At 32.4% G+C, this 126,406-nt stretch overlaps 12 protein-coding genes, 1 long non-coding RNA gene and 3 pseudogenes across 15 annotated transcripts in view; 10 read left to right on the top strand and 6 right to left on the bottom strand.

Annotated features, from left to right (window-relative positions):
• Positions 1-4,097: 4,097 nt before the first annotated feature.
• Positions 4,098-6,084, bottom strand: LOC120134329 (heat stress transcription factor A-9-like). Its single transcript, XM_039150763.1, has 3 exons — positions 5,625-6,084; positions 4,573-5,529; positions 4,098-4,388 (listed from the first exon to the last, which is right to left on the bottom strand). Exons 1-2 carry the CDS (start codon positions 6,057-6,059, stop codon positions 4,585-4,587), a joined length of 1,380 nt encoding a protein of 459 aa, XP_039006694.1. The 5' UTR covers positions 6,060-6,084; the 3' UTR covers positions 4,098-4,388; positions 4,573-4,584.
• Positions 6,085-7,796: 1,712 nt separating this feature from the next.
• Positions 7,797-8,333, top strand: LOC120134729 (PRA1 family protein F3-like). Its single transcript, XM_039151166.1, has one exon. The coding sequence runs from the start codon at positions 7,797-7,799 to the stop codon at positions 8,331-8,333; it is 537 nt and encodes a 178-aa protein (XP_039007097.1).
• A 17,846-nt stretch (positions 8,334-26,179) lies between these two features.
• LOC120134117 (cytidine deaminase 1-like) lies at positions 26,180-40,580 on the bottom strand. Its single transcript, XM_039150591.1, has 2 exons — positions 40,577-40,580; positions 26,180-27,212 (listed from the first exon to the last, which is right to left on the bottom strand). The coding sequence occupies exon 2, from the start codon at positions 27,189-27,191 to the stop codon at positions 26,283-26,285; it is 909 nt and encodes a 302-aa protein (XP_039006522.1). The 5' UTR covers positions 27,192-27,212; positions 40,577-40,580; the 3' UTR covers positions 26,180-26,282.
• LOC120134116 (protein EFFECTOR OF TRANSCRIPTION 2-like) lies at positions 30,810-34,046 on the top strand. The gene is made up of 3 exons (XM_039150590.1): positions 30,810-30,982; positions 31,131-31,466; positions 32,841-34,046. The coding sequence occupies exons 1-3, from the start codon at positions 30,899-30,901 to the stop codon at positions 33,834-33,836; spliced, it is 1,416 nt and encodes a 471-aa protein (XP_039006521.1). The 5' UTR covers positions 30,810-30,898; the 3' UTR covers positions 33,837-34,046.
• Positions 34,658-36,605, top strand: LOC120134727 (annotated as a pseudogene).
• Positions 40,581-41,007: 427 nt separating the features above from the next.
• LOC120134114 (zinc protease PQQL-like) lies at positions 41,008-48,309 on the top strand. The gene is made up of 20 exons (XM_039150588.1): positions 41,008-41,207; positions 41,302-41,548; positions 41,642-41,767; positions 43,081-43,218; positions 43,303-43,437; positions 43,528-43,785; positions 43,879-44,016; positions 44,144-44,213; positions 44,329-44,542; positions 44,913-45,018; positions 45,394-45,627; positions 45,817-45,981; positions 46,148-46,297; positions 46,390-46,481; positions 46,754-46,835; positions 46,938-47,021; positions 47,209-47,325; positions 47,534-47,725; positions 47,895-48,077; positions 48,233-48,309. Exons 1-20 carry the CDS (start codon positions 41,008-41,010, stop codon positions 48,299-48,301), a joined length of 3,000 nt encoding a protein of 999 aa, XP_039006519.1. The 3' UTR covers positions 48,302-48,309.
• A 20-nt stretch (positions 48,310-48,329) lies between these two features.
• On the top strand, positions 48,330-50,943 carry LOC120134120 (60S ribosomal protein L31-like). Of its 2 annotated transcripts, none has more exons than XM_039150596.1 (3): positions 48,330-48,470; positions 49,377-49,487; positions 50,587-50,943. In XM_039150596.1, the coding sequence occupies exons 2-3, from the start codon at positions 49,405-49,407 to the stop codon at positions 50,864-50,866; spliced, it is 363 nt and encodes a 120-aa protein (XP_039006527.1). In that variant the 5' UTR covers positions 48,330-48,470; positions 49,377-49,404; the 3' UTR covers positions 50,867-50,943. The 2 variants fall into 2 exon arrangements, with proteins under 2 accessions (XP_039006527.1, XP_039006526.1); XM_039150595.1 differs by lacking the exon at positions 48,330-48,470 and adding an exon at positions 49,189-49,266.
• A 1,508-nt stretch (positions 50,944-52,451) lies between these two features.
• Positions 52,452-53,462, top strand: LOC120134121 (annotated as a pseudogene).
• Positions 53,463-56,788: 3,326 nt separating this feature from the next.
• On the top strand, positions 56,789-59,576 carry LOC120134119 (vacuolar protein sorting-associated protein 32 homolog 2-like). The gene is made up of 6 exons (XM_039150593.1): positions 56,789-56,928; positions 57,662-57,761; positions 58,518-58,603; positions 58,717-58,808; positions 59,012-59,126; positions 59,230-59,576. Exons 1-6 carry the CDS (start codon positions 56,857-56,859, stop codon positions 59,416-59,418), a joined length of 654 nt encoding a protein of 217 aa, XP_039006524.1. The 5' UTR covers positions 56,789-56,856; the 3' UTR covers positions 59,419-59,576.
• A 1,811-nt stretch (positions 59,577-61,387) lies between these two features.
• LOC120134115 (mitochondrial-processing peptidase subunit alpha-like) lies at positions 61,388-66,676 on the top strand. Its single transcript, XM_039150589.1, has 13 exons — positions 61,388-61,541; positions 62,811-63,053; positions 63,160-63,456; positions 63,557-63,724; positions 63,847-64,014; positions 64,099-64,182; positions 64,378-64,444; positions 64,646-64,743; positions 65,482-65,554; positions 65,650-65,720; positions 65,844-65,893; positions 66,068-66,180; positions 66,283-66,676. The coding sequence occupies exons 1-13, from the start codon at positions 61,503-61,505 to the stop codon at positions 66,333-66,335; spliced, it is 1,524 nt and encodes a 507-aa protein (XP_039006520.1). The 5' UTR covers positions 61,388-61,502; the 3' UTR covers positions 66,336-66,676.
• A 2,061-nt stretch (positions 66,677-68,737) lies between these two features.
• LOC120134118 (derlin-1-like) lies at positions 68,738-72,574 on the top strand. The gene is made up of 7 exons (XM_039150592.1): positions 68,738-68,862; positions 70,250-70,385; positions 70,797-70,870; positions 71,007-71,100; positions 71,596-71,724; positions 71,838-71,998; positions 72,431-72,574. The coding sequence occupies exons 1-7, from the start codon at positions 68,846-68,848 to the stop codon at positions 72,552-72,554; spliced, it is 735 nt and encodes a 244-aa protein (XP_039006523.1). The 5' UTR covers positions 68,738-68,845; the 3' UTR covers positions 72,555-72,574.
• Positions 72,575-88,857: 16,283 nt separating this feature from the next.
• LOC120134726 lies at positions 88,858-97,228 on the bottom strand (annotated as a pseudogene).
• A 782-nt stretch (positions 97,229-98,010) lies between these two features.
• On the bottom strand, positions 98,011-98,870 carry LOC120133846. Of its 2 annotated transcripts, none has more exons than XR_005517129.1 (3): positions 98,786-98,870; positions 98,220-98,294; positions 98,011-98,123 (listed from the first exon to the last, which is right to left on the bottom strand). It is a non-coding gene; the product is annotated as an uncharacterized LOC120133846 (long non-coding RNA). The 2 variants fall into 2 exon arrangements; XR_005517128.1 differs by having other exon boundaries at positions 98,220-98,290; positions 98,786-98,865.
• A 1,022-nt stretch (positions 98,871-99,892) lies between these two features.
• On the bottom strand, positions 99,893-101,114 carry LOC120134725. The gene is made up of 3 exons (XM_039151165.1): positions 100,728-101,114; positions 100,492-100,653; positions 99,893-100,405 (listed from the first exon to the last, which is right to left on the bottom strand). Exons 1-3 carry the CDS (start codon positions 101,109-101,111, stop codon positions 99,893-99,895), a joined length of 1,059 nt encoding a protein of 352 aa, XP_039007096.1. The 5' UTR covers positions 101,112-101,114.
• A 10,345-nt stretch (positions 101,115-111,459) lies between these two features.
• On the top strand, positions 111,460-118,028 carry LOC120134724 (E3 ubiquitin-protein ligase Praja-1-like). The gene is made up of 2 exons (XM_039151164.1): positions 111,460-111,579; positions 117,570-118,028. The coding sequence occupies exons 1-2, from the start codon at positions 111,460-111,462 to the stop codon at positions 118,026-118,028; spliced, it is 579 nt and encodes a 192-aa protein (XP_039007095.1).
• A 5,068-nt stretch (positions 118,029-123,096) lies between these two features.
• LOC120134721 (golgin candidate 1-like) overlaps positions 123,097-126,406 on the bottom strand; it is a 9,124-nt gene continuing 5,814 nt past the window's right edge. The window contains 4 exon segments of the mRNA XM_039151161.1: positions 123,097-123,114; positions 123,158-123,256; positions 123,339-123,384; positions 124,195-124,271. Coding sequence (XP_039007092.1) covers positions 123,097-123,114; positions 123,158-123,256; positions 123,339-123,384; positions 124,195-124,271 — 240 coding nt within the window.

Below are 126,406 nucleotides of genomic sequence, written 5' to 3'. Positions count from 1 at the left end.
ATAGGATATATATTAATCTATATGGTAACGAGTCTTAATTCCATTAATATTTTTAAAAGTCATAGAATTTTAATATATTTTATGGATAGCTTATACATTTTATAAATTTTATAATTTTAATCTCAAAAACTAATTTTGATTGCATAACTTTAATATACAATTCAAATAATGTTTTTTTTTTGTACAAAAAAGTTTATGTCAGAGGTGTCTTTTCCAGTCCAGGGTCAGAGCATACCTAAAACCCAAATAGGATTTACATATGAATTTACAGATTGTCCATCGAGAGTGACGGTAGTATGATTCAAAGTTTCAAACTTAACCTTACAAGTTCAAATTCATGAATCCTAACCACTTGTGCCAACACTCGTTCTCACAATTCGAATAATGTAATTTATAAACTTAGAAATTATTGTATTTGTCTTCTGTTTGTGATTTTTTACTTGTCACAACTGTTTTTAGTATATTGTTAATTTTAAATCAAATTGTATCTCCAATCTTAAAATTTTGAGATATGGGTGTTTTTATCAATCAAAAAAATCAAGTGTTATATAACTAAATATTGAATTTAAATGATAAAATAATTTGTTATTTTACTTGAAATTAAATATAAAATATAATTATAGTGTTTAGTAAATATAAATTTTAAAAAATAATATAATTGAAAGAAATAAAAGTAAAATAAAAAATGTTAAAATAATTCTCCATCAAAAAATAAGTAGGTTCTTATTAACATTTTCACACATTTTCATTGAAAATTCTAAAAGTATATATTGAATTTTAATTTATCAAACGTACTTAAAAATCAAACTATTGAGAACATTAGTCTTCAATGAATAGAAGATTTTTAACTATTTTTTTAATTAATCACTGGTATTCGATCTATTGATCGATCAACCGGACGTTGGTGAAGATTTTCAACTATTAATCAAACATATAGGGCCAGGTTCCGATCGGGTCAGATTTTTTTAAAAATAATTTAAGTTCGGGTCAATCTTTTAAGTTATATATCGGGTCGGGTGAAAACTTTTTTGGTCGGGTCGGGTTGTGCCTCGGGTGGAGGAATTCTTGTTCTCGGGTCGGATCGGGTGAACTAAAAACCCGACCCATTCTCATCCCTACATGTGGTAGCCTCTTTGGTTAAAATAAAAATGTCCTAATAATCATAAAATTTTAGGTATCTTCTGTCAAAATTTACTACCAATCATATTAGTTTTGTAAGTAAATCATTGTAAAATGACCAAAGTTGGATAGAAAATACTATCATTGTGAAGTTTAGGATATAGTAGTGGTTTGTAAAGAAATATGAGGCGGCAATAATGAATTGGGATTTTTTTTTTACTATATGACGACCATTTTAATTTATTTTCTTAAGTAAAGTAATTTTTACAGTGTTCAATAGAAGACATCGAATATTTGACGTCTTCATAAATATATTGTATCTTTCGAAATACGTAAGATATTTAATGATTGGGACGCAAAAAAATGGTATTTTCAGCTATATATTTAATTCTGATAAAGTCTTGAATTATGCCACACATTATTGATAACAACCTTTCCGTACTTTTATTATATATATTTTATAATTACTATAATGCTAAATTAAATTACTATTCACAACATTTTTTTATTAATTTTAGATAAATATAAAATAATATATATTCAACATATTTATACATGACTTAATGAACTAAAATAAAATTTAAACTTTCCCACATTGTTTACTGGAATGAAAAAATCAAGTGTATATTTTATAATTATCGATATTTAATTTATTGATCAATTAATCTAAATCAGGTATAGTAGATGTAAGACTGACCCTCCCAATCCAATTTATTTTATTCTTAAATGTCAAGATTTGAATTCCTCACATTTCTTAAGAGATATAGTGGTCTCATCCCATTATAGACAAACTTGTTGTTAGTAATAGTGTATTTTTAAAATATATATATATAATAAAATAATTTGAAAGTGTGTAGCTAAGTATAATTTGAAGTAGGGTCACATGGACTTAGACGAGGCCCATGCACCTCACTATCCTATGGCATACTGCGATGCTAATACCACAACCGAGATGCTCGACTTCGGACTCGTCAATGTTAACCATGGGAACTCGAGGGGGTATACGGTATTACACATTGTAGCAATGAGAAAAGAGCCTAAGATTATAGTTTATGTTTTAACGAAAGGTGCTCGACCATCTGATCTCACCACTAATGGCAGGAAATCTCTTCAGATCTTGAAGGGCCTTACACGGCTGCTGATTACTGTATATCAATCGAAGAAGGGACAATTTCTCCCAAGTAAACCTGATAAACTTGACCTGTATCCAATATTCTGAATAGATTTTTCTGATTCGAGACTTGATATAAACCCGAATAAGATGACTCAAAATTGATCTGAAATTTGAAATAACCCAAATCAAACGGGAACAATCCAAATTTTAGTTGGACCAAAAGCATCCATAACTAAAATTAACCTGAATCGAAAGTAGCCCAAATCGAAAAAAAAGTCGAACCAAAAACAACTCAAATTTTGTTTATCCGTATCCGATTCGAACAGAACTTTAACTAGAAATTTGAGTCTAAGTGAATGAAAAATGTACTTATTTATTATTATTATTATTATATATTTTTACCATTTATAAATAGTAAAATGATGAATTATTCCCATTTTATATTATACTACTAGTTAACCAACACTTCTAGTAATAATTTAATGGTTCAATATAATCTTTCATCGGTTGAAAGATCATCTCTATATATGATGTAAAAACTTCTAGCTCTAAATTTGGACTATGACAATAAATATTCATATAAAATTATTGATTTTAAAGATTTATTAATTCGACTAATTTAAAATAAACTTATAGCTCTGAATTTGAGATGTGACAATATATATTCACATAAAATTATTGAATTATTAGTAATAAAGAGCAACCTTGAAAGTCAAGACGACAAAGAGAAATAACAATTGACATGAAAATCTAAAAGTTGACCAGTACCGAAACCAACCGATTCAATATTAACTTGATCTGAAGAAAATCCATCAGTTATTAACCTAACCTGAAAACCAACTTATATGATTTTGACTCAATTCGAACTGAATTTCCATAGATATGAATTAAACTTAAACCAGATCTGATTTGATCCGAATCAAACTTAAACCAAATGCAATCTAGATTTAAAATGACTTGATTCGAATTTGATCCGAATGAGCCGATTGCCACATTACTCCGAAGGACCAGCTGTATATAGAGATACTGGTGCAGGCCGCAAGACTTGAGGCCTAATGCAATCCTTTTGTAGTTGATCATCGCAAGGCATATTCTAGGGCAATATACAAGACGGAAATTTATATACTCAAAATTTGATGCTTGATTCGGTTGAAATTGTATTTTTGTTGTAATTGATTTTGGGAATAGCTTTCTGATCAATTTGGTTTTTGTTGGTAGAAATAAGTGAGGATTTGTGGAACTGAGTTGATAATTCCAATTGGTTCCATCTAGACGATACTAGTTCAATCGTCTGCTCTTACTAGACCCGAACCTGGATAAGATTTTTCTGATTTTGGACTATATTGACCCCACCTCAAATTAAAGAATTCAAAATCTTTTTATCTAAATTTAATTATATTTTCTATAATACATGAACAGATAAATCACCCCATATTATATCAAACAAATTATTCTTGGATCAGAAAGTTTGACCTATAATTCATTTTCTCATTGGAACCGACCATGGACAGATCCAATCCAAACTTGCTTATAGACCAATCCCAATTTGGACAATTTTAAAGCTCATTATTATTTGCAATAATATTATTTTTTATAATTACTTTTAAGTAAAATTCTTTATTAATAAATAATAAGTTTTAATTTTGGATATGAACTTTCAATTGTTTAAAGGTAAGTTCCTATTTTATAAAAAAATCATTTTTTTTCACGCACGCATGCAAAAATACGCATGAAACAGTAGCCGATTGGTTTTAAAATGAAAAGAACTGTCATCAAACTCATCACTAGAACAAAAATAAAGGCATGAACAAGGGAACAGGGACATGTAATACAAAAATACCCAAATTGCTTGAATCGCATGTAAGCCAAGCATCAAATATGTAACACACCATGATTTTAATTTTCAGCCTTTAAGTAGCAGATTTTGATATATACATGTTGAGAGGACCAGATATTGTTATATATGATTCAAAGTTTTCACAATCTAAGAGAAAGCAGTAATTTTGGAAGAGAACATATAGGAAAAGGAACTGAGAAATATAGAAAGCTACGAAGTATGAACCTTTGTTGTTGCTATCATCAAGAAATTCATGCAAGTGTCAATTGTTCTTTTAGTTCTCAGTGCTCCTACAGTCGATATCCGATATCCGATATCCTGCAACCAATGGTATCTACATTAAGAAACCATGAATCATTATCACTGCCACTAATATCTGATATCCTTGTCCGGTCCATATATGGATATGGATATGAGATATGATGCTCCAAAGATCATTCAAATACATTGAAATAGAACAAACCATGTCGAAGAAAGAAAATTAGATATCTGACTCTTATACCTGAGATATGGGTCAGACAGAGCCGGTTTGCTCCACCAGCTGATCACCGGCGAATCCACTCAAGCTAGAGGATTTGACCAAATGCTCGAACTCAAGATAGATATCGGAAGCATTCAATGATAACCCTTCTTCAATTGTTGTATTTTCTACACATGAACTTCCCCCTAGTAGATTTTCAGCCATAACATGATAAACAGAAGACATTTCTGCTGCACTGATATTCTTTTGATCCCCCATACAAGTTCCAAACTCTTTCTCCACACAATCATGCAAAAACTTTGTGAAATTGTTAAATTGAGTTGATTCCAATCCCTCCTGATAAATTTGGCTTATACAGTAGATATCACTTTGGTCAGTCTCCTTAGGCTCAGGCAAGTTCTTTGTGACACTTTGGTCAGTCCCCATCGGCTTAGTCAAGTTCCTTGTGACCTTTTGGTCAGTTCCCAACAGCTTAGCATCGTTCTTTCCGACACTTTGGTCAGTCCCCATCAGCTTAGCCACACTCTTTGCGACACTTTGGTCAGTCTCCATAGTATCAGGCAAGCTCTTTGTGACTTGTGTCTCAAGCAACTTCCTCTTCTTGCTACTAAATTGCCCCTCATAAAGCTCCTTTTGCTGCTGCTTGTTCTGAATCAATTGCTGAAACAGACTGGGGAATTTAACTAACTTAGCTAAGAAATTGAATATTTGCTGTTGCCTACATTCGGCAAATTGAATCCGATCTTCATAAACACTCAATTTATCATTTGATTCTTCATTCTTTTTTCTCAGTTTCATAACTTCCATCTGCAGTTCACTCTGATTTTTCTTCAAAATCCCAATCTCAGCTTCCAATCCAATATTATTTGTTGAATTATGTTTAGTTTTTCTCTTTATACTATTCAGCAAATGCTTCTTTCCTCCTTGGAACCCTTCATTCGCAAATTCCCATCTACCATAATTAATCTTCCTAAAGCCCTGGGAAAAAAACTCAGAAATCTGTAAACGTTAAAAGGAAAAGAAATTATCAATCGCAGCAAAAAATGAGGAAGAAAAGGGAGGGGGAACGTTACATAAATGTTGAGTTGGCGGATAAAGCTGGAAAAATTATTGTGCTTGAAGTATTTGGGAAGGAGATTCGCAGTGAATTCATGAGAATCCCAAACGATGAAGCTATTGCGGTGGATATTCCACGAAACAATTGGATCGGTTTCCGGATCCTCCACCATTTGAAACGTTTTTGTCAAAAATGGCGCTGCAACCAACTCGTTTAACCCTTCCATTAACTCTTCTTTTGACAGAGCTTTCTGATCGTCACATCCGCCGCGAGTATCGGCTCCGCTACTCTCAATCCCCGCCGCAGCTGCCTCCGGTTCTTCCTTGGCGACAGCATTTACATTCGACTCCGGTTCATCATCTCCGAGTTTCTTCGATTGTTTCGAAAACGAAGTCGTGTCGCTCAGACCAAAACCTTCTTCACCTCCTTCGTCAGGCACCGCCATTTTCATCGCTCCTTTTGAAAGAATTCGTATATTCACAGAGAAATTCAGTGTTGTAAGCTGAAATGTGTGTGTATGTATATATAACGGCACGTTTCTTTTGCTTCTTTGCCTACATCCCCTGTATTGTCTGTTTTGGGAAATGCCAATCACTGTTTGACACTAATTAAAATTAATTACTATTAATAATAATGAAATAACATATCTGATGGATTTAAAAAAAGAAAAGAAAAGAGTGTATGCTTATATATTGAAGTTACCGGACACCAATTTAATAATTAAACTTAAGATTAATTGTTCAAAAAAAAACCCAAAGATTAATATTATAAGGATTAGTTATGTACTTTTATCTATATTTATAACATACAAAAATGTATGAGCTGAGAGAATATTTGTACTAAGTAGTAATGGGCATACTTCTCGTTCTTCGACAATTTTATTAGACTAATATTTTTGAATTTTTTTTATTAAAATAGAACCTAAATAATATTATTTATTAAATTATAAAGACGTGTCTACATAAAAGTGCATTTTGAAAGGCGCATTTTAAAGGTAGCACCTTTAGTTATGTGATGGGTCATTCAAACGCTTTTTCCATCACTAACATTATCTATGACCAAAATGAAAAAATAATACCAAAAACTATAAGAATTTTATTCAAAAAGATACAATGAGTGGTGCTAATTGCATGAGCACGATTTCGTCGGACGACGACAGAGGCACATATGCATAGATTTTATCTTCAATCATTAAATGAGTGCATGTTTAAAAGAATAAATTTAAACACTTAAACTTATATATACATAATATGATATTTAAAAATATCCTGACATAAACTTATTAGTTTTGAGGTGTTAAAGACAATTTTTTAAACTTGATCAAACTCGTATTAATATAATAATTAAAGATAACTTTAGATATTAGATCCTGAAAATTTTATAAGGAAACAACCGTCTTTAAATATCATATTAATATGAGCCTGATGAAGTATAAGAATTAATTATATTTGATAATGCTTTTCAAAAACCACATTTTGTTGAGTTTGTCTTTTTTGACACGTATAATTCAAGATTAAAATAAAAGAAATAAAAATATTGAAGTCGAAAACTAATTTTTTTATAAATTTTATTTAAAAGAAGTATCATACATGATACATATAAAAAACTCATATATGTAAATCATGGATGTGTTAAACGTATCCTTTACATGGCACAAAATCCTCACATATGTGCATATTGGGCCGATAGTGACCATGTTGAGGTCTGATCATCATCCATAGATATTGTAGTGTTAGCTAATTCCACCAAAAAAAAGTTATTAACCAAAACCCATCAAATGTTAGAAAATGGAGAATTCAGCATGATGGGGAGAGAGACTACAGTGCTCATCTTTCTGTTTGTTAGCAGAGTCAGAAATAGAAGGTACGCAGGGAAATTCTGCCGTTTTTAATCAGGCTCCCTTTGTCTTATCCCACAATTAGACAATATCATGAACAACAATTTGATGTGTTAAACGCCATCGTTTTTAAAATAACTGCATGAATCAGGTATCAAATTATATATAACAATTAACTAACAAGGGGTTAACTTTCAGCCACTAAATTAAACAACAGAATTTAGATGCTTTAAACTTACCTCAAATTTAGCAATTCATCAACAACCGATTCTTTCCCTTTAATCTCCGTCTTCTTTATTTGACATTGGCCCTCAAGACCAAACCTCTCCGCGTATCGAAATCACAACGAAAATGACGACGTACGGTACCATTCCGGCAGAGTTGCCACGACCCTCGTTGAGCATGATTGCCCGAGCACGAGAACAGCTCGGATCGATTCTCGGGTCACGAAGGAAATGGGAAGACATGATCAAGATTCACGCCTTAAACTTACCCCCGAATGTAAACGAAGCCGCACTAAGGATCCGAACCAACGCCGTGTTTTTTAAGACCAACTATGCGATCGTCGTCGCACTTCTTCTCTTCCTCACCTTGCTCTTGCACCCTGTGTCGTTGATCATCATCGCTATCATGATGGGTGCATGGCTTCTACAGTACATGTTACGTGACAATCCTCTGTCAATCTATGGCTTCGTGATCAATCGTACCACAATCATCACGGTCTTGACGTTGTTCACCATCACCGTGTTTTTCCTAACCGATGTGATGAATAACGTCATGACCGGTATTTTTTTCGGATTAACGGTTGTTGTGCTCCATGGACTATTCAGAACTATCGATGATCTGTCCGCCGGAGATGAGAAAGAAGTCGGTGGATCGCAGTGTTAATGCACCATTTGTGAAGAAGCCACCAACACCTACGCCATTAAGAACGCTGTCTCGTCTTGGATGCCACCATTTTTGTTGTTTCAATTTAGAATCATCATACATGTAACATGGAAAGAAGTAATTCACTGTTCAAGTTTAATTGTATTTTCATATTGTCGTAACCGGTTTTCGTCCGGGTACGAAATATTTATTTGACGGGAAAAGTATGTGAATAAATGGTTTTTAAAATATTTTGGGAGTCGCCATCGGCCTTTTGGGTCAGGTAGGTCGAATACCTAAAAATTATCTTTTAAAAGAGTTTTTAAGAAAACATTAGTTAAAAGATAAACTGATCTGCTTTTTAACCAAAGATTTATTCTTTTTAATAATAAAAAGGGGTTCGTGGTCGATTACGTTTGGGGAAGGATTAGCACCCCCACAACGCCCAAAATTGGTACTTATTAATTATAAATTGTCTCTTATTATTGGAAATTTAAAAATTCAAAAATATATTTAATTTATAATCTTATTATTTCAAAGTTATAATTATATAAAAATATATTTATATATAAAATATAAATAAAATATTTATTTATTTAGAAATATTAGAAAAGGACTTCTAGGTGCCTTAAGACAGCTCTTTTCTTTGATATTAATAAATAAACAATTAATATATAATTTTAAAACAATAGGATATTTATTTATTTAAAAGTATCAGAAAATGGACATCCAGTTATTTTAATACTGTCATTTCTTAATATTGAAAAATAAATAAATATATATTAAAACATAATTATTAAAAGTAATTTATGAAATATAGGATTTTAATAAAAAAATATATATATTATTTATTATATATATATATATATTTATTTTTATAATAATAATAATAATAAAATAATAATTAAAACAATAAAAAATAATAATAATAATAAAATAAATAAAAATAAAAGGAAATAAAAATATAGTATTAAAATGTTAAATATTAAAAATCATAGTAAAAAATAAAAACTAATGAAATTAATGATTAAAATGTAAGATTATAAAACTAAAGTTCTAATTCGAAATATTATAAAACTTGAGTGCTAACAGTGTGATTTAACCATAATTCATAATACGAGATTAAAATAAAAATTACTAAACTATGAGGGACTAAATTTGATATTTACCTTAAATATATATAAGTATACAGGCTAGGACTAAATTATAAACTAAATAAAATCGAAAGACTGAATTAAAAGAATTTAAAATTTGATTTAGTGACTAAAATATAAAGTTACAAAAATGATGGACTGCGGATGGGGTTTACCCATGTGTGAAATTACACAGATACCCTCACCAAAACGGCGTCGTTTTGATGAGGGTATTTATACCCATTTAAGCCGGCCCTTAAGGGCCATGATTTCATTTTTCTTATTTCATCTCTCTAAAACGGAGATGGAGAGACCACCGGCCGGCAGCCGTGCTCCGGCGCCGACCACGACCGCCGACCACCGTGAGTGGTGGCCGAAACTTACAAAACCATACCAAATCAAAGCTCTTTTAACTCTAAAGCCAAATTTGGTATCCTTTTCTCCTACAACCCCATAGTATTTCCTAGATCTAGGATTTTACCTTCGAAGTTCGAAGGTTTCCGGCGACGTTTCGAAAGCCTCCAATGACAGAGTAAGCTCTCTCTTCTTTTCTTCTCTTTCTGTTATATTGGCTTCTGTGGGTTCGTGTTCTTGTTGCTGTCTGTTATTGGTGGTTCCCCTTTTTTTTCTGTTGGTTGCCCTCTCTTCGTTTCTGTCTCCGTTGCTTGCTGTTCGTGCTTTCTCTTTTTTTTTTCTTTCTCTGTCTTTTCTCTTTTTGTTTTGCAGGATCCGGTGGCTTTTATAGCCACCACCGAGCCATGCTCGGACCGGTCTAGAGGGGGAAGTTCGGTGAGTCATCGATCTATGTGGTGACTCACCCCATAGCCGCGACATGTGGGGGGCAGTTGGCCTTCTGGAAGCTTCTGGTGAGGCAGCGGCTTCGTGGCTGTAGCGCTGGCAGCTGGAACGTCTGGAAGCAACGGCGGCGGCCGTGTGGTCCCTAGGGTTATGATACCCTAGGGTTTCAAGCTGGATAGTTTTGGACCGTTGGATCTTGCCAGATCCAACGGTGGAGATCACTGGCGGCTGGGGCATGAGATGAGAAACCCTAGTTGGGTTTTAGGGTTTATGTTGGGCTTCTGTATCTGGGCCTGAGTTATTGTAATTGGGCTTTGTAATATTTAATAAATAATATATAATAATAATTATAATAATAATACTAATAATAATAATTTTAATAATAATAAAAAAAATTGATGTTTACAGCTGCCCCTCTTTGCTCATCCTTGTGTTAACAAGAATAAAGCAAAGACGAAAAAGACAATAATTTTTTCATTTGGCTTCTTTTGAACAGGATGGAAATGTTGAAAACATCAGGCACTGAAGGGCTTACAGATGACCCGAAGGTTTTTGAAAACATCAAAAAGCTCCTGAAGGCTTTTTGGAAACATCATGCACTGAAGGACTTACAGATGACCCGAAGGCTTTGAAAACATCAAAAAGCTCCCGAAGGCTTTTTGGAAACATCATGCACTGAAGGACTTACAGATGACCGAAGGCTTTGAAAACATCAAAAAGCTCCCGAAGGCTTTTTGGAAACATCATGCACTGAAGGACTTACAGATGACCCGAAGGCTTTGAAAACATCAAAAAACTCCCGAAGGCTTTTTGGAAACATCATGCACTGAAGGACTTACAGATGACCCGAAGGCTTTGAAAACATCAAAAAGCTCCCGAAGGCTTTTTGGAAACATCATGCACTGAAGGACTTACAGATGACCCTAAGGCTTTGAAAACATCAAAAAATTCCCGAAGGCTTTTTGGAAACATCATGCACTGAAGGACTTACAGATGACCCGAAGGCTTTGAAAACATCAAAAAGCTCCCGAAGGCTTTTTGGAAACATCATGCACTGAAGGACTTACAGATGACCCTAAGGTTTTTGAAAACATCAAAAAGCTCCCGAAGGCTTTTTGGAAACATCATGCACTGAAAGACTTACAGATGACCCTAAGGTTTTTTAAAACATCAAAAACTCCCGAAGGCTTTTTGGAAACATCATGCACTGAAGGACTTACAGATGACCCGAAGGCTTGAAAACATCAAAAAGCTCCCGAAGGCTTTTTGGAAACATCATGCACTGAAGGACTTACAGATGACCCGAAGGCTTTGAAAACATCAAAAAGCTCCCGATGTCTTTTTGGAAACATCATGCACTGAAGGACTTACAGATGTGGGAAATAGTTTACTAAGTAAGAAACTATGAAAATTATTTTCTTACTTTTCAACAATTTCATTTTTAGAAAAGATTGAATGAGAAACTATGGAAATCGTTTTCTCATTATTTTTTTTTGAAATAACATGTTGATTGGGTAACATGACCCAATCTAAAGATAATGCTCATTTTTGTGGATTGCGTCCATCTCTTCTTCAGATGTTTGCATGATTCCTGTATTTGTGGTTTTGAATACCTTCTTTATGTAAGGTATTTTTTACCCTGAATCTTCTTGTTCTTCTGAAGATCTGTGAAACTTTATGTTTGAATGTACTCAGATGTATTAATGTAATGCATCGTCTATTGTGTAGATGATATTCTTATGGATGCATGAATGTTGATGCAATCTTCATTTGACTTCAAAGTGGTGAACTTGGTCTTCCTTCAATTCATCATTTATTGCCAGGGTTACCTCTGGATATCAGTGTAGAAACTTATGCTATAAAGCTTGCATTTCTGTAGAATCATCTGATCAACTTGTATCTTTGCGTCTTCTTAACTTCATTTAAGTCTCAGAAGAAATGTTTCATTTATGGAACTCTTGTCGTAGTCAGAGCTATGACCTTGATGTCCCATTTTGTCTTTGGTAACACCGACTTTCTTTGTCTGAACTTGTGTAGAAATCCCATAAATCTTTCATCTTTGAAAAGAGAATCTATCATATTTAAAAAGAGAATCTTTCATCTTTGAAAAGAGAATCTATCATCTTTGAAGAATGTAGATGTGGATATGCCTGACTCAACAGGGATTAATTAGGGGAGTAGAGTCTGTTCTGATTTGACTCTTGAAACACATCATAAGGAGAATTTATCTCAATTCCTTTCATGTCCCCACATTTAAATCAAATCTCGAATAAGGCAACTTGACCATATCATGTCGAGATGCTTAACAACAACCTGTAGTTCAACCTTAGTTGGTACCACTAGTTTCTTGTTGTTAAAATTTCAGCTCTCTTTCTGAGGAAAGAAATTTTCATCATATCTCCCTTCTAATCTTGGGGTTGAAGAAGACAAACTTCATCTTGAATGGAAACCATATGATTGCAACATTGGTTCAGCACCATAATCATTGGTTTGTAAAACATTTGACAATACATTCATCTTTTCCTGTGGTTTCTGCTCGGATTATTGGTCAAAGAAGAATTTGACAACACATTCATCCTTTTCTGTGGCTTCTGCCAAGATTTCTCAATCATTGAAGCTCTTTGCCTAGCGTTCAAAGCTTTTGTATGATGTCACAAGACCATTTGAGAACAAAACTCAATAGGGATACAAGTGATATATTGGTATGACCAAAAAGTTGGTCAAATTCAGAATATATTCTGGTGTCGAATTGAATAGAAGACACTAATTACTCTTGATATCATCTCGGGCAAAGGCAAATGTAATACCGATCACATTTTCTTCTGTAATGAGCATTGTAGAAAGTAGAAACACTTCAGCTATAGGATCTATATACAAAAAGATATTCATGGATTTCTTGCTGCTGGGGATGAAACGCACATGATAAACCCCAAAAAATTCAATTCAGCCTGGCTGGCAATGATAACTTCAGTAACATCGGGAAAGAGCAATATACATGAGCTTCTCTCTTCAATGTCATCAAATAAACAAAACTGATATGAAAAACAGCTTCGTAACCTCAACAGTATGGTTGAAACTAACTGGTAGAAATCTCAAAGAAATATTTTCAATTATCACCGACACACAAAAGGCCAAATTCAGAGTTTGAGGTCTCGATGAACTGATCCTTGGATGGAATGGTCTACAAAGGGACCATTTTTATTCATGATGTAGTTTAACACACTGTCATGTGATACATGGTTTAAGAAGATTGGGTATTTGAAACCATACTTGCTGAGTAGATATTTGTTCAACAACATGATCATATGCAATTGCCTGATGAAGTAATTATGTGTAGTCAGCTCGACTGTCACTGTTTCATCATTTTTATTCTTCATATCTTTCTGTCTCATTGGAAATATCTGCTCAAGTCAATGATTTTTAACACATGATGATGTGGGCCTTCAGCTTGCCCCAACATTTGCTAATACAGATGTTAAAAGTATGCTCAACATTACTTCTTGCTGAGGAGAGCATCCAAGAATGCCCAAATATTAATATTGTTGTGAGCCTTCAAAATGCCCCAATATTCTATTTCTGGTTGAAATGGGTCCTCAAGATGTCCCACATGAAACATTTCTGTCTGAAATGGGCTTTCGATATGCCCCAATATTCTGCTTCTGGTTGACTCTCAATGTCTGTTTAACTTGAATATCATGATCCCCACGAGGTCTAATTTTGACAATACACTGTTGTACTTGTGGCTTTATTCATGCCCCAAATCTGTTTATCTTGAATACTCTCATTCTGGTGTTACTGAACAGTAATGTTGTCAAGTAACTGGAGAAATTCTCTTTATGTTGTCATAAACTTAAGAAGTATTCAATTATTCATTCCAGGTTGACACAGTGGCTTATCATCTTTCAGTGAAGGTCATCTCTGAAATATACTTTTCTGTGGGAGAGAAATCAATTTATGCGAATAGTAATCTGATGCAATGGCAAGATTACATATACAGTGGTACAGGCTCATCAAAAATCCGCACCCATGCAACATGTTGATTCTGATAACAACTCATCTGATTATGAAGCGATCTTTCAGGATGATTTCACAGATATTGATAGTTCTTCTGATATCGAGAAAATCATGAATTCTGATTCTGATGAGGAGAGTAAACTGTTATACTTGAAAAAAATGGGATTCTAAGAGGCTGAGGCTTCAATAGCCATGGAGAGATGTGGTCCAGATTCATCAATTGCAGAATTGACAGATTTTATATGTGCTGCCCAAATGGCTAAGGCTGCTGATGCACTTCTTTCAGGAGAATATAGGAAGCCATTATGCAATGATCCCAATTACAAGCAAAGGCGAAACTTGGGCTATGATTTGTGTAAAAGGAAGAAGCAGAGGAAGCTTGAAAAGAAGCTTCTTAATGAAGATGATCATGCAGTTCATATTTCAATTCCAATGATTGGTTCTGGGGTTCCTACCGAACCAGATCAGATAACTCAAAGAACACTTCCAGAAGATGCTATTGGGTCTCTTTATTTCTACTATGAGCAAATTCATCTTTCAACCAATGATTGGTTTTTGGGGTTTATACCAAACCAGATCAGATAACTCAAAGAACACTTCCAGAAGATGCTATTGAGCCTCCTTATTTCTACCATGAGCAAATTCATCTTTCAAATCCAATGATTGATTTTGGAGTTCATGCCAAATCAGATCAGATAATTCAAAGAACACTTCCAGAAGATGCTAGGAGCACATTCATCTTCCAAATTCAATAATTGGTTCTGTGGTTTCATACCAAACCAGATCAAATAACTCAAAGAACACTTCCAGAAGATACTATTGGGTCTTCTTATTCCTACTAGGAGCACATGGCACTTGTTCCAATTAATGTTTGGACTGGAATATCATAGTACTTATTCGATGTAGAGCCAGAATTTGTAGATTCGAAGCATTTTCATGCTATTACACTGAAAAGGGCTATATTCATAATTATGCCAATTGAGAACAGATTTTCTCTTATTATGCTTCCTCCATGTGCTGATGCTTTTCCATTGACAAAGAAATGATGGCCTTCCTGGGATCCAAGAACAAAGTTGAACTGTTTATAAACATGTACAGGAAGTGCCAAATTGACAGAAAGGATCTGTAATGCTCTTGAAGCTTATGACAATGAAACACCTTCGAGTGTCCAAAAGTATGTTCTTGATGAGTGCTTGAAAATGGAATCTGATATGGATTAGAAGGAATAAAATGGTTCCACTTGAACCTGATGAGGTGGAAATGCTTCTAGGTTTCCCTAAAAACCATACACGAGGAGGAGGATCTGCTAGAGACATGTTCCCCGGTGGTATCTATGTCCTGTCTTTTTTCTTCTGGGATCAGTGATGCAGAGGCTGTCTTCTACTGTCTTGGCATATTTTTGAAAACAGATGTGCAAGAACTGAATGATGATCGGTTGGAGCAATTGATGAGTAGTTTTGTCGAATTCGACCTTGTTGTAAGTGGCATCCAGCGTAACAACCTTACTGGAAGAAATAAACATTATTGTGAGGGGCTTGAAGATTTTTGTTGGTGCATTTACTTGCAATGATTGCTACAACAAACTCTCTTCTGATGCTTCAATATATCCCACTCTTTTCGAATTATGGAATGGTTTAATGGACAGTCAAATTTGTCATCTTCAACTTTTGGAATCCTGTAACCAATGTTACCCTATATAAAAGGCCTATAAGGGTAGATTCTGTTCCAATGTCTTATTCTGTGCCATAAGTCCTCAAATTCAAATTCAGCAATCTTCTGAAGGACATAATGAATATCATCTTGACAAAGAAAATGATCAGCATAGAAGAAGTAGCAATAATGTATCAAGATTTGAGCTAGCATCACGGTATAATCAGAGTGCATGTAGTGACTTGCTCATGGCTTTATGATGTAATCTTCTAGAGAACATGAATTGATGGTTGGGGAAAATAATTTGTCTGGTGATGCTTATCGCCCTCAGCATGAGATAAACGATAATCTTTCTTGATGAATTGCTAATGTCATAGGAGAGTGTCACAAGTTCGATTCTCCAGACTTTCTGGCTTCTTGGACCACTTGCCTTCAAAAATGTGAAGCGCTTCATTCTTCTGGCTTCGTTCATTCTTCTTCTACAACAGAGGTAGAATAAGCAACAATTGCTTCAAAGACCTTTCTCATTTGAGACTATCCTGTTTGAAAATGTTTTTTCTCCTTTCTTTATTGAAGAATGAAAGAATTTTGCAAAGTGTTGCCTATTATAGGTTCACAATAAAATCAAATCATAAACATGAATTCAAAGAATATCAAAATAATCAACAATTCTTTAATGTTTGAGAATTATAGCTCTTTGACAAGTATCAAAATTTGGGTTGGTTTCAGGATGGCTTTCCTATTTTCTATGGTTACATCTATTTAAGATGTCACTCCTCTCTCTTTTTGTGAACTTTGTCACATGCCTCACTTTAAGGACTTGGTATTTTAACCGGATGCGTACAAAATGACGCAACTAGGATTGTCAATTACTAGACTTTCTAGAGTTCTTCCATTTCAATTCTCTGGAATTTTTCATTTAGACTCATCTAATCAAAGTAGTGCGAAAATATCGGTCTAAAAATGAAATTTCTGAGTGCTTGTGTGAAGTTGACTATAACAGGTGTTTCGTAACTCCCTTAGTCCATTTGTTAACACATTTGCCATTTTGGCTAGCTGAATTCAGCTTTATTGTATATAATAATATAATCACCTTTATCAGGCTAATTGAAACTTATCCATAAAGCCGGGGCGATTAACCAATTGCTCTAGAGGGACAACTCAAGCTTTATTGTATAATAATATAATGGGTTAGCTGACTATTATCCATAAAGCCAGGGTGATTAACCAATTGCTCTAGAGGGACAACTCAAGCTTTATTGTATAATAATATAACATGAGTATTTAAATCCAATTTCTTAAGCTTGTTAAGAAGAACCTGTTATAGTCTAGGTGTTTTGGTGGAATTCAGAAAATCTCTTCGTTAGAATTTAATTCCCAAGCAACTGACTTAAACTAGATTTACCTATTTGTAAAAATTATGTTCATCATCGAACGTCATCAATAGAAAAATACTCTAGTCAGTTTTGTAATGTAATACACCAATGATGCCCCATGTTGTACGCTACTATATATAAATACCAAGTTTTTTTTGTAATTCCTTTCAATAGGAGGAGGCTATCTCATATTTGTAATAGGATAGTATTTGGGTGTATTTCTTCTGGGGTAAGGTCAAGGGTCCTTGTTTTTCTGGTTTTCAATCTTGATATTTTGTCAAAGATTACAACTCTAATCATGAAGAATTTTTAATCCAGTTAATATTCAAAGAACTGGAAGCTTACAAAATTGATTCAATGCAACACAAATTTATTTATTGCACAAAAAGCGGAGAAAGGAAAAAAACAAGTTCAAACAAGATGCTGAAAATAGAAAAGTACTATAGTGGTAGGTAACACTTCTTTATCTATTATGCTTCATTACTTCTCTAATGTTGGGTATGTAATAGGATCAGGATTCTCATCCTTATTTGCCCCCCATTTCTTGATCATTTCTTGTGTCAAAACCCCTTTGTCAACAAGCATCTCAATTTCTTTTAACAGTGGCCTACAATTGCCTGTAGAATGCCCGGATACCCCCAAGTGAAAATTACAAACTCTATCTTGATCATAGCTATAAGCAGAAGGGTTTGGTGTCACTTTAGTTGGTCTTGGTGTGATGTATTGACCTTTAACCAAATGAGGATACAAGTCTAAAATGGAAGTTTGGAACACTTCCAAAGTTTTTCTTGATCGCATGACTTTCTTTGGTCGATCCGAACAGTTACTTGCTCTTTTTCTTTTGCAGTTGCGGAGATTCTGGATGCGACATACATTTACATCATCAGCTTTTGTTTTCTGATCAGTTGGGCTCCTGGATGTGACTTTTGAATTTTCTTCACTGATTACATTCTCAATTAAATCTCCAGTTGTCACAAGATTCTCGAATTCCTTTATCGGATTTGTCTGTATCAACTCGCAGAAAGGAGCGGGAAGGGAATCACGAAACATACGTGATATCTCTTCTTCTAACATGGGAGGTTGAACTTGTGCTGCCACTCTTCTCCATCTTAAGGCATATTCTTGAAATCTTTCATTGGTTTTCTTCTTTACTCTTCGAAGATCTATACGTGTTGGAGCTAAGCCTTTAACATACCGATATTGTCCCAAAAATGCATCAGCTAAATCTACCCATTTCTTGATCTATTCTTGGGTCAACTGATTGTACCAGACTACTGCTGGGTTAACAAGGCTATCATGGAAAGAGTGAATTAACAGGTCATCAGAATTTAAATATCCTCCCATTTTTCTGCAAAACATTCTCAGGTGGATTAGGGGACAACTTGTGCCATCATATTTCTCAAAATCAGGCATTTTGAATTCATGGGGAATAATCAAATCTGGAACCAAGCTAAGCTCTCTTGCTTCTAATTCTTTGTGGGAAGTATCAACACATTTCATATTTTTGATTGCTTCATCCATCTTCTTGAATCTTTCCTCATATTGCGAATAATGAACAAGGCTATTCTTTGGGTTCAAGTGGGATGCCCCAGAGTATATTCTTCTTGACTCTTCATTCTGATAGCATGGTTGCTCTTTAGCAGTTATCTTTTCTTTATCAGATGCCACACACTGAATAATTTGATTTGATCCATCTGGTACTGAATCTGATGTTTCTTTCCTTATATCCTGAGGTAACCTTGTCAATTGTTCTAGCCACTGATCTTGTAGTCCCTCATAAGATTGCTCCATTGTTTTCATGATGATGGTACAGTAAGATGAATGAATGATCTTGGTTTTTACTGTTACAAAACCTTTCATGAATTATTTACATGTTTTTGTAATTAAAGTACATAACAGTACTTAAATAAAAATGTGACAATTGCATAAATGGAAAAATAAGAATGCAAAATGTGCAATTCAAAGGCAAACATAAAAGTATGAATGCAAAATGAAAAATGCAAAGATGCAAAATAAAAATGCATGTATGAAAAGGTGTTTACTCAAGAGTGATCATCTTAGAACAGATTTCATTGAACACAAAAGTTTCGGTACATTAAACAAAACTCTTACATGTATGGAATAGCTTTCACTCCTAATTTCTCTATTTCACTTAAAAGCCAAACTAACTTCCACTCATACTCAGGTGTGGAATTATCCATCTGCTTCAATTCTCTCGTGAAGCCAGCTAAGTCCACCAGCTTATGAGCCATATTGTTTGCTTGAACAACAGCTTCCTTCATGATATTGTCCTTTTCCTTCATCTTCCGTGTCAATTCTGGGAGTTGTGAACAATGTTGCTCATTTTTTCTTGTGAGAGAATCTTTATGTTCAAGAAGTTGTCGTACAAGATTCCCATAATCATCTAAGCATTTCTTTAATGTCTTGTTCTTGTCAATAGTGGCTTTTAATTCAGTATCAATCTCATGCTGATAGATCTGATATAATGCTTCCATGTTGGTCATAGCACTATTCAACATTTGATTTTTGGCTTGACATTTTCCCAATTCAATGGCAGTTGTATTGCGTCTTTCTTCTGCAACTCTTGAATCATGACAAAACTTCTTGGCTTGACCTTTATGTATGTTACAATTCTTTTTCAGTTTGGTGACCCTTGTGATCCACTCTTCTGGGGTGTTTCCTATGCCAGCATTTCGAAAGGCTTGACTGACCTTCTGGAAATCTTCCTGCATGTTTTCCATTTTGGTGCTCAATTCCTTGTTTTGATCCTTCAAATGACGTATTTGAGCTTCGAACCTCAGCAAATCTTTTTCCTTCTGGACGTCCTTACTAATGCTATTACCTTTGAATACATTTGGTGTTGATCTGGCAGGATCTTTAGTTACCAAACTAGGTTGATCATTTATCATAAACTGCAAGATTCCCTGATCCAAAAGAATTTGAACTCGACGTTCGAAAGCAAGGCAATTCTCAATGGTATGTCCTTGAGCTCCGGCATGATATTCACAATAAGCGTTGATGTCATACCACTTCGGATACGGAGGTTGGAACGGTTTTATGTAGTACGGGGCCACTTCTCGTGCTTCAAGTAGCTTATCATATAATTCTTTATATAATATAGGGATAGCATCAAAATGAGAACCGCCTTTTGTCTTGGATTGATCCTGAGTTTTAGATGTCGGGAGCAGACTAAACTTCAACGATTTCAAATTGCATGATTTCTTCTCATCTCTGGGAGCTTTTACAGTTGTCATCATTTCCTGAATATCTCCATACGATTTGTGAATACGAATGATGATTGACTGTAATTTCTCAAGTTGGTTAAGATCCGAAGTCCCTTGCGTATCTGACATTGCAGGGTTAAGTTCATTGAGCTCTTTCTCTTTCCGTGCAGGAATCTCTTTTCCTTTGGCCAAAACATATATTCTATCCATCATCTTGGTCATCTGCTCTCTTATTTCTCGTATCTCCTTTTGCTCTTCAATGGGCATACGATCTTTGGGTGCATAGCTTGCTTCTATCCTCAGAGTTTCCTCAGGATGTCTTTCTTTGGCCGCATCATATTTTGTTTGATCATAAAACTTTTTGTCCATTTACAATTTCTTTCCAATATGATGAACAGTCTTTCAAGTAAACACCTTTTGGTTATGCTATGATCATGCAATGCAAACAAAAGAAATGAGAAAAAATAAAATAGTTAGTACCAACTAATGAAAAAAATCTATCTATCAAGGTATAAATCTTAACCTCATGCTTTCTAGTTCCATGCTTTGTTTGGAAAATTTAACCTAACCGCATGATTTTTAGTTCGCAGGCATTTATTCAGAAAAAATAATAAATTAAAAAATTAAAAGCTAAAGCTTATTTCTCCTTTGTGTACACCTAAGGACAGAGGTTCAGTACTGTCTTAGATCAGGAGAAGTTCTAAGGTTTATTATATGCAGGGTTTTAGTTCTAGGAGTAAAGGTACTCGAATTATCCTTGTTAGTGCCCCCTTAGGCTGCCAAACCCTCAATCCTAGTCCATTACAGACTTAAGCGGATCGAGTTCAATTCGAGGGGATACATTTCTCTATGACTAACACGGAGAATATATTCTCACGAAGACATAGAGCATATGAACCCCGAAAATTACTTGTTAGGTCTGACACGGAGAATAAATTCTCACGAAGACGTCGCTTTCACTCCCACTTAAAAGGGACTAACTCAATTATAGAGCTTTATGTTATGCAATGCAAGTGTTGTGTGTGAGGAGAAATGTTCAAACCTCTAACAGAAAAAATAAATAATGAAATAAAATATTTGCAAATAAAATGAAATATTAATAAGAAAATATATAAATACTATGAAAATAATAAGTATATATAAAAATTTTGAAAAGAAAGAATTAAAAATTAAATATATGAATTTTTAATTTATAATTAATAGAGACAATTTATAATTGATTTTAAAAGATTAACGGTCCCCATCGGAGTCGCCAAGCTGTCGTAACCGGTTTTCGTCCGGGTACGAAATATTTATTTGACGGGAAAAGTGATGTGAATAAATGGTTTTTAAAATATTTTGGGAGTCGCCATCGGCCTTTTGGGTCAGGTAGGTCGAATACCTAAAAATTATCTTTTAAAAGAGTTTTTAAGAAAACATCAGTTAAAAGATAAATTGATCTGCTTTTTAACCAAAGATTCATTCTTTTTAATAATAAAAAGGGGTTCGTGGTCGATTACGTTTGGGGAAGGATTAGCACCCCCACAACGCCCAAAATTGGTACTTATTAATTATAAATTGTCTCTTATTATTGGAAATTTAAAAATTCAAAAATATATTTAATTTATAATCTTATTATTTCAAAGTTATAATTATATAAAAATATATTTATATATAAAATATAAATAAAATATTTATTTATTTAGAAATATTAGAAAAGGACTTCTAGGTGCCTTAAGACAGCTCTTTTCTTTGATATTAATAAATAAACAATTAATATATAATTTTAAAACAATAGGATATTTATTTATTTAAAAGTATCAGAAAATGGACATCCAGTTATTTTAATACTGTCATTTCTTAATATTGAAAAATAAATAAATATATATTAAAACATAATTATTAAAAGTAATTTATGAAATATAGGATTTTAATAAAATATATATATATATATTATTTATATATATATATATATTTATAAATAATAATAATAATAATATAATAATTAAAACAATAAAAAATAATAATAATTAAATAAATAAAAATAAAAGGAAATAAAAATATAGTATTAAAATGTAAAATATTAAAAATCATAGTAAAAAATAAAAACTAATGAAATTAATGATTAAAATGTAAGATTATAAAACTAAAGTTCTAATTCGAAATATTATAAAACTTGAGTGCTAACAGTGTGATTTAACCATAATTCATAATACGGGATTAAAATAAAAATTACTAAACTATGAGGGACTAAATTTGATATTTACCTTAAATATATATAAGTATACAGGCTAGGACTAAATTATAAACTAAATAAAATCGAAAGACTGAATTAAAAGAATTTAAAAATTGATTTAGTGACTAAAATATAAAGTTACAAAAATGATGGACTGCGGATGGGGTTTACCCATGTGTGAAATTACACAGATACCCTCACCAAAACGGCGTCGTTTTGATGAGGGTATTTATACCCATTTAAGCCGGCCCTTAAGGGCCATGATTTCATTTTTCTTATTTCATCTCTCTAAAACAGAGATGGAGAGACCACCGGCCGGCAGCCGTGCTCCGGCGCCGACCACGACCGCCGACCACCGTGAGTGGTGGTCGGAACTTACAAAACCATACCAAATCAAAGCTCTTTTAACTCTAAAGCCAAATTTGGTATCCTTTTCTCCTACAACCCCATAGTATTTCCTAGATCTAGGATTTTACCTTCGAAGTTCGAAGGTTTCCGGCGACGTTTCGAAAGCCTCCAATGACATAGTAAGCTCTCTTTTCTTTTCTTCTCTTTCTGTTATATTGGCTGCTGTGGGTTCGTGTTCTTGTTGCTGTCTGTTATTGGTGGTTCCTCTTTTTTTTCTGTTGGTTGCCCTCTCTTCGTTTCTGTCTCCGTTGCTTGCTGTTCGTGCTTTCTCTTTTTTTTTTCTTTCTCTGTCTTTTCTCTTTTTGTTTTGCAGGATCCGGTGGCTTTTATAGCCACCACCGAGCCATGCTCGGACCGGTCTAGAGGGGGAAGTTCGGTGAGTCACCGAGCTATGTGGTGACTCACCCCATAGCCGCGACATGTGGGGGGCAGCTGGCCTTCTGGAAGCTTCTGGTGAGGCGGCGGCTTCGTGGCTGTAGCGCTGGCAGCTGGAACGTCTGGAAGCAACGGCGGCGGCCGTGTGGTCCCTAGGGTTATGATACCCTAGGGTTTCAAGCTGGATAGTTTTGGACCGTTGGATCTTGCCAGATCCAACGGTGGAGATCACTGGCGGCTGGGGCATGAGATGAGAAACCCTAGTTGGGTTTTAGAGTTTATGTTGGGCTTCTGTATCTGGGCATGAGTTATTGTAATTGGGCTTTGTAATATTTAATAAATAAATATAATAATAATTATAATAATAATACTAATAATAATAATTTTAATAATAATAAAAAAAATTGATGTCTACACATATTATATCTTCCTTTCTAATAGAATTTTGTTGCATGAAATTCAATTTTCTCTCATAAGTTTATATATATATATATATATATATATATATATATATATATATATATATATATATATAAAGGAGATTACAGTTGATTGAATTTGAATTTTTATTCTGATTTCAATTAAAAAAAGAATTTTTATTGTGATTGAGTACTGAACCTATTTAATTAAATATTGCACTTATATTTTGGTATAAAAGAAATGAATTATGAAATTAAAATTTATGAACTATTGAATTTCACCTCATAGAGGATAATTGAATCAATCCAAGTTTGTTAATAATCAGAATCAATTAGTTCAATGATAAAGGTTAAGGTTTTGAATCCTTCGAGACTAACATTTTAAGTCCCATTCACTGTATGTTAATATAGTGTGTAAGTTTATAGTTTAAATTTTATTTATTTTAATTTAACGTCTATGTGGAGGTCTTATCCTATATTCAGGTTCAAGTTGATTTGTTAATTTAATCTTTGTAATAATTGATTTTATTCATAACAATAAATATATAGGTTATATTTTTAATTTTGTTTGTACATTTTATTGATTAACTTTAATTGTAATCATATTATTATTGTAATTTACATGTTAGATAAATCCATGATAAGCATGGCTCAAGACAAGTCAAGTTTTTTCTCGACCTAAACCCTTATCCAAGTATTATTATATTCTTCTACTTGTCACCGGACTATATCGATATTTAGGGAGGTTCCACCCAACTCAAAATCGAACATGATTTTTAGGCTAAAAACTCACACGATCTGACATATATATATATATAAAAGTATCATTTTTATTGGGTATAATAGAGATGTAATTGAAAAAATATAGAGGGAGATATTATTATAATTATCGCTAAATATATAAGAGATAATTATATTATTATCTTAGATTGAATTGGATTATAGTTTTTTTTTTAATCCTAAACCTAAATCTATCGCAATCTTATAATAAAAATAACTCAAACCAAATTTTTTTTGAAACAGAATTAAACATATAAGATCAGATCGAATGAAAAATTTGTTAAATCTAAATCTCACGTCCAACCTCATATAAATCCTTAAGAAAACTAATCATTCATGATTATAAGATTATATTATATTAAGGGCAAAAATGGTGTCAAGATTAGGATTCAAATAAAGATGCCTTTCAACTTTATCGTTGGACTGATAGCTCTTCTCGGCTTTTCTCAAATTATATAAAGAAGGATAAGCACGGATAAAGTTACTTTCATACAATTATTTATACAAACGGACTCGATATTAACATTTATTTATGATACATTATTTTTATTTATAATTTTATATTCACATTCAATGTCATTTTAAAATATAAAATCAATTACGAATACTTTAAAAATATATAAATACGGAATGAATTATATGCGAAACTGTTATAATTTATCTTTAAATTTTAAAACATTTTATTTTAGTCTCTAACCATCAAATACCATTTCAATCAAATTTTATCCTTGAACGACAAACATACGGATAAAATAAAAATAATGCTTTGCTATGGGCACAAACCCTAAACCACAAAACTCTCTCAAATAAATTACATGTCAGACTGATTAGTCTTTATTTGATTATTTTTGTTTTTCATTGGACATAGACGAAGGCCAAGCTGAATCTTTTCCTAAGGTTCAAAATTCGTAATTTACGTGACTATTAAAAACACGTAATTTAAACCTCACCAATTATTATTGACTTTACCAATGTTGTATGTGTGTGTGGGTCTACAATTTGTATGTTTCCCCTTTATTAAAACCCAAAATATTCTGAAATTATTTAAAATATATTAAAATTATTTTTTTATAAATATATAATATTTTAAAAGTTTAATGAAAAGATTATTGAATTATATATTTTTAAAATTTTAATAATTGATATACTCAACAAAATAATACTAAGTGATTATTTGTATACTTCAAAAGAAATTTACTTTGACTGTCAAAGTCACTGATGAGTTGTATTATTTAAATAATGTGGATATGGCAGCAGCAATCCTCAACCACTTTGATCCTTATTTTACAGTTTTGATTCTTCCGAACTTGGATAAACACGATTAGAATTGCAAATCCAAGGCAGCAAGGATCCACCATCCATCAATCAAAGCAAAGCAGAAGCTGGAAAAGGGAAATTGGCAGGGGGAATCTCATCCGACATTTTCCCAGCATCACATCTCAAAACGCAAAAGATATTACAAATCACGATAAAGATTTATACAACTTTTTTTCATTTCCTGATTAACAATTTTATGCTGGGTTTTAATCCATTACAAATGCATATGTATAGCATAAATTGAAGCTACTACATACATTTTTAAATGGCCTTTTCACATTGAAACACCTGGATTTCACACTTTGGTGAAATGCACTGCAGAAGTAGCCTTGCAGTGTGTTCTTGTTTAATAACAGCGTCCGCTTTCTCCACCACAACTGCTCCCACAATCCTCTCATATCCTCCTCCTCCTCCGCTAGCCACGTAGGCCACCAGCGCCGCCTGAACCGGTGGTAAGCTCGGGTTGTATGCCGCGGATTCCATGTAAGACCCTTTGTATATCTTCCCTTCAACATCCACCAACGCCACTCCTGATGGACACCCGCTGTAAGGTGCGTGCGACATATTCGCCGCATCCAGAGCGGCGTATTTTAAATCTTCCTCACCGCAGTCGGATTTGACGCTGCACAAGTCGGGGCAAAATGACAAGCCGTTCCTATGAGGCTCGAGGAGGAGAGGGACGTCTTTGGGTAGCAAATCATCTGGGCCGAACCTGTGAGGTAAAAAATCAGACAAGGGAGTGAATTCATCGTTACAATTGTTGTTTATTTTGTTTTCTTTTTCGTCATCGGAGGAGGTTATAAGGATCTTGACATCGGGGGCGCAGCGGAGCTCTTGGAGGAATTGACGGCAATGGCCGCAAGGGGCGGCGGAGACGGCTATGTATTTAAGACGCGGCTCCGCGTTTAGGGAAAGGTTGGTGATGAGGAACTGCTCGGCATGGACGGATTGGTTAAGGGGGAGACCCGGGAATTCCAGATTTACTCCGAAAAAGATCCGACCAGATGACCCGATTCCAACGGCTCCGACGTGGTACTTCGAGATCGGAGGGCGGGCCACGGCCTGGGCAGATTTGACCAGAGAAGGAAGGAATTGGAGCAGCGTCCGGCCGGATTGTTTGGCCATTTGTTCGGCTTCGGCAGAGTCGAAAACAAATCTGGGTCGATCCATTTTGAGAGATAGGATTACAGGCTGACCAGGTCGGAAACGATGGGCTTAGTTTTGGGTGAGGTGACTTTGGATGAAGAAGATAGGGAAGGGGAAGGGGAAGGGGAAGGGGAAGGGGGAGGAGTACGGGATATGAGTGGCGATTATTTATAGCCGGAATTGGTTCTCAGGACCGTAATTATAAATTATGTGTTTTCCTTTAGCTTCAATAATTGACTACTTTTATTACAATAAAAAATGGTAAACTCTTCGTTTAATACCTAAAATATTACTTTTATTCATTTTTGGTATCTAAGCTTTATTGTTTAAAAGTCATATTTAATGTTTAGTTTATGTTTTATTTTGATACTCCGCCGTTTAAAATTTAATGATGATATTGACGTTTCATCATAATATAATGCCGCATCATCATTGAAAAAATAAAAATAGAAATTCTATTAATTTTTTTAACGTTGAGTACTAAATTAAAACATAAATTAAATGTTAAATATAATGTTGAAAAAATAAAATTTACCCTAAAAAAATCAAATATTCTTATAAGAATATATTTTTAATAGTATGAGATAATTACATAATAATATTTATTTAAAATCTTCTTTATTTATTAACAACGCACGTATATTTTATAAACACAATTTTACAATCCCAAAATATGTAAGAAAAATAATACTTTTTACCATTAAAATCATTTAATAAATATTAAACGAATAATACTTTGAGTGCTGTCAACGTGGAAAGTTTCATTCTAAATTTCTATTACATCAATAAAGAATCATCTTATAAAACAAGCCTTTAAAAAAATATAATTTACATAATTAGTCTTTATAAAACAATAATTTTAAAATAAATATTATTCTCGTAAAAATATGATCTTTATTTCAATAGATATTAAGTTTTTTAAGTAATTTAATATAATAGTTATATAATATAATTTTTTATATAATAAATTGAAAGATATTGAACATTTAAATATTTTTTTATTAATTTGAGATAAGTATAAAACAATATTTCTCAATAATTTTACATTGATCGCTCACACCCTTAACATTCATGATGCTCGAATTTAGGACCTTATAGAATAACAACAATTTTTCTACCACTAAGATCACTTGGTTGGTGCTATACTAATGACAATATTAATTAAACTAAACTCAAATGACAATATTTTAAATGAATATACAAGGGTAAGTAAAACTGCATTTGATTCAAAATATCGACTCCATTCAATTCTCATTCATTCGAATTGACTTGAACAAAATTTAGTGTCTACAAACTTAAACACAATTAGATGAACATTGAATAATTTTAGTAACTTAATTTTATAATATAAAATAAAATTGTTAAATTTTAATTTTAACTTCTATATTACATTCAAATGAAATAGTCAGAAGGCTCAAATATCAAATTGGCCCCTGTAATTTTGATGAGTTTTTGTTTAAAAAAATAAAAGAAAATGTTAAAGTACATTGGTAATATTTTATTTTTTAAATATAATTTTGATGAGTGCTTTAGATATGGATGAAAATGAAGTCATTAACTGTTATTTTCTTTCGAGATCTTGAATTTAGGTAACCGCGTATGTATGTAGGAGTGTTGTTATAAAAAAATATAATATTTTTGAAAAAAATATAAAAATTTAAATTAACTGTGAAAAAATGAATAGATAAAAGCAGAGAAGAAACAACATCGTTGTTACAATCATCATTTGATTTCAAATATACAATTGTAGAAGATTAAGAGCACTTTCATTTTTTTTAATGATTTGTGTGTTTATAAGGTATTATTTGTTCGGACTTTTCTTAATCAAATGATAATGCATATATTTGCAGATGCAGTTACTCGAAATCAAAATCTCTAAAAAGAATATTATTCCCCTTTTTTCACCGAGACCACTTGATGAGTTATGAGTATTTTAATTTTAATTTTAAAAATACTATCATGAAAAATAAATTAAAAGCTAATGCATTTTTTTTAAAATTTTAATAATTAAAATTTTTAAAACAAATATTAATGCCAATTAATATAGTTTACATTCTTTTTCTCATTTTCCCTGTACATCCAAATTATTGAAAAGATCCGATGGTGAAGTCAATCTCAAAAATTTTCAAGTACAAACCAACAAAACAATCATATTCCATAATAATAATACTAATAATATGATACAAACTAATCTAATCTGTTATCATTGCTATTTAAAATAATTCATCCACTGTTCATGAATCATGGGGCAGCTATGGTTTTTTTTTAATTTTTAATAGGTTTTTTATATATGTAAATGAGATACTTGTACTCGTATGGTGCTGGATTTCAGTAGAAAATTCCTTACTTTGGCTTCTTTATTATTGACCCTTCGAGTATCTTAATAATCAGGTATCTAATGACCTTGATCAAAATTCTTCTAAATATACATTTCTTTTATTTTAATTTAAACTCAAATAAAGATAGTTAGAATTAAAATCATATACAAAATAATTTCCCTCCATGTGCGTATCTTTATTGGCACATGTATTAAGGTTGAAACAGTGGCTCAATTCGGTGTAATCTTTCTTCTTTTTGCATTAGGCTTGGAGCTTTCACCAACAAAGGTTTGATTTGTGTCTTGTACTAAATCCCCATTAGACTTATTCCTATGATAAAATGGTAATTATCTTCTAATTCATTTTCGTATTGTTGCGAACTAAGCGACTTTAGTAATTTAAAAAATTGTTGTTATTTCTTCAAGTCTTGAGTTCGAGTATGATGTTTGTAGGAATGTATGAACGTTCATTATCAAATGATTGAGAGTCTTTCAAACAAATATTACCTTGTGTTTACTCCAAAATGATTGGTATATAAAATTTCCTTTGTATCTTCTAATTATTTTATAAATTACCTTTACATATACATGTCTTCCGGAAATTTTGAAAATTTATTTATTTTTGATTGAGAAATATTTTTTTATTAAAAACATAATTTTAACCTTTATTTTATAATTTATAAATTTATAATTTTTATTATAATTATATGATTAATAAATTATTTGTGTGTTAGAAAATTTCATATCTTATCATGTTAAATATTCTAGATAAAATTATTCTAAATTTTTATATTTTCATGAATTGTTATATTTTTATTTCTAATAAAGATAAATTTATACATGTTCCTTGAGGTCCCGGATTAGAGCACCGGCAATGCTAGGGGTACGAGCAATCAATGTAGAATAGTTGAGAGTTATCTTTGAACATATACTACTTTGTATTTACCCCATATTAATAAAAAAATAATATATTATATATGTTATAATAATAATAAAAATTAAATATCATTTAAATATATATTTTTAATTTATAATATAATATCTAATGATTATTTATAAAAAACATATTTTGATAATAATACTAAACATTTAAATATCAAATTAAATAATTCAAAAACATTTTTTAAAAATAATACTAAATTAACATTTATTTTATCTAACTAGATCAACCAATGATTTATAATTTCAAGCGCTACAGTTAAAAATCTAGAGAACTGAAGCCAATGAAGTTATATAAATCATTTACTCTGTGCTTGTAACTAAAATATTCTTAAGACTTCAAATATTTTAGTAATTAAGTTCCTTAAAAGGAAGGCAATTTGGCGATATTATACGAGGATTTGAGGAAGACGCCCGTTATAAAGTGGCGCAAGCAAAGACAACAGCCCTCTTTCTCGAAACTGATCCGAAGTCAATGGGATCGGCCGATGTGGTCACCAGATTCAACCGAGAGGATCACAAGCGGACCAAGCACGACTCCTACTTCTCCAAATGGAAGGTTCACAATTCAAACTCCATCGTCTCCTCTCAGTTCTATCTAATTATCATGTGATTTAATCATGTAATTTTCTTCAAATTTTATCTATAACCACTTCAAATCTGATTTATAAACCTTAATCCCTTCTGGGTCTTTTGTGTTTGTTTAGATTCTTATCGGTCCTCATGACTGGGAAGACCATTCAATGGGGAAAGAAGGAGTGAGCAGATACAGGATTGAAAATCTTCCCAAAAGTACAAGCTCAGGACTTTATGAACTTGCCATATACCGTACAAATTCCTCCACCAGGGACTATCATGGCAAGCTTGACCCAGACAAGGTCTTGGTGGTCTATCTCGGGGAAGCTGACAATGTTAGGACAAGACTCCAACAATATGGCCGTACAGGTGCTCATCTTGGTAGAAATGGCTCTGGTGATAAAGTATGCGGATGCTTTGAGGACATTTTTGCAAGAGGCTACTCGATTGCTTACAGATGGGCTCCTGTGAGTAATATTTCTTTCTTTTCAGTTTTATTTTTTTTCCTTTTTAGATAACCTTAAACTTGATTGGTATCATACGAGTGTTGAATGAAAATTGAAAGAGAGATTTTGAATTTGAAGTAAAACTGTCATAGTTTTTACTTTTTAGTAGTAAAAAACAATGATAGGGTCATAGTTCATACATAGCGAATGAATTCTGACGATGTTTTATTCATCTTCTAGTTTGTATTCCTTTGAATTGTTAATAATCCTTTTCTTATTTTTTTAAGTTTTTCTAATGTTTGCTGATTATGCTGCAGTACTCTTTTATTGGCTATAATTTAGAGTTGCAGTATTCAAGCAATTAATACTGTGAACATTAATGCTTAGGAGTAGGGGTGAATATTTGATCAAGTTAAAACATTTTGAGTTAGTCGAGTTGAAGAGTCTTATTTTATAACTCAAAATTTATTTGAATTTTTGTTCGAGTCAGTTAATGAAATTCAAATCGAGTTTAGTTGTTCGAGTTTTTTTATATTTAATTGTAAATATTTATGATGTTATGGTACTAATTGGTTCCAATTTAAAAGACTTTCTATAACCATATAATATATACATATATATTTCTTCATATTTTTCATATGAGATTTACATATATCATGCGTAATTGAGGGGCTTGACTCGAATTTGAAAACCAATCCACTAATTACTACAAATTTTGAGTTTTTCGAGTCCTATTTATAACTCAAACTTTATTTGAAGTTTTTCTCGAGTCAATTGATGTTTATGAAATTACGAGTCGTGTCGAAAATTTTGATTTTTTCAAGTCAAGTTTTGTTTGCCCCAACCTTGAGGAGAAAATTTTAGGAACTAAAGGAAAAATGTCAGCTTCCTTCTCTGTCACAACTTTCCTGAGCACCAACTATTTTATCTATATTGATCCAATGTGAATTTTCAAGAGCAGTCTGGTTTGGATCAGAAGGCAGTGTCGAAACTACAAGCCTAATCTCTATGTACTTGTTAAGGCCAATTTTGCAAGTGATAAACAGATATATGTTTATATATATATATATTCTTGATACTGTTAATTAGCTCCTAGTCTTGAATGAATTGCAGATGGTCATGGAAAAGAGTCTTGATTAGAACCCATTGAAAGGTTTAGTTCTGAACTTCAACTGCATGATATGTTTTTTGAACGCCAAAAAGCTTTGAAAATGCACTCATCCATTAATGTTCTTATTACATGTTGATCCTCTTACACATAAACATGTAAATTATGCTCAATTGATTGTCTGTACTCAATAGTCTCTTCTCAATACTCATAGAAGAATGTCTGCATTCAAATTTTGCTTTCGAATCTGACGTTTGATGTTCTTTTCCCTTTCTCCTGTTAAATAGATGGAAAACAAGGCTGATGCTAGGAGAACCGAAGCTCAGCTTCTCAATACCTTCGATTATGTATGGAATAAAGGTTCTAATGGTGTACGTCGTCACGATTATATCCTTCAGAAACTCGATAAACATGCATCCAATCTTGCCAAGCTAGCCAATTTCTCCAGAAAGCATCTGCCCTTCCTCCAGAAGCAAGTAGGCATCAAAATCAAATCAAGCAAGCTGCTTTCGGATGACAATGAATTCAGCAAGCATACTGATGGAGAGAGCCGCAACTTTCTGCGGCAAGTTTTTAAGTTCAGCAGATCCCAGCCTCGGTTAGTGTCGGATCATGGTGGATCAGATAAGAATGACACCATCACTTGTGGGGTAGTTTTAGAAGATGGTTCCATTTGTAGAAGGCCACCGGCTAAAGGAAGAAAACGGTGTGCTGAACACAAGGGCAAGAAAACTAAAGGGTCCCTCATGAGGTCAAGTACATGTGAGAAAACAGAACCGCATAAAGAGGACTATCCCGAAATTGAGAATTGTGGTCCTATTTGTGGGGTTGCCATGATTGATGGCTCTCTTTGTACAAGGCATACAGTTTCTGGGAGAAAGAGTTGTGATTTACACAAAGGGAGGAGAGTCTATAGCTCCGATTCCGAGACAGGAAGATATCAGGCAGTGCCATATGCGGTTTTCGATTCATATTCTGATGAAGATTCAGTTTTTGACGTGGATTCAAGATTTGATTCTAGTAAACAGAATAACTGTAGCAACAGTAGTAGCACATCCATTTGTGGAGCACCCACCTGCAAAGGTGCTCCCTGCAAGAGAACAGTTGATGGAAATGGAAGGTGTTGGCAACACTTAAATTATAGTGGCAGCAGCAGCTGTAGCAGTTTTACCCAGCACTCGAACTATGGTGATTCAGATACATCCATTTGTGGAGCACCCACCCACAATGGCTCATTCTGCCAGATAACAGTCAAGGGAAATGGAAGGTGTTGGCAGCACTGATCACCGACCGGTCAAGGCTGGTTGGTCCAAGCATTGATCGGCCAAGAGTATCCATTTCATCTGTTCTGCGAGTGCCAGAACCAAAGGATTAACAACATGATTATCTATTCACTTTCTGTTGGATTATGTATTGTTTTATGAGGATGCTGTCTGAATGTTGTGAATCTCATGTATTTTCTGTAAAAGCACAAGTATAAATTATTTTATCTATCTTTAGTCGGGGGAGTTTTTCTTTAAATCTTGACCATTGATCTTGAAATTTACATACACAATTCCGTGACTGAGAAAATAATGAAAATTGCATACATTTTTTACATCCCCTGCTCTCCAACTGGTTCTCTACCCTTAACACTTGATAGATTTAAAACAACCCAAAATAGACCTACAAAAGGGGCCATTTAGTGTAACATCCTGAGCAACTCCATCCATTAAAGGTCTATATAAGCAGTTAACAGGTCAATTAAACTTTCCGTCATCCACCAATTTGTTATAAATCGAAACCGTTAGTAACTAATTCGTTAGTTTTAAAACTTTAATGAGAAAAACAAAAACTTACTCAAACATTAATGAACATTTGTGTAGTTTACCTTTATTTTTAAGCAGCATCAATGAATAAGAATACGAAACGTTCATTAGACATAAAAACAGTATAAAAATACATCATCATATATCACATACGTATTTAAAACATAAAAACAATGTCTACACACGGATCACTACAAGGTATGCATGAATTTGGTGTGAACTTGATATTATATATTCTCGTTTACCAAGCATGTCATTGCAAGTTAGGGAATCTACAACAAAAATCAGTTTTCATGATGGTGTTGATGCATAGCTTTGAGTTATACAAGGTATTTTCTTCTTTTTCTTTTCTCATTTACAAAATAGGTTACAAATATCTTAATTTTGCCGAACAAATTATTAATTTTTTATTTAATCGATTCAACCGATTGATTTAATCAGACTATTTTAATTTTGAATTAGTATATCTTGGAGAGCAACGTTTACCCCAGGGAAGCACGGCCCCTAAAGGAGATTTGGGATGCAACTGCAAATCATCCAACGTAAATCTGTCTATTCTTTTATTTGAATTCGACTTTATCCTTAAACAGGTCTATGAGCTGAAGATGGTGATTGTGTGTGGTTGAGGAGCAGGTATTTCATGAGTACTGCACCAGATACAGCTCAATTAATGGGGATGCTCCTCAAGCTACTTACTGCAAAGAAGACCATTGAAATTGGTGTTTATACTGGCTACTCTCTTCTCCTCACTGCTCTTTCAATCCCTCATGATGTCTCGGTAATTTGCATCTCTTCTAACTCCTCGATTTAACGATCTAATAATCATTTCCGTTAAAATCACGTCAATTTGACCAGATACATAGTTGACGATCAACTAAAATAAAAATAATAAGGATTAAATTGACGGAAAAATTAAACATTTGGGGCTAAGTTTATTATGCCAATTTTTTTTAAAAAAAATAATTTGAGTGATTGCAAGATAGTATCTATTCGAACACATAACCTGCAGACAGGGGCGAAGCTCTGTTGGGGCCTAAAGGGGCCACAACCCCTGTTAAAATTTTAGTATATTCGATATATTTTTGGCCTAATGGCATTTTGGTTAATGTAAAAATAAATATTTAAATTAAAAAATATAAGAATTTATTAAATATTTAATCGAGTAGGGACCGAACTAAAGAATGATAAGCTCGTGTTCTCAAATTTTTGGTCTAGTAATAATTTAAGTCATTGTAAGTTTAAATATTAGACAAATTAAGTGTTGTCTTCTGGATTTTGAGTTTTTTTTTTATATATAAATCTGGGGTGAATACAATGTACTATCTGTACAAAGACTAAACCGTTTGACAACGAATACTCATACCCTTACATATGCAATGCTCAAACTCGGGACCTCAAGAATAACATTAATCCCTTAATCACTAAATTTTGAATATGAATACTTAATAGGTCATTTTATTTTTCTTAAATAGCATAATATTCTTACCCTTGTTAATATTTAATTCAGACTCCATCCCTACCTGCAAACCAACTGTTTAAACCCGAAGCCTCTAAATAAAACAACACATTCTTTCATACAATGGTTAAACCTAGTTATCAATGATCTACTTATTAATAGAAACTATTTGCAGATTATAGCCATAGATTCAGATAGGGAAGCATGTGGGATAGGTCTGCCTATTTTCCAAAAAGATGGTGTGGAACACAATATCAACTTCATTGAATCCAAAACTTTACCGGTTCTGGACAAGCTTCTACAAAATTTAAGCATTAAATGCCCATCTTCTCAATCCCAGCTTTGTTTAGCAATTTCTTCAACTTCAGTCAAATCAAATCAAACTCATATTCCTTCTTCTGGGGTTTTGATTTCAGCAGAAAGATAATGAAGGGAGTTTTGATTTTGCATTTGTCGATGCGGATAAGGATAATTACCTGAATTACCATGACAGGCTTTTGAAGCTTGTCAAAGTTGGCGGACTGATCGTCTTCGACAACACGCTTTGGGGAGGCACCGTGGTTCAACCGGAAGAGGATGTTCCGGGAAAGAGAAAGGAATCATGGAGGTCGATCATCGAGTTTAACAAATCGATTTCGACGGATCAACGCGTCAAAATCGCTCTTGCTCCATTGGGTGATGGGATCACCATCTGCAGGCGCATTTGTTGATGTTGTTTGAAACTATCTGCACTTTCATTGTTACGATCTTGCAATAAATCAGAGCATTGGCAATAAGAAAAGTACATTTGCACATTCATTATTACGTTTACCCTGCCTTGCAGCTTACGATATCCAAGCGATGAAATAACTTTCATAGGGTTTCCATAAGAAATGTTCATTGCCCTTCAAACTCATACACGGTTGGCTCAGTCAAGTGAATAGAGGGAATTAATATGCAATGGATGTTAATTTGACAAATAATTTTTGTTTGGATGTTAATATCCAATCCGCTCGTCTCTATTATGATCTCTAAGTGTAGGGTAGAATTAGCATTTAAGAAAATGGTTAAATTCGGGAAATTTTTTTAATTTTTTTTATTATCTTTAGTTTTGACCTCCGAAAATATAGAAAGTTATAGACAGAATCCTTTGTTTATTAAAGTTTCTAAAGGATCTCTGATCTTTAGTAACAAAAGCATCATTAATCTCCGAATAGACTATAATACATTGATAAAATCTTTGATAGACTTATGTAAGTAAAATTATCTGATTATTCAATATATCTGACATGTTGACCTACAAATAACTATAATATTCTGATATCTACATTGTCAACTAAGTACTATTATAAATACCTCTCACCCATGATCAAACAAGAGTTAAATACTTTCTCCTTACATCCTTCTTCACGCCTTTAATTTTTTATAAATAAATATTGTTCAACGATCGTTTCTTTACCCATCATGATTCTTCACGCAAATTAAAAAGAGTAAACTATTATATATATATATATATATATATATTAAAACAAAAGTTTATTTACTTCGTCAATTGAAGCAAGTTGATGATTACTACTTAAAAAGCAAAAAGAAGTATCATAAAAGTTCAAGAAAAAGAAAGTAAAGAGAAGGAACTGAACCATTTCCATAGCTTTTGAAAAAGTTAATCAAAAGTCAAAATTCTTAACCTAGACTTTAATTTCAACTTAATTTACAGTAAATACCAAATAATTTTAACTATTCTAATATTGAATTCAACGTTAAAATTTTGACTTTAATTTTTAATATCAAATTTCTCAGCTTATCAAAAAAACACATTAATCTGATTATATTTTTTTACAGTAAACAGAAGTAATTTTTCCTCGACATTATTACAGTCATTTGCTTAGAAAATACAAAAAAAAACATTTTTATTGAAATTTTTTAAAATTATTTTTATGAAATGAAGTTAAAAATGTGTAAAAAAAAACAAAAAAAAAACTATTTTCAGATTTCAGTAAAAATTAAATTTTAAAAATTTAAAAATAAAATTTTTTATTTAATAAATTGATCTTGGTTTAAATTCATATGAACACAATAACTAACATCATTTTTTAATAATTTTATAATATCAAAAATTTAATTTTAATTAGAACCAGTATAAATGTAAGATGTTTTTATTTCTCATATTTTTATTATAAAAAGTAGGTAATACAGTAGTCAATTACACAAAGAACCCTTGGAGAGACTCTTGACTAGAGATGCACATAGCCGGATTTAAATTCGATCTGGATCGGATAAAAATTGATCCGGTTTTTTCACTAACCCAAAAAATCGGTTTATAAAAAAACCGGTTCGGATCATAACCGGTTTGGAGGGTCGGATGATGTAACCGGTTTCGGTTTGAAAAAAACCGGTTTTTAATCTAGTAAAAAATCCGGTCGTCCAATTATTTTCCAAACCGGTTATACTATCCGGTTTTAAAATACCCGATCCGGTTTAAAAAAAAACCGATTTTTCCCAAATCCGATTTCAAATATTTTTTACGTAAAATCGAATATTCGAATTTTTTGTGCACCTCTACTCTTGACTAAAATCCCTTATGGATTGTCCAAGTGGATAAATTGCTTGATAAATAGGCATACTTATTAATTATCATATTATATCTTAATAATTACGTTCCATCTGAAATGATTTTTAGAATCCGTTATAATTTATTTTATTTAGAATTATAATACAATATAACATTATTTTATTTTTATTCCATAAATTATTTATTTTGATCTATTAATAACTCTCATGTGAAATCTCAAGATACAAAATAATTATTGTATTTAAGCTTAGGAGCAAACATAGAATCTTTCTTTTTTCGTAATAATCATCTCCTTTCTTATCCTTATAAGTTTGATTGTATATTTTTGTAATTTACTAACTTGTACTACACGAGGTGAATCAGTCATTTTTTTCCGTTAACACTTTTTTATATCAATAATTGGTGTAGTAAGGGTAGAGAAAAAACCCTAAACGTCATTTTTCATTTTCTATCTTTAATTGATAGATGATAATATTTATTTTAGTGTTGATTATTATCGTCGATCATTTTTTATTTATTTTTATATAATATATTTGTCTTTTTTTAGTTTTTAATAACTCTATATTTATGACACGTTTTCAATCATTTGGTTGTTTTTGTTTATCTTTTATTCTCATGGTTAGATTTAACATCGTCATGATTGATCAAGATGTCGTTTATTTGTTTTCATGCTGATCTTTCGTACTTTGGACCCTTTAGATTTAATTTGGGTACGCGATTTGTATTCGTGCATAGTTTTTTCACGACACTCAATTCTAATTAGCGATTTTCTGTGGTCTTCCAGTAGCTTGATTCTCTTTTGTGGTTTGTTTGTCGATGCGAAAATATTTGTTTGTATCTATCATTTGTTCAAATTTTATGTTTGGTCTTTGTGTGATCTTAAATGACTAATTTCTTGTGTCAGTAGTTATAAACAATATCCTAATTAATTATTGTAAACATTTCATTATTTTTTAATAAAACTAGCTTCTTCTATAATAATAATAATAATAACTGGCGTATTAGATGTGAATTTATTTCTTATATCAATAGATATAAAATATATTTTTATTATTAAAATAATTTTTTATCAAACATGTTTCTCAATTTATATAAAATGAAAATGAAAATTATATTTTTCAAAAGAAAAATATTAAAATACATTTAAATTTAAAATAAAATAAATCTAAATAAAATTCACTGTATAAAAAATTAAATAGAAGTATGAAATAACATCCGAACTTTAAATATAAATATCTGATGCCTCCCAAAATTTGGTTGACAGATATATAAATTTTTTAATATTTTGTGTAGCTGTCAGTTTAGCTTTCCCATCATCTCCCCAAAAAACCAAAACATAAACAGACACAAAGACAGTACTCAGCTGTCCATTTTAATATAGTTGAATTCCATTTTGTCCGATTTCTTTACTTTACTAATATATGCAACTAACTAACTTTCTTGTTCAACCAAAAAAAAAAATAACTTTCCTATAAATTTCCCCCAATAAAATAAAATAAAAAACAAACACCAAGTTAGATGTAATCGAATTCTCCATTTGAATATTCAAATGTATTTTATTTTTCATAATCAAATTTTATATAAATATTAGTTAAACTTTCCCATCATCTCTGAGGAAAAAAACAAAGCAGAAATACACTTGAAAATATAGGTTTTTTTTTATCTGAATAATTTAAAAATAATTTTTAAATTAAAATTATTTATATATTAATTATTAATATGATGTTTTTTAAATTAACATTCGGTATATATTAATTATTAATATAATATTTTTCTTTTAATGTCAAATATATATAGATGTGTTAAATTGATTATGTTTCTATAAAAATCTACGCGACATATTTAATTAATAAAAATATTATTTTAAAAATTATATAATTATTAATTTAAGAAATAACTTTTTTTTCATGATAGAATTTGTCAAGAACCAAGAGAATCGTTTGCGGTGTGATCTCCTACTAAAAGGAAGACATGATTTCGAAAAATATTATTAATGTTTGATTAAATAATTTTTTTGATATTTATTTTGTTTGAATATTTTGACTTTCCACATTTTATTGTAGGATAAAAAGACTCCTAATATTTGGCTAAATAATTACTTTAATTCTTATTCTCTTTTTGAGCATTTTAGCTTCAAGCATTTTGACATCTTATACCATACAATTTTTTTATTTACATATAATATTTTTAAGTCTATATTTATTAAACGATTGAAAATAAAAATTATCAATATGTATCATTGTTTAATTTAGGCCGGTTAATATTTTTTTTAATATTCCAGTAAAAGAAAGCTATTATTGAGTGTGAATTTCGTCACCAGACATTGTCGAATGATTGAGAAATGATAGGGCAGAAATTTCGATGCAGGGCCTTTTGGTAGGAAAAAAAGGGTTTAATCATTTAATGGTGGGGCCATGGATCCACGCATTTTCACGCGGATTCCACGCAATGCTACGGGAGACGAAGCACATCAAATTACAAGGGGGGGGGAGGTTTTGCTATTGACTTGAACCAGATTTCTTCCCACCTCACTCGTTTTTATTTTATTTGATTAAAGACTTTTCCATCAGAACAAACAGCTCCCATCTCATATACTTTCTAAACCATGACTGTTCCACTTGTTTCCATTAACCCCAAACATGCCTTTGCTTTCACCCCACACCCACGACTCACAGCACAGCTTTGGGTCTCTGCAAATGAACATGGATTTGGATAAGGAGTTTGATGTTGTGCCTTATGGGGTGGATTATGGCACCCTTGAAAATGGCCTCGTTTACTATGTTAAATGTAATCCTAAGCCCAGAAAACGAGCTTCCCTTGCTCTTGCTGTCAAAGTCGGGTTAGTTAACTTCCCTCTTTCATTCGATTCCAGTTTTATGAGTTTTTAAGTTTTCAATTTTGATGTTTTTGTATAAATCTGGGATTCTTGTCAGCTCGATTTTGGAAGAGGAAGATGAGCGCGGAGTTGCTCACATAGTTGAGCATCTTGCCTTCTCTGCCACAAAGAAATACACCAACCACAGCATTGTTAAATTCCTCGAAAGTATTGGAGCCGAATTCGGACCTTGTCAGAACGCAGAGACATCCTTTGATGAGACTGTGTATAAATTGTTGATCCCCATTGACAAGCCTGAGCTGTTATCTGAAGCTATTCAAGTCCTGGCTGAGTTTAGTTCAGAGGTATCAGCTAATTGATATTCATTGTTTACACTGAATTTATACCCATATTTGAATATATATCGGATAAAAGCATTTGTGAGTTGTGATATGTAGATTCGGCTCTCGAAAGATGATTTGGAGAAAGAGAGAGGAGCAGTTATGGAAGAGTATAGAGATAATCGAAATGCTAGTGGAAGGATACTTGATGCTTATTGGACATTGATGATGGAAGGCTCCAAGGTAAATTTACTGAATCTAATCCACCATTAAATTTTATGAGCCTTCGTTTATTTCTATTAAAAAACACTTATCAAGGAACTTTTGTCATTCAAATATTAAAAACAAACAGAATCGGTACATTTACAAATTACGTGCTTTTGCCATGATGGACCGAGGAGGCAGGTCGCTCCTCCTAAAAATTTAAAATTATCATATATTTTATATTTTTTTATGTATGTTTTATTAAAAATCTATTTCCAGTTCTAAAATTTTATAAGTTCGTTCTCTCTTCAAATTTTATAAATTCGTCCCGATATAAGATTTTGTGTACCTTACTTTTGCAATGCTAGATACAGTTGCACGAAAGATATTTCAAAGAATTTCAACACTAAACATATTCTAATCATTGTTGCCATTTCATATTGCACCAATTAAATACATCAAAATGGAAGGGTCTATATTAATAAGATTTAAATGTAAGCGTGGGATATGAGTGTATTTTTAATAGCGTAAAATAAACAAATAGTATTTCGACTATAGAGTATTATTTTATTTAGTCTTTCGACTATTAAAAGTTATAAAATGGTCTCTCGATTATAGAGCGCTGCTTTGTTGAGTCCTCCACCTTTTTAAAGTTACAAAATGATCACTCGACTATTTATATGTTTCAAACTCGTAATTTTTTCGTTAAAAATTGGTGGTCGTCTAAGTTGGACGTTAACCTATTTGACTGAGATATAATAAAATCTGATCCCAAAATGGTTTGAGTTGTATTTTATATATCAAACTCTCCGTTTACATTATGTCATCGAGTCAGTGTTTTAAATTAACGACGATGCCAATAGACAACATTAAAGTATGATTTTATCATATTTCAATCAATATTTTAACATCCAACGCAGACAATCGTTAATCTTTTAACAGAAAATGACGAGTTTGAAACATATGAATAGTTGGTTGACCATTTTGTAACTTTTAATAGTCGGAGAACCATTTTATAACTTCAATAGTTGATGGACTCAACAAAATAACACCCTATAATTGAGAGATCACTTTACCCTTTTTAATAATGGTGTTTTTAAAGTTTAAATATTTAGGCTCATCTCTCATATCCATATTTAGATATGTACGGTAATGATTGTTATATATGAATATGCGTATGCTTAATTTTCTTAAAGATTTTTCACATATGCGATCAAATCCTCATGCATGTCCAATATATGTTGGACAATGTTGTTCCATGCATCATGCAAGTCTTTAATGGTTTTAAGCAAGTAATCAATCATGAACATTGTTCATTTGGCTCATGACTTCTCAACCTTGGTTAACTGCAGTATGCTGATCGATTACCTATTGGACTGGAAAAAGTAATAAAAACAGTTTCTCCTCAAATTTTGAAGCAATTTTATCAAAAATGGTACCATTTATCCAATATGGCAGTGATTGCTGTTGGAGATTTCTCGGATACAAAGGTCGGTCTTTGATATTTTGCAAACTTCTCCTACTGGGATCACCAGTTATGATAAATTAATCAACATTTTTTGCTTTCTATCCAGAGGGTCATTGAGTTGATAAAGATTAATTTTGGACATAAATATTCAGCATTGGACCCTCCACCGATACCTCAGTTTAAAGTTCCTCCCCATGAGGATCCTCGCTTTTCATATTTTGTGGAACCTGAAGCATCCGGGGTTAGTAATCTATTTACTTCTTTCAACTTTTTCGTGCTTATGTATGTTGAAAATATACATTTGTCGATGTGAATGTTTGTTTGCAAAAAGTCTGCAGTGGTGATTAGCTATAAAATGCAAGAAGATGAAATGAAGACAGTGAAAGACTATAGGGAAATGCTGGTAAAATCCATGTTTCGTATCGCTCTGAATCGAAGGTTGTTTCGGATTTCCCGAAGAAAGGATCCTCCCTATTTCTCGTGTTCGATTGCTTCGTATGTTCTTGTTCGCGATTTAAAGGCTTATATAATGACTTCATCTTGTAAAGAAAAGGGGACTTTAGAAGCCCTTGAATCCATGCTTATTGAGGTCTGACATTTTTTTTCCTTCAGCATTCTGATTTGCTCTGTTCTTTGTTTTCTTAAATTTTTCTTCATCTTTTTCTCATGCATTGTATGGCAGATTGCAAGAGTACGACTTCATGGATTATCAGAACGCGAAATATCTGTTGCTCGAGCTCTACTGATGTCGAGTATAGAATCCGCATATCTGGAACGTGATCAAATGGAATCGAGCAGCTTGCGATATGATTATACACAGGTGTGTGATAAACAGTCACCGACAGTCCGACCTGTTTAACCTCTGATCCGGTTTTTATTTTATTCAATCTAAACCTAAGGCAGCAGCATATGGAAAATGTATCATGTCATCGTGTTTTGTTTTGTAGCACTTCACTGACAATAAGCCCATTATTGGGATAGAATATGAAGCTCAGCTCCACAAGTTTATTCTCCCGGGTCAGTGAAATGTTCCAACATTATTAATTTTTGCTGTTTTCAGGAGCTTCAAAATAAGAAAATAAATGAAATCTCATATAATATATTGTTCAATTCATGATTTTATCTTACATAGATATATTAGCATCAGAGGTATCCAAGTTTGCTGAGAAATTATGGACATCATATAGCTGTGTCATACAAATAGTTGAACCACAAGCTTTTGCCGTCATCGATGACATGAAAAATATTGTCATGAAGATCAACGAGCTTGAGAAAACAAGGAGCATTTCTCCTTGGGATGATGAACATGTTCCAGAAGAAATAGTAAATTCAAAGCCAAATACTGGGTAAACTTGACATATTCTATCTTGTATTCTATCATACACATACCTCATCATTCATCTCGAGTCCGAGTTACTTAGCTTCTAAGTTTCACCAACTAGTGCTTCTAGATTTAGCCAGTCTACTCTACTGTCTGATTATGGCCCTGTTTTAAACTTTATGAAGTATTGTAGAACAGTCAAAATTAATGAATGGGATGATATTTTAACCAAATTATGCTGAATGAGTTACCAGTGCCTTTCTAAATGAGCCTTTTTTGTTATCTCTAAAATTCTTTAACCAGGCATGCTTGGATATCCCATTTTCTGCATTAATAGATAACTTCTTCAAAAGTTAAGGTTAGTTTTATAAACTGAATTTTATTATTTCCGTCAGGAACATTGTTGAGCAGCGTGAGCATGTAAATATTGGAGCTACTGAATTGACTCTATCCAATGGAATGCGTGTTTGCTATAAGTGTACAGATTTCTTTAATGACCAGGTATACAGGTTTATACCTGTTCTTTATTTTGTTCGAAGTACCCTTGTCTGACATATTAGGATATGGATATGAAGATATGACCCTCCAAATATATTGAAAACTTTAGAAGAAGAAATAAAGCATGCTCATATTTGGCGCATGCCTTTAAAAGAAACTCAAACTCACACCCAAATCCGAAAACAGGAAACACAAACAGTTTAAATTCCACTGTATTTCAGAAATTGTGAATTTGAACCCAGATTCTAGATAATTTACACCATGGTACTTTCTAAAAGCCATTTAACTTTAATTTCTTGGACTTTAAGTAATGACTCAGCCTTGATTTGATTACTAGTTCATGTGAAGCATATAAATCTTACAGTGTTGTTTCAATAGGTTCTTTTCACTGGTTTCTCCTATGGTGGTTTATCTGAACTCCCAGAAAGCATATATTACTCATCTTCAATGGGATCAGCAATTGCAGAGGAAATTGGCATGTTCGGTCATAGACCATCGGTGCTAATGGACATGCTGGCCGGTAAGAGAGTTGATGTGGATATAGATATCAGAGCTTACAAGAGAACATTTTATGGTGATTGTTCACCCTTGTACTTGGAAACTGCCTTTCAGGTTTGCTCTATTAGACACTGTTAATAGTGAAATTGTTTCTTTTTTGTCCTTCCTTTTTTTCTAAAACATTATTCAATCGATAATTACCTATGGTAATCTGACTCATAATTTTCTTTATCTTATTTAATACATCAACAACAAAATTCCAAAACCAATCACTCACTAGTTTCTGATTATTCCTTCTGGCAGCTTGTTTACCAACTTTTCACAACTAAAGTAACACCAGATGATGAAGTCATTAAAAGAGTGATGCAAGTGAAAGAGGAAGCAATTCTTGCTCGAGAAAGGGATCCATACACTTCATTTTCTAACCGAGCATGGGAGATCAACTATGGGAACTCTTATTTTTTCCGGGTATGAATGATTAGTAGCCACGTTACTCCACTCTTTATTTTTCTTGAAGTGTCCGTATCTGATATGGATACAAGAACAAAACCCTCCAATGACCTTCAAATACATGGAGATACTTGCAAAAGTTCTTGTAGTATACTTGGAACTTAATATTTACTTTTGATTGCAGCCTTTTAAAATAAATGATCTTCAGAAAGTCAATCCATTAAAAGCATGTGAATATTTCAATACTTGCTTTAAGGACCCATCGACTTTTACTGTCGTAATCGTCGGGAAAACCGATCCCACAGTTGCAGTTCCTTTGATACTGAAGTATTTGGTAAGTTGAAGATCCTTTTTTCCAACCTCCCCATTCTTGGAATTCATGCAATTGTTGTTAACATGTTATGAGTTCTTGATTTTTGCATGCAGGGTGGAATAGAAAAGCCTCCTCAACCTATTCTCCATTTTCACTCCGACTACATCAAGGGCCTTCCATTTAAATATCCTGAATCCACAACTAGGTAAGTTCACTGTGGTTTCAACTTTCGGCTCTTCATTTTAGTTTAAGTAATATGTTTGACATGTACTCGGACATAGGTCTGGAAATATAGCTCTCCATTCCAAGGAACCTCCAAATACATTGAAAAACCTAAAAAAAAAACAAGCATGTGTCGAATATATACTCATATTCGATATTCACACCTGAGTCCAAGTAACATTCAAGGATCATGTCTGATGATAATAGTTTCATGGAGCTCACATTGTGTTCTTCTGATATGTGATGTGCTTGTAGAGAAGTCGTATGCAGTCCCATGATCGAAGCTCAATGTATGGTCCGGATATGCTTTCCTATAGAGCTGAAGAATGTAGCTATGGTTTGTTATTCTTCCAATTGATCTATTAGAAGTCCATTAATGGAAACCTGATTCTATTATTGACTTTTACAATATCATTCTGTTGGAACAATGAAATTGTAGGAAGAAGAGATCCATTATACAGGGTTCCTAACCAAACTGCTAGAAACGAAACTACTTCAGCTTCTCCGATTCAAACATGGCCAGGTATGGTGTACCGTTTATCTATGCTGCTTCAACTTGTCATTTTTCGTTAAATACCCGTGTCTAACATCTATGTTCGACACATTGGTATCGGAATATGAACTCTTAAGGATCTAAGTACATTGGTATCATTTGTCTTATTCTTCAGCCTTATATTTTGTATGAACAATTTTGTTCTCTGTGTTCCCAGATCTACTCTGCAAGTGTTTTGGAATTCATTGATGGTGATCTGCCATGTCTAACTGGAGATATTCGCGGTGACATTCGAATTGATTTTTCCTGCGATCCAAAAATCTCCTTGAAACTGGTATCTTAACCTTATATCGATCAAGACTCTTCATTTTTGCCCAAGTATCCATATCTAATTCCCACCAGGAAATTTTTTTCAAAAATGGGTATGGGGAAATGATTTTTTAAAGACCCTCTAATTGCATAGGAAAACTTAAAAGAGTTGAATATACTTACACAGACTTGTATATGACACTCACATTTAACCATGCAATATTTCTTAACAGGTTGATCTTGCTTTGAATGAAATATTACGTCTTCAAGAGGAAGGGCCCTCAGATCAAGACGTTGAAACCATACTTGAAATCGAACAGATAGCCCATGAAAATGGACTGCAGGAGAACTATTACTGGCTAAATCAGATTCTCTGCAGCTATCAATCACGGATTTATTCCGGTGATATCGGAACTTCTTTCAAGGTTAGTGGAAGAATAAGGGGAAAGGTTGCATTTTAAGGAGGGTTTATATGAACCGATTAATGTCAAAGTTTATCTACACAGAGTTGACAGAAAATATGTTCTATTACAAGTTATCTTATTTACATGAGTAAAACTGCTAATAATTTACTTTGATATTTGTGCTGCGCAGATTCTCGACGAAGGGCGTTCAAAAGTAAGAAAATCTCTGACGCCATTAACAATGCAATTGGCATTGCAGAGGATAATGCCGCGCAGAAATCTGCACACTGTTGTGATTCTAATGCCCCAAACATCTTGGTTCAAGAGGATTAAATCCTTTTCACAATGGTCCCGTCAAGGGATAGATATGAAGGTTAGTCATCTTACCATTTTTGGTTTGAATTTTCAGTATCTGATTCGAACTCCAAATCCATCGGATGAATGGATCGAACAATTCGGATTCTTGTTAATTTTCTTTGGTTTCTTGTGATGCACGGAATCAAACAAACATATTGTTTATATTGGCAGATTTTAGCAGCCATTGCTGGTTTCACAGTTTTGGCTCTCGGTTTTCGGAGATACTCGAAGAAATCTTAGAAGAAAAAGAAACTGTGTTGATTCAATCTCCACTTTCTGATGAACATAGAAACTTCCTGCAAGTCAAGAATTCATTGATGGAAGAGAGTTCAGTTCCAGCATTATTGATATTTTATTTCCAGTGTGAAATGGATTCAGCGACATATTGTGTTCTTTGTATGTTCCGATGGTAAGTAGTTTGTATTATCATAAAATTTTGATATTATATTGTGTAGATTTTTAAGACATTTGTTTACTCGTGATTTTTTTACCATATCAGTTAAATTATGAATTTCCTTTATATATCATTTCTGTTTCTTTGTAGCAGCTTGCTCTCATGGATATAATACAACACGATGTATATAAAAAAATATATGAAATTAAAAAGAAAATTTCAAATAGCAAGGTCGAGTTGAATTCTTTTAGGGGCAAATCTAAAAATTACCCCTATAATTTGTGTAATTTGAATTTAATTCAAATTTAAAATTCACTAATATTATTTTTGATGTAACACAACCTAAAATTTACATAACACATACTCAAATAATTATGTTTATCAAATATAAAAATAAATCTATATATTTATTTTATTGTGTATAGTTGAATCAAAATCAAAATTTTATGTATACATTTAAACTACAGTTATATAATTACACCAAAACGATGATCATATATAAAATTGATGATAAGTATCTTTTAAAAACATAACATGTATAATGTATCATAGTTTTTATATTTCACTAACTAACGAAATATACCAAATAGTAATATTTTAGATCCGATGAATTTAGTCGAGCCAGACTTACAATGGATTAGAGGTTACCAAAGGCCCAATTAAAGATTTCGGTCCGCGGTCATAATATTGCTAAATAAAACGACGCCGCTCCCATCGATCATGTAGAAAGCCTTGCAAATTAGGGTTTTGTCATCCTCGTTTCTATTCAAAGTTCCTTTCTCCACATCTTTTGCCTTCAAACACCGTTCAGGTCTCTCTCTCTATGTGAACTATCATTTTCTCGGTTATTTATTTATTCTTTAATAAATTTTCTGTTGTTAAGGCTTGATTTCGATATGATAAATCGGTGATTAAATGCAGGTAGGGATTAAATCCAGAAAGAGTGAAAATGGTTGAGAAAACAAGGGGAAGAAAGGAAGAGGTGGTGACCAGAGAATACACCATCAACCTTCACAAGCGACTCCATAGCTGGTAACTTAGCTGCTTATTTTTCTCTTTTTTGAGCCCTTCCATTCTTGGTATTCAACTCTTTTTTGGTGGGTGTTTTATTGGCTTGGTTCAACTTAGCTTCTCGCCTTCGAATTTACTTGATTTTATTTTTATTTTCAACGTAACGATGATGTTTATCAATTCTATTGCTACTTTTTACTCCCAGTTGTTTGTGAGAAGTAGGTTAACTATTATAATCAACAATATAGTTTGACTAACTACTGGCTTTCCATGGCGATAGAAATGAAATGTAGGTGGGCGTGTAAGTGATCCTAGATTCATGATGCGTATACCCATGTCGTGCTTGTGTGATTTTTCATATTTTATAGATTCTAAGATATTCTTGAACCTATGCCGTGAATGTCTAGCGCTTTGTATCCTGTTCTTATTATTTTTTTGTTATCATGTTTGCATTGAAGTAAAGTATTATCATGTCGGAACTCATGAGTGGCATCAGTAGTAAAAGGGAAAGGTAGTGTTGTTCTTCTTAGAAGACCTGGGTTAGAGCAGCTGTGTGTGTTGCCAATAGACTAGGAAGAATTATGAACATATACTACCTTGTAATCACTCCAGACTATTTAAAAAAATGTTATCATGTCTGCATTTTTTAAGAGATTTTTGTGGCATTGTATGGATGCTAAGTACTCTATTACTCTTACAGCAATAGAGTATTGCCCTATTGATTAGGGGTGCGCAAAAGGATCTGATCCTAATGATCCGATATAAAAATTCTGATATTCGATCTATTTGTTGATTTTCCGATAATTTAGATCTATATCCGAATTTTTGGAATGGATAAACTGATCTTATTTTTTTACACACCCCTAGATGGGAGTACCCTATATTGCTTTGATGCATCTTTTTTCTTGTAGAAATTATACCTGAACAATAATCAAATATGTGTACAGGTATAGTCCTCCCAGGACTCTTCAAATATATGATACTCTTGAATTTTTTTTAATATATTCGTGTCTGACTCTTGCACCCAGAAATGGAATGATTGAAATATATTTGTGTAATTGAATTAATGATGACTGGAAAAAGTTGAAGTTTTTATCTTTATTGGTAATGTTTGAAATAGCACATTCAAGAAGAAGGCTCCCAAGGCAATAAAGGAGATCAGGAAATTTGCAGAGAAAGCCATGGGGACAAAGGATGTAAGAGTTGATGTGAAGCTGAACAAGCACTTATGGAGCAGAGGGATTCGTAGTGTCCCGAGAAGGGTTAGGGTTCGCATTGCTCGTAAAAGAAATGATGATGAAGATGCAAAGGAAGAGCTCTACTCTCTGGTAACTGTTGCCGAAATCCCAGCTGAAGGACTGAAAGGTTTGGGCACCAAAGTCATTGATGACGATGAGTAATTTACTGATTTTCTAGTTAATGGAAACTTGAATTTTGTTTGAGACCAACAAATTTACATCATAGTTTTTTTTGTTAAGTTTTGCAGTAATTACTCGTGAGACATATTTCCGTTCATTGTTCTTTAGCCTCTTATGCTTTAATTTGTTTACTTAAACATAAGCTTCAGCACAGTAGTTCATGTCATCCTGCAAATACATCAAAGCGTTGATTCAACTTCCATGTGGAAGTTTTTAAGATGAAATTGATGAATGTAAAAAGAGTATTATAGTTGATGGGGAACTTGGAATTGTGGTGACTTTTGTAGTCATCTCATTTGATTCGGATGGAAAGGGGATGAGGGATATGGAGGGAAAGCCCTTAGAAAGTGAGACCCTCATTGAGCCGTGCATGATGTCTTATATACGTCTTTCGTATTGGTGTCAGGTTGGTGTCAGACCTAGGAAGATGATGACTATTTGTAGGTTTACAAGCTAAATAATTATAGAAATCGATACTAGATTGTATATTATGTGGACCTATTCAATAGGCGAAAAATGGCGGCATAAATGGTGGTTTTTAGAGAAAATTCTAAGAAGGTACAATAATTATATACTATTGACAGAGTGCCTTCCGTATAGGACTGTTCAGCTCGAGAGGTCGATCCAAACGTATACACACTACAAACGGCTGATGGAATTGAAACCAAAAAGTCTGATGGGCAATTGTTTTAAGGTTATACTATATGTTTATTACCTAAATTATTGTTTTTTTTTCGTTTTGATAATTCATTGTTAAAAAATTAATAGAATTGTTGATATGTCATTTTAAATTTTTTTCTCAATGTTGATGTGTCATTATTTTAAGGTGACACATCAGCATCATTGTTAATTTTTTAACAGCATGCGACTAAAATGAAACCAAAATTAAACTCTAAGTATGGTATAAAAAAAGTAGTTGGAGGATCAAAATGGAATAAATGCAATAGTTATGATACTAAATGTGTAGTTGACCATTTTTTTTAATCGTAAATCAGTCTTGTAGATCTCTCCAGCTTTGAAACACACTCTTTCGCTTTGTTTCAGCCAATCGAAGCACAGTCGTCTGCCCTTCTTTGAGTTGTTTAACAGCCGCCCCTCTTTCACTCACAAGTTGCCTACCAGCTCTTGGACAAAATCTTAAAATGTTTTTAAATTTTAAATTTAAAGGTGATTAAGATTTTTATTATTATCGAATCCTTTTTTGGAATTTGTCCTTAATTGTTTTCTTATAAAACGAAGGTTTCAATTCTTCTTTTGATATACCTGCAGTTTTCGATAAATATCTAGGGACAGATGCCAATATAAATAGAATAATATGACATGCTTGAATGTTTAGAGAATGATTTTAAAAAAATGAAAGGGGTATAATAAAATTTACATGAATTTTTATCCTTTATGATAATCGGTACAAAAAATGATGTAAAAATAAAGTTTTTGCAAAGTTGATTAAACGTAATGAAGGTTGATTATAATCTTTGCCTCTTACGGGTCCATTTAAATGGCCAAGTCCGTTAATTTCGAGCCTAATTCAACTTCCGGGTCTGAACGAGGCCCGTATATTTCAAAACACAAAATATAGGAACTCGACACGCTGTTCATGGTAGTTCTTATTCCATCACCTCCGCCTTAAGGCGAACCAGCAGCCGAAGTGCAGTCTTTTGTCAATCCGCCATGGGTAATTCTTCAACAGCTCCCTCGCTTTAACTTCTCTTCATTTTCATACGGCGTGTTCTCTTGTGCTTGGTTTTGATTGTTTTCTTTGGCAGGTAAGGTTCACGGATCTCTAGCTCGTGCCGGTAAGGTGAGAGGCCAAACGCCTAAAGTTGCCAAGCAAGACAAGAAGAAGAAGCCCCGCGGTCGCGCTTACAAGCGTATGCAGTACAACCGCCGTTTCGTCACTGCCGGTAATTACTCGTTCCTCTCTGTTTTTGCTTCCATTTTTTTATCTCATTCAGGTTAATCAACTGATAAAAAACCCCTCTTTTCCTTAATTTATGTTTATTTTTTAATGGGAAATGTTTTTTTTTTCATCTAGAAATCGGATTCCTTTTTTGATATTGGAGAAGGTTATATTGCAAACTGAATTTGACTAAAAGTATATGACTGTAAAGAACTGCGAATGGTCGTTAATTTAGGGATAGTTTATCCTGGGTTTGGAAAAAGTATTGAAAATGAACCGATTCAATAAAAGTTTTAAAAATTACACTTTGAAAATAGTAAAAAAATGTTATTTATGTATTTTTGGGGATATTGCAGTGGTTGGATTTGGTTAAAAGAGGGGACCAAACTCATCTGAGAAGTGAGAGAGCTATGTAAGTGGAGACCTGAAGAGCTGATGCAAGCTTTGATGGATGAAAACCCCTTGTGTTTTTATGTCATTTTTATTAGAAAGAATTGTTTTGGTAGAGATGATTTAGTTATATGTTATCGAGTGTCTTAAATTTTTGTTTATTATGAATGCTGAATCGCTATTATCGACAGGACGGAGTAATGGTTAAATATTAATTAAGTCCGAAATATTAAATTTTTTAATAAAAAAATATTAGGTATTAAAACTCAAAATTTGATACGAATGAAGTGACATTGGTGGTTAAAATATTATTGTCATCCCTTGAGGACCTGAGTTCGAACACTGTATATGTAGAGATATGAATGTTCATTGTCAAATAGTTGAGAGTCTTTGTATGAATATTATCTTGTATTTATTTTAGATTTATTAAGAAAAGCTCAAAAATTCACAAGACAATATTTAATTTTAAACTTACAATAACTTAAATTGTTATTAGATCAAAAAATTAAGAACATGGGTTATCTTTATTTAGTTTGGTTCTTACTTAATTAAATATTTAATAATTTTTTATATTTTTAATTTAAATATTTATTTTTATATGTATTTATTGAATGTATAAAATGTTACAGTGACAGGGTCTCAACAGCTCCGTCTCTGCTCATGGCCATTTCAATGCTCCTTATGATAATTAAGTTCCCCCCCCCCCCCCACCCACTTAATTGAGTTATTGAATTGCATCATGTAGTTCTTTTGATCAGTGAAGCAGGTTGGAGAGATGTTTACCTCAAAATGTTCTTAATCATATTGCAAGTATTGTTTCCTTGAATGAAAGTGCAAGACCCTACTTCTGCAACTAATTACAGGTGAACTTTTTGGTTGCTGAGGCGTATGGTTATTTGAAAAAGGTTGCACAACTTGTATGGCTTGCTTCATGGGAGAGGTTGTTTATGGATGGTGAAAGGTGCAGAAGGGGCATTACCAATGATCCATCATGTTCAGTTTGTGGAGGATGCCAAGAGGCAATTTTGCATGTTATGTGAGGCTGTACAATACCACATTCTTTATGGCGAAAGGTCAGGTGTTGCCCAATTCCAAATGTAGCAGTTTTTTTTCTTAATTTGGAAGTTGGGAATGAACATTGATGCAGTGAGAATATGTTGATGCAAAGAATGAGCTGAGCTGGGTAAGAAATGATGGAACCTTGGACCGCCTGGAGAGGCTCGGAATCAAAGCACCTACTTTAGCTCTGAGTGAGTCTGCAAGACACAATCAACTGCAGGAGGCTTATCACGAAACAAAATGGTACGTGGGTGTTAGGCTGCAACAGGAATGCCGTTTTATGTTTTGTAATTCAAGCACAACTTTGATCACTCTATGACTTTGCTTAAGAAGGTGGGTTTAGGATAGTTGAACTTGACTGTGATAATGAATTTGTAGTCCATATGTTTATGTTTCGAGATGTGAATTGTGGGAGACACCAACTTCCTTTGACGAGGAGACTTGAAGAACTAGAAAAGAGATTGGGAGGTCAGAAATATCTCTCGAGTTTCACATTTTGGCATGTTTTTTTTCCTTTTTTTAGTTGTACCGTTACACGAGTAAAAGTACAGGTTACAGGGCGTGCTTTCGTAGATTCACCTTTGACCTATGTAACATAAAAAAATGTTAATTCAAAAAATAATCTAAAACAAATATTAATTCATATAAATAAGTTTCAATGGGATGATATTTCAATAAAACAACCATGAAATTTTGCACGATATTTAAAAGTTGGGTAGCATTTCGTTAAAAAGAAGGTAGTCAGCTTGGTAATATCCAAACAAATCGAACGCAAAGTATATCAATAAATTGGGTGGAGATGGGGCCCAATCTCCATAAAATCAATCAAATGGGGCGCCACGTCAAAAGCCGACAAGCTCAATGAATAATCAATCCCACTTCCCAAGGCCAAACTTCTCCCTCCTCTTAGGTGACGTTTGGTTGAATATAATCTCTTAGAATTAGTGATAATTAGAATCTAATTCCACCATTTTCTCATATTTGGTTCAAGTTTTTCAAGGAAATTAGAATATCTGATGGAATTCAATTCCATCAAATGAGGGAAAGTGAATTCCAACTAAAAATAGATGGAATTCAATTCCCTTGGAGGGAATTGACATTTGACCATATTATCCTCATCAATCCTTTGATAACTTATTTATATATTGAATAAAAATATTTTTTTATTATTTCGGGTCGGGTCGGGTTTCTAATTCATATATTCGGGTCGGGTCGGGTGAAACTTTATTTTGGTCGGATCGGGTTTTTTTAAGTGATATTCGGGTCGGGTCGGGTTCGGGTTTAGGGTGAAAAAATCGGACAGACCCGAAAATATATATAATTCGGGTCGGGTCAGATTAAGTCATTGTTTTTATTAAATAAAAATAATTTTTTATTATTTCGGGTCGGGTCGGATTTCTAATTCATATATTCGGGTCGGGTCGGATGAAACTTTATTTTGTTCGGGTCGGGTCGAGTTTTTTAAGTGTGATATTCGGGTCGGGTCAGGTTTTTTTAAGTGTGATATTCGGGTCGGTTTTGGTCGGGTTCGAGTTTAGGTTGAAAAAACCAGATCGACCCGAAAATATATATAATTCGGGTCGGGTCGGATTAAGTCACTGTTTTTATTAAATAAAAATAATTTTTTATTATTTCGGGTCGGGTCGGGTCGGATTTCTAATTCATATATTTGGGTCGGGTCGGATGAAACTTTATTTTGTTCGGGTCGGGTTTTTTAAGTGTGATATTAGGGTCGAGTCGGGTCGGGTTTTTTTAAGTGTGATATTCGGGTCGGGTTTGGGTTTAGGGTGAAAAAAACCGGACCGACCTGAAAAAAATATATAATTTTACCTTATATATTTAGGAATAATTACAATAATACCTCTCTATATATAATTTTTTTTAAATTAAGTCGCTGTTTTTATTTAATAAAAATAAAATTTTTATTATTTTGAGTTGTGTCGGGTCGAGTTTCTAATTTATATATTAAATAAAAATAGTTTTTTGTATATTTTTGGTAACTAATTAATATATTCCGATTGGAATGTATCAAAATATTGCTCTATCTTTTGGTAACTTATTAACATATTTTGATTGCGATGATTTTAACTTATAATGTTTATTAGCATGATTTTATAATTTATTGAAATGAATAATCAATCAATAAAATAAAAATTTAATATTTTTAAATTTTTTATAATATATTACTACATGTAAGTTGTAAAATAAACTAAAATAAAGCAAAAAAATAAGAAGGACAATTCTGTCATTTTACATTATTGAAATCAAATTCATCTAACATGTCTGCGAACCAAACAGAATATGAAATTGGATTCCAATTCCATTTATTGTCAACCAAACATAATATGGAATTAGATTTCAATTCTTACATATTCAAATTACTTCACATATTTCAATTTCTTCGTAAACATTTCAACGAACCAAACGCTACCTTAAATTTCCCAACTTAATAAATCCCTAATTTCTCATATTAGGTTGGACTCCCCCCTTTTGCAATAATCTTTTGGCTTTCTTTCTTTTTTTTATTCCATTTTTGAGTGAATGATTTTGTAACACTTTGTATTATATCTGATTGTATTGTTGTTAAACAGAAGATCGGACGTTTAATTGCCGAGAGTTAACAATGTTTAAAGGGCTTTTCGAGAAAACCAAGCCGGAAACAAATGCTCTAACCACGTTAGACAAATTAAATGAGGTATTTCCTCGATTTCTTTACATCAATTCAGCTGTGAGTTTTTGTTTGATTTGATATCATTTGTGTGAATGGTGGGATTTGAGAATTGCGTTTGGTGAAGTTGGTGGACTGAATTCATCAGTCATTATTTGTTAGTAGTCTGGTATTTGCTTGAAAGAATTGAATTTCTGGCAATTCATTTGATATATTCTTAAATTGTTTAGATTACATTTTGGAAGTGCTGCCAATCGCTGAAAAAAACACTGAAGTGGAACAAAATTTCTTATTAAGAAGAAAAAAAAAGAATTTACCTTGCTAAAATAAATTAACTAGAGTTTACCACTTTAGTTCATCCGTTTATGATTGGGAAAATTCGCTTCTTGTGGAGGACGGCTTTTGTTAATTTTGGTTGATGACCTGAAGGTGAAAATGTTGCAATTGACATCATAGTTGCCAAAATTGACCGATAACTTTGATTTGTTCCCCCTGCTTGTAGCACAATTTATAAAGGGAAAGAATGTCATTAATTGTGTAAGCATGTTCCTTATCATCTTTATAAGGTTAGAAGTTTGGGTATATTGGATTTGTATTGCAGATGCTTTCAAACTCCAGAATGGTAATTGTAAAACTGATTCTAGCAGTTTCTATTCCGTGTGGTGCTGCAAATTGCATCTATTTTATTTCAAATAATTGATTTTTATTGTTTCTCTTCAATATTTTGATTAAACTGAACCCCATATTCTCCATCATGTAGACCCTTGAAATGCTTGAGAAAAAGGAAAATTTACTTCTAAAAAAGGCTGCTGCAGAGGTTGAAAAGGCCAAAGAATATGCCAAAGGGAGAAATAAGAGAGGTATTGTTGCAAAGCAATATATATATATACGCAAATAGTAAATATTTTTCCTTGATTTTCATTTTTTTCCTCTGTTGAAAAAAATACTTGGTTTTTTTAGTCAACTATTTGATTTATGACACTGAATTATAGTAAATATTTTGTTTGGTTTCTCGATGCTTGTATACCAATATGTCACATTAGAGGATGTCAAATTCTATCTTGCTGCAATATCATGTGCTGGCTTCTAGTTTACTAAATGTTGGAGCTTCATTATTGTTACTCATAGGTCTTCAGTTTTATGTTAGTTATTTATTTGCTGGTTCTTCTATAATAATTCACCCTCCCCTCCAGGTTTTTCCCTTTTTTGCCTCAATTTTTTGTTCATTTAAATTTTCAGAAGGAAGTAATGATCAAATCAGATTGAAGATGCCCCTAAAGAAAAGAAAATAACACTGAAATGTATTACTGCATTGCAGGTTTCGTGTTTGGGGTCTTTTGATTTCCGAATGACTGACCGTAAGATGTCAAAGTGATGTTCTGGTGCAGACTAACATTACTATGCTATGATATTATTCTTGAATTTCTGATTTATTATGTGCTCATGGCATGTGAAGTTTTAACTAGTAATGATCTTCTAGAATAAAAGTTTAAATAGTTATGATTCTTTTTTTCATCTGAACTACGACTTAATTTAAAAGTTAAATCCATATTGTGCACTGTAATTTCCATATATATATTGCCGACTCTTGTATTCATTATGCTACTCTTATGCAGTGGCTATACAGTGTCTGAAGAGGAAGAAACTATATGAACAGCAAATTGAACAGCTTGGGAACTTCCAGCTCCGTGTTCACGATCAAGTAAGCTTTAAAGTTTTTTAATTTTGTGTTTTAACTGAGTCCTAGGATGCTTTTTTGAGTGTCTTTTACATTTTTATGGTGCTGTTCTGATTGATCTGTATCAACTTCTACAGATGATATTGTTAGAAGGTGCGAAAGCCACTACCGATACTGTAGATGCATTGAGAACTGGAGCAGCAGCAATGAAGGCAATGCAGAAAGCAACGTATGTAACTGATATGTTTTTATTGTTAGCCTAAGTAGGCTTTTCTTCGTAGTACTTGCCCCTTTGCATCGCTATTTACCACACTATTGAAGCATGGTAGCTTGGCATCCACACTATCTAAATCAGCGCTTTTTCTTCAAACTTCATGAAGCACAGGCAGTGACTAATTCTCACTGTTTTACCAAAAATTGCCTTCTTTACAGGAATATAGATGACGTTGATAAAACAATGGATGAAATCAACGAACAAACTGAGAATATGAAACAGATTCAGGAAGCACTTTCAAATCCTGTCGGAGCTGCAGCTGATTTTGACGAGGTTATTACTTTTTTATCCACTCTTCTTTTTCTTCTTACTGCTGTTATTGATGTTTAAGGCATTTACATGCATCTAACTATAAGTTGATCACTTTTGATTCCAGGATGAATTGGAGGCAGAACTCGAAGAACTTGAAGGTGCCGAGTTGGAAGAGCAGCTTCTCCAACCTGCAACAACTACTGCAGCTCCGGTCCAGGTGCCTGCTGGCAGGCAACCGGCTCGACCCGTTCCTCAAAAGCGCACAGCCGAGGAAGATGAACTCGCTGCATTGCAAGCTGAGATGGCACTTTAAGGTAATTCATGAAGTTCAGTTCACTCTCTGGGGGGAATTAAGTACAGAGCTGTAAAACATAGCCAAGTTATCCGATGGTGTAGTTCACCATTGCTTCCATGATTGAACCATGAAAGAGAGGAGGGGCCATATATTTGTATTATTGACTCTAATTTTGTGTGCATTTAATGTTCGATGATGTACTAATCCCATGATTTTTGTACCGTTATGCTAGATAAATTACTGGGTAGGCCACTGTGGTCTCGTTTGTAAAATCATAAATATTTCAGATTATAAAAAGACCACAATAAATCCATCCTGCATTTTTGTTGCTATTGGAGTATAGGAAAGGCAAAAAACTCATTCTTCTGTCTTTACCTATTTTGTTAAATTTAAAATTTTGATCACGATTTAAATAATAATTATTAATTTTTTTAAATTAAATTCTGGTATTAATCTTTATATTAAATTTAAATTATAAAATTAGTCCATGTTTTTCAATTTGATTTTTTTAAACATTTATAATTTAATCATATTATATATGTATATTTGGTCAATAATTTAAATTAAGAGAAATCTAGAGATTTTTAATAGGCAAAACTAAAGTTAGGGACTAAATATGGAAATGTACAAATGTTAATTAAATAATTAATTTCCTCCATTTTACTCTTACCTTGTGTGTGTAGGTGTGAAATTGACAGAAGGAAAATGATACAGAACAGAAGCACCTAACCTTGACTAACAATGGTACTATTAATTAATTCATGTGATTTTAAAGTCTTATAGGAATTATTGAACAAAAACAATCATCAAACAAAGTGGATGGTCCAACACCATGGTGTACACCAACGCTGAACAATACCTGGCAGCACCCTCTTGTGTGATGATAAATATTGTGTTTTTTTAAAATGTTTTTTTTTTAAATATATAGACTAGGACTATATTGCTGGAATAAAAAGTGATATATAGACTATTTCACACGATGAGATGATATCGATATAATCAAAATGTATAACATTTTTTGTTGTTCGGTTTAATATTTTAGGTAGGTTGTAATTTAAAATACTACTCAAAATCATAATAAAATATGTGAAATGAGTAACATTTTCGGTTTCATTGTAAAATGTTACGAATTAAGTTTGAATCAATTTAAAAATTTATGTAACATATAAAGTTACAACCGAAAATGTTATTAAAACATATAACATTTTATATTGTTTGGGTTAACATTTTATGTTTAAGAAAGATTTTGAATAAATATTATCTTGTAATAATCTCAACTATTCAAAAATATATAATAACATTTTATGTTGCTCGGGTTAATATTTTATGTCACAACCTAAAATGTTACCAAATTCATAACAAAGTTTATAAAATGAGTAACATTTCTAGTTGCAACGTAAAATATTACCATCAAATTAAGTTGAAATCAATTTAGAAACTCGTGTAATATTTAATGTTGTAACTGGAAATGTTGCTACTAGAAATGTTATCACAATCTATAACATTTTAGGTTGTTCAAGTTAATATTTTAGATTTCAATAGAGAACTTTATCTAAAATTATAATAAAGTATAAAAAATCAATAATATTTTTTATTGCAGCTTAAAATGTTGTTCTCAAATTAAGTTTTAATCAATTTAAAAGTTCATATAAAATTTTAGATTATAACTGAAAATTTTATCAATATATACAACATTTGAGATTACAATCTCAAATGTTACTGAAATTATAACAAATTTATTAAAAAGATAACATTTTTAATTGTAACATAAAATATTATCTTTAATATTAAGTTTAAATTCACTTTTTTAGTTTTTTACCATATTTTAACTGTCGCACAGTAAATGAGCACACCGATACTTCATTCACGCATGATAAATGGATCAGATTTCATCCCATTTCTTCTCTCACGTGTATCCAGAGAACTCCGCACGTGCTAAAATCCTCATTATCTGCCAATCAAACGCACGTTCCGAAGCTGACCAGAAAAACCAACGGCTCAAGCCAGTTGCTCGCATCTCCTACAAAACCCTTCGACATCCATCCCGGGCCGGCTTCACAGCGTCCGTACGATCTAAGGCTTTTCAGAGACCCCCGATCACTATGTACCGAACCGCGGCTTCTCGCCTCCGGTATCTCAAGGTAAGTCCAGAAGTTCCTGAAACCCTAATTTGTGATCGCTTACAATTCAATCTCGCTATTGTAGTCTGTCTCCTATGTCGAATATTACAGAGCTGATTCGATTCGATTCGATTCGATTCAATTATGCTTTGATTTTCTTATTCATCAATCTGCGGCTGCTTTCGTGTTTAGATGATAGATCTGTTATTTTATTTGCCACTGATTCTTGGCCTGCTAGTTAGATTTATAATGACATATAGTTGTCTTTTTTTAGTTCAGAAATTGGATTTGATTACAAATCTGAGCTTTGTTCAGGTCGAGAGTCTAGACTAAATGTTTATTGAGAGATTAACCCTTTTGTATTCCATTTGTTAATTAACATATCGAGTGATCAGTCCTTTAGAATTCCAATTTTTGAAACAGTTCCATATTGTATAACAATAGCAGATTTATTATTATTTTTAATTATTTGAATATATTCTAAAGAATCGGGGATGGGGGGAACTTGTTAGGATAATTACAAACTGTGGAAAAAAAAGCTACCTCTCCGGGAATGTGTAGTTACTAGAAACAAAAGATTTACTAGTGCACTAGAATTTTGTCCTAAAATCGTGATTCATATAAAGCAATTGAATAACTAGAGAACATTATTGAAAGATGGTCAAGTCTAAATATGCCTGAGTGGATTGTGTACTTTATCCATCTCCTTCCAAATGAGTGTTCTATAAGCGGTCCTAGAAAGTGTAAGTTCAAGGAAAAAAGTTGGCTGTGTACCTTTTAGAACTTTTTCAATCCGTGGAATTTCGAGATAAATTCTGACCTACCTATATTTTAGAGAGATTCCCAATGCTTTTTTCTTGGCCTGTTTACAGAAAGAACAAGGAACTTATGATACCTAGGTTTGTCCAACTAATTGCCCACAGCTGCTAGTACTTGGCGAAGAAATTTCCCAACAATTGTTTATCTGTGTGTAAAAGGAAGCTTGTCCAAGAGAGATCCGCCCATCACTTAATTTATACTTGACCAAAGGTTTTGGCCATAACTTCAGTTCTAGCTACATTTATGAGGCTGAAGGCGTACCTAAATACTTCTGTTTTTCTTTTATTGAAATTTCCTCTCCTTTTTTTTTTAATTTACAATTATTTTATTTGTTCGGGAGGAAATTTTTTAAAACAAGTTAGGCATGTCAACTTCAAAATGATTATTATTTTGAAGGTGGCCGTTTCTTCTGTTATGATTCATTTGGTAAAGTTTTCCTTATACTATGTTTGAATGTATTTATGAGTATAGGGTCGCGCATACCGTATAGCGCCTGCAAGGTTTGCAAGTTCCACTACTGTTGCTACAACATCATCCTCTTCTGGTGGCCTCTTAAGTTGGCTGACTGGAAGTCAGTCCAAGTCCATACCACCACTAGATTTTCCCCTACCAGGTGTTGCACTACCACCTTCATTGCCTGATTATGTTGAACCTGGTAAAACTAAGATTACAACTCTTCCAAATGGCATAAAAGTTGCTTCAGAAAACTCTGCAGTACGTATTCTTTTTGTGAAGAATGTTTTCCATATAAGTTCTCTTCTTTTAGAAGAGAACTAATTTTCTAGTTTATTGAGGAATTGGCTTTTTTTTTGCCAAGCAGAGTCCTGCTGCTTCAATAGGATTATATATTGATTGTGGTTCAATCTATGAGTCACCAGCCTCATTTGGGGTGTCACACCTACTTGAGCGTATGGCCTTCAAAAGCACAACAAACCGAAGCCATTTGCGTATTGTGAGGGAAGTAGAGGCAATTGGTGGCAATGTGAATGCTGCAGTTTCTCGGGAGCAGATTGGATATACCTTTGATGCTTTGAAGACTTATGTTCCTGAAATGGTAGAATTGCTTGTTGATTGTGTGAGAAACCCTGCTTTCTTGGATTGGGAGGTCAATGAACAAGTAAATGTCTTAATCTTGCTGCTTTTGTGCTAAATAATTTTGTGCAGCTTCAGATTAAATGCCCTTGTGAGATTGCAATTTGGTATTTCACCTTTTGCAGCTTGAGAAAGTGAAAGAAGAAATTGCCGATGCAACAAAGAATCCACATGGCTTGCTTTTAGAAGCTATTCACTCGGCTGGTTATTCTGGTGCATTGGCAAATTCTCTTTTAGCCCCAGAATCTGCAGTTAATTTATTGAATAGTACAGTTTTGGAGGCTTTTGTTGTGGTGAGTCTAATAAAACTTAATTGGTTATGCTTTAACTGCTAATTGTTAATTGCACTTCACATTCTACCTGACCATTGTATATCCTTCTCACTAGTTAATTTGTTTTGCCATGAAAATATTAGGAAAATTTTACTGCTTCTCGGATGGTACTGGCAGCAACTGGTGTTGAACATGAAGAATTGTTGTCTGTTGCAGAACCACTTTTGTCAGACCTTCCCAATATCCCTCGTTCTCAGGAACCAAAATCTGTGTATACTGGAGGAGATTTTCGTTGCCAAGCTGATTCAGGGGTATGCATCATGAAAAATACTTTAAAATGAGTTTTGCTTTTATTTTTCTTCCCAGTCTGAGTTGTAAATGATTTTAAATTGCAGGATCTAACTCATTTTGCTCTTGCATTTGAACTTCCTGGTGGTTGGCACAATGAAAAGGAAGCTATAATTTTGACCGTTCTTCAGGTTTCTAACATTGAATTTCTATATCTGCTCAGTGTCCTTGTCATGCAACGCTTCTATTTTTGATGTAGTTAATAAAAAATCTTGCTAGGATTTTGCTATCTTGCTTGCTTGATTTTTATTTTATTTTTTGTTCTCCCTGTTCACTACTGTTCAATATAAGAAGATTGATAAATAATAAATCTAATTGTTCTCTAGATTCTAATGGGAGGTGGTGGATCGTTTTCAGCTGGTGGCCCTGGAAAAGGAATGTATTCAAGACTACGTAAGTTGATTGTGGTGTATACTCTTTACCTTTCAGTATATGACATTTTATAGTTTTAGAGTAAGGTAGAAAGAGTAATTTGTTATTTTAGTGAATACTTTATGTTCAACTTTTTTCGGAAACCAGACACCTAGTTTCTTTTAGTAATTTAGCCTATCTGTATAATTAAGCCTGAAAGTGCTTTGGTTAAATTAAGAGCAGATCTTCGCGTCTTGAATCAGTATCCACAAATTCAGTCATTTTCAGCATTCAACAGCATTTACAACCATACTGGCTTTTTTGGAATACAAGCTACAACTGTGAGTTGGCTTTTAAACCTTTCATTGCTTATTCTTGTATAGTTATCTATTCCTACCTCTATCTTCCCTGCTCCCATATGTCTTTGTGTAGCAAGATCTCAAGTTGAGGACTTTCTTTTATTGGGTACATTGTTCTGCACGGATTTTTTTTTTGTTGGGGAGAGATTCTTTGTTCCATTTTTATCTCCACTGTTGCTCTTTTGTTTTGTCTCGTTTTACTATTTCCTTTGGCACTAGTGATGTTGAAGCCACAGGCTTTGCCAAAAATATAGGACAACAGATCAGGTTTGATGGTGTTATGGATGGTGTGTTCTGAGTTTATATTTCCTTTGTTAGATTGAATTAGGAAAATTCTTGGATGGTAAAGCTCGTAAATCATAACAGTTAATTTATGTTAGCATGTAAATGATGTTAAATGCTAGTGATTTCCGATTACAGCCATGAGAGAGTGAAATTGCCCAGTTCCATATAAACTAACAATAGGGACTTTCACAACTAACTCATTGATTGCAAGAAATGTATTTGTTAAATGCTAGTAATTGGCTTGGGTACAAGGCCACAATGACTCACATTTCAAGTTTTTCTTGGCTTAATCAAATTGTTCTATTGTTGTTACCTGTCTGTTCTCTCAACTCTCTTTTCTTGGTCTTTCAATTAAATTAATTCTAGATTTCCTATAGTACAGATACTGTCTGATGATAGTACTAATCTTGATGAGACTGATGTTTCTGGACTCAGGGTTCTGATTTTGTACCTTCTGCCATTGATGTAGCTGCCAATGAGCTTATTGCTGTTGCAACACCCGGACAAGGTTAGCAGCTCTTTATTCTGGCAATTACTTGGTATTTGCTGCAACACTCACTCGATTGCCTGTTATTGGAACATTTTTCATGGTGTTCTTTACAGTTGAGCAGAAGGAACTGGACCGTGCTAAACAGTCAACCAAGTCTGCCATTTTGATGAATTTGGAATCCAGAGTATGTTAACCGATCTCTTTTGTTTATTGATTATAGTTGAACTTAATTCTGCTGGTTGAGGTCCTTGAGGGTTCATATTCTCCTGCCAAGTGTTGCTGTTTACTCGTGAGGTGTTTTCTGCAGGCAGTTGCTTCAGAAGATATTGGCAAACAAATCTTGACATATGGGGAGAGGTACGACCATTTATATATTCTAGCTTTTCGCCATTTCCGTGATCGACAATGACACTGCTAATTAGCTTCTTGTTGACATCTATATCTATTACTGTTTTCTTTTTCATATTTCAGTTTACTAGTAAACCACTATGATATTTCCTTTGTCTAATAAAATTGTTTTGAATTTATCAGGAAGCCTGTGGAGCATTTCTTGAAGGTCGTTGATGAAATTACACCAAAGGATATTTCTTCAGCAGCCGAAAATCTTCTATCTTCTAATCTCACAATGGCATCATACGGGAATGGTAGTTCTCTGTTTAGTTAAAACATAAAAGCACTGGGATTCATTTGTTTTACTAGAATGCATTTTAAAATATTAACTCGTTGGTTTTGCTCATGTTTTGCAGTCATTAATGTCCAAAGATACGACTCTGTCAGCAGCAAGTTCAAGGCCAAATGAAGCTGCTTTGCCCTATCGAACTTGGGTATTTCCCCTGTTGTTCGACAGTATTTACGCATCTGCATACCTTAAGTGCCGTTTTTTACAAGTTGCGGTTGAAAGTAAGGAGTTAAGGTTGTGCCATGTTGAACAATAAATTCTTTGACCCTTAGCTAGCAAGCAAACATATTAGTGAAATAATAGCTTCTGCAAACTGTGGGGTTCGCATGTTTTTCCTTAATCCCATGATTTGGGTCATGGTTGGGCAAAAAATAAATATACTTTACACAAAGCGAACTCAACAATCATTGTTGAACTTGGAGCACAAAATTTGACTGGAAATTGTTTTGCTTTACGTATGTTAGAACATGTGCAGGTTACGGCTCAATTTTCAGAAAACGATGAAGGTTAATACCTAAAATAACCCTCAAAAAGAAAAAAAATCAATCAAGTCCAACGACTACATTCACACTCAATGAACCCTTTTTAAGTCTCATTCGCTATTTTTTTCCTGTTCATTGTGTGAATTGAATTATGTTGTCGTGGCAAGCGGGATTTATGAGATGAGGCGTATAAACATTTGAAAATTACAAAACAATTATATAGAAACTTTTATAGAACTAATGAGGCCAAGCAAATGAGACTATCCAAGTACTTTATAAGTGTAGAACTCTCACTGTATGTGTATTTAAATATAGAACATTGTTTATTCTTTACAGAATGGCGGCCTGTACATTTATGCTCTCTGTTTGATTCCAAAGAAAAATCAATACTTAAGAGCAACAGTGGCTGAGTTTTAACTTAAAAGAAAATTCAATACCTATAGGTGTTTACAAAATAAACTTCAATACGTATGCAATTGGGTGCTAGAAGTTGAGATTAATGTCGTGGATCATCGGTAGGGGATCTGTAAGTATTTTTAAGGTAGGTACATGTATATTAATAACATAAATTTTTCGTATAGACTAAAGCCGCTAGACACAAATAAAATTTCAAAATGGACACCCTCTATAAAATGAACTGCTAATATAAATAATTTCGAATTTCAGAGTAAATACTTGTCCATCTTGAACAGTCCTACATTCACCACACTGTGGATCACGAGTTGAGGCCTAAGAGGTTCTTAATAATATATTGAACTTATTCAGATCACATGATTTGGTCCATACTTGAAGAATGCAAGGTCATATTGGACTTGAAAAAATGTTTCCATCATTTTCTAGGATGAGTAAATCCATAAATGTGAACACACTACAAAGAAAATAAATGGAGATGTGATACAGTTTGCTTAGTTAGCCTATTTTAGTTAGATGGGAGTTCATCTTAGTTGTTAATATAAATAAGGGTAAACTACACATTTAGTACCCCAATCATCACTTTTGTTCCATTTCAGTCACTCAATTATTTTTTTAAAAACCATATTTAACGTTATGTTTCGGTTTTATTTTGGTCACTAATCATTAAAAAATTAATGATAATACTGATGGATTTCATAAGGTAATGCTATTTCATCATTAATTTTCTTTTTAAATGTCACATCAGCAATTCTGCTAATTTTTTAATAACGGATAATCAAAATGAAATTAAAACATAACTTTATATATGATTTTAAAAAAATATAATAGTTAGATGATCAAAATAAAATAAAAATAATAATTATATTAGTAAACGTGTAGTTTATCCTATAAATAAATATGCATCATTTACAGAGACACAATTATAAATAAAAATCTTTCTCACAACATTTATATCATCCATTTATTCCCAATAAATAAACATTTACTCTAAATCTCTCTTATTCTCTTCCTGTCTTGTTGCCTTTCTTTTTTTTTTTTTTTTATTTGTGCTCATTTAAGTATTAGTGCTTTAAGTGTCTTAAAGAATTATAGATTCTCACGGGTTATTTTGCAGACTGATTTAAGCCAATGATTCAAGTTTTAATGTTTTATTAGCCAAGGACACATGGATCGCTAGTTGAGACTCAACCTTGTGACATCGAGCTCAAGTTAAAATGTTTACTGCAAATAAAGATATTAAAATAATTGGATTCCAATTATTAAAGATATGTTAAAAAGTTTTTTTTTTATATAAATCTTGAATTTTTATATAAAAAATAATTGAAAAACTGATTTAAAAAATAATCTTAAAATTATTTTTATATAAAAATATTTTATCCTCAATTACTTATTATATCAAATGTGTTCTTAATTTCAAAAGGCGCTTTTGAAAATAATAAAGAACTAGACCTTCGTCTAAGACACCTTTGCCACTGGGCAGCTCCTAATTATGAAAACCCAAGTTTGCAAATCAATGGCTTAGGGCCCAAGTTTCATATCATCTCCGGCCCAAATCACAGTAGATGGCAGCCGGTTAAACGTAATCGTTTGAACTTTCTAGGTCAAAATTGGAAGAATCCCCGAGCCTTTTCTAGATCTTCGCCTGTTTTTCAAAGCATAAAATTTAACTAAAAAAAAGATACATCTTTGATTTGTGGATTATTCTCATTTGACGAGTTCTTATTTAGGATTGCAATGTCTTCACCGGCTGAGTAAGTCGCATTTATCTTTCCTTTGATAAACTTTTTGTTCCCTTTTCTGAATTGATTGTTTTAAATTGTTTCTGCGGCCCTTCGTACTGAGTTTTGTTAATTGTTATCGCCGTTCTACGGTTTCATTTTTCTGGATAATTTTGTTTAGTTATGTGGTTGAATTCATATGTCTTGGTTAGAATTTCACAACCAAGGATATAGAGTTATAGGATTACTGTAAATTTTAAGGTTGCGTTTTTTAAAAAAAAAAATACTGTAATCGTGTATCAAAATACATGTAAATGGAACATCAATGATATTTTTTTTTCAAATTCATGGATTTTGATGACTATTTGAGGTGAATTTGAAATACTTGTAGATATTTGTCAACTTGTAATTCCAGTTCTCAGACTTTTGAAATATAAAACCACATTGAATCTTAACTAATTTATGCATAATGTGTGCATTTTGTTATTTCAATTTATATATCAAGTGAAATATAAATTGTCAATGCTATGTTCCCGAACATAGCATTGGCTTTTATATACTCCAATATTTTAAAGAGTAAGGGATGCCATTTGTGGAATGTTCCTCTTCGGACCAAAAATTGGGTACTGGGTTTTACTTCAGAAGAAATTGAACTAGTTATTGTGTTCATTGCCAGTTTTACCAAATATTGATTCAAACATGCCATGTCTGATATTGTCGAAACGAAGTTGCCAGAGTGGTGAAGCCCCCAGAAGTCATTCTAACTGTGGTTCACAACTTGTAATTCTGCTAAACGTGACCATTAGTATGAAAATCCATTTATAAATAAATTGAAAAATATGATTTTTGAAATTAGATGATCGCTTATGGTGTAGGATTTCTTAAATGCTGAACCTCATGATAAAGCATTGTTATTTTGTTATGTTAAAGTTTTAAAGTATTCTTGCCATTAAAAATGTTTCTAAACTGATGACCAAGGTCTTGTCTTCTTAATTTCCATGCCTTTTCGACTTGACAGTAACAGCTGCATAAGTTAATGAGCAGTAGTAATTTTGATCTCTGTTACCCCGATGTTTTACTTTTCTTGATTTTGTCAGATGCATATATGGATATGATTATGTAAATATGACCCTCCAGGGATTCTTGAAGTACATGGAAAAACTTGAAAAAAATGAGTATACACGCCTCGAGCACATACATGTATCTGACACTTAGATACGAGTTTGAGTAATGTAGCTTTTGATTGTATCAATTTTAGTTTAGGCTACATGGTTTCTCGTTTTTGTGGGAATACTGTCTCTGATGAGTTATGAAAGCATGTTTATTTCCAACATTACTGTTTCATTGTTAGTTGTATCATTTTTTTTTATTATTTCTTTATTTATTTATATTTTTGACTATTTTATTCATTTGGTTTCAGATTTTATAACTCTCTTCCACCAATAAGCAAGGCTTATGGGACTGCATGCTTATTGTTCACTACAGCCTTCCAATTAGGACTGTTAAATGTTTTTTACATTGCGTTGCTATATGAATATGTATTCAAGTACTTTCAGGTATGAATTATATAAGGGCTTGATTGTAAAGGAGATGCATAGTGCCTAAATCTCAATAATTTTTTGCAAGAGAAAAAGTGTTTCGTTACTGGTTTTCTCTAATTGAATATGATTTTGCTCAACTTAGATTATGGAATGGTGTTCCTATGTGTACTGCATAAATTTTGCAACCTATAGATGATTGCATTATTGATTTTATCCGAGGGAAAAAACGGAAAATAAAGGTTTATTATGTTGTGCTCAAAGATTTGTTTATAAAATCAAATGGATCAAGTTTATTGTAGGCTTCTATGTATGAAATTGCATGTGTGTAATGTCTGGGATAATTTATAATCTGATATTTTTCATAAATATTTATGCAAGTTGTAGTCAATCTGGAGAACTCTCTTATAACTTCACATATGACTGTAGGTTTGGAGGCTGATTACAAACTTCTTTTTCCTTGGGAAATTTTCTATCAATTTTGGGATACGCCTTTTAATGATGTTAGTATCACTTTTTGAAAGCTTACAATCATTTCCATATTATCTTCTAGTGTAAGAAGGTTATGGCCTTTTGCAACACTGACTCTTTGAGGTTTTAAGTGCTGATTGTTTTGTGACTATCTTTGTGATTGTACAGAGCAAGATATGGAGTCCAACTAGAGAAGGGGCCATTTGAGAGACGGACAGCTGATTTCTTATGGATGATGATATTTGGTGCATTATCATTGTTGGTGAGTGATACCATAGTCCTCTCTTATTTAGTAGCTTTGTAATTTGGTTGTTCAAATTGAGATGTGGTCAAATCATTGTATGGTAGTGAAGGCATGCTTTAAGAACTTAGCAAAATTGATATATGTTCTCTGGTCTTGTATCTTTGCTACGAATCACTGCTAAAAGCATGTGATATAGATATTGGCTGGCTGGTTTAGGTCTTTAGCTAATGATCACCTCTGTGCTATGTTGTTCCAATTCTTCATTTTTCTTGAAGTATCCATGTCCAACACATATTCGGATGCAAATGGGGATGTAATCCATGAAACGCTCGTAATTCATGAAAATTTTTGAAGGAAAAAAAGAAGAAGAGAATCTTGTGTCAAGCTCATAATATAGCCTCTCTATATCTATTATCTTGTAAGAAATATGTTCATTGCGAATGTGCAATCTATCATCAGTTCTTTTCTAATTTATATTTTTTTCCGTTCCATTATTTCCTGTTGTGGTTTTAGGTTTTGTCAGCAATCCCGATATTTAGAACCCCTTTCCTAGGGGTATCTCTTGTTTTCATGCTCCTTTATGTCTGGAGTAGAGAGTTCCCAAATGCTCAAATCAACATATACGGTCTTGTGACTCTTAAGGTAAGCTTAATTGCAAGTTTAGGCATGTATTAATTGGGACTATAATGTTTATATAGGCTTTCTGGGGCTGAGATTTTGTGTTCCAATGCATACTTCTATGTATATCGCTTTAGGCATTCTATCTACCTTGGGCAATGCTTGCTTTGGATGTTATTTTTGGTTCACCTCTCATCCCGGATCTCCTCGGAATCATTGCTGGACATCTATATTACTTCTTGACCGTGTTGCATCCTCTTGCAACCGGAAAGGTCTTCCTGAAGACACCTATGTGGGTGTATCCTTACATTGTTTAATTTCTTGACTCGAATTGCCACATGACTTATCAACTCTTTGCATGCAATTATATATACATATCATAGGAACATGTAAATTGCATCCTTAGTCTTTGATCTTTTATAGTAATTCATCTTCATTCATGATCATAATCTTGAATTTGTTCTAAATCCATCCATCACTGTTCGGTTAGAATTTGGATTGAAGTAAACTAAATTGCCTTGTCACAACTCGGTGGACATACACATGGTAAATTCTGACCAAATTTTAACAGAATGCTGATGGTGCGGTGGATTCAAAACAGAACTGAAAAGATCATGGATAAAAACCAAAGTTTTCAAACAGGTCTGAGACTAATGATGACATTTACAACATAAGAACATCAATTTTCTTGTGTTGGTGTTATTTTCCTTGACAGCTACTGTTTACATAGAAGTAAAGTGGTTGCAAGATGGAGAATAGGAGTTCCAACACAGCCAAGCAGTCGACCCAGTGCACAGCCCGATAGCTCAACAGGTGTGGCTTTCAGAGGAAGATCATATCGACTTAGTGGATGATATTCGAGGTTTGATCAACTGAAAACGTGTTTAATGACAACCCATAACAAAGGAATTTACCAAATGGGTCATTCAGATTCATGTATTTTTCTTGGAGAAATTAAAGGATCCTAAAAAAAGCCAAAAGGTCCAAATTGGTACTTGAGAGTTCCTTTTGCCAGAGTCAAAACTTTGGAGATTCAAACGCCTTGTTGTCTAATTTAGTATTTGAATTTGGTTTCTATCTTATATTTTAAAGCTGATGCGTGCCTTTACCTGTATGCCAAAATAGTAAACAATAATGAAACAATTACGTATTTTCAATTTAGATTAATTATAAGAATGTAAAAACGAAGTCTCATCGACTCCGACTCTAAAGTGGCTTTTGTCGCACCATAATTCTTCATGAGGCTTTTTCAGGGTATGGTTGGGTTGTTATTAAACGATTTCAGGGTGATTGTTATTGGTCTTTTGGGTTTGAGTACATTGTATACAGAGATGCTTGAATGCTCATTTACAAATGATTTGAGTTTTTCAAACAAATACAATTTTATAATTATTCCAAATTAATCAAATAAAAATAAATAAATATCAATGGAATATGTTGTGAGTGCACTTCATCTTTAATGGATATGCTACATATTCCACTCTTTCTAATACCTTATATGGCTTAAATGAAATACTGACTCAATTTTCCTACGTTTTGATTAAAAGCACAACACTTTTTTCCAAGACAATATTTTGAGGAAACCTTTGTCTCCTTATATCTTTTTGCTTCAGATATACATTCAATTTTTTTCCTATCAAATGTTAGGCTTAATCTTTCCTGAATTATATGTCAAATAAACATTGAGGATAATGAGGAAGCAATTGAGGTTGTACCAATTAAAATTTTTAACCATTAGTTAGATTATCACTGCTATTTAAATAATTTCTCATCGTTTTTTTTAAAAGGTCAGTTTCTTTAAAAAGTTGCTAAAATATTTTATATATAAATTTATATGTCAAACATTCATTTGACTTTCAATTATTTTAAATATAATTATTTTTAAAGACATTAATGTAGAGTATTTTTTGTTGCGGAAGACGGCTAGCGGATAGAGCAAAATCGCAACTGATAATTTGAGAAAATAAAAATGAAGATAAAAGAGACAAAATTTACGTGGAAAACCCCTAAAATATATAGGGTAAAAACCACGGGCAACAGTAAAAGAATTTCACTATGAGAAAATAGGAATTACAACCTCTCTCGATCTACCAAGGAGAAAGCTAGATTGATTTGGGATGATTTTGAAGCTAAATGAGCTAGGGTATTTATAGTTGAAGCTTAAGGACTAATCTTGTTAATACCCTAAAATACAATGACTAAAATGTGTAATTTTGCCATGTCACTTTTCAACCATTATTAGTGCCAACTATGAACTATTATTGTTGCCAACTTACAATGCATTATGAACCATTATTATGCATTATGCAACTATTATTAATTGCATGACAACTAATAATCTCCCACTTGAAGATTTGATTGGAACAATCATATATTCACACCATTCTTTCTACCTTGTATCATCATGTTGCTTACGTCTTTGACAGGCCACAAGAGGATCGACACCAAGTAAATTTATCAACATTGATCGCTTTCGTCATGAAATCTGCTATGTTGTCTTTGGTATAGATCTTCTACATTTTCACGAATGAAATGGTACTGAACTCGTATGTGCTTTGTCCTTGAATGAAATGTTGGATTCCTTGCTAAATGCAAGGCACTTTGACTGTCACAAAACAGAGAGAGATACTCTTGATTGTGCCCAAGCTCCTCCAATAGCATCTTCAACCAAATTGCTTCTTTACTGGCTTGTGTAGCTGCTACATATTCTGCCTCTTTTGTGGACGTAGCCACAACTGATTGCAATTTTGAACACATATCTTGTAGTAGATTTGCTTTTATCTAAATCCCCTGTATAGTCATAATCTACATACTCATTGATTAGTAAGTTTGATCCTCCGTAATATAATGCAATATTTGAGGTCCCTTTGATGTATCTTAAAACCCTCTTTACTGTATTCCAATGCTCTTTGCCTGGATTCGCCATGTACAACTAACCACTCCCAGTGCTTGTGCAATGTCTGGTCTTGTGTATATCATGGCGAACATTAAACTTCCCACTGCCGATGCATACGATACTCGAGACATCTCCATCATCTTTTCTTCACTGCTAGGACTCATACTGGAGGATAATTTGAAGTTAATAGGAATAGGGGTAGAAATTGGCTTACAATCTTGCATGTTGAATCGTGACAAGATCTTCTTTAAGTAATTCTTTTGTGAAAGCCAAATCTTCCTATTACTTCTGTCTCGGTGAATTTGCATCCCTAGAATCTTGTTTGCTGATCCCAAGTCCTTCATTTAAAATTCCCTAGCCAATTGTGCCTTCAATTCTTCAATATGATCTTTGTTGGGTCCTGCAACCAACATGTCATCCATATACAACATCAATATAACAAAATTGTTATCACTAGACCTCTTGAAATAAGCACAAGGGTCCGCATTAAGTCTGTTGTATCCAAGGCACATAATGAATGAATCAAATCTCTTATACCAACACCTCGGCGCCTGCTTTAAACCGTACAGAGATTTGTTCAACCTGCAAACCAAGTTCTTGTTTTCTTTTTCTTCAAAACCTTCAGGCTATAGCATGTAAATCTCTTCTTCAAGATTTCCATGAAGAAAAGTTGTTTTAACATCTAGTTGCTCTAGATGTAAGTTCAATGTAGCACACATTGCCAAAACTACTCGAACTGTTGTTAGTCGAACCACATGAGAAAATATTTCATTGAAATCAATACCCTTTTTTTAGCATATCCTTTGACCACCAGTCTTGCACGATACCTCTCAGCTTGATCGTCACCATTTCGCTTGATTTTGAAGACCCATTTGTTACCAATTGGCTTCCTTCCTTGTGGTAGTGGCACAAGGTCCCATGTATTATTTTTATGAAGGGCTTCAATTTCTTCTTGCATCGCCATCATCCACAGTGAAGCATCTGAGCTGTTTATTGCCTCCTGATATATTGATGGCTCACCGTCTTCAGTTAAAAGGCAGTATGCAATATTACCTTCTATAACATAATCTGAGTGCCAATTGGGACGTTTTCTCACACGATCTGATTGACGAGTTCTTGGAGCTTCAGAACTCTCTGGTTCTTGTTCATCATGTGCTGGTTCTGCTTCAGAAGAATCTCCTTGACGAGTTCTTGGAGCTTCAGAACTCTCTGGTTCTTGTTCATCATGTGCTGGTTCTGCTTCAGAAGAATCTCCTTGTTCAACCTCCTTTTCCACATGTATCTGTGTAATCTCTGACTTTTCAGTGCTATCATCATCTTCTTTTCTTTCTAGTTTATCCTCTACAAAGATAACATCCCTGCTGATGATCACTTTGCGGGCAGTGGGATCCCACAAGCGATACCCCTTTACACCATCAGCATAGCCCAATATTTTACATTTCCTGGATTTTGGATCCAGCTTTGAGATTTCTTGGGAGTTGTACATCACATACACAATACTTCCAAATACATGGAGGTTTGAATAATCAGCTGGTTTACCAGTCCACATCTCTGTTGGTGTCTTCAGCTCTATTGCAGTTGATGGAGCTCGATTCACCAAATAACAGACGGTATTGACTGCTTCTACCCAGAATGATTTTTCTAGGCCTGCATCCCTCAACATTGCTCTTGTTCTTTCTAACAAGGTTCTATTCATCCGCTCTGCCACTCCATTTTGTTGAGGAGTATTCGCCACTGTGAACTGCTTTTGATGCCTTATTTCCTGCAAAAGTCATCAAATTCTTCACTTGTGTATTCTCCTCCATTATCTGTTCTTAAACACTTGATCTTATTTCCAGAATCAAGTTCCACCCGCGCTTTGAAGATTTTGAAAATGGAAAACACATCCGACTTCTTCTTAATAGGGTATACCCAACATCTTCTGGAGTAGTCATCAATAAATGAGATAAAATATTTTGCTTCGCCTAGGGATGTAACTGGTGCTTGCCATACGTCAGAATGAACCAATTCTAGAACATTTTTGCCTCTAGAATTTGACGTGATGAATTTCAACCGGTGCTGCTTACTTGTTATGCGATGCTCACACAAATGAAATGTTACTTTTGTTAAGCCTGGAAGTAGTTTTTGCTCCACAAGGACTTTCATTCCTTGTTCTGACACGTGTCCAAGTTTCTGATGCCATAACATTGCAGAATCTGAACTACATGAGGCAACAGAGGCTTCTGCTTCTAGTAAAGTCTCTCCCTTCAGCATATACAAGTTTGCTGCTATCTTTTCACCTTTCAGCACCACAAGCGCTCCACGGAACACCTTCATGATTCCTTTCTGTGTTTCAATCTTGCTTGCATTATTATCCAACAATCCGTAGGATAATAAATTTTTCTTCAGGCCTTCCACGTGCCGCACATCTCGAATAAATTTAATTGATCCATCATACATCTTCAATTTGATGGTTCCCACGCCAATGATCTCTAAGTCATGATCATTGCAGCTATACACAGATCCTCTGAGACATGTTCATAATGATGAAACCATTCTCTTCTTGAGGTCATGTGATATGTTGCTCCCGAATCAATGAGCCATATATCTGCAAATCTCTTTCTGCCTTCCACGGTGGTTGATGCTTCACAACATAGAGCATCTCCATCATTTGAAGTGTTTGCAGTATTGCCTTGTGGATTGGAGTTTTTATTTAGACTCCAACAATCCTTCTTCAAGTGACCATTCTTTCCACAGTTGTAGCACTTTAAATTCTTCTTGCTCCTCGACTTCAATTTACCATGTTTGTGACTGCTACTTTGGCCACGTTCTGTTGATCTCCCTCTCGTCGTTGTCAACGCTTCTGCCTGTTACAGATTTACTTGTCTTTCTTCCTTGTTCTTGCGCCTATTTTCTTCTTGTAGAACAGCAGCTGCAACGTCATCGAAGACTAGACTAGTGACATTACTATTTGTCAAGTTGATGATGAGTTGATCATACGAATCTGGTAGACTTTGAAGTAGAAGTTCAGCATGTTCTTGTTCTCCTATTGTACATCTTAGGATGTAAGCTGAGAAAATAAAGTGTTCAGCGTGTTTAAGTACTTCGTCACTGAAGTAGATTCTGGCATACGAAGAGTGTACAATTTCCTCTTAATGAAAATTTTATTGTGCATCGATGTGGCCTCGTACAGTTTGGTGAGATGATCTCATATCTCCTTAGTTATCTTCTTCTCCTCGATGCTTGACAATACTTCATCTGCTAATGCTAGATGAAAGTTTGCCATAGCATTCTCGTCCATCTCGTTTCATTTGTTGTCATCTGTAAAATCTACCGGCCTTTCACTAATAGCTGCTAGACAACCGTCTTTCCTCATGATAGCCTTCATCTTCAATTTCCACAATGAGAAATTTCTCACATTGAATTTTTCAATATCAAATTTTGTTGCCATAACTTCTATTACAGATAGCTCTCACTATTTCATTATCGTGAATAGTTCTCTGGAACCTTCAAAGAATTGGTAATACATTCTTACTTTCTTATGTTGGAGGATCCACCTTTTGATGGCAACCACAAAGACAATAAGCAGATATTAAACACTCAAATCTGGCTCTGATACCAATTGTTGCGGAAGAATAATAAATAATAAATAAAAACATTAAAAAACAAAGACACAGATAAAAGCATAAAATCGAATTAGGATAGCAAGTGTGAAAATGTGAGAATAATAAATAAAACAAGAAAAAATAGAAAATAACAAAACACGTAAAAAATAATAAAAATAATAATAAAATAAATAAAATGAATAAAATGTTAAAAAAACAAAGACACAGATAAAGGGAAAAATTAATGGAGTAAAAAAATAAAAAAAGGTAAAAGAAATTAAAAATGAATAAAAATAATGTGTACATATAAAGTAGTATTTACTAAAACAAATAAAAATAGTAAATATAATACTAAGTAAAATAAATAAATATACATGATATTAAGAAAAAAATAATAGAAAAAATAAAATAAAGTAAAAATATAATATATATAAATAAATAACAAAAATAGAATATTAAGAAAAAATATATATAAAAACGTATAAAATATAATATTAAGAAAAAATATATATACATAGTAAATGGAGAAAAATTAATATATCTATACATACATATATATATATATATATATATATATAATGATATAAGATATATATAATAAAAAATAATATAATATAAATAAAAAAAGGAATATAGTAAATAAATAAAAAATATAATTAAATATATATATATATATGGGACGAAATTAATATAAAAGTAAAATTAATGGGTAAATTTCAAGGTAAATTAAAGATTAAGATTGACTTAGGGGGAATATTAAATACTTTAAAAAAATGAACATGCCTCGGGAGTAGATCTAGGTTCGAAACTTCGAAACCCCACCCCTTTTTGGTCATCGGTACAACCCACGCTTTGGGTTATTCGAACCAAATCTCAAGAAAAATAATATTCACATGCGAGAAATGAACGGTTCAATGTAAAAAAAGATGTTACCTTTTATTTCCTTTTCGAATCGTTTATAATAGCTTTGCCTTTGTATTTTCCGTGCTTTCCTCTGTATTTTGTATGTAAATCCCATCTTAAAAATGGGGAGGATTACATGCATTTATAGTGAAAAAAAACTAACTAACAATAGAATCCTAATGCAACTAGACTCCTTGCTCGGTTGTTGTACGTTTGTTGGTGTGGTTGTTGCTTTAAAAGATATGGTGGTGAAAGAGTCCTCTTAGGAGAGGAACTCTTGCTAGCTCTATCTTTTAAGAAAATTGGTGTCTACAGCTGCCCCTCTTTGTCCTTTTTCGTGGAACGAAAAATAGGACAAAGATAAAAAGACACAAATTTTCGTTCAATAGAGTTGAAGAATAATTCCCTGTTGAATTGAGTTGCGGATGGCTCCTCAGTCGCGAAGTCGAGTCAATCTTGAAATGATTTGAATTAGAATGTGGCTTCTCGTTGTAGTTCACTTTGGTCTTCTTCTCGGTTTAAAGACATTGGCTAAAAATTCGACTGGAAAGTAATCTCTTGACTCCACAATGTGGTTGATATGCCCTCGAGCTGAATGAAACTGAACTCGAAAAGTCTTCACTGACATATAGCTTTTCTCGACTTAAGCTATGCTGACGAAAAAAGGCTTCTTGCTCTAAGACACGGCTAACCCAGATCTTCTTTTCGGCTTGAAAATCTCGATTGCAGCCGGACAATAGTGTGATTGAGGTGTTATCGAGCTGAATAGAATCGAACTCGATAATTTTATTGACAGTAGCCCTTCTTGCCTTGAGCTATGCTGTAAATGATGTGCCTTGGAGCTAAGCGTAGTCGAACTCGAAGGTCTTTGTTGACAGATAACCCTTCTTTGAGTTGGATATCCTTCGTCATGAAGTTGAAATTCAATCTAGAGATGGATGTTGTTTGTGTGCACGATTCCCTTCGTCGTGAAGTTGAAACCGTGAGTGACACATTCGTCGTGAAGTTGAGCCTGGTAATTGGATATCCTTCATCGTGAAGTTGAAATCCAAGTAGGTAGTATTGTTCCAAGTCCAATATCCTCTGTCGTGAAGTTGAAATTGGCTCTGGAAATTGTTTGTTGACAGTCAGCCGCCCCTTCACTGTGAAGTTGAGCTTGTGCTGTCTCGAGTCTAATATCCTTTGTTGTAAAGTTGAAATTGACTCTGAATGAAATTTTGTCGATAATCAGCCTCCCCTTCGTCGTGAAGTTGATCTTGTGTTGTCTTGGGTCCAATATCCTTCGCTGGGAAGTTAAAATTGGCCCTGAAATTGGGAAGTTGTTTGTTGACAATCAATCGCCCCTTCGCTGTGAAGTTGAGCTTGTGCTCTTGAGTCCAATATCATTTGCGTGAAGTTGAAATTGGCTTTGAAATTGGAAAGTTGTTTGTTGACAACCAGTCGTCCCTTCGTTGTGAAGTTGAATTTGTGTTGTCTTGAATCCAATATCCTTCGCTGTGAAGTTAAAATTGGTTCTGAAACTGGGAAATTGTTTGATGACAACCAGCCGTCCCTTCGTTGTGAAGTTGAACTTGTGTTCTCGAGTGGCACGATATCTTCCGTCGTGGAATTGAAACCGTGGATGTGCGGGTACGATATCCTCCGTCGTGGAGTTGAAATTGCGGATGTCCCCTTCGTCGTGGAGTTGAGCCTTGACTTGAATATCCTTCGTCGTGAAGTTGAAATCCAAGTATTGTATGTTGGGTGGACACGATTCCCTTCGCCGTGAAGTTGAAATCGTGGATGACCCCTTTATTATGAAGTTTGGCTTCGAGTTAGATATCCTCCATCATGAAGTTGAAATATACTCTCGAGAAAATTGTGTCGCTTTGAGTTCAATATCCTTCGCCACGAAGTTGAAATTGGCTAAAACCTGAAAAAGTTATGCATATATGTGATGCTATGGATGCAATGCTCTTAGGTGTGCCTAAAATGCATATGCAACATATGTTATCTTGGGGCTCTAGAGAGAAGTCTCGATCTCCGGTTGCCTGTCTGGAATCTTGATTCTTGAATCTTCAAGTTCTGATCCTTGATCTTGAATTCTTCAAATGTTCAAATCTGATGTGCACATTCTATTTTGATTTGATAAATGCTTCTCGACCATCTCAAGTATGTGTCTGAGTTGAGTGTAACGGTTCAGATGACGTTTCAAGAGAAGTTGTCTCGAAAGAGATAGGATTCGTTTCAAGGGAAACAATCTCAAAGATATATGTTTCATGAAAACGATCTCAAGGGAAACAAAATTTTGTTTTAAGGGAAATAAATTTGAAGATTTTGTGTTTCAAGAGAAACTGTCTCAAGGGAGACAAAATTTGTTTTAGGGGAAATAAATTTAAAGATTTTATTTCAAGGGAAACTGTCTCAAGAGAGACGAAATTTGTTTCAAGAGAAACTGTCTCAAGAGAGACAAAACTTAGTTCCAAAAGAAACTGTCTCAAGGGAGACGAAATTTGTTTCAAGGGAAACTGTCTCAAGAGAGATGAACTTTATTTCAAGGGAAATGTTTTTAATGTTTATGTTTAAAGAGAAACTGTCTCAAGGGAGACAAAATTTTATTTCAAGGGAAACTATCTCAAGAGAGACAAAATTCGTTTCAAGGGAAATGTTTTCAATGTTTATGTTTCAAAAGAAACTGTCTCAAGGGAGACAATATTTTGTTTCAAGGGAAACTATCTCAAGCGAGATAAAATCTTCTGTTTTAAAAACAGTCTTGAGTGAAATGAAATGCCTTCTTTCGAGTGAAACAGTCTCAAGTGAGACAAAGTATGTTTTAAGAAAATCAATATCAAGTTAGATAATCTGCATTAAATGAGACTGTCTCAAGCGAGACAAAATTTATATTGGAAATGTTGAATCTGAAGAAGAATGTCGATATTTCAATCTGTCAAGTTGGTTGAAGTGTGACTTCTTGCTGTTGAGTTAAGCAACCACCATCGATTTTTACAAACTCTTTTGACTCAAGTATCTTTCACCTTGAAGTTGAAACTTGTCTCTAAAGCTGCAAAACTTAGGTATGTGAAAAAATGATAAATATGATGCTCTAAAATGTATGCATAATGAATGAGTTCTTGTTTTATTCCTTGGACAGAATCTCATTTTTTTGCTTGCTGGTTCCTACATGTGGAGGAAAAGCCTTCGGAAGATCTGATCGTTCGTATAAGGATTTTGAATCCTCGGAGATGCCCAATATTCAATGTTGAATCTCCAAAAATGCCCCAACATAAAAAGTTCCCCTATTGTTCCTCATTTCTTGCTTCAACATTAATTTTAAGCATGAGATTACTGTCTGAGAGCCACATGTCATTTACCAAGATCCACTCTAGAGAGATTGTCTTGTTTGAAAAAAATGTTTCTATTTTATTTTCAAAGTTCTGAAAATATCAATTAAAGAGTTTCGAAAAATGTTTAATCAGAAGTTTTGAAAATATTGCCCCTTTCACGGTTTTACAATTGAGATGAATCATAAAACTATAGTTCATTGGATATCAAAGAATTAATTACAATGTTAATCCTTCAATAAATTATAGCTATTTGACACGTGCCAAGATCAAAGCTATTTTTGGGAAATGGTTAAGTAAGGAAAGGATAAAAAGTCTCATGTTATTGTGTTTGGTCAAAGGTTTGGCATTTTTTGTTTATTTGATGCTCAAAGGTTTGATGGGGTACATTGTATGCTCCTCTATTGGAAGTGTTCTCCGACTCCTAACTTTCATGGTCATGCTCGGATTGTGCGATGCCTTATCAAGGAATTTGTGCGATCGCCTCAACTGCCTAATTTTTGTATTCAAACTGCCTTTTGAGGTTTTCAACTCGAATTCTCCTTTGGTTTCAAGACGTCATTCGTAATTTACGTCTTGAACTCCCCTTTGTTATTTTTCTCTATCATGCATTAATTACACTGTTTTTTTGCAAATAAAGATTAATCCTGATGGGTGGGATGAAATATGAAGATAGTCTCTTCTGTTCAGAACTTCATGTATGATTAAAATGGACTTTTAAGGCACGTAACGTAGGTCATGGTTCATGGTTATGAAAGAAATGGATAAAAGGCCCAAACAAGTGTTTAAGGGTGATTGAACCAAGGATCAATTCATTCTGATGTCTTCAATCATATCTTGCTCAATTTGAATATTCTCGTATGTGTCTCTCTCTTAATGCTCTATGATCTTCGAGTGGAGTGATTCAGTGATTCAGAAATGATTGTGCTTGATCAATCTCATTTGATTTTATGATCTTCGAGTGAAGTGGTTCAGTGATTCGGAAATGATTGTGCTTGATCAATCTCATAGTTTGAATCTCGATGCGTCGTTTGAATCGAGAGAACCTTTGCATATGCAGCTTGTTTTCTTTTTTCTTCAATTTTCCTTTGTTTTTTCTCTTTTTATTTTCTCTTTGCTTTTTTCTCTTTTTTCTTTTTTATTCTAATTGAATCTTCGCACTTGGCATTTGGTTCACCTTTCGGTATCTCATCTGAATCAATGTCTTCACTCATGCGAGCAAATTTTATCCACCTTGCCCCCCAGTGTAGAGGGTGATCCTTGGTTAGAGTTTAATTAGAAGAAAAATACTATAGGCTCAAAAGGGGACACAAGGGATATATATTTTCTCCTGTTGTGAAGAGGTAAAGAAAGAAAGTCGTTCATCATTTCATACACGGAAACTTTCACAGAAGAGGTATCCCTAGGGGGATAGATTTTCAGGATTAATTTTATTCATATGAAAACAGTATAATTAATGCATGATAGAATTATTTCGAGTGAATTCTTCTTTCTGATTCTTTCCCCCAACATGTCTTAATGTTCAGGCTCCCTACGAGATGCCCCAAGTTGTGTCTTAGAAGAATGCTCATGTTCAAATGAATAACTCAATGCCTTGGGTTTTAATGGTATAAAAATGTCAATTTTGAGTCTAAAAAGACAATAGTGTGATTTTATTGACCCAAAGAAAGGTATGGGTGTATCAAAAAGATAAAGGCATTGCTAAAAAAATTCAAAGGGAGGTAATGTCAAAATTTAGTTTTTGGTAATGACCATTAGTTATTTTGGATAAAGAATCAAGGTATTTTATTTTGGGGTTTGAGACAAGATAAGAAAGGTCTAATCTTTCCATTTGTCAAAAATCTATAATTTTGAAGAATTAAAAGAATCCTTAATTCATTTAATATTCGAAGAACTAAAGATTAAAATTTGTTCAATTGCTCCACCTTAGAAAGTAGCATAAATTCAATCGTTTAAAAGATTAAGCAAATAGGAAAGATCAAAGACGTGTTCAAACAAAACAATCCTCTAAGTGCAAATGATATATGCAATGCCCCCTTCTTCGGCTGTCCATGCCCCTGAATCCATCAGGTTTTAGATATCGCGCTTCAGCGCCTTATAGTTCTTAAAGAAGTGTTTGGAGCATCCTATGTGGCAACAGCAAAAACCTTCAACATCGTAGCCCTTAGGATATATGAACTCTTTTTTCAGATCATCTTGGCAGGCTTAGTCGTACAATCAGCTGATCGGGCTCATTCGTTCTGATTTCAGTTTTTTTTCTTTTGATGTTACAATCTTGCTTCCATGTGGTGTCATGTGTTAAAACCACTTCATCGAATTCTCCATGAAGAAATTTCATGTTTATGAAAATGCTTAAAAATGAAATATAGATGCAAAATGCAAAATGCATGAAATGTTCGAGGCATTGATGCAAAAACATGTCTGTTATTATAAATAATCTTTATTGGATCAAAAGTGTTTTATCTTTTAAGAGATAATAAACATATTTAAAGGTACATCCGAACTAAATTCTAGACCCCGAAATAAGTTAACTAGTCTTCTATCTTCGTGTGTCACCGGTCGAATACCCTACCGATCCGCTCCGGATTCTGGCTAAACTGTGCAAGTGACGAGCTATTTTTTGTACTTTTTCCCAAAAGTATTGAATGACTGCATCTCTGGCTTTCATCCTTTGCTGAATCGGAAACTCCATTGAAATCCTCCATCAAAGGGATTATCCAAAGTTCATTTGCTTGTTTCTTGAATTTGTCGACAATGACTTCCAATTCAGCTATCGTTTTGCCATCTTGTTTTTGTCGTCTTTGAATGGACTCTCGAGGTTAGTAACCTTTTTTCTCGTCTTGCCCCTACCACCTTTGTCAACCCATTTTTGAAAAGTTACTTTTGATATATTTGATTGTGGGCGCCATGTCTTCTTGATCGAATGTGACACATAGTTGTCTTGCAGATTGTCCTCATTTTCTTTCTAAGTCTTTTTTGACCATAGGACCCTGCGTTTTTCACCTCTTGTATTACAACCCCTTTGTCCATTAATGTGAAATTTATGTTTTAACAAACACATTTTTGTGGATCAATACCTCTTTTAAATGATGCAAATGATGAAAACAAATAAAAGAGAACAAAATGAAAAAGGTTAGTGAGGTGAAAATAATAAAAAACAATCATGAAAATAAAAGTCCTACCCCACATGATATCTACCCCACTGCTTATTATTCTTACCCGGACATGATCTCTATCCCGCAAGTTGATTTTGAACAAGTCATAACCGCATATATTTCTAGTTCATATGCTTTGAACAGAAAGTAAAACAGGAAATAATTCCGGCATCCTAGGGTTTGAAATGAGGTTTTGGGGTGGGCTCTAACTCCTTCAAAGTCTCCCAGTTTAAATTCTACAAAATGGTACCTGAGTTCTCTTTGCTGGTGCCCCCTTGGGTTTGCCAGACTCTTAGTCCTAAGCCCATTACAAGCTTATGTGGACTAAGTTAAACTCAAGAGGAACATTCACTTATGCCCGCACAGTGAATAAATTCACACGAATACATAAGGTATATGAATCTCGAATGCTACTTGCTAGGCCTGCACGGTGATAAATTCACATGAAGGTGTCGCTTTCACCCCCACTTAATAGGGTTCGGAGCTCGGGTATAGAGCCTTAGACGAAAACTCTTTAAGGGCTGAAATCATTAGAAAACGGTTAGTACAACTATTTACTTGAAAAAATAATCAAAGATAAATAATTGGAATCGAATAAATAAATTAAATTCTAAACTTGTAATTTCGCTAAAAAAGACAACCGAAAATTAATTTCGGCCTGACTCACTTACCTTTCCCTAGCGTAGTCGCCAAACTGTCGTAACCGTCTTTCGGTTGGGCCCCGAAATTGTGCTTCGATTTGAAAAATGTGGATTGGAGTCGCCACCAACCATTTTAAAACGAATTTAGGTGGGGTGGACACCATCTTACATGATCTGCGTTTTTACCATAAATGTGTCGGTTCGAGAGTCGGTTACGGTCAAGGAAGGATTAGTATCCTTGAACCGCCCTTTCGGTACAAATTAATTTTCCGGTTGTCTTAGTTGCGAAAATTCAAAATTTAAATTAAAATTTAACAGACTCGATTCAAATTACTTACAATTAATTGATTTGAATACCCTTAAAAGATAAAAACGTTAGATTCGTAGCGGAGTATAAAATCGAATTAGGATAGTAAATGTGAAAATGTGAGAATAATAAATAAAACAAGAAAAAATAGAAAATAACAAAACATGTAAAAAATAATAAAAAATAAACAAAATGAATAAAATGTTAAAAAACAAAGACACGGATAAAGGGAAAAAATTAATGGAGTAAAAAAATAAAAAAAAATAAAAGAAATTAAAAAGGAATAAAAATAATGTGTACATATAAAGTAGTATTTATTAAAACAAATAAAAATAATAAATATATAATACTAAGTAAAACAAATAAAAATAAATATATACATGATATTAAGAAAAAAAATAATAGAAAAAAATAAAATAAAGTAAAATATAATATATATAAATAAATAAAAAACAAAAATAGAATATAATAATATATATAATATATATATATATATATATATATATATATATATATATATATATATATAAACGTATGAAATATAATATTAAGAAAAAATATATACATAGTAAATGGAAAAAATTAATACATCTATATATATATAATGATAAGATATATATATAAATAATATATATAAATAAAAAAAGGAATATAGTAAATAAAAAATATATATAATTAAAAAATATATATAGGGGACGAAATTAATATAAAAGTAAAATTAATGGGTAAATTTCAAGGTAAATTAAAGATTAAGATTGACTTAGGGGGAATATTAAATACTTTAAAAAATGAACATGCCTCGGGAGTAGATCTAGGTTCGAAACTTCGAAACCCCACCCCTTTTTGGTCATCGGTGCAACCCACGCTTTGGGTTATTCGAACCAAATCTCAAGAAAAATAATATGCACATGCGAGAAATGAACGATTCAATGTAAAAAAAGATGCTACCTTTTATTTCCTTTTCGAATCGTTTACAATAGCTTTGCCTTTGTATTTTCCGTGCTTTCTCTGTTTTGTATGTAAATCTCGTCTTACAAATGTGGAGGATTACATGTATTTATAGTGAAAAAAAACTAACTAACAATAGAATCCTAATTCAACTAGACTCCTTGCTCGGTTGTTGCACGTTTGTTGGTGTAGTTGTTGCTTTAAAAGATATGGTGGTGGAAGAGTCCTCTTAGGAGAGGAACTCTTGCTAGCTATCTTTTAAGAAAATTAATGTCTACAACTGTAACGGCCATTAAGACACATGTTATGTTTAAAAAATTAAATTTTTATTTAAAAAATTAAAATTATTATAATTTGTTTAAAAAACTCAAAATTTTATAGAATTATCAAAAGAATCCAAAATCTATTAAAACATTAATTTTAATCCCCTAGTACCGTTTGCTTCCACCAATGTCGTCAACCGGCCGATACCCAACATTGTTCGACTGGACAACCATCCAACGATTGAATCCCCTTATTTTTGCAATTGGTTAAACACCCAACGATCATATAAATACAAGATTTCACGACCGACTAAAAGGGATTCTTCACATTATGATAGTCAATTTTTTGCTGCAATCACCGCGTGAAGCATGGGGCTTCAGCCGGTGTGATTCAGGTAGTTGCATGCCGTCGGGTTTTGTCCGATTGACGACGTTGGTGTCAACCGACAGGGTGGTAAGTGGTTGAAATTAGGATTTTTTGAGATTTTGAGGGTTTTTTTTAATAATTTCATAAAATATTAGGATGTTTTAAAATAAATTTTTATTTTAAGTTTTTTTTAAATAATTTTATATGCTCACATGTCAAAAAATAGTATTTTTTAACGGTTTAAAGTCCAAGCACCTAAAAATATAACGTCAAAAATTTTAGGCACCTAAAAGTATAACAGAGAAAACATTAGACATATTTTTAACAAAAAATTCTTTAGTGTTAAAAATTCTTTAGGCACCTAAAGTTAACTTTGAGTATAGATGGACACTTATTTTTATATTAAGCCTAATTTAAATAAAAACTAATTTTAAGTTCAACAACTTAAAATGTAAATTACTCCATACAAACATTATATGGCATATTCCATTAAATATAATTAATAATATTGTTACAAAATTTTATATTGAAATAGAGTTTTTTTTTTCCGACAGGTTCCTTGAGACATCAATTGTAAACTTCCCTCAAATTGCAATTAACAAAATTTTGACATAGCTAACACATGGCCGTTGTAAATGGGGAAAAATCAGATTCCATGAAATTTGCAAATGCTTAAATCGCAAAGCACCTTATCCAAATGAAACATAATGAGATACGTACACAATTGTCAAAGATCACATGATATGTGAATTTATAAACCTTTCTCAAGGTTTCAAGAGTACCAAATATCAAATCTTGTAAATAGGTGTGATTCCCAGGAGATTGAAGCATTTCGCATAACCACGGCGGTTGCTTCACACAACAATAGACGACTTGTTTCAATATCCGACCCGATAACCTGGCCAGTTTATCAATATACCACAAGTTAAAGAAAAATGCATGTTCATGATAATCTTAGTACAGCCACAATGGTTTCCCACCAAATTAAAAAAAAAAAAACTTCTGCCAATGACATCTTGCAAATTATGGGAGAAATGGCTATTTTCTAAGCTAGTTTATTCTACAGTCTCGCAAGGGGAAGGTGACGATCAACAATGTATTTTTACTAAGAAACTCCTATATAGTTAATCATGGATCATACCTTGCATTCGGGGTTACTATAGAACTTCGAGAAGATTTCAGATAAATTATAGAGATAGTCGCACAAAACATTCGGCAACAAATTGGTGCAGGCCTCTTCGACAACCTGGGAGAGAATCTGTAAAACCGAGCCCAGGCTAAGAAGCAAGGAGCTAACTGGATCTTAGTTCTTACCTCAGCGAACTGTAGCAGATGAAGCCCCAAATCACGTTCATCCTTGTGCCCCAATACTAATGTTCCCTTCTGTTAAAAACAAAGGGATACATTGTAACATAGATTTGAGTGTTCAAGAGACTCAACTGCAGAAATAAGTTTTTTCATATCGATATTGCACGGTAAGAAGCACAAACGGAACTAAAGTTTTAGAAAGATATTTTGAGGAAACATACATTCTTCAGTTCCTCTATGTCTTTACCAGACCTCCGGATGATTGAACAGATTCGAGCATGAGCATACAGCAAATAAACAGCAGTGTTGCCCTGACGTTAAAAGAAAGGCACCATCAGATGCTAATAATGATCATAGAAAAAGTAAAAAGAAAAAAAGGAACTGTCAGAGCAAATGATGACCATAAAAAACTGAAATAAAACATAAGAAACCTTCCTCATAAAAATGTTCAGCAAAAAAAATAGTTGCATGTTAGCTTCACACAATCTGCAGTCTAAAACAAAGCAAATGGTTTACGCACCTTATCATTAAGCATCTGGTCAAAATTAAACGTGTAATTGTGTTGGGAAATTAACAGAGTACGAGTAATTTCCCTATAACCAGATTAGTGAGAATGCGAAATAAAAACGGAAAAATAATACTCGAAATTGATAACGGAGTTCAGCCAATTTTACTTACGTCTCTGGACTGCTGCAGATCTTTTACTAGAGAGAATTTACAGGTGTTTACAAAACACTCACTACTCACAAGAAAACTCTCTAGTATTGGGAGAAAGAAATGATTTGGGATTTTGAGATGATTATGAAGCTAAATGAGCTAATAGTTGAAACTTAGGGACTAATCTTTGAAATACCCTAAAGTGCAATGACTAAAGTGAATTTACTCATTCCTATTTTCAACAAAACATCTACCAAATTTTGAAAAATATTTTTTCAAAGAAACATTACCAAATTTTGGAAAACATTTTTCAAGTTGGTTGCTAAACTTGAAAACCATTTTAACAATACTTTCAACAATCTCCCACTTGAAGACTGATTTAACTGTCTTCACACCTCGATCAATGCAACAGCTTTTCTAGTCTTGTTACTCTAGCATGCCAACTTAAGTTGAACACAACTTCAGTTTGTCTGTAGTCACCGTCTTTGTCAACATGTCTGCCGGATTTTGAGCTCCACTGATCTTTTCAAGTTTCAAAATCCCATCTTCCAGAAGAGACCGGATAAATGATATCGCAATTGTATGTGCTTTGTCCTGGAATGAAAAGACGGATTCTTTGCTAGATATATAGCACTTTGACTGTCGCAATACAAGACATTGTTTCTTGTTTCTTGCCTAACTCTTCCAAGAAACTTGGAGCCAAACCATCTCATTGTTGGCTTCCGTAACAACGACATATTCTGCTTCAGTTGTGGAGAGAGCAACTATTTTCTGTAGTTGAGAAACCCAACACACTGTTGTTCCTCCTAGAGTATAGACATACCTTGTAGTGATCCTTCTGATGTCAACATTTCCGGCTAAGTCAGCATCTACATAACCTGCCAGTATCGTATCTCCACCTTTGAAACAAAGTGTTTTGTTTGTGGTACCCCACAGATATCTGAGGATCCATTTGACTGCTTCCCAGTGTACCTTGCCCGGATTATTCATGTACCTGTTAACAGCTCGCACTGCTTGAGCAATATCTGGTCTGGTACAAACCATGGCATACATCAGACTTCCAATTGTTGAGGCATACGGCACCTTCACCATGTGTGCACGTTCTTCCTCCGTCTTTGGTTACTGTTCTTTGGAGAGTCTGAAATGAACACCTAAAGGGGTACTTACTGGTTTAGCATCTTGCATGTTAAACCTAGAGAGTACTTTGTTGATGTACTCAGCCTGTGATAATATCAAAGTCCCCAACTTTGTGTCTCTCTTGATCCTCATCCTAAGAATCTGCTTTGCAGCTCCCAGATCTTCATAGCAAACTGCTTCGACAATTTTTGCTTCAAGTTTATAATCTCTTGCATGTATGAGCCTGCAACGGGCATGTCATCAACGTACAACAATAAAATAATGAAGCTATTGTCGAACCTCTTGATGTAGCAACAATGATCTGCTTCATCTGGTAAAACCATTGCTACCCATAAAGATCGAACTTCTTGTACCACTGTCTAGGAGCTTGTTTTAAACCATACAAGCTCTTCTTCAACTTGCATAGGTTTTTGTTTCCTGCCTCATGAAGTCTTCTGGCTGCCTCATATAAATTTCTTCCTCCAAATCACCATGAAGGAAAGCTGTTTTTACATCAAACTACTCAAGATGTAAATTTTCTGCAGCTACAATTTTCAACACCAGTCTGATTGTAGGCAGTTTTACTGGAGAAAAAATTTCATTGTAGTCAATACCTTCTTTTTGCTGAAAACCTTTGACAATCAATCTTGCTTTTAGCGTCTACTCCCATCGTGTTCTTCTTTGATCCTGTAAATCCACTTGTTGTAGAGCGCTTTCTTGTCTGGTGGTAATTCAGATAATTCCCACGTCTGATTTGACATAAGCGAGTCCATCTCATCTTTCATGGAAGACTCCAACTTGACTGAATCCTCCACCTGCATTGCTTCATCATAGCACTCTGGTCAACAAGTATTGCAAAGAAGGGAATAACGTTGGGTTAGTTTAGGAATTCTGGAGGAGCGTCTTAGTTTCGATGTGTTGTTTCTTCTTGAACTGCAGGACTGATGAACATCATTTCCATAATCTCATCGAACTCAGCAAATTCTTTTGTTTTAGCTTTGGTATTGGAGCTGCTTGATTTTATAGTTGACCTGTTTTTGTACATCACATTCTCATTGAAATGACATCTCTGCTTCTGATGATCTTCCGATTTTCATAGTCCCAAAACCGGTAGCCAAACTCATCACCACCATAACCAACAAAGACACATTTGTTGGACTTGGCATCAAGGTTACTTCTTTCAGCAGAGTTTATGTGTACATAAGAAATACAACCAAACACTCTTAAGTGTGAAGGTTTATTTCTTTCTTGCTCCAAACTTCCTCTGGTATTCTACCATTCAAAGGAACTGAGGGCCCACGGTTGATCAGGTAAGCTGCAGTGTTGATGCTTCAGCCCATAGAAATTGGGCAATCCGGCATGTATCCTCATGCTTCTGGCACGTTCATTCAGAGTTCTGTTCATGGCTCTGCTACGCCATTCTGTTGCGTTTCATGGGAACTGTTATCTCCATCTTGATCCCATTGTTTGCGCAAAATTCTCTGAATCTACGATTTTTGTACTCTCCTCCATTATCAGACCTCAACCGCTTGACTTTCAGACCAGTCTCATTTTCCACCATGGCCTTCCATTTTCTGAAGGTATCAAAGACTTCTGATTTTTCTTCAGAAAATAAACACACCTTCCTTGTAAAATCATCGATGAAGGTGACATAATATAATGAGCCTGCAAGAGATGGAACTGGAGATGGTCCCCATACATCAGTATGAACCAACTCTAACTTTTCAGTCTTGGGTGTCTTACCAATCTTTGCAAAGCTGACTTTCTCTTGTTTGCCAAAGATGCAATCCTCGAATAGTCCGACATCTACATTTTAGATCCGACAAACTTCCCCTTTGACAAAGTGTCTTCATTCCTTTCTCGCTCATATGGCCAAGCCTTTGGTGCCATAGGTTTGATTTTCCATCAGCATCTTCTACTGTAATGATATTCTCTAAATTTGAAGTTATATAGAGAGTACAAATTTTCTTACCACGAGCAATAACGAATGCTCCTTTGGTAATCTTCCATTCACAGCCTGAAAAGGTTGTACTATATCCTTCTCCATCAAGCTGTCCTACAGAAATCAAATTCCTTTTAAGGCCAGGAATATGTCTCACTCCTGTCAGCTTCCAGGTGGTCTGGTTTGGCAGCTTTAATCGGATGTCTCTTTTTCCGACGATCTTCAAAGTTTCATCATCAGCTAGATTAACCCTCCCAAAATCACCACTGACATAGTTCTCTATGATTTCTCGGCATGGGGTGGAGTGGAAAGATGCTCCTGAATCCAAGATCCCATGATTTAATCGGACTGTTGACGCTTAGAATCATGGCATCACCTGTATCCTCTGTCACGTTGGCAGATTCCTGTGCGCCGATTTTCTTTGATGCTCGGCAATCCTTTTAAAGTGGCCCTTCTTGCCGCAGTTATAACAGGTAAAATCTTTCTTTCCCGTTCTTGATTTTCCCATTCTGGATTTGGATCTGCCACGATTTGAATTTCTTTATGAAGTTCTCCCTCTGGACTCCGTGTGCAAGGCTGAGGAGGTTGATGCTTCACCCGATTCTCTCCGTCGAATTTATTCACTCAATACCATATTCCGAAACATCGTCGAATTTTAATTTGCTGTTTCCCGACGAGCTGTTGACTGCTGTAACAGTAGCATTCCAACTGTCTGGTAGAGACGATAAAAGAATTAAAGCTCGAACTTCATCATCGAATTCAATTTCCACGGAACTTAACTGGGTTGTGATTGTGTTGAGTTCATTTAGGTGTTGAGCCACCGATGCCCTTTCCGTCATCCGCAAATTGAACAATCGCCTCATCAAATGAACTTTGTTTGAGGCCGATGGCTTTTCATACATACTGGAGAGCCGCCATAAGACCGCTATGGTCTTTTCCTTTGCTATGTTGAAAGCAACATTGCAGGATAACGTCAGTCAGATAACTCTGAGGGCTTGTCTGTCGAGAAGAGCAGTCTTCATTCTTCATGCCCTCTAGTTGCTTTCCTGAGAGAGATTGATATAGATTTTTCTGGTACAGAAAATCTTTAATCTGCATCTTTCAAAAGCTAAAGTCCGCACCATCGAACTTTTCAATTTTCACCTTCCCTTCGTCTGTAGCCATCACTCCCACTCGAATCTACCAAACTTTACCAAATTTTAAAAAATATTTTTTCAAAGAAACATTTACCACACTTTGAAAAACATTTTTCAAAGTTGGTTGCCAAACTTGAAAACCATTTTAACAATACTTTCAACAAATTGGTCAATCGGTTGTTCTTCAAGTCAGCATACCTGTAATCAGAATTCATGAATTTGAGAACAATAACATGGAAATACAAGAAGATAATAGCAATAACAGCTGGATTAGAAAAAGAAGCTCTATGTGATGAGTGGCTTACTTACAGCACCATAACCAACTGCTTCGGCAGTACTCTCAATCTCCTCCTCAGTCCATTCTTCACCCTTACCTGATCAGCACAAAAAGTAGCAATTTCATATATAAGAAGTTTGAAGGTTGAAAGATTACAATTAACAACAGCAAGAACTTGCATTAATGCATACACCATAAAATTGTTCTGCAACCGTAAGAGCAGAGAATCATTTGTAACAGATAGAAGGTTCAATTTTTACCACGCTCAATAAGTGCTGCTTTACTTCAACTCTTGGCTTCATCAAGTAGATCAACTAATCGAACTACTTCAGTGTTACGGGTTCGAAAACGCTTTCCATCTTCTCCAAGAACAAGGCCAAACCAACATGGCTAGCTTTGGGATATGAATTATCACCATGAGAAAGCCACCCTGCACGTTTGGCGGCCTGAAAAGTAAACCAAAGTAATGTCAGAACTAAAACAAGAGAGAGAGACTAGATGGTTTTTTTTTGGGTAGAAACTAGAGGTTAAAAGTGGAATAACATTACACGGTCCTTAATTAATAATGAGTTTTTAAAAGAAAGTATCAATCTATTTGCAGTAAATAGAATAAAGGAAAAGTTTCACTTCATCAATAATAGGTTTTTAAAGATAACTCATCAAAAGAATTCCAAAAACTGCTTTGAGAACATACTTGAAAACATATCAAAATGCTGCTGCTGGCCTACATCAGTAACGTATATAATCCGCTCAGCTTTCTCTTTATTGAGGCGATACCTACAGGTAGCAAGTACAAAGATTGGAGAAAAAGCTGATTAATTCATATTCCTAGGCTTATATCCCAGCATCAACAAAGTAAACAGTAAACTTTGTGTAACACGTCATAATCAGTAACACATTGAACTCCTCAGAGGAAATTGGTCTACATAAACAAAGTACACCATGAGATCAACATGTAGAAGGTAAATAAGCAAATCATCTAAAGTTTACACTCTTATAGTCTTCGAACCAGCTGTCACTTTGTAATTTTAACCATTCTAATTTCAGTCAGATCTGCTGCACATTAGTCTAACAGATTTCACATATTCCGCAAGAATGAAAAACAAGAGGCCGACATCATATTCATGTAAGAAAATTTACCAAAGGGCGGCTAGATCAGTTGAGGCATAGTTGAAACCAACGTCACTCTTCACCAAAATAAGAGGTATATTAATGCCTTCAATAAAGGTCACACGAGCCCCCTGACTTTCCTCAACTAATCCTTGTTTAGTCAAGGTTTCTATGACCCCGGGAATGCATGGGTTATAAAAACTCTCCCCCTGGAAATAAGGAAATAACCATAAGCACATAAATCCAGAGCATCACTTCGACTAGAAATAAAACTTGCTAGTTTTCACAAATTTAATGAGGTTTTTGAAAACTGGCATTCAAAAAAATATACAGTTCCTTCACTACAAATGTCATCAAAACTGTGTATAATTACTTTTGTGCAAGATTTCTGGTGATATATGAATGTTAAAGTCATAAGCGTGTCAATTTACAGTTTGTAGTATATTGAAGATGATTATATAGAATGAAAAATATAAAGATAAATTGAAAGTAAATCATAAATAAAGAGATCTTCAATGATATGGAATTGAGGCACATTACTCACCTTTTCCTCTAGATGGACTCCAAGCCGTGATAGACCTTATGAAATTCATTCCGGCTGATTTCACATATCTGTGCCCATGCCCTACGATACTTGTCTTCTCCACCCTAAAATGAGTAGAACACAGCATATGGAAAAAAGTGAAATCAGGTATTAATGAACCCAAATGCAATCAGAGAGGAAAAGGGGGGAAATAATTAACAAGGTAAAATTTTACCTGAAGGCGCACCACTGCCTATTGAGCTCTCTCCTTAAATGCAGGATCAGCATCAATCTCTGCTTTGAAGCTTTATAAAATGCTAAAAAAATCTCTCAAATGAGGATAACAACAATCACTTATTTTTTGTGGGATAAATATGAAGATAAAGAATAGAATTACTACTAAGCTCTAGTATAGTTAAATGTTAATCCATCTACAAAGGATATAATTTATAAAAGTTTTAAAACAATTAAACAAGCACAATTACAATAGTTATCCAGGAGATATTTGTTTAATTAGATACCAGTTTCAGAATAAAACATCATTAAAAGCTAACGAGCATAATATTCGTTTTTGACACATCATCCTAAAAAAGCACAGCCTCTAGTTTCTTATTTTTAAAAAGTGAATCAGCAATTATTTCTGGGTTCATTCTACTGCCTAATGGTGCTTACAAAACTTCATCTTAAGATTCAAACATACACCTGTAGATCTCCAATGGTTGTTTCAGTAGCATCTTCAAAATTCGGAAACTTTTCAAAAAGAAAATCAGGATGCCAAACTGCAAGTCAAATAGAAAAGTAATATAAAAGGGAAAAAAGGTTACCAAAGGAGACGTGATATGCTAAAAAGATATAGGTTCATCTTTAACTTCGGTAGAGTCCAGTGGAAGTGCAGGAATGATGTCGAGCCTTATTGAGCACTACAACCCACTTTGATCGTTGACATCACCAAAGGTCTAAACATAAATTTCACAATAAGATGAATGCTTAATCCCTTATTGAGCCAAACAGGAACACACGCCTTCTATGCATAATTCAGAAACAACACCAACCTGTGTCCCCCAGTCACCAACATGGTTCGTCGAAGAACTTTAACTTTTGAAAATTCAAGCATGCGAGCAAGTGTGTCACCAATAATTGACAATTGTAGACCTCAAGTGACCAACATGCATTTCTTTTGATATATTAGGAGATGAAAGTCAACAACTGCTGTTTTAACTGGCGGAAGCGGTGCCCATTTATCAATACCTTCAACTAGCATCTTTTGAATGCTCTGTCAAAAGAAAATAGCAAAGCTATCTTATAAGACCAATGCAATAGCTACAACACATAAAGCCAAACCAAGCTGAATCAAAGATAGTTATAACTATTCTCATAAGTAACTCAATGACATAAAATAAATAGGGTGGAACATATGAGCCACCTTAGCCATCCAATTCTTTGACAATACTACGTTTACAAATCCAGGCCCAGCTACGGAGCATGATTCTATCATTTCAGAGGATGAGAGATCATTCTTGATTGCCTACCAAAAGAAACGATATCTATTGATTCAAAGCATGATACAGGAAACAAGCTCCTCCACTACCAAATCATCCTCACCTCTCCAACTGCAGGAGGTCCACGAAATTGAGCACCTTCCCTTTATTTTAGACCACAGGCCTATGGCATTGTTGCTGTACCAAAGAAATTTCAAATTTTGCATAAAAATTAGTCTATACAAAAGGTTGAATTGGCCTTAGTTTTACCAATAATCAATCTATCATTGCATAACAACATGAAAACACCATCTACTGCAACTGGTATTTTTTTGCAATAAAGGAACATATACCATACCACTGGTAATCACCAAATTTGCCATTGCATGCAGCTACCAGTGGCTTTACATCCGGCTCATTAGGAACAGTTACTTTAAGTGAAACATCAAACAGTTTTGCTAACTGTCCTTTCACACTGCCCATACATTCATTCTGTTCCTAGTCACAGCTCAAAGTAAATAATTAGTACACAATCAAAATACAATTTAAAGATAATTAGCGCATGAATTTTCAGCTGAATAAACTTACGGTGGCCATGGTCGTTAATGAGTGGGCCTTGGTTTCCCAAACAAGTCTTCTAGATGTCAATCTCAGTAAATCTGTCTATTTTTTGGATATCAGAACAAAACTCTTACGAATGATCAGAAAAAATTTGAATTTCAGGAACTACTTAGAAAGCAACCAAACAATTGCTAAAACATATGAAAAGTGCAATCATGTAAAGTCTCTAATATTACATGGAAGATAACACCGGTACAAATTAACGCCTTCCTTAATGCCTTTTGATAAGACATTCTAAACAAAGAAAAACCATCGGAAAATAATCACATTTAGCTTTTTTTTTCATAAAAAAATTATAACATAAAATATTAAACTTCGCAGCTATCATCCATAAAATGATTTACTTCCTAAACTTGAACAAAGAAAATCTACAAAACTTGATATTGTAACTTCCATTATAAAACATACATAAGAAATACACCAGAAATAGTACAGAGAATTGTGCATGGTTTGTAAGATTAAGAAGAAACGCTGAAAGAAGTACATTTACTGAAACAAGAAGAGCAGAAGATGAAGAGAGTAAGAGGACTGACCGGAGGCGGAAGGAGAAAAGTGAAAACGAGAGAAGCGATTGAAGTAAATAAATGAAGGAGATGTTGGCGGCACTAAAAAGTTGAGTCTCCCTCCATAGTCCAATCTAATGTTTCTGTTTGTTTTCAAGGGTAAACTGCCTCTTTGCTCACCCAATTATATCATTTTTTATTTGGTCATCAATTATTTTTTGGGCATTTGCATCACTATATTATGTTTTATTCTATTTTGATCTCTGACTTTTAAATTAGAGGGTTGAATTTGATGAATTATTTTGAGTTAGGACTAAATTTATAAAATATATATGTTTTGGATACTAAAACTATTATTAGACCAATTCATGTCACCAAAATGTTAAAAATTAATGGAAACTTAACAACCAATGATCGAAACATAATGAAAATAAATATTACAAATATAAAAAAAATAGTTTAATAACCAAAGTAGAAATGTAATAATAGTTGGATAATTAAATAAGTAGTTTTTTTTTAAAATGTTATTATTTTAGATATTGAAATAAGAACTATGATAATCTCAATACAATTTTTTTAATTATACAAATGAAGATAAATCCACTTCTAAAAAATGATCTATCACAATATAATAACATTTTATTATTCTTATTTCATGATATACTTTTATATACAATATATTTGTATTTAAAAGGTGATTTTCAGTAAGTTTGATAACGAATTCCAAGATAAACAATTAGGAATGACATGATGTAGTCCTGAAACTAGAATCATAAATCACCTATCATCAAATCTATTTTAGGACCAATATAAGATAGTCAGCGTCAGATTATTATCATTTTTGAATAGTTTAGGGTGACAACAAATAACATTTATTCATAATCTTTGTTAATCATTGATAAAATATACATTTTGCATACGCGACTATTCGAATTCAAAACTTCAAGGAAGAACAACATTCCTTTTACAACTAAGGTCAATAAGTTCAGTTAGCATCAAATCTTAAATCCTTAATAACAATTATAATTTTACGTAGCCATAGTTCATCAATATTACAACAATAATATATGAACTTAAGCTTCTATATTCTATCACAATGGAACCTGAAAATTTTTAATATGAATCGAAGTTTCCCATTCACTCAACCCTGAACTTGAGAGAACCATCTCTGCTTCCCAACCCCACGTCTAGATTCCCGAGAGAAAGGCGCTTTTTGGGCCCCGGCTCTGGCCTTTGCTTTGGAGCACTCTGGAACCTCAATTTAGCCTTGAAGGCTTGTGTGTTGGCCATGTAATTTGGGAAATTCCCGTAATGTCTAAACCAGTTATCAGCGCACACACCCTTGGGAGGTGCAACCGAGGCATTAGACCCACAAGAACTCATGACCCGAGGTGTATTCTGCGCTGTAGAAAATCTGCATTCATAACCAGTTAAACCCCACTCGCTGTCTTGAAAGTGCCGGCCTTCCTGTATCGAAACTCGGGGCTCCGGAACTCGACATAGAAACGGAGACGACAACGTCCGATGAAGCGGCTGATCATCATGGAAGTCCGATCTGCGAGATCTTGATTTAGGCGTGCCATTGTCAACCTCCACAATTTTGGAACTTTCATCAATGCCATTTGCAGTGTCAAAAGGATACAATCTCTCCTACAAATGGAGATTTGAACAGTTGAAATTAGCTTAAATTGGAATCATAATGGAGTAGAAATGATTTAATTTAAATGGATTTTCACCATTGATTTTCGTGCTCGGATGTCGAATCTGTTGGCTTCATGGTTAACAACAAGTCCGCGAGCTTTCCGAGACATTATGGTAGCATGTTTCCTCACTAAATATCCTCTAACTAACGCTTGCATCTTCACTAATCCTTTCAAAGCTCGAAGGGCTCTTCTAGCCTGTTTTAGACCCCAAATCCGAAATTAAACGCAACGCATTCGAAAACTTCGTAAACTGTTGAAAATGTACTTACTAGATATACTCGAAAGACAGTTTGAATTTTAACGGCGGCCCCTCTCTCGTGTTTACCGGACATGATTCCTCTTCCATGACTTGTATGCCTCACCACTGCCACAGCCGCCTTTGCAGTGGCTATTGCCGCATCAGCAGCTGCTGCGGTGGCAGCCGCCACAGCAATTGCATGCATGTTCTGCTCCTTGTCTGTTTCATCAGAGTATGATCTTAACCACGCATCTACCGGTGATATTGTTGTAGTGTTACACAATCTGCCGCTTGAGTTCCTCCTTGAATGACCGATGCTACACCGTTTCCTTCCTTTCCGGTCACCGGAATCCGAGCAGTCTTTGCTGTTCTTTATACCAAATAAGCTCTTCAGCCACCTCGTAGCTTTTCCCATTTCTTTGTTTCTAATAAAGTATTAGCTCTTATCTATAACTAATCTAATTAAGTGGAGTGATGATGAGTTCTTCCTGGGCAGAAGGAATCGCATAAATTGTTGAAAATGGCACATTTTATTACAATATAAAGTGAAAATTTTGTAATAAAAAAGCAGAAGGAATTAGATGGGGTGTCAATTGGAACTACTCAAGTAGTTTTAAAGCAAAACCTAATCAGCTACTTTTTTAAAAATAATTCCATGCCATTGTTGAGTATGCGGTTACACTGGTTACAATTATTCAGTTTAGTTTAATGTATAATATTCTTAATTCATATGATTTTGAAAGGTTCGTGGACAATCCTCTTAATTTAATTTATTTTATTTATAAATGTTAATATTCAAACCTTTAAAAATATTTAATTTATTATTCTAAATAATTTTACATAATAAATAAAATATTATATTCATATCAATTTTATTACTATTCTAACAGTTGTCACCTACATACCTCCAATAAGATCATCACACCTCACACCTGTATATACAAACATACCTACATATATACATACATATAAACTTTACACAACCAAAGGAATACCTTGCTAAACAATGATGGATAGAAGGGTAGACGGAGGCAGTCACTCTCCTAAAAACTTTAAATTTTAATATATTTTAGATATTTTTTATTTTATTAAAAATATATTTCGTTCTCTTAAAATTATATAAATTTGTCTCTTTCTAAAATTTTATAAGTTCGTCATCTAACATAAAATCATGTATTGGTTCATATCGCTAAACAAAACATGTAGGACGTGTTTGCAATGTTTGTGTTATGAATGTATTACGTACCAGCTAAATATAGTCAAAGAATTTTGAAGCAAAAAGCTAGCCTGCGTGATAAAAAGTCTGGAAGTAATGCCATGGTGATTCTGATCAGAAAAAAAGAATATATATATATATATATATTTATGGCTTAATAAACTTTTTAATATATAAACTATTTTAAATAAAATTTGATGTCTAAAGAATATTTTGTTAAAAATAAGTGTCTAACGTTTTCTCTATTACAGTTTTAGGTATCTGTTATAATTTTTAATTTTTCAATAATAAAAATATTATTTTTTTAAAAAAGAAAAAATTAGAAAAATCAAACCATCCCATGTCGTCCCTCTCCCTCTCACCTCTTACTGCAAAGGGTCACCATCGATCGGGTTTTGTTCAGAGCAGAACGAGGAATACAACAGTGACAGTCGTGTAACGTACGGATGATTGTAGTCGTCGAAATCGTTGAAAAAACATCAACAAAAAACCTAGAAATCCGACAACCTTTTCAGCATTTTTCACAACGATCGGCGCGGTTTCACAATAGGTGGAGACTAAATTTTGATAGCGACGACGAGACGGTTCTAATGGTATCAAAGGTGACGACTGCAGACCGACGGTGGCTGATCGGTGGCAAAAGATGTAAAACTTGAGTGTTTTTTTTGTTTTTTTAAATAATTTTTAAAATTTTATATGTGGCGCGTTTCAGATAACGACCAAATTTAACAGTCATTACAGTTCATGTACCTAAAAGTATAACGTTAGAAACGTTATGCACCTATTTTAACGAAAAATTCTTTAAGTACCAAATTATATTTTGAGATATGATTTAGGCACTAAAAATGTATTAAGCCTATATTTATCATGGGAGAATGGAGATTAAGGGTAGGGCTGTAAAATCAGGTAATAGGGCAGGTTTCAGTCGGATCTTGGCAGGTCGGGTAAAATCGGGTACAAGTCAATTTAGGTTGATTTGACACCAGATCCAGATCGGGTTCAGGTCAGGTCAAATCAGTTCGGGTTATTTTAAGGTTGATTTGACACCAGATCCAGATCGAGTTCAGGTCGGGTAATTTTCAGTTCGGATCGATGTCAGTTCAGTAAAAACAATTCAGGTCCGAAGCAGATAAAGACCAGGTTAATTTAGGTTCGGGTTGACTTCAGTCGGATCTCGTTCAGATCGGGTCACATCATTGACAGATAAAATTCAGGTCGGATGATTATCGGATACGGATTGAGTTCAGGTCGGGTCATTTTTATTTTTTTAGATTAATTATTTTGTCATATTTCGTGATTGTTGAATTGGAAGTTGTAATTGTATATGATTTCGAGAAAAATAAGAGAAAAATAAATATTCATGGATCAATTTTGAAAAAAAAATAAATTTAACAAATTTGAAGAATGTAAAATTACAAATAAAATCTTAAAATATAAATTAAACAACACACATAGGTAATGACTAAATCGAAATAAATTTAAAATGTGAGGTTTAAATTAATATAAAAAATGACTAAATTAAACAAATTTAAAAAATTATGGGCCAGTTACAAAAATATAATAAATAACAACTAACAATGGAATATGCAAATATAAATTTAATGACTAAATTGAATACATATAAAAGTTAGAGACTTAAAATTGAAATAAATTATAAAAACACAAAAGGGTTAAATCAAATAAATGAAAAATATACTAACTTGCATTCATTCAAAAAATTGAAAAAATATAATATATATAATAAAAAATTATATATAAACTATATTTATATTATAAACTATATAATTATTATAAACTATATATAAATTATATTTATGTGCACTATATATAAAACTATGTATATAAAATTATAAACTATATTTATATTATAAACTATATATTATTATAAGCTATATATATAAATTATGTTTATGTGAACTATATATAAATTATATGTATAAACTATAAAAAGTATATAGTTTATAAACTATATTTATTAATATAGTATATATATAAACTATATATGTATAAACTATATAATTATATGTTTATTATATTATATATATATATGTATGTATAATAATTATAATATATATATAATATATATATATATATATATATATATATATATTAAAAAAACACTATGCATAAACTATATAAAATAATAAATTATATAGTTTATAAAAATCTTAAACCCTGAACATAAACCCTAAATCCTAAACATTATAAACTATATATATATAGATACATTTGATAATTCATATATAGTTTATATAAACAATAGATTATATAAATTATATATGTAACATTAACCTATAGTCTATAAACAATAGTTAATATATGTAACTTATAGTATGTGTATACATGCAATGTAAACTATATATGTAACTTATAGTATATGTATACATGTAATGTAAACTATATGTAACTTATAGTACATGTATGTATAAACTATGTATAGTATATATATATATATATCACATAAAGTAAATTACTTATATAGTTTATAGAAACAATATGCATAAACTATATAAATTAATAAAGTATATATTATATAACCCTAAACCTAATACCCTAAACTCTAAATCCTAAACTTTAAATCTTAAACCTTAACTCTTACCTATGTAATTTACATATGAACTATAGTTTACATATTAACTATATATAGTTATTAGTGAACTACAAACACTATATTTAAAAAATTGCATTCGTTTAAAAAATTGAAAACAAAATAAATATATATATATATATATAAATAAGTTATATATAAACTATATATAAACTATATAACTAATATGTATAACTATAAAAAGTATATAGTTTATAAAATATAATTATATTAATATAATATATATTATAAATACTATGTTAAAATATATAAAATATATAGTTTATAAATTATAATTTATATTAATATAGTATATATATGTATGTATAACTAATATAAGTAATCTATAGAATATATATATATATATATATAGTTTATAGAAACACTATGCATAAATTATATTAAGTAATAAAGTATATGGTTTATAAAAACCCTAAACCCTAACTAAACACCAAACCTTAAATCTTAAACCCTAAACATTGTACATAAATAATAGTTAATATGTGTAACCTATAGTATATGTATACATGTAAACTATATATGTAACTTATAGTATATGTATGTATAAACTATGTATAGCATATATAAACTATATATAACCTATAATATATTTATATAAACAATATATTTATAAGTTATATAAACTATATATGTAACCTATAGTTTATAAGCAATAGTTTATATTAGTGTACTATATAGTTTATACTTTATAACCTATTGTATATTTATAAACTATAGTTTATATTAATGTTAATTATCTTAACTATAATTTATATTAATATAGTATATAGTTTATAAACTATACAATATAATTTATAACATATAGTTTATATTAATTAATTTTATAGACTATTTTATATTAATATTAATTAAAATTAAACTATATTATATTAATATAAGTTAATATTAATTATAAATATTTTAATATTAATTATAAATATCATTTTCTCCCGCCTCTTCCCGCCAAACCCTCCCTCCTTTGTTTTCGGTCTCTATTCTTCCCCGCTCATCATCCAAAATTATGTTTCCCTCGTTTTGCCTCTTCTTCCCCACTCAGCATCCAAAAGTTGCCGAACACGGGTCAGTAAGGGATCTGAGTTGCAGGCTCAGTTGAACTCGGTTCTGGAGGAGTTGAAGACAACGATTACCCTTCTCTGTTCTCTTGCCACTCGCTGAGTCCGCCCGGTTATTTTAACCCCTCTCGCCCTATTCTCACTCTCTCTTTGATTTTCTCTACTTCCAAACAACGTTTGTTCTCTTTCGTTACTAATAATCTCTTTATTGTTCCCTTTTTGGCTATTTCTAAAGGAGCGGTGGAGATCCGTTTATCTTTTTAACTTTCTGGGTAAGGTTAGATTCTTCATGTAAATCTTCTCTCTTAATTCTTTTGGCGGTGAAGTTTCTTCCCTTGATTTTGATTTGTTTGATTATTAGTGATAGATATTTGGATATGGTACCCATTTTTTGTTCCAAAGTAGTTTTTTAATTGTCAGAGAAACCAAGGACATTGGTTCAAACTATTTCACCAGTTTAGAATAATGATTTATGTTCTTGAAGTTGCAACCAACTGGATGTTTCTGATACACTTAAGGCTCTCTGCAACTGGGTTAATTTGGATTTTTTTAATTGTAAATATGACATGCAAATTTCATGTGCCAGAACCTATAAGGCAGGTAATCCAAGTTTGTTGCTTTCTGGTAAAATTATGAATCTGTTCGGGCAAATTAACATGAAACCAATTATGTGAAATGCTTAATCTTTTAGCTTGTTTGATTTCTTGTATATTGTTTGTCGTAGTCTTAAATGAATATGTGAAACTACACTGGTATTTGCAATTCTTATATGATATAGTTTAGTCACTGGGATCAATTATTTAGAAATAAGAAACTTGAACCTTTATTATTATTGTTTTAGCTTTGTTGCTTTGGCAATATGTTTGTGGAGCTACGTATTGTTAGTTTTTTATGTGCATCAATTATTTTCAGATTATTACATTTGATAGCTATGGTGTTTCGGGTCATTGCAACCATGGTGATGTGCATCGTGGGGCAGTGTAAGCTAAAATCATTTCATACTCTTCAACTCAATTGCACATAAGTAACATTTTAATTGTTCATAGCATAAAGCATTAGAAGAAAATAAAATGTGTTATTGCCTACATATAACTATTTAATGATAACTCACCTTTTCCATAATTTTTTTATTATTGAAAAGAGAATATTAATTTTTCTTTTAAATTTTTAGGGTGTTTAATGGTCCCTGAAACTATTGGAATTTGAGATTATGTCTTATTTATTCCCTTCAAAGGTAACTTAATATTTTATATTATTATGTTTATTTAATAAAAGTTTCAAATAGTTCATTAATAATTTTTTTTGTAGGGTGCCTTTCAAGAAGCAATATTTGGTGCTTGATTTTGCATTATTCTATTTTATATTGTTTGTTTCTGTTTGATATTGTTTGTTCTACTTGATATTTGTAAGGGTTTGGTAAAGTCGGAAATGTTTGGCACTGTTGGTCATCGAATCCCTTTGGCTTTATTACTGATTGTATGTTTCTTAATACAGGATGCTTGTTGAATTGATGCAATAATGCTTGATGAATTTGTACATTGATGCTTGCCGGTTGTGCTGCCTATTACTCATTGATGCCTTGTAAATTATTGTTGTTGGGTGTGACTCAAATCAATTTTTGAACCTTATAAATTCTTATCTAATAGTATTCATGTGGAATGATGGTGACATTTTGACTTTTAAAGCTAGAAAGTTGCATATAATTAACATGTTGGCAACATTTTGGTATAAAGGCTTGATGATGATATTTCTGATAGTATAGTCATGCTTTTAGCCTTGTAAAACTTTAGCTATAAGATTTGAGAGCATTTATTTCAACATAAATTATTTTGTTTAGTTGATTTATTGTAATTTAGTGTTTCGAGTATAATAAAATTAATTTCATTTATAATTTTTTGTTTTAGTATTTGTAATGTTATTCAAATTTCAAATATTTAATAAGTTCATTATTTTAATTAATATATTTTTATTTTAAAATTTCAAGTTAAGTTATACTTAAATTATTAATTAATTTTCACATTAAAAGTAATTAGATTTATGAATATTTTAACTTAATTAATATAATTTAATAAAATCAAGTTCAATAAGATAATATTTAAATGTAATTTAGTGATTGTAAATACTGTTGTGTGATGCTCATAATTTAATTAATATTCAGCTATTATCAATTTAATTATTAATCATGTTTAATTTAACATTCAGTTATTATCAATTTAATTATTATTTTATGCCAAAATTATCATATTTTAATGTAAACTATTAATATATGTTACATAATATATGTTATTCATATTAAACTGTATTAATTTTCCTTTTGCATTATAATAATGTTTTATCTAATTTATATTTAAAATAATTTTATTAAATAATTTTATATAATAGTTCTATTTATTAATATAAGTATCATAATAAATATTTTATTATAACATTTAAAAAATAATCATATTATATTTTAATTACATCATAAGCTAAAAAAACTGATAATTTATAAGATTTTCAGGTAATATAAGTCAGGTAAATATCAGATCAGATCATTAACAAGTCGGATCATTTACAGGTCGGTTAAAAATAAGTCAGGTTAAAACATGTCAAGTTGAAAACAAGTCAGGTTGAAAACAGGTCGGGTAATACCAGTTATTTACAGGGCAATCTCGGGTTCGGGTTCATATTAGTCGATGCAGTTCGGTTCGGGTATCATATTTCGGTTCTATTCGAGTTCAGGTCGGATGCAGGTCGGGTTCGGATCCACAATTTCCAGGTCCAATCGGGTTCAAGTCAACACCAGTTCCGACTCGAGTCGGTTTCAGATCGCCACAGTACAGGTCAAAAATAATTTTGACTCGGGTCGATTTCAGTCAATTTTACAGATCGGGTCAACTTTTTACGGCCCTAATTAGGGCGATATGAAGGGGGAAGTTGAGAATTAATAAAAAAATAAAATGAAGGGATGGTTAAACCGGACAATCATGGCAATTATTTATATATATATATATATTCAAAAGTGCTTTTTCTGATGTTTGCGCCAGTTGTTCCTTACTCGGAGATATGATGGCAGTTCAGGTCACTCATCGCTTCTGTGATCTGTCCCTTGTACCCTACATTTAGCCTTAACCATGGTTATCGTGGTTGAGAACTTAATAAACATATGGGATGCTTATATCCTCACCAATAAGATATGGACCTAACTAATAAAATTAAAATCAATAACAGCTTTTTTTTAACTATCATTAATTTAGACTAATTTTTTATATTTATTTATGTCCATATCAACATTAAATCTTTGTCTCTTCTTCAACCTCTGAACTTTCATTGTTTAGCTCCATGCTATGACTTTACTACCCTTGATGAAAAAGATGCTTTCCTGCTCATCACCATCAACTCTTTGGATGTTGTGGAGAATACATACATATCTTTGTTCATAGTTTTATGTAAACCAAGGACAGCAGGATACTTAACCCAATTCATATCAATCTGGTTCACTTTCCAAACCTTTTTCCTTTCTTTTTTTCTTCAATGGTTGATTCTGAATTTGAAATTGCAGGCATTTTGCTAAATTTTTATTGCTGTGACCGTTGGGTTGTTCTCATTGATTTTGATTCTCTCACACTTTCTGGTAAAAGGTTCAGTTCGTATCCAGTTCTTGTTGCATGTTTGTTTGTTTCTCGAGCATGTTTGTTTGTTTCTCGAGCATTGTGGTCATATAAACTCTGTAAAGATCCATTTTTGGGCATTAATCTCTTCAAGTTATAACCCGTGTCATATTTTAATCCCCCTGGGTGATTCGAACACAGAGCATTGATTCATGCCTTTCAACTTGTCGTTTTTCTAACAATAGGTGCAGCAATGTGGTTTGCTTTAGGACATTGAGTTTGTTATTCCTTCGAAGTCATGCCATGGCGATTGTAGTTAACAAGAGGAGGGAATTAAGAAGTTGAAGAAGAGACAGAGATTTAATGCTAATATGGAAATAAATAAATAATTAAAAATTATGCCTAAATTAATGATGATTAAGAAAAAAAATTGTTTATATGTTTTAATTTTATTGGTTGGGATCATATCCTATGTGATGAGGAGGTCTATAAAATAATTTCTCCTATTTATTATCCATTATCATTAAAAATAAAACATCCTTAAATTTGTGTATGATGTTTTTTTAATAGGATATATATTTCTTTAATCTTTTTAGTATATTATCTATGTTGTTTATGATTTTTAAAATCTTTAAATTATAAAGAGTTGTATAGTTCAAAATACTTGAATTTATGTATTAAATTATTATAACAATAATAATATCAACTAAATTTATTTATATTGAAATAATTATTTTTATACATGAATCTATTCTAGTCGTCTTTCTCTTACCACGTGAATTAAAGTTTTCTTGAACTACCTCTAAACAAGGGGGTTCTTTTTTAAATCAAGTTGAGGCGGCTTGGATATTTTTTTAGTAAAACATTTATTTGAAATAATGTCAAGATTTCAACCTATATAATATTATTAAAATATATAATAAACATTTATATAGCAATCCATCATAAATGCGGTACATATAATATATCATTAAATAAATTATGTTTATTAAAAGATGTTAAAAATTTTAAGTATCTCTCTGTAATCAATCCTTTATAAAAGTTTAATTTTAATTATAATACAATTTATATCTTTTTAGAGAATTGATAATTCTATAACCCAAATAATAACATATTCATATTTGATCTATATACTTGTATCATCCTTATCACTGGCTCCATTATGCCCAGTCTTGAGTAGCATCTGGACCAAAGACTTATTAAACTTAAATGACCCTTGGCCACTTTCCCTGGCTTGGAGGGATTTGCAAACCAAACTGTCCATTTTAATTGACAAATATGAACTTTTTAATGAATTCACTATATCGGTTTAAATTTATATTCATGTACAAATTAAATTATTTTAATAATTAAGAGATTTATTGGTATTTTTAAAATATTATACGTTCTGAGTTTTATTAACCAATTGATAATATATAAACATCATGTATACATAATGTTCGAACTCAAATCTTTAGAAAATAATACACTCTTTAATCACAAATTCATTTGATAAATTTATTTATATAAATATTTTTATTTCTTCACATTTAAGATAATTATTTTATAAATTACATTTTTAACATAAAATATCATCTTTCACTTAGATTATGAATATAATATATTTAATTATTAATAATCAAATTTTGAAATCATAGAGTTGGTTAAATAAGTTGTAAACAGTTTGATATCGCTTGAATAAAGTCTTGAGTTCGAGTCATTATGTATGTATAAAATTCTTGTTAAGAAACTCACCAAAATTAAGTATACGATATGGGTTTGTTCAAATTAATTAAGACGAAGCCTTAAAACTAGAGTAAATCAAACTTTAAACAAACATTTTATAAACTTTTGGATACTACAGATTAGAATTATGAAATTAATAATTTCCAAATGGGCCCGATTGGTGGGTGCAACTATAAAGGCGCCTGTTCTAGATTACCCAATATCAAGCCATTATTTAAAGATTCAGGCATTCAGACAAAATCATTCTCATGTCTTCTCTAAAAGAAAACTCTTTTCCAAAATTAAAAAAAAGCCCTCAATCATCGTCGTCCACAAAGGAAACAATCTATCTTCAACTGTAATATCCATGGACAGCTCCTCAGCAAACTTCCACGTTGTTTTTTCAGGCAACAATGATTCTTTGATAACCCCTTGTCTCGCTTATCAATTCGACCTCGACGACGCAATCACGATGCCGGAAAACCCTCTTTGATGATCCCTTTCCTATCTCATCAATTCGAACTCGACGAAGCTATTACGATGTCGGAAAACCTCAAGCCAGGCAACAAGAACTCGCAAGTCTTGTTTCCGACATGCCGGAGTTAATCATGCCGCCGGAAGCTGTTCGGTTTGTATGGAGAGTTTCGAGAAATCCGAGGAAACTGCAAGACGGATTTCGTGCGGCCATGTGTATCACCATAACTGTATTACCGGTTGGCTCTTGAATGGAAAGAGCAATTCTTGCCCTCTCTGCCGCCATGAAATATCCGGCTGATGGATGATATAAGCTTAATTATTTTATATTTTAGCTTCTTAATTAATTACTTTCACCGGTAGTTTTTTTTAATGTTGTTGGCGAAATCAATATAAAAACATCAGTACCTTTATACTATTTTTATATAAAATACAGTATCGGTTGATGTCTAAATCTGAGTTTAGGACAGGTTTATACTTGGTTCAAAGTGAGATGATGTCTAAATCTGAGTTTGGGACATGTTCCAAAATAACAGCATGGAAGTGTTTGGTTGTACTTTAATATTACTGTAATATTCCATTTAGATGAGTCCATAATTAATCTTACTTTTAATATTTTATTTTTTCTATTAAATATTCGTGTAGATAAAAATCATTAATTGATTATAATTATCATACTTTATTGATGTGATTTTTATGAGTTAAAAAATTTTATGTATCATATATCACATCATTTATGATCATGATATGATATGTTTCACTCAAGATGATAATATAGAATATGATACACCAATAATTAAATACATATATAAATATTAAGCTAGCAACATGCGTTAAACATTAATCAACTCGTGATTTTCATCTAACATGGTCGCTTTGATCAAAGATTGAATCGTTGAGAGTTAAAATATCAAAAGAAAAGAAGAATATGAATTAAGAAACTATCTAAATAAACATTGAACGCTAATTTTAATATTATACATTTAACTAATATCTAAACAATTTTTTAATAACTAAGCACAAATGAAAATTTTAAAAAGAATATTGAAAATAATAAAAATAAGGGGCATGTTTATGAGAGAAAAAAAAAGATAGTTTAGGGACTCTTCTAACCTACATGAATCAGTACTTATCTATCATTATATGTCTAATACAGTTACTGTGCGTTGGGGAAAATGATCAAAACTACGAGCGCTTAGATTAGTGAAAACGGTTAAGCAACTTCAAAGTTCAGTAGCGGTTCTAGCATTTAGTCATATGATGTATGAAATTTGTCATTTCCTCCTTAATTGCACAATTGGATGCTGATTTCAACCTTATCAATTATTAAACAAAATACTTCGTTAACAATTCAATAATAATTAACGGTCAAATGACTTTTTTATAAAAATAATATTATTCTCTTTAGATTTTTAAAAATTTATATTTGCATGTATACATCATCAATTAATTAAAAAATTATGAATATATACTCACCTTAAATTATTAAATAATAATAATTCAATAACATTACTTTGCCCTTTTATGTATCATTTTCTTGTTTCACGTATACGTACAATTGACTATCTTTGGCGAAGTTTGAGATGTTGCCGTGAACAAAAATTGGAACGTTAGCCTTAGGCACGTAAAACTATATAAAGTGCAAACAACAAATGCTGGAAATGAATAATAATCTATCCCGAAAAAAAAAGAAGCAAATTTATGACAATATTATGGGAATAATACACTTTTTTAATGTTTTTACCAAAATTACGCCCAAACAAATTATTGGTCAAAATGAAACCTTCTAATAAAGTTATGTGTACGTCATCCAAATGGTATCTCCCACATTAACGTTAATTAGGGCTAAAATAAAAGAATAAAGATTAATAGATCACAAATTATACGAATTTTATTAAAAAAAAATAATGTGTGCGATACATGTTGAAGATGCGTATGAGCACGAGTATGAGTCGATTGACAAATACAATGACATACATATGTATGTGTTATCTTTAATCACTCAATTAGTCTTATTGAGAAGAAATGTTTAAACACTTTAAAAAAACATATAAATAATGTGAGATTTGAGAAAATAATGTCAAAAACTTTTACTCTTGAGCTGTCAAAGAGAATTCTTAAACTTGAATATGCTAGTATCGGTATAATAATTAAAGACAGTTTTGGATATTATGATCTCAAGTATTTCAAAAGGAAACATGTATCTTTAACAACCGTACTAATACAAATTTAATCAAGTTTAAAAATTGTCTTAAATTCTTATATACTATTGTACTCAAATAAGTCTCTAACCTTAAATTAATTAGGATAATTTGCACATTTAGTACATAAATTATTACTTTGGGCATGTTTTAGTATTTAAACTTTCATTTTTTTCAAAACCATACCTAACGTTTAATTTTTGTTTTTTAGTATCCATCATTTAAAACATAATGGATGGGATGACGTGGTATAGCTCCGGTGGACAGACGACCAAGTAGAACGATGAATCACGAGAGAATGATAAGTTAACCAACATAGTCCAGATTTAAGCCCATCGGACGATGGACCATGAAGATCGAAAGATGAAGAAATTGAAGAGTCAATCATCGATTTGGGGAGATTAAGATGTTTCGATGAAATGGAAGTTGGAATCACGTCCAAGGGTAAAAAAGGTGTGGACTAAAAAGTTTGGGCTTCATCGATCGACGGATGAGACAGCCGAAGATTGTAGACATGATGGCCGATGAGCTCGTCCGTTAAGTTTTTAACAACATGCACTAAAATGAAATAAAATTTATACGTTAGTATGATTTTGAAACAAATGAAAGTTTAGGTACTAAAACGAACAAAAACTGTAGTTTAGGTATTAATATGCAGTTTACCCAATTAATTAATATCTAACTAAATCCTAAACATAACTCGTTTTAATTAGTTACATACAAATAAATAATATAAAAACTTATTTCAAATAATAAAAGTATAAGGGCCATACTTATGAAAATATGTAGTGTAGGGACTCTTAACCTACTTAAATCAATATTTACCTATTCGTAGATATCTGTAGGGACGATAGACTAATGTTATCTCACTTGATTTTATTATATGTGTAAATCATCTCCTTAATTAAGCCCTATTTTTTACTGTACAATTAATTTGATTTGGTTCTCAAGATTTTCATATTAATTTTGAGTTTTACTTTTTTTATTTAATTTGAAAAAATAATAATTTTATTTTATGATTTTTAACATTATTTGATAATTTTTCGATTTTATAAATATTTATTTAATTTAATTGTTTAATTAAATAAAAATAATCTAGAATTTATATGATATTTTAAAGTTATTAATTGTTTGAGATATAAAAATAAGGAACTAATTATAAATTAAACAAAAAATAATTCAATTTGATTCATAATTATAATTTTAAATTTATGAACTATTAATAGTCAAGATCAGAACAAACTCAAAATTTTATGTTATGAACGAACTTCTAAAATTTTAAATATTCAAAGGGAACGACTCTCCACACTCACCCACTTCGATCAATCTCTAATCAAAATATTTTAATTAAATTTTGTATTTATTCAATCTCTTTGCTCACTCCTAATATCTAGTTTTTTTTTAATAGTCCTAATATAATTATTGTGCAGCGAGGAAGGGTGATTAAAACTAACAACCTTCTAGATTAATGGCAAAAAGTAGATCAAATATAAGAATTTGTGAGCCAAGAAAGGGCCATCAATATAAGTGCCTCTTAGATTAATGACAAACAATAAGAGAATAGATTTAAATCTGAACAATTTTTAACACGAAAGTCAAGACTTTCATTTAAAATCAGAAGAAATTATAAAACGTTAATTTTAATTGTGATGATTATAAAATAATATATGTTGAAATTTTTTCTAAAATTGTTGACAAAATTCACACTTTGTATACACAACTGTTCAAACCCAAAGATCAAAACTCCATTTTTAATAACGAATCACTTAATGAATTTTACTAAAATGTAGTCCCTCTTGATCAAGATGGATGTTTCTATGGACTTTTCTCCTCAAAGTGAAAAAGAAATTGATGGGAAATGATCACATTTTTGGAAAAGAATTCCAGAGGAGCAAACGGGCAAACTTGGCTATCGATGATGATGTCAAGGAACAACTTGTAATCTCCATTTTTCTGAAGTATTGTGACATTTTAAAAAATGGAATACCTACGACTTATGAATTTTTAAGGGAACAACTTATAGTCTCCCTAATTGCAAACTTGAACGTTAATTTCAACTCTATCAATAAAAAAGAGTTTTTTTTTTCTTTTTAAATAAAAGTAATTTTTATTAAAAAGTAAAATGTCTAAAATTACAATAAAAATGTATAATTATCACGTAGACTAAATATTAATTTAAATATTTTCCTATAATTATGACACAAGAAACTAGCTAGCTACTTTAGTTATACAAGGATCATACATAAAAAAAAAGTTAAAATTCAACCAAAATACTAATATATCTCATTGATTTTATTATATATTTTTAATAATGATTATTTATCGTAATGATCATTTATCGTGAATACTATTTGAGAAAATAATAATAGTAATTTTTTTGGAATAGTGGGTGTGATTATAATCTTATATTTGTTCATTATTTTTAGTCATTGACAATTCATATACCTTATAAATGCAGTTGTTTGAATCCATAATCTTTAAAAAGAATAACACTCCTTTTAATTACTGATATCACTTACTGGGTCGATAATGATAATATAATTACCTCTCATTTTCTAGGTATATAATATTTTTATAAAAATGTTGTTTTGAATAATTTTATCTTTGAAGAATATTATTTTATTAATTTACTTATTTTAAAGAAAACATGCTCATAGGTTGAATGGTCTGTTTGACTCAATTCAAATATAATTAAAATAAATATTATTTTTAATTTAATTATAATATATATATATATTAAATAAAAATATACTATTACTTTATATTTAATTAAAAATGAATAATTTAAGGAAGGCATCCCGAGTCAAGCCTGTGCTTGGATACATATATATATTTTAAATCGCTCAGTTCAGTTTATAGACATCTCTATTCCGTGTATATATATATACATGATTAAAAAATGCAATTATTTTCTATAAATATTTAATAAGCTAATTATAGAATTAGAGTTTGTGGTATTTTTCTCTATTTTTTTCTTAGTTGTCGTTATTTTTTCTTCATTATTTTGTGATCGGTGATAGCGTTAGTGTTGGTGCTGATAGCCAACTATGATATTCATTTATTTCCTTTGTTTTATATAAAGTATATTTTTTATTTAAATAATTATGTCTTTATGGCACACATTCTTCTGTCTTATAGCACGCATTATTCTGTCTTTATGATAGGTTTTTCTCTGTCTTTATGGTATGTTTTCGGTCATTTGGTTATTGTTTTCGTTTATCATTCTTTCAGTGTTGGATTAAACATAGTTACGACTGATTAAGATGACGCTTATTTGTTATTATGTTGATTTCTTTGCTTTGGACCATCAAATTGGATTTGGATAAACAATTTGCGTTCGTGGATAATATTTTTATGTCGCTTGATTTTTATTTACAGTTTATCGGTGGTCTTTCAATAATTTCATCTCTTTTTGGGTTGTTTGTAAATACAATCCTATATGTTTATTTACCTTTTGTTTAAGTTTTTTGATTATGTTTTTTCTTTGTTTGGTCATTCTGTGATCTTAAGTGGCTAATTTTCTTGTGTTAGGAGAATATATTTATCATATTTAGTTTACGGTTATAAACTTTCATTAATTTAAATATTTTTATTTTTAATAAAATTAGCGGCTTTTATTAAAAAATATACTAATTAAATTAACAATATAATAGATATAAAATCTAATCGGAGTGTAATGGAAAGAGTTAAACAAAATTTCATACTAGTATATTCTAATTTAATATTAAAAATTAATCTGATTACAATGTAAGAAAAAATATTTACTTTGAGATAGTATAATATAATATATGTACATAATTTTTTTTAATCAATTAACAATATATATATATACCTTAAATATATATATATTTAAATTAAAATATAATTTTATTTTATCACGGTGATGTTAAGTTTACATCTACCTGATTTTTTAGTTACAAAGAATGATAGGGCCTGGTTTAATGGAAAAGAGCTCACCTTTTCTAGACGGTCAAATTTGTCCCACAAATCAGGTCCTAATATAAAGTTTTAAGACATTGCAGTTTCAGGTCTTAAACTCCTCTCTCCCTCTCTCTCTCTCTCTCTCTCTCTCACTCCGGCGAGCGGCTCAGCAAAGTTCAATGTTGTCCGTTTCAGGAAACAATAACTTTGTAATAATCCCTTATCCCACTCAGCAATTCGACCTCGACGATGCAATTACGATGCCGGAAAATCCTTCTGTAATCATCCCCTATATCACTCATCAATTCGACCTCGACGAAGCAATAACGATGCCGGATAATCCTCAATCCAGGCAACAAGCAGTAACCGGTCTGGTTTCCAACATGCCGACCGTTGATCATGCCGGCGGTAGCTGTTCGGTTTGTATGGAAAGTTTCGGTAAATCCGAGGAAGCTGCTAGACAAGTTTCGTGCGGCCATGTGTATCACCATAACTGTATTACCGGTTGGCTTTTGAACGGAAACAGCAATTCTTGCCCTCTCTGCCGCCGTGAGATTTCTGGTTGACGAGATTATATATCCGTAATAATTATCTGGGTAAAGTACACAAATAGTATCACGACTATAAGATAATACTTTTTTAGTTCCCCAATTATTAAAATTTATAAAATGGTCCCTAATTACTTTTTTGAGTCTCTCGACTATAAACAATTGCAAAAGGGTTATCCGACAATCATTATGTTCTAAGCTTGTCCTTTTTCATTTAAAAAAAACGGTCGTATGAGTTGGATGTTAACATGTTAACTAAGATATGATAGTTGTTTCAGATTATGAAATCAAATTTTATCATATCTCAATCAACAAGTTAACGTCTAACTCATACTGTTATCAATTTTTTAACGAAAAATGAAGAGTTTGTGACATAATAAATATTCATGTGACCATTTTGTAACTTTTAATAGTTGAGGTGTTCAACAAAGTAACACATTATAGTCGAGAAATCATTTTTGTAATTTTAATAATTGGGGACTCAACAAAATAATATATTATAATTAGAGGATCATTTGTGTACTTTACTCTAATAATTTATATTTAGCTTCTCAGTTATGTTCGCAGGAAGTTCTTCTTTAATTATCTAATGTAAAAAAACGTTAATCCCAAGTCTTGAATCATAATTAACTACTTTTTAGTGCAATAATAATGTATCAATTAAATTATATTTTATTTCATTGACTAATTTTTTTTATTTTAATTCAAATTTCATTTAGCGAATTAATCTAAATATTTCTATATTTTCTTATTACTTCAAATAAAATATAGTATCAGTTTATATATTTTATAATATTAAATATGTTGACAAAATTAATACAAAATTACGAGAAATGTGTCCGGATATCTTATTAATCTTGCTTCAATCGCTAATAAATAATTCACGAACTTTTATTTATATAAGACTTTATTGTGTTTAAGGGTACAAGTAAAATTACCCTAACTCATAATAATTAATCTGAAACAAAATAATTCATAATTAGACAAATTTAAATTAGAACAATTCTTGATAAAATCCACACATAATATAAATAAGAAACATAGAAAAAATCCACACATTTATAATAGAATTCAAATATAGAAGCTCAAAATCTCAATAATATTCGTCTTTTTATTTCTATTCTTACTTAGATACGAGTTTAATATTTGAAATCAAAGAAAAAAAAACTAACACTTATTTTTGTAGAATAAAAATATAAAAAACGTATTAAAAACGCTAAAGTTATAAAACATTTAAAATATATATAACAAATCATGTTATACTAATTAAATTTATAATTTTTAAGTGTAATTTATATGATTGTTTAAACTTATATTTTTTTGAGGTATGATAAAGTGTTTTATTAAAATTTAATGATTTATAAAAGATTTTTTTGAGATTATAATTTTTGAAAATATTTTATAAATTTAAATAAATTATATATTTTTATTTTTTTAATTACTGGTTAAAATTACAAAAATTATCAAAATAAAGTTATAGTTATAGTTGAGATACCAAATGAAACATTACCCATTAGTTTTAATGTGCTGCATCATCCCTTCACTGCAACTAATGACAGTTAACAGCTCGGTATCCATTTTATAATAAAATCCAAAAATTGATATCTATTTTATAATTTTTTAAAATTTAATATATAAATTGTAGTGTAAAGTGCAACAGGAATAAGAGAATCTGAATAAAAGTATTATATCTTGAAAAGTAGAGGAGAAATAAAAAGATATCACTCTAAATTTTCTATACTGGAGTCTTGACCCATCCTTAGTCAATAGAAAGGTTCAAACTTCACTTCTAAACCCTTGTTCTTATTTCATTTCAATGTTAGAAAATCATATCGGAATTATCTTTATTATTTCGTATAATCAAATTTATATCGATACTAAAAATATTTATATTATCTCACCTTATATGGATTTAAATCTTAATATTTATCTTAGAATATAATACATCTTCACTTAATAAAAAAACTCTAAATCAACTATATATCATGTTTTAAAAAAATAGAATAAATAAAGTGATCTCGGTGGTTAAAGAAAGTATTATTCTCTCTTAAGGTCTTATATTCAAATAATTACATCTATAAAATATGTATATATTATCAATGATTAAAAAATATTATAAATAAATATTATCTTATAATCATTTTATACTATTAAAAAACACAAATTATGTTATTATTATTTACTTGACCTGCTAATGACATGTGCTTGTGGAAGACAAAAACGTAGTTATCAAAAGAGAAAAGGAGAATTGTCATTAAGTGCAAACTTTTCAAAGTGAAGAAAAAGGGTAATGACTGGACTTTTGTTTCCTTTCAACATCATACTTCTGCTTTACTTTCTTCTCTTCTTATCATAATTGTGTATTACATTTATTTTTGGATAAACTATATATTAGTCATCCAACTATCATTTTAATTTTTTTATCGTTAATTTATTTTAAATAATATATAAAGTTACGTTTTAATTCCTTCTTATTCATCTGTTGTTAAAAAGATAACAATAATATTAACACATCACCATAAGGTAATGTGATATTATCATTGACAAAATAAAAAAAAATTCTATACCTACACCTTGTGTAAAATTGATACGTTTATTTATTTATTTTACTCTTATTCAAAATTAAACCTATAGTTACCAATTACCAGTTGGTTAAGTTGATGAGATGTTATATCTCTTAAACAATATCAGAGATTTAAATATAGGTTTTGTGAATGGAGAAAACTGGATTGAAAGGTCACTCTTATAATATGTCTTTGTAACATTTAATTTGAATTAATCAATGATCGAACTTATATTAAGATTAAGATAGATATATTAACTAAAGTTAAATAGACATATTTTTATTCACTAACATTATTATCTTCTTTAGTATTTTTTTTTTTGCAAATCTGAAAATTTTAGCTCATTCCAACTCTTCATGCTTTTAACTTTTTTTTCCACAACCGTGAAAATCTCTTAACAGTCCAACTGTTTATATATATTACAATCCATGATAATCTTTTTTTTTCTCAGCCGTGACAATTTTATAGTTGTTCGAAAATATTTTTTTCCTTGAAATGAATATATTTTACATACTTTTATTAGTTTTTATAATTAATATTTTAATGGTTTAACAGTTAAAATTAATATTTTATTTAGACAGATCACACACATTAAATTTTAAATAAATTAACACAAATCAATCTACCTTAGTGGTTAAAGAGATAGTTATTATTTTTAAAGGTATCAAGTTCAAACATTAAAGATTATAAAGGTGTTTGTGCTTTCATTGTGAAATGATTGAGAATCTTTAGAACAAATATTACTTGTAATCAATCTAGATTAATAAAAAAAGTTAATAAATTTAAAATATCTAGTTATTTATTTTGTATAAAAATTTTAATGATTAAATATACATTAATAATTATATTATTTTAAATGAACATGATAAATAAATAAAAATGTTGAATCGATTCAAATACTTAAAAAATATATAATAATGTTAATAAATTCAGCCATTTAACAACTAAAAATATTAAGTATAAAAAGCTTATGTACATATATACAAGTCAATTTTATAAACTATGAAGTGTTTTTTTAGGGAGAAAGTAATATAATATAATATATAAATAAAAATCAACATTTGACCACGGTAAGTTGGACTTGATACAACAACGGGTGTCATCTGAACAAATAAACGTGCTTACCGCTCACCATGGGATTGATACGTGTGACCCATTAATTTGCATGTTCGTCAATTACATTGATCAACAGTGTTTAGTTTAAGGTTTTAGTTTTTCAATTTTGATTTTTCTGTTAATTACGTTCACTATAATTTTTTCGACTCAACTTTAAAATAGTAAAAGTATATTTACAAGAGCAAAGGTCAATAACAACATTAATGCATATATTACTTCCATGGTATTTCTTAAATAACATTCATTTTCCGATGTTGAGCTCAAATCACAAGTACTGAAGTCACAAACAAAGAGTTTCACACCTGAATACATGGGCGAAGCTTAGGGAGGTGCATTATTCACTTTTTAACCGAATTAATTGATTAAGATTTGATTAATTGATTAATTAATTAGATGTTAAATTAGTTGACTATCAAAATTTTTATAAAATTTATTATTGATTCAAAATCAATTAATTAACCAAACTAACATAAAATATTGAACATTTAATAATATATATATTATACCTTAAACTCAAACCAATTAAGAATAAAGATCAAATTATCTTTAAGATAAATTGCAAATTTAGTATCCTAATTATCACTTGCGTTCCATATTGGTCGCCCAACTATTTTTTCTTTTAAAATCATATCTAACGTTACGTTTTGGTTTTATTTTGGTCATCCACAGTTAAAATATCAAAAATAAAATCATCATCAATTCTAAAAAATATATCGATATATATTAATATTTTTTCTGATTCCGTTGCTGTTTGTATACATAAAAAAAGAATGTTTGATCAGCATGAGAATGACTTCGGATCTACACGTTGCCTTTTGGTTTCGGATTCCGTCATTCCCATTTCATGTAAAAATGGTTAAATCGGGTAGAAGCTTGTTGCATCTGAAGCCTCAATAACTGCATAGTAGTGTTCCAACTTGCCGTCTTCGCTACCAAAGTTACAAACATTTTCCTAGAATATCCAAAATGACCACAACTGAAATTCCCGGTGCCTGTAACTCTGCAATCTCATAACTTTGCGGTGTGTTCTTGGATCATCCCATGTATGCCTGCAAAAGGGAATTTAATACACAACCTTGCATTAAACCCTAAACCCTTGGCATTAACTTCTTACCTTGGGCATTTTGCCCGGTTATGGTAACTTAAGAGTTGGCAAGACCCATAGATTTTGCGACTTCATTAGCAGCTAAAATGTCCGCTTGTTCCTACACACCACATTTAACACGATGATTAGTGATGTATATGAAATAAAGTGTTCATATTTGTCTTTTTGTTGGAGTAATCATGCTATCAACTAAATCATGAGGTGATTACGCATATGATCGTATAGCTATACCTGAAGCCGATGCAACAAATACATCAAGAACAGATGGACAAGCACCTGCACTGATTTTTTTCCGACAATGTTATCGTAAAAGTAAAACCTACATAACCCGTTTCCCAAAGACGAGGTGAAACTATTCTTACAAGATAGCATAGCAAGATAATTCGAGCCTTCGGATATCGCCATAGAAATCTGGTGGCCCTGACAGCTCCTGAATCCAGTAATTTTACAGCCTTCTGTAACTGCAAGAGGCAGATCGAAACACAAATCAGAGTAAGCAAATAGGATCGTTAAGTTAGTTTTGGAATATAAAAATGGGAATACCTGTATGCTTGCTGCAGCCACATGACGGTGATGCACAGGAAGAGGCCTGAAATTATTAAATAGGTAAGGAAATTTCGGAAATATCAAAAGTAACCGCATGGTAAATTTAGAGGAAGCAGAACTTCCATGAAGAGCAGCCAATGAAAAATGAAAATGTAGGATGGATAGGTAGTAATATCTTTCATTGCTTTTATTTTTTGGTTCAATAATATCTCTTCCATGGTTTTGCAATTATTTATTTACTTCATAAAAGAACTAGGGAGAAATTATAGGTTCAGGGAAAGCCAAAAAGAATAATTCCATTACAAGCGTCAAGTGCCGAGTACAATTGCATGAATAGTGTTGCTTAATTTGAAGGAATTACAGTCCAAGAAGCAATGCAAGAAAAATGGCCCATGTATAAAAAAAAATTGAGCCACTGGTTAATAAATGGGTGACTTAGCCTACAGACCACAGAATTTCTGTTTTTTTTCCAGCACCTTTTCTCTTTTGGCTGCAACAACATTTCATTCCAACATGCTGTGCTGCTAACTTCTGCAAAATATTTTATTCTTACATCTGAAGGGGAGATGTATGTAAAGAGGAAACTCTCAAATCAGGAAATTTAAAATTGGGCCGCGACTGAAGACTTACAATACTAGATAGTTTGGCATATCATAAAAGTTAATATAGATCCAAATTCAATCAAATACAGCTGCATTTTAGAAATCACATTTCCTAAAAGGAAAATCAGATCTCAAGGAGAAGGCAATATAATCTTACTAGCTAATAAAAACCACGTATTTTAACATTTCCTAAAAGGAAAATCAGATCTCAAGAAGATTGCAATCTAATAAAATGAAAAAGCATACCTTACTCAAGTGCTTTGATTTCAATGTCTTCCTCCCACGAAGACGATGCACGACGAGGAACTCTACTTCTTTCTACTTCAACCTGTTGATTATAACGGTACATCACAGAAAACAACCAAAGTGAATACCAATAGTTATACAAGTGTAGACACTTATTTTCGTCCGGAGTAATTTTATATATATATATATATGCATATAGTAATACAGTTTTTGAAAATGTTTTGACAAAATATAATGTATAATTTTCAAAAAAACGATTTTCGAAAATAAGTATATATTATATAGTTTTTGAAAACGTTTTTAAAATCTATATAGTATATGGTTTTGAAAAAATATTTTGAAAACATTTATATATTATATGGTTTTTAAAACATTTTGAAAGTATATATAATATATAATTTTAAAAACATATATTATATAAAACATTTTTGAAAACATTTATATATTATATAGTTTTTAAAACATTTTGAAAGTATATATAATATATAGTTTTTAAAACATTTTAAAAACATATATTATATAAAACATTTTTTGAAAACTTATATATAATATATAATTTTTTAAAAACATTTTTGAAAACTATATAATTTTGAAAACATTTTTTAAAAAGTATATAATATATAATTTTAAAATATTTTTGAAATTATATATTATATAGGTTTTGGAAAATATTTTTTTTTATTTTTTTTCCTTTTCTCTGTTTTATTATTATTAACATTTTTTTTGTAGGTCCAAAGTTAAGGTCCGAATAAAAGGGTCCAAGTCAGAGTCCAACAGGCCCAACTAGGTAGCCTGATCCAACTGACCCGATTAGGACCAAGTGCATGAAGATTACACAGCAAGACTAGGGTTTTTGAAACCCTAAAGTAAAAGCGTCGCACAACAAGGTCAAGGGTCACGCGAAACGGTCGGACATTGGCCGAGGATCCCGGGACTGAACCATCCCGGGATTTCAACAGTAACGCCTCGAGCAAAACGGAATAACCCGGGGTACTGGTTCACCGAGCAGGGTATAAATACCCCGGTGACCAACAGAGGACAACAACAATCGATACACAGTACACTACCAGAGAAACTCTAAGCAAAAAAACATCATCAAAGCCAAACACGATCACAAGCAAAACACGAACCATCAACAGCACAAAGACAAAACCAAAAAAACAGAGGAAACCGGGAGCAAACTCGAAACAAACAACACATAAAATAAAGCAAGCCAATACACAACGAAAAAATCAAAACATCAGCCACGAAGGGTCACCGGGAGCAGAAGAGTCGAGATGCCGATTTTAAAGGGTAAAGGTCGAAACTTTAAGGGTAGATCTACGACGTTTAGAGTTTTTTATTGGATTTGGGGTTCAGTTTTGGGTTTACAGGGTGGATAGGAGTATGTTTTTTCGGCCGCCGCGAGCGGCGACCATAGACGGCTGTAGACGGCGGCGGCAGGTGGCCGAAAATCGCCCAAGGGAGAGGTTTGAGAGCATTCTCTCGACTGAGAGAAGGAAGTTGAGAGAAAATGTTACAAATGAGTGATTTTGGGCTATTGGGATATATATATAGCAAGGACCGGTTTGCAAATAGGGGATTCTTAAATTCTCTTCGTAGTCACTTGTATTTTGAATCGCTTTACAATCTGATCACTATATACCATTTGGCATATGAATTTTCGATTTATTCAATTCATTCCCTACTTTAATTTACATTCTTTTACAATTTGGCCCTCTATTTTGTTTTTATTTTAATTTAGTCACTTTTGTTTATTTTTTTCTCTTTCACGATTTTTAATTTTTTTTCATTTTTATCTCTTAACTAACCCTTTACTTTTTATTTTATTCATTTTATTTTCTTTTATTATTTTCTTGTATTATTTTTGTTTATTATTATTATTTATTTTTTTACTAACCTTTAATTATTTTACCTATTTTATTTTAGCTTTTTTGTATTTTTTTACCATCTAATATTTTTTGACATTTCAGTTGAACTTTCAATCAATCAAAGATAAGCAATCCGAATCGAATATTTTAAATTTTAATTTAAATTTCATTTTTCGTAATTAAAGACAACCGTTAAATTAATTGGTACTGATAGGGCGGTTCAATCATTTCTTGACCGTAACCGACTCCCGGACCCGATACGTTTCTGGTACAACGCAGATCAGGTAAGAGAGTGTTTGATCCACCTAAATATTTTTAAAATGATCGGTGGCGACTCCAATTCGTT

The sequence above is a fragment of the Hibiscus syriacus genome, unplaced genomic scaffold (genome assembly GCF_006381635.1).
Source record: "Hibiscus syriacus cultivar Baekdansim isolate YM2019G1 unplaced genomic scaffold, ASM638163v2 tig00110597_pilon, whole genome shotgun sequence".
Classification (NCBI taxonomy): Eukaryota; Viridiplantae; Streptophyta; class Magnoliopsida; order Malvales; family Malvaceae; genus Hibiscus; species Hibiscus syriacus.
The sequence above is the reverse complement of the archived record's forward strand: the minus strand, read 5'-3'. Positions and strand labels throughout refer to the sequence as shown.

Bases quoted from the DNA above. Each gene is read 5' to 3' on its own strand.
- LOC120134329 (XM_039150763.1), bottom strand. From the start codon at position 6,059: ATGAAAATGGCGGTGCCTGACGAAGGAGGTGAAGAAGGTTTTGGTCTG. The intron at 5,530-5,624 runs GTAACGTTCCCC...TTTTTTTCCCAG, and splicing joins TCCGCCAACTCAACATTTAT to GGCTTTAGGAAGATTAATTA.
- LOC120134729 (XM_039151166.1), top strand. From the start codon at position 7,797: ATGACGACGTACGGTACCATTCCGGCAGAGTTGCCACGACCCTCGTTG.
- LOC120134117 (XM_039150591.1), bottom strand. From the start codon at position 27,191: ATGGATCGACCCAGATTTGTTTTCGACTCTGCCGAAGCCGAACAAATG.
- LOC120134116 (XM_039150590.1), top strand. From the start codon at position 30,899: ATGGGATCGGCCGATGTGGTCACCAGATTCAACCGAGAGGATCACAAG. The intron at 30,983-31,130 runs GTTCACAATTCA...GTGTTTGTTTAG, and splicing joins CCTACTTCTCCAAATGGAAG to ATTCTTATCGGTCCTCATGA. The intron at 31,467-32,840 runs GTGAGTAATATT...CCTGTTAAATAG, and splicing joins TTGCTTACAGATGGGCTCCT to ATGGAAAACAAGGCTGATGC.
- LOC120134114 (XM_039150588.1), top strand. From the start codon at position 41,008: ATGCCTTTGCTTTCACCCCACACCCACGACTCACAGCACAGCTTTGGG. The intron at 41,549-41,641 runs GTATCAGCTAAT...TGTGATATGTAG, and splicing joins TGGCTGAGTTTAGTTCAGAG to ATTCGGCTCTCGAAAGATGA. The intron at 43,786-43,878 runs GTCTGACATTTT...ATTGTATGGCAG, and splicing joins TTGAATCCATGCTTATTGAG to ATTGCAAGAGTACGACTTCA.
- LOC120134120 (XM_039150596.1), top strand. From the start codon at position 49,405: ATGGTTGAGAAAACAAGGGGAAGAAAGGAAGAGGTGGTGACCAGAGAA. The intron at 49,488-50,586 runs GTAACTTAGCTG...TGTTTGAAATAG, and splicing joins CACAAGCGACTCCATAGCTG to CACATTCAAGAAGAAGGCTC.
- LOC120134119 (XM_039150593.1), top strand. From the start codon at position 56,857: ATGTTTAAAGGGCTTTTCGAGAAAACCAAGCCGGAAACAAATGCTCTA. The intron at 56,929-57,661 runs GTATTTCCTCGA...TCCATCATGTAG, and splicing joins CGTTAGACAAATTAAATGAG to ACCCTTGAAATGCTTGAGAA. The intron at 58,809-59,011 runs GTATGTAACTGA...CCTTCTTTACAG, and splicing joins AAGGCAATGCAGAAAGCAAC to GAATATAGATGACGTTGATA.
- LOC120134115 (XM_039150589.1), top strand. From the start codon at position 61,503: ATGTACCGAACCGCGGCTTCTCGCCTCCGGTATCTCAAG. The intron at 63,457-63,556 runs GTAAATGTCTTA...CACCTTTTGCAG, and splicing joins ATTGGGAGGTCAATGAACAA to CTTGAGAAAGTGAAAGAAGA. The intron at 64,744-65,481 runs GTGAGTTGGCTT...TTCTGGACTCAG, and splicing joins TTGGAATACAAGCTACAACT to GGTTCTGATTTTGTACCTTC.
- LOC120134118 (XM_039150592.1), top strand. The intron at 71,101-71,595 runs GTGAGTGATACC...TTGTGGTTTTAG, and splicing joins TTGGTGCATTATCATTGTTG to GTTTTGTCAGCAATCCCGAT. The intron at 71,725-71,837 runs GTAAGCTTAATT...ATATCGCTTTAG, and splicing joins ACGGTCTTGTGACTCTTAAG to GCATTCTATCTACCTTGGGC.
- LOC120134725 (XM_039151165.1), bottom strand. From the start codon at position 101,111: ATGGGAAAAGCTACGAGGTGGCTGAAGAGCTTATTTGGTATAAAGAAC. The intron at 100,654-100,727 runs GTAAGTACATTT...GGTCTAAAACAG, and splicing joins CTGTCTTTCGAGTATATCTA to GCTAGAAGAGCCCTTCGAGC. The intron at 100,406-100,491 runs GTGAAAATCCAT...CTCCATTTGTAG, and splicing joins TCCGAGCACGAAAATCAATG to GAGAGATTGTATCCTTTTGA.
- LOC120134724 (XM_039151164.1), top strand. From the start codon at position 111,460: ATGCCGGAGTTAATCATGCCGCCGGAAGCTGTTCGGTTTGTATGGAGA. The intron at 111,580-117,569 runs GTTGGCTCTTGA...TTGCAGTTTCAG, and splicing joins TCACCATAACTGTATTACCG to GTCTTAAACTCCTCTCTCCC.